Here is a 144,179-nt window from a genome sequence, read left to right as displayed (position 1 = left end):
AATAGGTACACTATCGACAGAAGGTTGCATTTCTGAGTTCATTTGTAGGTTCCCAAACATCATTGCCTTGGTTTTTTCAATATTTAAAGATAGCTTATTTATATCCATCCATTTCTTTATCACTTTGAGTTCTTTATTAACTACAGTTGGACTGATGTAAAATGTGACACAGCAAATGGAATTGGACGTGTTAACTGTCTGATTGTGAAGGTCTGACAGTAGTGAGAAGTGTGAGTTTTATTTTATTGTTTTTTTTATTTGTTATTGTATTAGCACTGTTATTTATTAATGTTATAGGGACTGCAGATGGAAACTAGCTAATAAGCTATAATCTGGTGCAGCACATCTCTGACTCATGTGAGCTTAATGTTTCTGTACATTGTCCCTTAAATGAAGACTAAACTAAACTAAACAGTTATTAATTCATTATAATTGTCAATACTATAGAATATGTTTGTATCATCGGCAAAAAGGATAAGTTTCAAGGTCTGAGATACATTAAAGATATCATTTATGTAAATGTTGAACAATTTAGGTCCCAAGACAGACCCCTGGGGCACACCACAAGCAATCCCAAGCACATCTGATCTAGACTGTCCCATTTAGACATACTGTGCTCTTCCAGTCTGGTAACTTTTAATCCAGTCTCCCGCCACACCTCTAATTCCATATTTATGTAATTTATCGAGTAATAGAGTGTGATTAATGGTGTCAAATGCTTTTTTTTAGATCAATAAAAATGCCAATTGCATGCAGTTTCTGGTTGAGTGCAGATGTGATTCCTTCGAGTGCTTCAGTTATTGCCATTGATGTTGTCCTTTTAGTTCTGAATCCATACTGCCCTTCATTTATTATTTGATGTTTTCCAAGAAATGTTTCTAAGTGAGAATTGAAAAGTTTTTCCCGGATTTTTGAAAACCGTGGCAACAGTGAGATTGGTCTGTAATTTGTAAAATGGTGTTTATTTCCCTGTTTATATAGCGGGATTACTTTTGCGATTTTCATTTGTTCTGGAAAACAACCAGTTTGAAATGACAAGTTAAATATGTAGGTCAAGGGTTTGACAATGTTCAAAATAACCTGTTTTATTAATGTCATACTAATGTTGTGAGAATCAACAGATGACTTACTTTTACACTTTTGAACAGTTTTCATAACTTCTTGCTCATTCGTAGCAGACAGAAAAAAGGACATGGAATTATGTTTAATATATGCACAATAGTCATCACTTCCTTGGTAGGGAATTTGTGCTGCCAATTCAGGGCCAACATTTACAAAGAATTGATTGAATTTATTTACAACATTCCTCATATTATAATTTTCACCATTTTCGTTAATAAAATACTCAGGATAAGATGACTTAAATGATCCTTGTTTAATTAAACTGTTGAGTGTATCCCAGGTCCCTTTCATATTATTTTTGTTTTCATACAGTTTATTTCTATAATACAATTGTTTACTACTTCTTATGATGTCAGTTCATTTATTTTTGTACTGTTTATACTGTTGCTCAGCTTCATTAGTTTTCAGTTGAATAAAATTTCTGTAAAGTTTATTCTTTTTCTTACAAGCCTTAATTATACCTTTCATGAGCCAAGGACTTTTCAACTGATTTTTTTTCATGGAATAACTGATCAGTGGGCAGTGTTTATTATACAAGGAGGTAAATAAATCCAGAAATGTATTATATGCACTGTCCACATTTGGTTCACTGAGGACTGTGGTCCAATCCTGACATGCAAGAATATAATTCAAGGAGTGTATAGATTCTTCAGTTATAAGTCTTTTGAAGAAAGTTGTATCATGGATTTCTGTTCTTTTTAAATGGTAGTCATATACAGTGAACACAGGTAGATGGTCAGTGATATCACAGGCCACTAGTGATTTTGTTTTCTATAATGTTAGTAAAGATGTTGTCAATAATTGTTGCACTGTGTGAGGTTATTCTACTCGGTTTTGTTATAGTTGGATAAAGGCTTAAAGTGTACATAGTATCAGTGAAGTCATCAATAATTTTTAGTTTTGAGGGATTCAACAAATCAATGTTAAAATCCCCACAAACAAACAATGGTTTAGGGCTGACAGTGGAAAACAATTTATCTATGTAGTCATTAAATGTAACTATACATGATCCAGGCATCCGGTATATACAACTGATAATTATGTTTTTCCTTTTATCATTAAGTATTTCCACTGTTAGACATTCCATTATACCATCTATAGCGAGTGTCATGCTTGGTACAACTTTAAATTTAATAGATTTATGAATGAGCATGGCAACCCCCCCTCCAGCTTTATTTACTCTATCCATGTGTCTTAATTCATATTCATCAAGACTAAAAAGTGCACCTTTTTCACTATTAAGCCAGGTTTCAGATAGAGCAATAACTTTAAAAGGTTCAGAAAAGGATTCTAGGTACTGTTTGATCGGCTCAAAGTTTGCGTACAAACTTCTGGAATTGAAGTGTATGATTGACGGTTTGGTATCTGGTTTTATGTGGTTCTCAAATTGTTCATGTGTAAAATAATTGCAGGTATTGGTAACAGAAACAAGGAAATTACTGTCCGGGTCTCTTTCTGCATCATATATAGCGTTTTCATGATATTCGTCAGTATCCAATTCCATTTGTTCAATATTAATAGTGTGCACCATGTCCATGTCCCTTAAAGGCCGTACTATAGTAGTAGTGTTGAGTATTATGGATAGTTGAGTTCAGTTACCTCAATATTTGTCCAGGTCCTCAATGTTTTTGACCACCAAAACTTTGGCATCCTCTGGCGTCCCGTTCAGTTTGATGAAGATTTTGCAGTTGTTAACCATGTATGCTGAATCTTGCCTTGTTTCTTTAGTTGTCGAGCTTTCCGTGCAATGTCCGAATTGCGTCAAGTGTTCATTGATGAAAACGTCTGTTCCTTTCAATTTACGTCCTTGTTTGAGAAGAGCTGTTTTTTTCTTTCGATTTGTGAATCTTATTATTATGGCGGGCGGTCTCCCGGTCCTCGACATTCACACCTACGGGCAATTTAGAGTAACCAATTAACCTCAGCACGTTTTTGGACTGTGGGAGGAAGCCGGAGTACCCGGAGAAAACCCACGCATGCACAGGGAGAACATGCAAACTCCATGCAGAAAGATCCCAGGCCGGGATTTGAACCGGGATCTTCTTGCTGCAAGGCCAAAGTGCTAACCACTAGACCGCTGAGCAGCCCAACAAGCCAACAACAACAACAAAAGCAAGCCAACAACAAACCAACAACAACAACAAACAACAACAGCAAAAAACAACAACAACAACAACAAGACAACAACAAAAACAACAACGGGTCAGACAGCAGAACTTTGAAGTGAGATCAGTGAGTCAGCAGGTATGTGGAGATTAAAGTCAGAGTTTTCAGATTTGCAAAGATGTTTCTCTTTAACATGCTAGATCTCATGGTAACTGATGCTGTGGAGCTAGATCTCCATGGTAGCTGATGCTGTGGAGCTAACCTGGTCCAGATCAGGTTCTGCTCTGCGTGGACTGACTGAAGTTTAGGTTTTCATTGAGCTGACTAACAGAAAGTCTGGATCTGTTGAACCCGTTTCATAGTTGAGTCTTTACCAAACACTTGATGTCAACAGATGAGCAGCTTCTCTAATAGAGGAATCTGTTCTTGTGAGGAGTGTCAGTGCCAGCAGGCTGGTGGTGTTGCTGAAGAGCACTGAGGCAGCTGAGGAGGCCTTCCAGAACTTCACACTGTTTGTCTCCAAAGACAGTAAAGAGGGAGATGGATGAGATCACTGCTCTTAATATTCCTGATGTTAATGTAAACTTCTGGTCCTGAACGCAGCACACTGAAACGTTCCTTTGTTTTAAACTCTCTGAGGTTCTGACCTGGTGAAGATGGAACTTTTTTGTTTAGAAACAGACAGAGCTGATAGAGACCAAAACAGCTGCTGGAGAGCCTCTGAGCAACACACTGAACCAGCTCCTTCAGACCATTGGAGGACCTCCTGAAGCTGAAAACCCAACCCCAGTCTCCAAAGTTATAACCCAACATCAGGAACTGAGATCCTAATGGTTCCACAGAATCCTGTTTCCCATCAGACGGCCTGCAGGGTCTTCATGTTCCGGATCAAACCTCATCAGACGGCCTGCAGGGCCTTCATATTCCGGATCAAACCTCATCAGACGGCCTGCAGGGTCTTCATGTTCTGGATCAAACCTCATCAGACGGCCTGCAGGGCCTTCATATTCCGGATCAAACCTCATCAGACGGCCTGCAGGGTCTTCATGTTCCGGATCAAACCTCATCAGACGGCCTGCAGGGTCTTCATGTTCCGGATCAAACCTCATCAGACGGCCTGCAGGGCCTTCATATTCCGGATCAAACCTCATCAGACGGCCTGCAGGGCCTTCATGTTTCAGATCAAAGCTCATTAATGCTGCTGGAAAAATGGCGACCTGCTTCAAATCACAGCTTCAGTGCAGAGACACCTGCAGAGCTTCATCAGAGCAGATTAAGTCTGTGCGAAACAGGATGAAGCTCCTTTTTCTTTTTCTCTTTTCTCTCTGCAGCTTCAACAGTTTGCTCATATTCAGGCTGTGAGTTTGACCAGATCCTGAAGTCCCGCCCCCTTTGCTGTCACCTGTCTGGCCTGCAGGTAATCACCTGGCAGTCAGCTCAAATGTAAACTGTAAAGCAGCTCGTTACCATCCACTGCAGTGAGGCCACCATAAAGAAAAGCCTGCAGACAGACCTCCGTTTCTCTGTTCTTATGTTTCTGGTTGAACCTCACATGTTGTCTTCTGGATTTTGCAGCTCTTCGAGTGTCTCTTTCTGAAGACGTTTACTTTCATAGTTTCCGCCTGCAGGGAACAATAAAGCTTCCCTCATCGGTCTTTAAGTGCAGCTGTAAAACCTAAGAAGTCCTGAGGTTCTTCATGTTGATTTGTTTGTGATGACCTCCATTAGAGAGGTCAAGGGTCACTAGAAAAGAATGTAAGAAGCACTTTGGGATCTGATCTGAGAGCTGATTTTATTTTCAATTGGTGTTCAAAAAGAAGAAATTATGAACAGAGGAAACAAAATCATTTTTACAACTCAGGCTGGCTACAACATTTGAGGTTTGTGTTAAAGTGAGCAGAGCTGCAGCCACCAAACATGAACCTGAGTTTATTAGAGAACAGGTCAGGAGAACGGACAGAAGAACAAACAGACAGGAGAATGGACAGAAGAATGAGGAGAAACTGTTCAAACCACCAGAAACCAACAGTCAACATCTGATCAGCTGCTGTTATGCTTTACTTCCAGAAATCTAGTTTAATGTAAAGATTTACTCTGAAAAGTAGTAAAAGGCATTTACTTCAATGTTCTAGATGTTCTTCATTCCTCTGAATATGAACCAAAATGTGATTTAAAGCTCTAAAATAATCAGTACATTACTTAACAAACGTCAGTAAAGAAACAAAACACAGGTCTAGAACTGAAAACAAGGCTGGAAGACATTTCCTTTAGTCCACTTCCTGTCCTTTACAGCAGGTTCTAGGTGTCCAGTACAGAGGACCCGGTCTTAGTTCCGTCTCAGTGACTTCCTCTTTTAATGAGGATCCTGAACCAGTTTCACTGTGGAACTTCTCAACACCTTCAGTCTGAATCTGTCTCTGCTCAGATTGACCACTGATATCAATCATGGCTTTCAGGAATGTTTGGGAATGTTGGGGAATGTGCGGTGGTGGAAAGTGGGTCAGGAATTCTGAGCTCCGCTGCTTCACCAGAAACACGACCACCACAAATTAACCAGATTTCAACAGGAGGTGGAAACGTTTCAGCCTGACTGACAGATTTCATCAGAGGGAGCAAACAGACAAAAACTCAGATAGAAGAGGCAGGAACATGTACTGCATAATGTAGACGCACTGGATACATTTACTGCATAATGTACACGCACTGGATACATTTACTGCATAATGTACACGCACTGGATACATTTACTGCATAATGTAGACGCACTGGATACATTTACTGCATAATGTACACGCACTGGATACATTTACTGCATAATGTACACGCACTGGATACATTTACTGCATAATGTAGACGCACTGGATACATTTACTGCATAATGTAGACGCACTGGATACATTTACTGCATAATGTAGACGCACTGGATACATTTACTGCATAATGTACACACACTGTACATATAGTACACAGACTACACACACAGTATAAGGACGTGTTCAGGTGTTGGCTGTTCGACTGTATACTGATAGTACTTTGTACCTCTGAAAGCAGGATTTTTACTTGTGTCAAAGTATTCTGACCTACGATCTTCCTACTTTTCCAAAAACACAGGGTCTGAATAGTTTTTCTAAAACTGCCTTGAACTTCACTGTGGTGAAGCTGAGATGAACTCTGAGTTTCTGGGTTTCCATCTATCTTCCCTCTGACTGGTCTCCAGGTGGTGCTACACACTGATTTTAGAACAGGTGAACTCAGTCTTTAGGTGGAGTCTTCAGGGTTGCAGGAGTTTGTCTGTTTCCAGTCAGCTGTTGGTTCCTGTGAATGTGTTCAAATAGAAACAGCTTCACATTTAGTCTTCGTCTGCAGCTGGAGGTGAACAGACCTGGGGCCCCTCTGATCCCCACCCCCACCTCAGCTTCCTCTGTTTATTTTACCGCCTTCTGCTGCTGCACAGGTTCAGGACGACCAATCACAGAGCTGCAGGACGACCAATCACAGAGTCCTTCAAAAAAATCCTGGATCCAGACGGTGATCCGGATCACCTCCAAAATCTAATCGATTGTTACTTTTGCTCTTCCGGACATCCTGTAAAATTTTGGTGAAAATCTGTCCGTGACTTTTTGAGTTATGCTGTTAACAGACAGACAGACAGATCGCCTGGCGGAGGTATGCGCTCTCTGAGTGCTTTTCTAGTTTAAAATGCTTTCATTTGCTTTTAAATCGTTACATGGTCTCACCATACTCTGAGCCGATCCCTCAGGTCAGCTGATCAGCTGCTCCTGAGGATCCCCAAAACAAGGCTGAAGCTCAGAGGGGATCAAACGTTTTCTGTGGCAGCTCCAAAGCTTTGGAATGAGCTGCCACATTAGACAGGCCTCCTCATTGCCTAACTTTAAAACCCTTCTTAAAACCACCTTTTATCGTTGGCATTTCACACCACATAGGTTTGTTGTTTTTCATGTGCATGCATATATATCTGGGAGGGGCAGTCCAGTTTGTTTAGTCTATTTATTGTTTTTGTTTTTATTGTGCAGTCTGTTTTTACTTCTTACTGTTTTTATCCTAGTTAATGTTTTTATCATTATTATTTTTATTTTTAATCTTGTTGTTTATGCTTATGTACAGCACCTTGGTCAACTGTGGTGGTTTTAAAGGTGCTTTATAAATAAATTTGATTTGAGTAGCAGGACGACCAATCACAGAGCTGCAGGACAAATTGACAGATGGTCTGTAGCGGGCCCAGAGTCTTCATCACCACTGTCCTCCTCCTCCTCATCATCATCGTCAGCCACATCACCAAACCTCCAACCAAAACTAACTACACCGTTAAGGAAATGCGACCTGTGCACTGCAGCTCCCCTCTAAGCTAATGCTGGTGTGTTACCTTTAGAAATAATAAAAATAATAACTTTCTGACCACAGCAGAACTTCTCCTTCTGATCCAACAGACAGAAACTGTTCAAAGAAGAACGTCTGAGTCTCAGACTGACATCAACCCTCCAAACAGGAGGAACTCAAACCCAGCAAATGAATCAATATCATGTTTCTGCATCACAGTGTGGTGCAAAAACCAACAGGAGACTCTGAAATGTACAAAAGCTAAAACAAACAAAAGAGTTTCAGACCATCCATCCATCCTCTATCCACCACTTTATCCTCACTAGGGTCGCGGGGGGTGCTGGAGCCTATCCCAGCTGACTCTGGTGAAGGCAGGGGAATATCCCAGGCCCAGACTGGGATTTGAACCAGGGATCTTCTTGTTGCAAGGCGAAAGTGCTAAGCAGTACCCCACTGTGCAGCCCCAGCAAGAAGATCCCCGGTTCAAATCCCGGCCTGGGATCTTTCTGCATGGAGTTTGCATGTTCTCCCTGTGCATGTGTGGGTTTTCTCCGGGTACTCCGGCTTCCTCCCACAGTCCAAAAACATGCTGAGGTTAATTGGTTACTCTAAATTGTCCGTAGGTGTGAATGTGAGTGTGATTGTGTGTCTGTATATGTAGCCCTGTGACAGACTGGTGACCTGTCCAGGGTGTCCCCTGCCTTCACCCGAGTCAGCTGGGATAGACTCCAGCACCCCCATGACCCTAGTGAGGATAAAGCGGTGTATAGAGGATGGATGGATCGATCTTCTTGCTGCAAGGCGAAAGTGCTAACCACTACTCCACTGTGCAGCCCAGTTTCAGACCAGCGATCATCTATTCTGACATCAGCAGGAAACAAAAGGAGAAACCTTAAACAGCTGCAGCTCAGCGTGCTGGTCAGTCTGTTTCTGTTTGCTAACCCTGAAGAACTCCTCTGATGACAGAAACTTGTTGATGCTCAGGTGGGAGTTAAACGTTGAGCATGTTTGACTCAGCAGGTCACAGTTTCTGTTTGTGGCTGTGTAGAAATCCAACATCCTCGTGTGCTTGGCCTCAGGCAGCTGGAATTCATTAGACCCTCCCCCTCAGCAGCCTGTTTTTACCACATTATAAATCCATTCAGGACGGAGTCAGACTGAGAGCAGCTGTGCCTCGACAACACGAGACGAACAACAACAGCAGATAAACTGGAGTCCGAGGGGCTGATTCTGATCTTCAGGTTTAAGAACTTTAACTCTTATTCCAGCTTTCCTGGTCAGAGAGTGTCGTCCCATCAGCTCATTTAAAGATGTCCATTCTGTCACTGTTGTGGAATCAGTCTGAGACCTTCAGCAGGTGTTCGCAGTAAGCTTCACCTGGACAGGTAACCACTCTGTTGCAGGGTTCCTCTTAGACCCTCCCTAACTCTGGATGTTCTACTGCTGGGCTGGAGGTGAAGCTGGGAATGTTAGAACTTTTGGCTCAGTGCCTTCTTCACTAGATAATGATGACTTACTAGAATTATAATTTAATTTCCAGAATTCTGTGACATCCTGCCAAACACACACAGTTCCCCGTGTTATTACAGTAATTACATGTATCCCTACCTGCTGCTGTAAACACCAGAGGCAGCTGATGGTGGAAAATTACAGTCAGGAAAGCTCCAGATCAGAAAGAGAATGTGAAAAGTCAGCGATCTTCATTCATACTGCTCAGTGTGATCATCGCTAAGCTCCAGGTCTGACAGAAACATCAGAGAATCAAATTATTTCCAGGCTTGTTTTTGATCCTGAATGATTTAATGAGTCAAACCTCCAGCAGAGAACAAACACTGTGACTCACTGCTGCTCAAACTGGCTCCTGTTAAAGTTTATGCACCAGTAAAACCAGGAACCCGTTAGAGAAAGCTGCTGTTAGACCGTCTGCAGGATAATCTGCTGCCATTCTACACGTGTTAAACTGCTTTAAGAGCCCTTTAAACGTCCAATGAAAGCAGTGACTGAACAAAGTGTAGCGAGAGGTTGAGAACAACCAAAAAGAACAAACGAAACGACTAACATTCAGACTGCATCATTATCCCAAACAAAGGGAGTCAATAGCTCCTGACACAAACACAAAAACCTGGAATTAGATCTCAATATTTCCTGGAATTCAGTTCAAACTCTTGCATTTCTGAAAAATACATCCAGGAAGTTTATCCTGGACCCGACATTCCGGCCCTGAACCCAACCCTGACCTCTACTATCAGGTAAAGCCAAAGTTCACAGCAGGAAGCTCAGACAAAGACACACCCAGTGGCAACAGCAATAATTAATAATAAAATATATTTATGGAGTCATTTATGTGTCCACACAATGCAGACCCCAAAACTTGTGACACTGAAAAAGATCAGCGGACTGGACCTGAAGTTCTCTGATCATTTCTGTCAAACAGCAGCTGGGAGCTTGAATTTGTTCACAATAAACCTGAAAATGACCTGAAATAAAACAACAGCCTGCTGCTGGTCAACACTGAGAGACTCACAGGAAGAAAGAACATTTAATCCAGCTGCTGACTGTGTTACCTTCACTGACCTTCACACAGTCTGGACCTGCTGAAGTCTAAACACCTGAAGGAAACTGTGAGTCAGACCAAGAGAAAAGTGCTGCAGCTGTTTGAGCTAAATGCAGGTTAAAGTAAACAGGCAGCTCTTCATCTCTAACGTTTGATTACAGTGGATGCAGCGCTGCTGTAAACATTTGCAGTGGGTCAGTGAACGCCTCGCCGTCTGTCAATGATGCCTGGACAGAAAAATCTCCATCTCATCAAATCCTTAGTGTCACCAATCATAAAAATCTGGAGAAAGAATCTTAGATGTGGTTCTCTAGTTGGTGGAAATAACTCACCGTGTTTATCGACATGAAAACATTCAGAACAAAAAGGAATAAAAGTGAAACAAAAACAGTGAATTAGGAAAATGACAAACTCATTTTAAGTTGAGTAAAGTGCAGAAAATGAAAAACGACCATCAGATGATGTGCTTTGTCAGCAGGAAATATTCCAAAGAACAGAAGTTTAAATCTGTCCAAAGAACTCAATGAAAGGAAAAGATTTGATTCTTCATGTTAGAGCTGAAGGTTTCTGATGTGTGTCTGCTAACATCTGACTTCATCTTCATGAGAAGTTCTTCAGCACGACGTTCAGTCAATCTCAGATCAGACGGATCTGTTCTGAAACCCAGCCTCACTTCCTGTCACACAGGTGTAGTTCAGGTAGAACAGATTCTAGGACAAGATCTGGCAGGACATTCTTTAACAGAAGTAACCAGACTGATCAGTAACCAGACTGATCAATAACCAGATTGATCAGTAACCAGACTGATCAATAACCATCTGGATCAATAACCATCTGATCAATAACCAGACTGATCAATGACCATCTGATCAATAACCAGACTGATCAATAACCAGACTGATCAATAACCAGACTGATCAGTAACCAGACTGATCAATGACCATCTCATCAATAACCAGATTGATCAATAACCATCTGATCAATAATCAGACTTATCAGTAAGAATCTGATCAATAACCAGACTGATCAATAACAAGATGGATCAATAACATCTGATCAACAACCAGACTGATCAATAACCAGACTGATCAATAACCAGACTGATCAGTAACCAGACTGATCAATGACCATCTCATCAATAACCAGATTGATCAATAACCATCTGATCAATAATCAGACTTATCAGTAAGAATCTGATCAATAACCAGACTGATCAATAACAAGATGGATCAATAACATCTGATCAACAACCAGACTGATCAATAACCATCTGATCAGTAATCAGACTGATCAGTAACCAGATGGATCAATAACCATCTGATCAATAACCAGACTGATCAATAACCAGACTGATCAGTAACCAGACTGATCAATAACCATCTGATCAGTAATCAGACTGATCAGTAACCAGACTGATCAATAACCAGATTTATCAGTAACCAGATGAATCAATAACCAGACTGATCAGTAATCAGACTGATCAGTAACCAGATGGATCAATAACCAGACTGATCAATAACCAGATTGATCAGTAACCAGATGAATCAATAACCAGACTGATCAGTAATCAGACTGATCAGTAACCAGATTTATCAGTAACCAGATGGATCAATAACCAGACTGATCAGTAATCAGACTGATCAGTAACCAGATGGATCAATAACCAGACTGATCAATAACCAGATTGATCAGTAACCAGATGGATCAATAACCAGACTGATCAGTAATCAGACTGATCAGTAATCAGACTGATCCGTAACCAGACTGATGAATAACCAGACTGATCAATAACCATCTGATCAATAACCAAACTGATCAATAACCAGACTGATCAATGACCATCTGATCAATAACAGATTGATCAATAACATCTGATCAATAACCAGACTGATCAATAACCATCTGATCAATGACCATCTGATCAATAACCAGATTGATCACTAACATCTGATCAATAACCAGACTGATCAACAACATCTGATCAATAACCAGACTGATCAACAACCAGATTGATCAATAAGCATCTGATCAGTAACCAGACTGATCAATAACCATCTGATCAATAACCAGACTGATCAATAACCAGACTGATCAATAACCATCTGATCAATAACCAGACTGATCAATAACCAGACTGATCAATGACCATCTGATCAATAACCAGACTGATCAACAACCAGATTGATCAATAACCATCTGATCAATAACCAGACTGATCAATAACCAGACTGATCAATAACCATCTGATCAATAACCAGACTGATCAATAACCAGACTGATCAATAACCATCTGATCAATAACCAGACTGATCAATAACCATCTGGTCACAGGAACATCCCAGTGTGGTTCTGCTGTGAGATGTTTGTGTTCTGGTCGTTGCTGAGCAGACTCTTGGCTCTAATCTTCTGGTTCCTGTCGGTTCTTCCTCATCCTTCATATTTTTAGCTGCTGGATAAAAAGTCTCCGACCTTCACTCGCCACAGACTCTTTGTCTCAGAAAGAAAAGCAGATAAAAACGTGACGCAGTGTCAGGAACATCAAGGAAACCATAAATCAGAGCCTGTTTCCGTGGAGACAGGATGGAGTTATCAGAGAACAAACTGTTCCAGGTCTTCTAATCAATCAGGAACACTGAGCAGCTTCAGGAATTCTTGTCAGCGTCGTTTGTTAGAAACAGAATCTTTCTGAGTGGAGGTTCCATGTTCTCCTGCTGGGTTCTCACCAGGTTCTCCAAAGACCTGCTGAGGCTACCTGCTGGTTCTAAACTGTCTGTAGGTGTGAATGTGAATCTGGTCATCTGACAGACTGTTACCTGTCCAAGTGAACCTGTGATGGACTGTTACCTGTCCAAGTCAACCTGTGATGGACTGTTACCTGTCCAAGTCAACCTGTGATGGACTGTTACCTGTCCAGGTGAACCTGTGATGGACTGTTACCTGTCCAAGTCAACCTGTGATGGACTGTTACCTGTCCAAGTCAACCTGTGATGGACTGTTACCTGTCCAAGTCAACCTGTGATGGACTGTTACCTGTCCAGGTGAACCTGTGATGGACTGTTACCTGTCCAAGTCAACCTGTGATGGACTGTTACCTGTCCAAGTCAACCTGTGATGGACTGTTACCTGTCCAAGTCAACCTGTGATAGGCTGTTACCTGTCCAAGTGAACCTGTGATGGACTGTTACCTGTCCAGGTGTGACGACCCCCATCCTGTTGCCAGTGTGGTGATCCTAATGTTTGTCTTGTCTTTAAAGAGCTGACAACAGGAGGTGACCAAGGACGGTTAAGGGTCCAGCTTGACTTCCGGTTCTCGAGGATAAAAGCTGGCTTCCGCTGTTGAGCTGGACAGTACGGGCTGCCTGGGCATTGGGGGCAGGGGCTCTCTCTCTCCTCACACTGACTCTGTGGCTGTTGGGGTGCAGCCCACATGGCTGGGCTGGGCACTTTATTTCACCGTGTGTTTTCCCGTACTGTACTTTTTGCGTATTTGGTCAAGGACGGAGTTCAGTGTATAGGATTTTGTGGCTGATCCCACGTTTGAGAAGCTTGATGATAGTACTAAAAATAATCTGATGTCTATTGCTGTGCGTTTGGAATACCTGTGGTAAAGCAGGATAAAAAGGCAAATATCAAACATCAAATTCATTCCGCGTTGGCTGAGAAAAGCATTTTACCCCCTGTTGTGGCGTTGACCGCTGAGGCCGGGGCTGGAGCACCCGATGCTGAGGTGCGTAAGATGGAGTTGAAGCTGGCTATGCGTCGTTTAGAGATCGATTTTGAACTGTGTACATTAGAAATGGAAGCAGCGGCGAGACGTGAGGCAACGTAGGTGGTCAGTCAGCCGAGCAGCTGTCCGGTACAGTCAGATTTTGATGTTAGTAAGTGTATTCGTTTAATTCCCCCGTTTACAGAGAGAGACGTGGATAAGTATTTTGTTTTATTTGAGTGTGTGGCAACGACACTCAGTTGGCCGAAGAATCTGTGGCCGTTGCTTTTGCAGTGTGTATTGACAGGCAGGGCGCAAGAAGCTTATGCCTCACTTTCACCTGAGGATGGTTTAAACTATGATAAAGTCAAGAGTGCAGTGGAAAGCGCGCATGAGCTTGTGCCAGAAGTGTACTGGCAAAAATTTCGCCGTGGTAGGAAAACTGAGAGACAGAATTATGTGGAATTTGGACGAGATAAAGCTGCATTGTTTGACCGGTGGTGCGCTGCGCAGAATGTTAAAAAGTTTGACCAGTTACGGGAATTGATTTTGATGGAGGAATTAAAAAACTGTTAACCGGAGAAGATTGCAACTTATATTAACGAACAAAAGGCTATGAAGGTGTCGGATGCAGCGGTATTGGCAGACGAGTACGAACTAACTCATAAAGACTATTTTCACAATATGGGTTCTGGCCAGTATATTGGTTCTGGTAGGCAAAGAGACGCGCGGAGCGAGGGCTTTGATCGGTCTAATACTACAAGACGGCTGGAGTTTAAAGGTGCTGCTGCATGTGATTGTGATCAGATTTGTCACTATTGTCAGAGACGTGGGCACATTAAAGCAGATTGTCAGGCATGGAAAGCGAAGTCCAGGATGTTGCAGGCTAATCCAAAGGGGGCTGGTTTAGCTGCATCTGTGCAATCCCTGAGTTGTAAATATTTCCAGGAGTCTTTATTGTGTATGTTATATGTTTCTTTTAACTCTTCAAATGATTTAAAGGTTTTGTTGTGGTAAAGACATTGAATATGATTGATTCCTTTGGTATGCCATTCTCTCCAGAACAACACCTTTCCCCCTATTTTTAATCAGGGGTTATTCCATATAGATGATGAACCTGTAAGGAAACATGCCTTCCTTCTTATGTATGCGGTGCCAATGAAATTATTGGATTTTCATCTTGAGATTTTGAACTATGACTCAGGTAATCTGCTGCTTTAAATGGAGCAATTAATTCTTCTTCTAGGTCCACCCACACAGGTCTGTCCTTTCTGAATGAGAGTAATGATGTTATTTGAGCCGCTATAAATGATTCTTGGTAGAGCTTCATATTAGGAAGACTCAGACCCCCGTATTCTACTTTAGCTTGTCGCCTTGTTATTTTCATCCTCGCCCTTTTCCCAGCCCAGATAAATTGATTGAACATTTTGTCTATGGTTTTAAAAAGAGCCGTTGGTATATTTATAGGTATCATGTTTAAGAGACAATTCAATTTTGGGGTTACCACCATTTTTATAGCTTGTATTCTTCCCCATAATGATAACTGTAATTTATCCCAACTCTTGAGTAAGATTTCTATTTTAGCCCAGACTGGGTTGAAATGATCAAATATTATGTTCTCTAGTCCCGGATTCAAACATATTCCAAGGTATTTTAGGTTTTTAGCTACCCATTCGAATTTCCATTTAAGGAAACTGCTTTTCTAACAACTTCTAGAGCGTGGCATCACTTCAGACTTGTTCCAGTTGATCATATATGCTGATATAGAAGAGAACGAGCTGATAGTTTCTAAAATTGTAGGTATTGATTTCTGAGGATCTGATATCATGACCAATATATCGTCTGCAAAAGTTGATCATTTGTTTTCTTGCCCCCCCATTGTTATTCCTGTGATTGATTTGTTTGATCTTACAGCTTTTGCAAGGGGTTCTATGATAAACAAGAGGGGTGAGAGTGGGTCTCCCTGGTTTGTCCCTCACTGCAAAGGAGTCTGACCTCAGACCATTAGTTGTTACCTCAGATTTAGGCTGATTGTAAATGAGCTTGATAATGTTCTGGAATCCTAAACCAAAACCAAATTCTTGTAAGGCAAAGCTGAGGTAACTCCAGCTAACCCGATCAAATGCCTGGTTTGCATCTAGGGACAAAGTAGAGTGGAGTGTCCCAGTCTTTGACCTTCCACATTAAATGAAGTAAGCGTCTGAAACTATCTGAGGAGGTCCTGCCCTTCACAAAGTTATTACATTATTCATTCTAAGTGCAAAGATTTTTGTCCACAGCTTTTCATCCCAGCATAGTAGACTGATTGGCCGATAACTTCCACACTCCAGGAGGTCTTTTCCTTTTTTCAGTATAAGTGTGATTATTGATTCTGTCATAGAAAATGGAAGCTGTGCCTTATTAATGGCTGAGCTAAATGTTTTTAGTAATTCAGAGCTAAGATCGTCTGCAAACTTGTAAAATTCATTTGGAATCCCATCTGTACCTGGGCTTTTTCCTGAGGGTAAGGGTTGTATTATTTTATTCACCTCTTCAAGTGTTATTGGGTGTTCCAGGTATTTCATATCTTCTTCTGACAATTTAGGGAGATTTAAATGTTCAAAGAATGTTTTTGCTGTACTTAGGTCTGGTTCACCCTCTGCCCTGTAGAGTTCTTCATAGACCTGTTTAAATACCGGGTTCATTTCTTTGTGGTTAGTAACCAGTGCTCCAGTTTTATTTCTAATTGCTCCTATTTGGTGAGCAGCTTCTCTAGCGTTCAGCTGACTGACTAATAGCTGGCTTGCTTTTTCACCAGATTCCTACCATTTTTGTCTATGAAGAGAATATTCTGCTTTTTTTGTGTATATATTATTTAGTTTGTATTTAATTTTCATTAGGTTGGCCAGGCAGGTGTTATTTGGATTTTGCCTAAATTTACTTTCTATCTTTTAATGTCTTCCTCATATTGAGTCAATTTTATCCTGTCCTGTTTCTTTATTAAAGCTGTTTGTTGTATGAAGACACCCGTATGTAGGCTTTGAAAACATCCCATACAATATTCCATTATTTATTTCAAAGAATGTTTTAATGTTTTATTCTCATTCTGTAATACACTTGTATTCATTTGCCATCCTTTCGATCTTTCTTGAGTCTCACCAGAGGTAACACTAGGTCAACAGGAGCACGGTCTGTCATGGCTGTTGTGTCTATACTGCAGGTGACCGTATTTTCAATCAGGGCATGTGAAATCAGATAATAATCAATACGAGAATGAACTGAATGTCTGTGTGAAAAGAACGTGTAGTCTCTGGTATCTGGATTTAACAATCTCCAGACATCATGTAGCCCTGTGTCTTTGCAAAGTGTTTTCATAGCTTCCTGCGTCTTGGACGGTCTGGTAATACCCTGGCCAGATCAGTCTAGGAACACGTCAAGAATTTGGTTATAATCCCCTCCTAGAATCACTGGGAAATTACCAAAATCTAATATAATCTTTTTTAGTTGTAGAAAGAAGTCTGGGTCTTCTGTGTTAGGAGCATACAGGTTGCCTAGGATTACATTTTGTCTGCCAGATTCACTAAAAGTATAAGAATTCTTCCCTCTTTATCTCTATATTCTTTTTCCACTATAATATTGGTCTTTTTTGAGAACAATATGGAAACACCCCGCTTTTTTGAGTAAAATTATTATGATAAGCACATTTAATCCATCTGTCATGAATTCTAGGTGTTTCTTTTTCCAAAAGATGTGTCTCTTTAAGCATGATCACATCTGAACCCCTTTGCTTAAGATAGTTTAGAACTTTTCGCCTTTTTATATATGAGCCCAAACCATTAACATTCCAAGAAGAAATTTTGATCATATTATGACCAATGACAATCTAATTTAGTATATTTTTCTGTATTATAACTCCTGAACCAATTAACATTGATTACCTTTGTCTGTGAAAAGTGCATAACCAAACACCAAAACCCAAACTAACGGCTTTCCCCTTTCCAAAACTAAGAAACCCCTCTGAACAAATTCTACCCTTTGGTCCCCTTCCCGCCCCTCCAAGTACATCCCTGTTCCTCATGACAGGTCTCGAGTTAGAGTGCTGAAGCTCCAACCATCCTGTAAACAAATCTTATTAATATACTTAAAGTCTGAAAGATCGTATGACATATAAAAAGATGAAGAGTGAATTTAAAAAAAAAATGGTGAATCTTAATCATTATATTTCAATATCAAAACATATGTACAGTTCCTTGTGAAAGTATTCGGCCCCCTTGAACTTTTCAACCTTTCGCCACATTTCAGGCTTCAAACATAAAGATATAAAATTTTAATTTTTTGTCAAGAATCAACAACAATTGGGACACAATCGTGAAGTGGAACGAAATTATTGGATATTTTAACCTTTTTTAACAAATCAAAACTGAAAAGTGGGGCGTGCAATATTATTGGGCCCCTTTACTTTCAGTGCAGCAAACTCACTCCAGAAGTTCAGTGAGGATCTCTGAATGATCCAATGTTGTCCTAAATGACTGATGATGATAAATAGAATCCACCTGTGTGTAATCAAGTCTCCGTATAAATGCACCTGCTCTGTGATAGTTTCAGGGTTCTGTTTAAAGTGCAGAGAGCATCATGAAGACCAAGGAACACACCAGGCAGGTCCCAGATACTGTTGTGGAGAAGTTTAAAGCCGGATTTGGATACAAAAAGATTTCCCAAGCTTTAACATCTCAAGGAGCACTGTGCAAGCAATCATACTGAAATGGAAGGAGTATCAGACCACTGCAAATCTACCAAGACCCCGGCCGTCCCTCTAAACTTTCACCTCCAACAAGGAGAAGACTGATTCAGAGTGCAGCAAAGAGGCCCCATTGATCACTCTGGATGAACTGCAGAGATCTACAGCTGAGATGGGAGAGTCTGTCCATAGGACAACAATCAGTCGTACACTGCACAAATCTGGCCTTTATGGAAGAGTGGCAAGAAGAAAGCATTTCTCAAAGATATCCATAAAAAGTCTGGTTTGAAGTTTGCCACAAGCCACCTGGGAGACACAGCAAACATGTGAAGAAGGTGCTCTGGTCAGATGAAACCAAAATGGAACTTTTTGGCCACAATGCAAAACCATATGTTTGGCGTAAAAGCAACACAGCTCATCACCCTGACACACCATCCCCACTGTCAAACATGGTGGTGGCAGCCTCATGGTTTGGGCCTGCTTCTTCAGCACAGGGAAGATGGTTAAAACTGATGGGAAGATGAATGGAGCCAAATACAGGAGCATTCTGGAAGAAAACCTGTTGGAGTCTGCAAAAGACCTGAGACTGGGACGGAGATTTATCTTCCAACAGGACAATGATCCAAAACATAAAGCCAAATCTACAATGGAATGGTTCACAAATAAACGTATCCAGGTGTTAGAATGGCCAAGTCAAAGTCCAGACCTGAATCCAATGGAGAATCTGTGGGCAGAGCTGAAGACTGCTGTTCACAAACGCTCTCCATCCAACCTCACTGAGCTCCAGCTGTTTTGCAAGGAAGAATGGGCAAGAATTTCAGTCTCTGGATGTGCAAAACTGATAGAGACATACCCCAAGAGACTTGCAGCTGTAATTGCAGCAAAAGGTGGCGCTACAAAGTATTAATGCAAAGGGGCTGAATAATATTGCACGCCCCACTTTTCAGGTTTTTATTTGTTAAAAAAGTATAAAATATCCAATAAATTTAGTTCCACTTCATGATTGTGTCCCACTTGTTGTTGATTCTTGACAAAAAATTCAAATTTTATATCTTTATGTTTGAAGCCTGAAATGTGGCGAAAGGTTGAAAAGTTCAAGGGGGCCGAATACTTTCACAAGGCACTGTAGGTAAAAGGAATTAGAATCAAGTCAAAATCCAAGTGTGTCTTTGAGTTTCCACAAATTAAAGGTCTAGTTGAACTGTTAGAATTTAAGCCTTATCAAGTCAATGTAAACTTATGGAAACATAAATGTTTAAATCAGAGCTTACTCAGTACATTGTCGACTTCGTTATTCCAGTGGGTACCTGTATTCTGCGTATTACATTACATATTGTTTGCTGTGTTCAGTATGTTGTGCAATATTTTACTTACAGTTCTATACCATAGTCTGTCTTATTAATTTTAAGTTATTGCACTTCTTCTGCTGGATGATATTCCTCCAGCCATCTCTTGGCTGCTGTTGCGTCCTCAAACCTGTGCCTTTTCCCTCCGGCTGTGACCCAAAACACTGCTGGGTATTGCATCGAGTACTGCAGTCTCTACTTCATGCACATACATCTGACCTCTGTAAATGTATTCCTCTTATCCTGTACATCCTTGGAAAAGTATGGGAAAAAGTCAGCCTTGCTGTCCTTCCACTGAAATGGTCCCAGCTCCTTTGCTCTAAAGCGTACCTTTTCTCTGTCAGTGAATCGGAGGACTCTCACCAGTATGTGCCGTGGCCGGGGTCAATGTTTCATCGGTCTGGTGGAGAACGAGTTGTCGGTGTCTAGTGGGCCCTCTCGATGATCATGTCGGCGGGGTCCTCTGCTGTGTCTGCAAACAAACACTGCAACAATTCCTCCATACTCTGTCCTTTCTCTGTATCTTCTGGCACACCTTTAATGCGCGGATGTTGTTTCTTCTGCTGTAATTTTCCTGGTATTTAATGCGAGTTTGGAGTTGTGTGATTTTATTCTCCATACTTTGTGATTTATTGACAAGCTGTGTATTCTCATCCTCTCGCTGTGAGATTCTGGCCTCTGCTTCGCTGGTTCTGGAGCCTAGCTTAGCGTCATCTGCTTGCAATGAATCCAGGCTTACTTTGATTGTTGTCACGTCTTCACCCACTTTCTGTATCTGTTGTTGTAGGCTTTGGTTCATGTTACGAATTTCTTTTAATATAACGGAGTTGTCTGCCTCCGTGTTGTTAGCTGTCGACATGTTGCTAGCTGTAGCTGCACCCTTAGCTTCAGCCATTCGGTTAGCTTGAGGTGGCGTTGATAGGAGTTTGTCGATTTTCAGACCTGTATTGTTCCTCCCACGTGGATTTTTCGACCTCTTCATAAGTTTTCCTTTTCAGACTGATGTTTGAGTTACATTAAATAGTTCATTTAACATATTTTATTTGACAAGTATAGTTGGAGCATCGCAGCCTCTTCAGCACACAGCCTCTCCTCTCCACATCGCCACCGGAACTCCAAAATGAGTCAATTTTGACAGAAGAATTCGATGATTGACTGTGTCAAATGCCTTTTTCAAATCTAGAAAAACAGCAGCAACACAGGAATTCCTATCCAGCAGACCTTTTACCCTTTCAATGAAAAAAACAGTTGGCTGATTCTGTGGAGTGGCGAACACGGAACCCGAATTGCATAGGATGCAATGGTGTCTGGCTATTGTCAAGATGTTTAATGATCAAGTTGGCTATGCATTTTTCAGCCACTTTTGAAATGACAGGAATATGCTGATGGGCCTATAATTGCCCATGTCGGATCTGGACCCAGATTTAAAAATTGGGGTTACCACGGCCATTTTCCACATCAGTGGTACAGTGCTGTGTGTAATTGACAGATTTATCAGATGTGTGATTGGCTGCAATATAGACTTTATATTATTTTTTAGGAAAATTGTGTCAAGCCCAAAGACATCTTTGGCTTTGGAGCATTTTAGACCTTAGACAATTTTTATTTCAGCCTCTGAGATCTCTTCTAATCTAAAAATGGGTTGTGTCTCATTAATGGCCCTAGTTAAAAATTCAGAGGGTTTAAAAATTTTAGTTATCTCAGAGACAAAATTCAAGAAAAATTAATTTAACTTGCTGGCAAGGGTATGGGGGTTCTTTACCAGATCACCATTAATTTTTCGTTCTAGCTGTTTTGGTTACTCTGTTTACCCATTAATTTATTGATGTGCTGCCAGACTTTCTCCCATTACCCTTTGCACCTTCAGTGACCTTAATGAAAAAGGTTGCTTTGGCCTTCCTTATATAATGTGTTACCTTATTTCTTATATGGGTAAATTTCTGTCGATCTGTAGATAGGCCAGTGTTTAGTGATTGTTTCAGTAGCTGATCTCTCCTTTTCATCAGGCTTCTACAATCATCATCAATCCAAGGCAGGGAAACTGTCTGCCTTTTCCTATAGGTTCCCCTAGTGGTGAAGGTTTCCACTATTTATTTTGGCCAGAAACATGTTGCAGCCGGTCTCGATATCCTTGCACTGATAAATATCACTCCACTCCAGTCTTTCTAGGGCAGCAGCAAAATTTTGTTGTTGGTTTGTTGGTATATTAATAATATATGTTTTAGACCTGAGTGATTTGTCATGACGTTGTTTCGTTAGTTTTCTAGAAAAAAGATTATATTGTGATCTGATATGCCGGTGAGATAATTGTACGTTTTGTTAATTCTCTCGGCTGTATTTGTGAAGACCAAGTCTAATCTAGTTTTGGAGTGGTTAGTGATTCTAGTGGGCTGTTGCACAAGCTGTGAGAGGTTGTACTGATCAAATGGTAAATGGTTGTATTTATATAGCGCTTTTATCCAAAGCGCTTTACATGATGATATGTCACATTTACCCATTCACACACTGATGGCGGGAGCTGCCATGCAAGGTGCTAACCACAACCCATCAGGAGTAATTAGGGGTTAGGTGTCTTGCTCAGGGACACCTCGACATGAGCGCGACGGGCCGAGGATCGAACCGACAACCTTCCAGTTACAAGACGGCCACTCTGCCGGCCTGTTTAAGATTTTTCCTATCCTGTTTTGTCCCAGTTAACATTTAAGTCACCAAAAACAATTACTTCCTTGTTAAAATCACAGACATTAAACACAGATTTTAGCTGAGTATAAAAGTCTACCTTAGCAGATGGATGGCGATACAGACAGATTAGAATAAAGGACATCTCAGCTGATAATGTAACCTCCACCCCGACACATTCCAGCAGAACTTCCTCTTGCCATTCAATCTATTTGCATTTCAAGGTATCTTTAATGTACAGCAGAGCCCCCCCCCACCTTTCTCTTTAACCCTGTCTTTTCTAAAAACATTATAGCCTGGCATGTTAACCAAGGCTTCTGGAGATGAGTATTTAAGCCAAGTCTCTGTTAGTCCCAAGCAATCAGTGTTAGAATTGACCAGCAGATCTGAACCTGTGATAGACTGTTACCTGTCCAGGTGAACCTGAGATAGACTTCCAGGTGACTACCTTCCCCTCAGTCAGCTGGGCTAGGCTCCGCCCCCTGAGCATGTCTCCACCTCATTATTTCTTCCCTCCATTGTCTCCATTTTTTCTTATTTTCTGTCTTCTCTCCTGTGTTCGATAAAGTTTTCTTTATTCATCCTCATCTGAAACTCCAGCAGAAACTAACAGAAACTTTTTCTAAAAAATCATTGAATCAAAGGCTGTAGCTTGTGAACTTTTTTCTTTCCTCCTTTTGGCTCGGAATGAATAAATGAAGTTGGACTGAGTTTAGGTCCAACAGGAGGAAACAAGCTGCTGTTGGCAGTGACAACAGGAAACAGATGAGAAAATCAGGCTGCTCTGAGCCACAGAAAACAACACAACTAAAATATTATTGCAGGACAGAAAGTAAACATGTAACCATGACGATGGAAACGGCTTTAATCCCGTTTATGAAACATACAGCCGATGAATGTTCAAGAACTCAGATCACTAAAGTTATCAGGAATCGCTTGACTGCAGTTTGGTCATTACACTGATGATTGATTAATTACACTAATAATTAATTACAAATTATTGATTAATTAATGACACTCATGATTAATGACACTATTAATTACACTAATGATTAATTACTACAAGAATGATTAATTACACTAATGATTGCTTAATTACACTGATTAATTAATTACAATAAAAATTATTACAGTAATGATTGATCAATTACACTAATGATTAATTAATTACACTAATGATTAATTCTTTTCCTGACCACAGAACAGCAGCTGCCAGTGATTTATCAGCTGATCGTAGTCGTGTACCATCAGAACCTTCTCCTGGACGTCAAACGTCCTGCAGACAGCGAACGCTGCTAAGCTAACGGTTAGCGGTGATGTCATCAGAAGTATTGAGGATTCTGGCTGCATTCACTGATTCTAAAGGTATGAAGTAGAAGTCAGAACCAACATCATTCTGCTCACAAAATAGAAAGTGTCACCAGATGTGAGTAAATCTCATCTTTACAGGAGGATTTAGGTTCCAGGTCAGAGTTTTATTTTCCTTCACTCTTCCCCGACATCAACATGAGACACAAACAGACTTTTGGTTCCAGCAAAGATGTAAAAATAAAAGTGAAAACATTTCTTCTCAGCAGGTCTGACTTAAATGCAACTTCTTCATTTTCCATTGTTCAGTTTTCAACAAAGATCTGCAGATTAAAGAAAACAAGTCTTTTTTCTTCCAATGAACCCTGAACTTTAACAGAGGTTTCATCTCAGAGCCTCATTTGTTTCTTGTAGTTCTACTCTTTTCTGTAATCATACAGAATTATTATTTCAGATCTTTGTGTTTAACTGAAAATGAATAACAGTGAGTAAAGTAAACTCTCTTTAGTGCAGCAGGTTTTCATGGCTTCATCTCCAACACGGGGCAGTGGGGATCAAATGAGCAGAAAAAAGCAACAAAACATTCATCTGGTCAGAGTTTAAAGGTTCTGACTTTTACCATCAGCTCTCTGCTCATATCAGCTGACATTTCACTCTTTAGGACAGAAACTTTGTCTTTATTTCAGAAATAAAAAAAAATCTGCTGAGACAGCAAACAGGAAAACATCAGAACCTTCAGAGTAAAAGATGTTAGAGCTGCAGATGCTGAGCTTTAATTTTCTTAAACTTTGTCAGCTACAGCGCTAACATGCTAGTTAGCATGCTAACCTCACTGTTTGCTGCTCAGTTTCAGGAAGCGCTGCGACTTCTGTCTGGCCATGAGGTGCTGCTGCTGCGACGTCTGAGCATCAGAGATGGCCATGTGCAGCTTCTGTAGGTAACCATAGCAACCAGGTAAGGTAGGGCCCACACAGAAAACATGTAGTTAACACACACACACACACACACTAACCTGAGCAGTTCTGGGGTCTCGGAGCTGAAGGTTCCTCGTTGGTTCTTGACCGTCTCTCTTTGGAAGCTTTAACTTCTGCTGCTCCTGTAGCACAATAACACAAACAAATAAACACAAAACAATTGAAAAGACAGCAAAATAAACAATAAAACCACTGACTGTTCTCTCGTTTGCTTCAGTACCTTGCAGTAAATCTTCAGCTCAGAACCTGTCACTGCTGGAGGACGATAGAAGTTCTCAAACAAACACTCCCACTCTTTGTTGAAGTGACCCACAAAGTCGATCTCCTTCACGCAAAAACCCTCCTACACAACAACAACAAACAGTGTAAACAAACAACAACAACAACAACAGTGCAAACAACAAGAACAAAGACTAAACGGTGTAAATGAACAAACAGCTGGAGTTTGGACCTGTTGGTGACGATGATGTTGGTCTTGCGGTGTCCTGGATACTGACAGTGATCTCTGAACACTTCTCCCTCCAGCTGTTTGATCTGAGAACGCTGGAAACACAAAAACACTCCAACATTAACTCATCTCTCATCTGGAGTTTGATCTTGAAGCAGGTTTAGTTCTGCTGAACATCAGCTGTTGTTTAACGTGGATCTGGGATTAAACAATCTGGGACCAGCAGATACTGAACCCTGAGCAGTTACTGAGTTTAACCTTCTCCTCACTGTGGATCATTTTAATCTAAAGTCCTGCAGCTCTGAGGAACCAGAACATCATGAAGAAGGAGAGAGAATGATGGGATGTTTTCTGTCAGTACAATGATGGAAACCAGAGAACAGAAAAAAACTAAAGTTGAATTTCTTTATAAACACATAAAAACCGGAACCATCGTGTCCACCAGGGATCCTCAGATGTTAAACTCTGAACTAATGCTGTCTCCTTGAGGTTTTTCTATCTCCATGTCTCCAGACTTTTCCTCTCTACTCTGCTCATCATCTGTAGATGTTCCTCCATGCTGGATGGATCTCCAACAACCTGCTCCTCTGCTCTCTGTTTCTGCTGACTTTATTTCAGTCTCTCTGAGGAAACCACTGCCTGCAGTTCAACCTGGAGAACCAGAACCAGGAGGAGGTTTTTAAGGTTTTTATAGAATCTGCTGCATTTCTGGTGATTTTCAAAAGAGAAGTGAGATAGAACATCATGATTTTAAGCTCAGAGTTTAACTTTCCAGACAAAACCACAGGTTACACACGATATGTTCAAGGGCCATGGGAAAGTTGGAAACCAGAGGATTCTTTCTGTTTTTACAGTTCCTGGCAGATAAAAGGTCATTTAGGTGATCATTTTAATGGGGTAGAGGGCTAACAGCAGCAGCGTTGTGGACGAAGTCTGTGTTTGAAGGTAAAGACAGAATCCAGCTCAGAGGGAATTCTAATGAGCTTATTTATGACCTCTCCATCGTCTCCATGGACCAAACAGCAGCGTGCGAAGAAGGACAGAAGTTTTATTGAACACAGATAGTAAGACGTCACACAGTCAAAGGTCATGCCATCACACCCACTGATACAAACACACACAATATTCAACAGCATATTTATGTACAAGTTCAGGATGACAAACGTACAAAAAAAATAAGATCTACCGCAGATGTTTATCATCGCTTCATAGAAAATTATCTCCACTGCCTGTGTTCTGCTTTGGATAAATAATAAATAGTAAAATAAAGAAAACTGTCGTATAAATTATGATTTATAAATAATATAAATGGAAATATAAAACCAATAAAAGCAGAAATAAACTGAGAGCTGAGGTATGAGTGGAGATAATAGTTTTAGCATGCATAGAGCTGAACGATCTCATCGATAAATGACTGAATATTATTGATTAATCCGGAATATTACTGATTAATCTGGAATATTACTGATGGATTAATCTGAAACATTAGAGTATCTTTAACTAGACACAGACAGAACAGAGAGAGTTTAGAGTCTTTGAAAGCACTTGAATGATAAAGTTGATCCATGATTAGTCCTCCTCAGGCTGCATGAAGACAAGAAGAAAGAAGAAGGTCAGAAGAAGAAACAAGAATCCACAACGCTGTAACCGAGTACTTCTACTTTAACAAAGTACTTCTACTATGAGTTGGCAGTGTGTCCACAGTCCTCCCAGTGTTTCCGTCCCTGTTCTGTGTATTTTCAGTGTAAACAAAGCTGTCGGATAGATTTGGGTTTACTGAGCTGATCTTGCTGATTTTTTCCCATAGCCATACGGACACTAAACAAATCAATGCCCTGATGTGACCTGTTGTGCTTTGTTTGTTTCTTGTCATGCATTTGTATTAGTATTGTATTGTTCATTGTATTTTTTAATGACACGGTAGATGTGAGCATGAAATGCTGTACCGGAAACAAATTCCACCAACTTTGATGTGTGGCCATTAATAAATGAATCTGAATCTTTAACCTCTGCAGTGTTCTCCCTCATATTTTTTTTTCCAGCGGATGTGTTAGGGGTAGTTAGGGTTAGAGTTAGCTAGTGGTAGTTAGGGTTAGGTAATTTTTAACGCAGAACTCTTCCTGTCAGGAAGTGACATCATGTTCCAGAGAAATTGATCAAACCTGGAAAAGGTCAAAACCCTGCGACTCCATCAGGTCGTACGGTCGGATGATCCCGTCCTCCCGGATCAGTCGCACCGGACGCAGTTTGGTCACTTCCTCCGTCGATTCGGCCGCTCTGAAACCACAACACACACACACACACAGCTCTGTCACCTGTTTACAGACTCACTTTGCTGTTCACCTCCAGTGAAACTCTGTTCTCCACTCAAAAAGCTCCTCCTGCTCCCTGAAGCCATGTTAGCATGAACATTAGCATGAACGTCAAGACAAACTCTCACACGAATGTTAACATGAACATTAACATGAATATTGGTATAAATGTTAGTGTGAAAGTAAAATGAAGATTAGTATAAACATTTATACGGAAGTCTTCGGTTTACGGCGTCCTCGACCTACAGCGTTTTGTTACATCAGAACTGGTTTCATGGAACTAGCTGACGAGCAGAGCGGATGAATACGTCGTCACGCGGCGCTATCAGACTCCTTTGTTTCCATTCTCTGGTTGTACTCCACCTTGGATTGTGCTACATTCACTAACTTTTTACCTTCATTATGGCTCCCAGCGTAAGTCAGAATCTTCTGATGCTTGGAAGAAAAGGAAAGCGTCTCCATGGAAGTGAAACTAGACAGAATAAAATGCTGGGAACAGAAACACCGACCAACATGGGTCACAATGTAAAAACAGGTCAACATGTTGTAGTGACCCTCTGTGATGAATGAGTAAGACTTTGTCTGGTTCTCTGCTGGTTTATTGAACCTTCACACAGGATACTGTGGGCCATAGCCAGAAGAACTAGAAAAACCCCAAAACTTACAGTGGGTACAGAAAGTATTCAGACCCCTTGAAATGTTTCACTCTGTGTCATTGCAGCCATTTGCCAAAATCAAAAAGTTCCTTTTATTTCTCATTAATGTACACTCAGCACCCCATCTTGACAGAAAAAAAACAAATGTAGAAATTTTTGCAAATTATTAAAAAAAGAAAACCTGAAATATCACATGGTCAGAAGTATTCAGAGCCTGTGCTCAGTATTGAGTAGAAGCTCCTTTTCAGCTCGTACAGCCATGAGTCTTCTTGGGAATGATGCAACAAGTTTTTCACACCTGGATTTGGGGATCCTCTGACATTCTTCTTGCAGATCGTCTCCAGTTCTGTCAGGTTGGATGGTGAACGTTGGTGGACAGACATTTTGAGGTTATTTCTCATAGTCTGGGAGTCCTTCATGTGTTTTTTCAAACTATGCGGCTTTCATGTGTCTTGCACTGAGGAGAGGCTTCCGTCGGGCCACTCTGCCATAAAGCCCCGACTGGTGGAGGGCTGCAGTGATAGTTGACTTTGTGGAACTTTCTCCTACCTCCTGACTGCATCTCTGGAGCTCAGCCACAGTGATCTTTGGCTTCTTCTTTACCTCTCTCACCAAGGCTCTTCTCCCACCATTGCTCAGTTTGGCTGGACGGCCAGGTCTAGGAAGAGTTGTGGTCGTCCCAAACTTCTTCCATTGGAGGATTATGGAGGCCACTGTGCTCTGAGGAACCTTGAGTGCTGCAGAAATTCTTTTGTAACCTTGTCCAGATCTGTGCCTTGCCACAATTCTGTCTCTGAGCTCCTTGGGCAGTTCCTTCCACCTCATGATTCTCATTTGCTCTGACATGCACTGTGAGCTGTAAGGTCTTATATAGACAGGTGTGTGCCTTTCCTAATCAGGTCCAATCAGTTTAATTAAACACAGCTGGACTCCAATAAAGAAGCAGAACCATCTGGAGGAGGATCAGAAGAAATGGACAGCATGTGAGTTAAATATGAATGTCGCTGCAAAGGCTCTGAATACTTCTGACCATGTGATATTTCAGTTTTTCTTTTTTAATACATTTGCAAAAATTTCTACATTTCTGTTTTTTTCTGTCAAGATGGGGTGCTGAGTGTACATTAATGAGAAATAAAATGAACTTTTTTTGATTTTGGCAAATGGCTGCAATGACACAGAGTGAAACATTTCAAGGGGTCTGAACACTTTCCGTACCTACTGTAGCCCCAGAATAACTAGAAACCCCCCCATAACTTAGCTCCAGAATAACTAGAAAAAATCCATAATTTAGCTCCAGATAAACTAGAAAAACCCCATAACTTAGCTCCAGGATTAGCCACCGTTCCCAGCTCTCTCTACTGCTGACTCTCAGCCAATCAGAGGGGAGCTAACTAAACATGACACATTCACTGACATTAGGTAAATCTGGAACTGAACAATAAACACTGAAACCTCAACATCATCAACAACATCAGTCCGTTACAATATTCTGTTATCTACTAGTAAAATGATTTATACATGCATGAAAGTCGTTGGAATTCATGACTTTATGAAGAACTGATGGATATCGTGATGCACGGAACGGATTTGTTTGTGTTTTCACTGGAGTTCCAACTTATGGCGAAAATCAACTAACATCCGTAGGATTGGAACTCTGATGTAAGCCGAGGACCTCCTGTATGAACGTTAACATGAACATGAACATTAATATTAACATGAACATAAACAAGAAAATGAACATGAGGAAGCGGCTGGTTTACAGAGGAGGCTTTGCTGTGGTTCAGAAGTTTATTCTCAGTAAAGCAGGTTCATTTCTTACGAGCATCATGCTGCCAATGCTGCAGTCAGTATCTCACCTTTGGTGACCTCTACAGTGACAGCATGAAACGGTAACGTTAACAGGTTATCGTGAACTGTGTGATGGTGACAGATGGACCTACGGAGAGGATGAAGGCCGCTGAGGCTGCTGGGTAATGTTTTGGGCAGAGAAGCATGTTGTCGTGGGGATGGCAGATTAATTCAAATAAATGTTTTCCAGAAGCTGCAGTTTGATCTAACTTCTTTATTGCTTTATCTTCTGGATGAAACAAGCATTTAATTTAAGTTTTATTAAACTTTGAAGGTTTAGAAGAAAATCTCCATGAACCAGATCGCTGTGAGTATTTACGCACATTTATCTTTTTACCTTCGCAGTTACTCTGATTTAAAGATTTAAAGAGATTTAAAGTTCCTCTGTAGTTGTTGATAAAACTAGTCTGCTGTAAAATCAGAGGAACTCAGCCTCATGTTGGAACCAGAAACTGGTTCTGCAGAAGAATGAAGTTACGCCTGCAGCAGACAGGATGACTTCTTCAGGTTTGTTCTGTGTGAAACTCTGCTGCCACCTGCTGGTAGCCTGACTGCACTATTCTGTACTCTAGAAAAATAAAAGTAATGCAGTTTTCTCTTTGATGCAGCTTAAAGCTAATTTCTGTGGGAGCTCCCAACCAACAAACAGTAGCTGTTAGTGTTCCTCATCATCATCATCATCATCAGCGCCAAACACAGCCTGGCAGAACCATGTGACCATTCAGTCAGCCAATCCCTGAAGAGAGAGCAGCTGATGTGACTTTAATTCATAACAATCAAGGTGAGGTTTCTACGGAGACGATAGAGGTTACTGTAGGTCACAGAAGTTTAAAAGGTTTCGATCAGAGACGAAAACAAAATCAGATGTATCCACAAAACCTTCACGTACATGTTTCCGTGCGACGCCTGCCACATTTGTCTGGAGATCTGTACCTCTAGCCTCAGATGTGAGGAGGTGGATCCCTGCAGGTAACAAGAGGACCAGCAGCACAGAGCTTCTCAAGCTCACCTGTGGTTCATAATACTACCTTAAACAAGACTTTGGACTAGAGCAGCTCAGTGGGAATTAAATCCTCTGGACCTAAAACAAATCATTTATCATATTCTAGCAAGTAGCTTTTGTAGGTTCACATCAGTGAACAAGTCGAAGGAAAAAGAAAAGAAAAACACCTGCATTCATCGTAACTTCAGACTTTGAGCAAACAGATGAAAGGATCATGACATAGAGTGGGGAACCCAGCAAACCTGATACCACCACCATGCTGGCAGGTCAGCTGACTCTCTTCAGGGGTGTGGCCTATCAACTCACAATGCTGCATCAAGCTGAGGGTCTGACAGGGCAGGGGCTCTAGCGGTGTTAGACTGATGGACAACATGACGAGCATGAATCAGTTCAGACTCCATGGATGAAACTTTATTTTGACACGATGCAGCAACTTACCGACCGTCTGCTGCAACAGTGAACATGCAAACACCAAACTCCTGCACATTAAAGCTCAGCTACCTCATCACCGCTGCAATCACGTTTTATCTGGTTTTATCAGTGATACTGGAGGAGAAACTTGTTCTCAGCAGAAGCAAAATTCCAAAATTCAAACCTAATTCAAGTCTCAGCCAACTTTCCACCAGCAGTGATTAAAGGAGCTCAGCTTTAACGTGTTCCATGTAAAATACTCACACACAAAAACAGCGAGAAAAAGAAAGAACAAAACTCCCGGCAACAACAACACAAGACAGAAAACAAAAGCAGAAATATGAAAATTAGAGAGCAGACAAGAACAGAGAAAACAACAAACACATTAGGCAGCACAGAGAAAACAGGAAATCTGCAAATACTGGAAACAAAGTACGAGTGAAGAAAGAAACAACCTGAAAAAATACAAAGACTGGAGCTGAAAGTTTAGGTAAATACCTTTGGATGCCCTGGAAGGTGCTGCTGGCCATATCCACGATGCCGCCTGTTGGCCGAGCAACCACCCCAACCAGACCTTTACCGATGCCCTTAAAGAAACCTGCTGCTCCTTCCTTCTTCGCTCCTACAGACACACAACAAACTGTCCTGTTCAGTGGCTTTCCCTGACTTCCTTCTGATCCCTCCTTTCTGTTTAATGGCTGGGTAGCCTGTTACAGTGATTTTGTGTCTGTTTTTGTACAGTGTAGTGTTGTGTTGCATACATACCCTCCACAGGTTTGGTGACAATGCCCGTAACTCCACCTACGACACCCTGCAGACACACAAGTAGTCAGTGATAAGCAACCAAAGCAGCAGACTAACTTTGACTCAGTAACCCATCAGACTAACTCTGACTCAGCAAACATCAGACTAACTAACTCTGACTCAGCAAACCATCAGACTAACTCTGACTCACTAAACCATCAGACTAACTCTGACTCACTAAACCATCAGACTAACTTTGACTCACTAAACCATCACACTAACTCTGACTCACTAAACCATCAGACTAAGTCTGACTCAGCAAACATCAGACTAACTCTGACTCAGCAAACCATCAGACTAACTCTGACTCAGTAAACCATCAGACTAACTCTGACTCAGCAAACATCAGACTAACTAACTCTGACTCAGCAAACCATCAGACTAACTCTGACTCACTAAACCATCAGACTAAGTCTGACTCAGCAAACATCAGACTAACTCTGACTCAGCAAACCATCAGACTAACTCTGACTCACTAAACCATCAGACTAAGTCTGACTCAGCAAACATCAGACTAACTCTGACTCAGCAAACCATCAGACTAACTCTGACTCAGCAAACCATCAGACTAACTCTGACTCACTAAACCATCAGACTAACTCTGACTCAGCAAACATCAGACTAACTAACTCTGACTCAGCAAACCATCAGACTAACTCTAACTCAGTAAACCGTCAGACTAACTCTGACTCAGTAAACCGTCAGACTAACTAACTCTGACTCAGTAAACCGTCAGACTAACTAACTCTGACTCAGTAAACCGTCAGACTAACTCTAACTCTGACTCAGTAAACCATCAGACTAACTCTGACTCAGTAAACCGTCAGACTAACTCTAATTCTGACTCAGCAAACCATCAGACTAACTCTGACTCAGTAAACCGTCAGACTAACTCTGACTCAGCAAACCGTCAGACTAACTCTGACTCAGCAAACCGTCAGACTAACTCTGACTCAGCAAACCATCAGACTAACTCTGACTCAGCAAACCATCAGACTAACTCTGACTCAGTAAACCGTCAGACTAACTCTAACTCTGACTCAGTAAATCGTCAGACTAACTCTAACTCTGACTCAGTAAACCATCAGACTAACTCTGACTCAGCAAACCATCAGACTAACTCTGACTCAGCAAACCGTCAGACTAACTCTGACTCAGTAAACCATCAGACTAACTCTGACTCAGTAAACCATCAGACTAACTCTGACTCAGCAAACCATCAGACTAACGCTGACTCAGTAAACCATCAGACTAACTCTGACTCAGTAAACCGTCAGACTAACTCTAACTCTGACTCAGTAAACCATCAGACTAACTCTAACTCTGACTCAGTAAACCATCAGACTAACTCTGACTCAGCAAACCATCAGACTAACTCTGACTCAGCAAACCATCAGACTAACTCTGACTCAGTAAACCGTCAGACTAACTCTGACTCAGTAAACCGTCAGACTAACTCTAACTCTGACTCAGTAAATCGTCAGACTAACTCTAACTCTGACTCAGTAAATCGTCAGACTAACTCTAACTCTGACTCAGTAAACCATCAGACTAACTCTGACTCAGTAAACCATCAGACTAACTCTGACTCAGTAAACCGTCAGACTAACTCTGACTCAGTAAACCGTCAGACTAACTCTAACTCTGACTCAGTAAACCATCAGACTAACTCTGACTCAGCAAACCATCAGACTAAATCTGACTCAGTAAACCATCAGACTAACTCTGACTCAGTAAACCGTCAGACTAACTAACTCTGACTCAGTAAACCGTCAGACTAACTCTAACTCTGACTCAGTAAACCATCAGACTAACTCTGACTCAGCAAACCATCAGACTAACTCTGACTCAGCAAACCATCAGACTAACTCTGACTCAGTAAACCATCAGACTAACTCTGACTCAGTAAACCGTCAGACTAACTCTAACTCTGACTCAGTAAACCATCAGACTAACTCTGACTCAGTAAACCGTCAGACTAACTCTGACTCTGACTCAGTAAACCGTCAGACTAACTCTAACTCTGACTCAGCAAACCATCAGACTAACTCTGACTCAGCAAACCATCAGACTAACTCTGACTCAGTAAACCATCAGACTAACTCTGACTCAGTAAACCATCAGACTAACTCTAACTCTGACTCAGTAAACCGTCAAACTAACTCTAACTCTGACTCAGTAAACCATCAGACTAACTCTGACTCAGCAAACCATCAGACTAACTCTGACTCAGTAAACCATCAGACTAACTCTGACTCAGTAAACCATCAGACTAACTCTAACTCTGACTCAGTAAACCGTCAGACTAACTCTAACTCTGACTCAGTAAACCATCAGACTAACTCTGACTCAGCAAACCATCAGACTAACTCTGACTCAGTAACCCAGCAGACTAACTCTCTCTAACTCTAATCAGTCCATCTGTACCTTCAACAGGCCTTTTCCTCCTTTAGCCAAACTTTCTCCAAAGTCTTTGGGCGGTCGGTTCATCTCCTCTCGCCGTTTCTGTTGGTACTCTTTGTCCATAGTGATGGCTGCCAGACCTTTACCCACCGAACCCGTGATCCTGGACACCATACCTGCAGCACCACCTGCAGGCAGAACCAGTTGAAAACAGAGTTCACTTCAACTCAGTCCCTCCACAATCCTTGGCTCAGTGTTTCTCAGGGATTCTTACCGACGGTGTGACCTAGCAGGCTGCGAACGCCGATCACAAAACCTTCTGCAAACTCCTCCGGACCCTGAACAGCCCCCTGTAAATCAACCAGGACCTCAGGTTCTGATCCAAATTCACATTAACGTCCTTCCTTATCGCTTTAAGAAAGGACTCGGTTGTATCTGAGGGTGGAGAGGTTCAACCGACGGCGTACAGGGGTGTTACCTGGAACGGCTCATAGAAGAAGGCCTCCACCCCTTCAGACAGACCACGGATCAGTCCAAAAGGGTTTCCCAGGACATCCAGACCCAGAACCAGAACATACATCTGCTTCAAGAACTGCAACCAGAAAAAAAAAAAAACAAGGTTTCCTTAAGATCTTCAATCTTTAAAGGCATTAATTTATTTTACTGTAAATCCTGACCAGGGACAAAGACTGCAAATTAGCTGAAGCTAGACATCCTATATACATTCACATTTTCCCATTCTGGCAATGTTGCATGTATCGTCCCTGTTAAATAAACATTAAATACACACGTGGACAAAATTGTTGGTACCCCTCAGTTAAAGAAGGAAAAACCCACAATTCTCACTGAAATCACTTGAAACTCACAAAAGTAACAATAAATAAAAATTTATTGAAAATTAAATAATCAAAATCAGCCATTACTTTTGAATTGTTGATTAACATAATTATTTAAAAAAACAAACTAATGAAACAGGCCTGGACAAAAATGATGGTACCTCTATAAAAGATTGAAAACTATTTGACCAGAGTGACATGATTAACTCAGGTGTGTCATTTAATTGACATCACAGGTGTTTCCAAACTCATAATCAGTCAGTCTGCCTATTTAAAGGGAGACAAGTAGTCACCCTGCTGTTTGGTGAAAAGGTGTGTACCACACTGAACATGGACAACAGAAAGCGAAGGAGAGAATTGTCCCAGGACATCCGAAAAAATGATAGACAAACATCTTAAAGGTAAAGGCTATAAGACCATCTCTAAACAGCTTGAAGTTCCTGTGACAACAGTGGCTCATATTATTCAGAAGTTCAAGACCCACGGGACAGTAGCCAACCTCCCTGGACGTGGCCGCAAGAGGAAAATTGATGACAAATTGAAGAGACGGATCGTTGGAATTGTATCCAAAGAGCCCAGAGCAACCTCCAAAGAAATTAAAGGTGAACTCCAAGGCCAAGGTACATCAGTGTCAGATCGCACCATTCGTCGTTGTTTGAGCCAAAGTGGACTTCATGGGAGACGACCAAGGAGGACACCACTGCTGAAAAAAACTCATAAAAAAGCCAGACTGGAATTTGCAAAAATGCATGTTGACAAGCCACAAAGCTTCTGGGAGAATGTCCTTTGGACAGATGAGACCAAACTGGAGCTTTTTGGTAAGGCACATCAACTCTATGTTCATAGACTCAAAAACCAAGCATACGAAGAAAAGAACACTGTCCCTACGGTGAAACATGGAGGAGGCTCAGTAATGTTTTGGGGCTGCTTTGCTGCATCTGGCGCAGGGTGTCTTGAAAGTGTGCAAGGTACGATGAAATCTGAAGACTATCAAGGCATTCTGGAGAGAAATGTGCTGCCTAGTGTCAGAAAGCTTGGTCTCAGTCGCAGGTCATGGGTCTTCCAACAGGACAACGATCCAAAACACACAGCCAAAAACACCCAAGAATGGCTGAGAGAAAAGCGTTGGACTATTCTAAAGTGGCCTTCTATGAGCCCAGATCTGAATCCCATTGAACATATGTGGAAGGAGCTGAAACATGCCATTTGGAGAAGACACCCATCAAACCTGAGACAACTGGAGCTGTTTGCTCATGAGGAGTGGGCCAAAATACCTGTTGACAGCTGCAGAACGCTCATTGACAAATACAGAAATCGTTTAATTGCAGTGATTGCCTCAAAAGGTTGTGCAACAAAATATTAAGTTATGGGTACCATCATTTTTGTCCAGCCCTATTTCATTAGTTTGTTTTTTTAAATAATTATGTTAATCAACAATTCAAAAGTAATGGCTGATTTTGATTATTTAATTTTCAATAAATTTTTATTTATTGTTACTTTTGTGAGTTTCAAGTGATTTCAGTGAGAATTGTGGGTTTTCCTCCTTTAACTGAGGGGTACCAACAATTTTGTCCACGTGTGTAAATAAATAAATAAATAAATCATCAGAGGCTTGTCTCAGAGATGCTTCCTGCTCAGCTTCAATCATGGCAGGAGTATATAGAAGCACAAAGAGGAAGACCTTCTAGAAAGTAATAATGATTTATTAATGATTTAATACTAATATTGATCTGATTTCACTACAAAGCAATTAAACAATAGAACACAAGACGAGCAGCACCACACTGTTAAGCTTTTGTTCTTGAGATGTTACCAGATCAAACTCTTGATACGTTCATCTCAATGTGTCCTTTACTCTTTTCTGGTTCTTCACGTATGATTGGCTGGTGGAGTTCCAGCTGTTTAACATCTGGTACACCTTCAGAGAGGCTGATGTCCTGAGACTCCATCTGGTTGCTAGTTGGTAGAGTCAGGTGGAGGCTGGAACCTTACCTGTTCGCTGTAGTGTCGCACCACCGCCCACATCAGCTTCTCCCTGCGGTAAAACTGGTACTTCACCTCGAAGAAGGCCAATCTGACAAAAATCAAACAGAAACCAAAGTTCCTTTCTTTGTTGCTGGACATCAGAACTGTGCGACATCTTTACGGCCCACAATGCATCTGTCTAATTCCCAGCAGAGTCTCACTTGAAGATGAGGTCGTCCACGTCGGTCAGCGTGGCTCCGATACTTTGCAATAGCAGGTTCAGGGACTGCATGGCTGCAGCATCCTGAGCAGCATCTTCACCGCTGGAGCCCAGAGACAGGCTGAGGTGCAGCTGAAACAAGAAGGAATCATCAGGAGGTTGACAGAAACAAGAAGGAACCATCAAGAGGTCGGGTTAGGGTTAGGAGGAGGAGAACCGGTTGTCGTCACCTTGATGGGTGAGATGTGGAAATGTTCAAAGAAACTCAGTCCTGACGTGTCGGTCAGCGACGCCTCCATCAGCTCAGCCTGCAGTCCCTGGAGATCTCCTTCTATCAGCCCCGACTGAAACACAGACACGGTCAGCTGGAAGCAGTCAGCTGTTGGTAGTTCAACTACTGATCGCTGCCTTGCTCTACCTTCAGCCGGTCGGCCTGAGGATCAGCAGCAGGACTGAACAGAGCCAAGATGGCTCCCAGGAAGCCCTGGTCGATCTTCAACGCCATCTCCTGGACCAGAGCCATGAAATACCTGAAGGACAGAGAACCTGAAGATGAGTCTGAACTGGTTTGTGGTCATGTTAAACTGGTCTGTGGTCAAGTTAAATTGGTTTGTGATCAGGTTAAACTGGTTTATTGTCATGTCAAACTGGTTTGTGATCAAGTTAAACTGGTTTGTGATCAAGTTAAACTGGTTTGTGATCAAGTTAAACTGGTTTGTAATCGGGTCAAACTGGTTTGTGGTCAGGTCAAACTGGTTTGTGATCAAGTTAAACTGGTTTGTAATCGGGTCAAATTGGTTTGTGGTCAGGTCAAACTGGTTTGTGATCAAGTTAAACTGGTTTATAATCGGGTCAAACTGGTTTGTGGTCAGGTCAAACTGGTTTGTGGTCAGGTCAAACTGGTTTGTGGTCAGGTCAAACTGATTTGTGGTCAGGTCAAACTGGTTTGTGATCAGGTTAAACTGGTTTGTAATCAGGTCAAACTGATTTGTGGTCAGGTCAAACTGGTTTGTGGTCAGGTCAAACTGGTTTGTGATCAGGTCAAACTGATTTGTGGTCAGGTCAAACTGGTTTGTGATCAAGTTAAACTGGTTTGTGATCAGGTTAAACTGGTTTGTAATCAGGTCAAACTGGTTTGTGGTCAGGTCAAACTGATTTGTGGTCAGGTTAAACTGGTTTGTGATCAGGTTAAACTGGTTTGTAATCAGGTCAAACTGGTTTGTGGTCAGGTTAAACTGGTTTATTGTCATGTCAAACTGGTTTGTGATCAAGTTAAACTGGTTTGTAATCGGGTCAAATTGGTTTGTGGTCAGGTCAAACTGGTTTGTGGTCAGGTCAAATTGGTTTGTGGTCAGGTCAAACTGATTTGTGGTCAGGTCAAACTGATTTGTGGTCAGGTTAAACTGGTTTGTGATCAGGTTAAACTGGTTTGTAATCAGGTCAAACTGGTTTGTGGTCATGTTAAACTGGTCTGTGGTCAGGTCAAACTGGTTTGTGATCAGGTTAAACTGGTTTATTGTCATGTCAAACTGGTTTGTGATCAAGTTAAACTGGTTTGTAATCAGGTCAAACTGGTTTGTGGTCAGGTCAAATTGGTTTGTGGTCAGGTCAAACTGGTTTGTGGTCAGGTCAAATTGGTTTGTGGTCAGGTCAAACTGGTTTGTGGTCAGGTCAAATTGGTTTGTGGTCAGGTCAAACTGGGGTTTACTGACTTGAACTGCATGACGTTGCTGTGCTGGTTGAACCTGGTGATGATGGACACATCGATGAAGGGCTTCGGCTCTGTGGAGGCAGAACACACGGTTACTCAGGACGACATGGAGTCTTGGATCAAAGGTGTGAAGCAGCTGATGACGATGGTCCACCTGAGTCCAGAGCGATGGACTTTGGAGGAGAAACCGGATGGAAGATGATGGGGAAGATGGCACCTGGAAGCTGGTTGTCCACCTACGCAGAAGAAGCCCGTCAGTCATATAGGTGAGTGTGTGTGGACAAACGTGTGTCCAAGTGTGTATTTACCTGCAGCCAGTGCAGCTGGGCTCTCAGACTGCGCTGGTGTATCGATTGCTTGAACTCCACTTGGATCCCGGACAGGTAGTTCCTCCTCACCTGGCACGAAAACGGCTGACGCATCATCATGGTGGCTCCGCTGAGGTTCACCTGACAACCAGTGACATCACAGATTCTCTTTGAGCACATTGGACAGACAGCTCCTCTGACCTGGATGATTGTTGACCTCTGACCTCCAGGTTGGGCTCCAGTCTCATCCAGCCTCCTTCTGTCTTCCCGCTCAGCTGATCCTGATAGGTTCTCTCCAACAGGTTGATGTTCTTCTGGCTAAACGGCTTCCAGCGATTCTTCGGCTTCATCTCCCACACCACACCTGAGCTGTTAACACACCTGAGCTGTTAACACACCTGAGCTGTTACACAAATGTTGAAATGATGTGTACCTGCTGATGTGTACCTGCCGATGTGTACCTGCTGATGTTTACCTGCTGATGTTTACCTGCCGATGTGTACCTGCTGATGTTTACCTGCTGATGTTTACCTGCTGATGTTTACCTGCTGATGTGTACCTGCTGATGTTTACCTGCTGATGTGTACCTGCCGATGTGTACCTGCTGATGTTTACCTGCTGATGTGTACCTGCTGATGTTTACCTGCTGATGTGTACCTGCCGATGTTTACCTGCCGATGTGTACCTGCCGATGTTTACCTGCCGATGTTTACCTGCCGATGTTTACCTGCCGATGTGTACCTGCTGATGTTTACCTGCTGATGTGTACCTGCTGATGTTTACCTGCCGATGTTTACCTGCTGATGTGTACCTGCTGATGTTTACCTGCTGATGTGTACCTGCCGATGTGTACCTGCCGATGTGTACCTGCCGATGTTTACCTGCCGATGTGTACCTGCCGATGTGTACCTGCCGATGTTTACCTGCCGATGTGTACCTGCCGATGTGTACCTGCCGATGTGTACCTGCCGATGTGTACCTGCCGATGTTTACCTGCCGATGTGTACCTGCCGATGTGTACCTGCCGATGTGTACCTGCCGATGTTTACCTGCCGATGTTTACCTGCCGATGTGTACCTGCCGATGTGTACCTGCCGATGTGTACCTGCCGATGTGTACCTGCCGATGTTTACCTGCCGATGTTTACCTGCCGATGTGTACCTGCCGATGTGTACCTGCCGATGTGTACCTGCCGATGTGTACCTGCCGATGTGTACCTGCCGATGTGTACCTGCCGATGTTTACCTGCCGATGTTTACCTGCCGATGTGTACCTGCCGATGTGTACCTGCCGATGTGTACCTGCCGATGTGTACCTGCCGATGTGTACCTGCCGATGTTTACCTGCTGATGTGTACCTGCTGATGTTTACCTGCTGATGTTTACCTGCTGATGTGTACCTGCTGATGTTTACCTGCTGATGCCGATGTAAGCGATCTCCTGTCGGCTGCTGTTGTTGATCAGAGACACCCCGAGGTTTTGCAGCGACACTCTGACCTCCTGCTGGAACTGCTCCAGCTCCTCGGCCTGCCGGGCCTTGGTCACCACGGCGACGTCCTCCGTGAAGAGCAGAACCCGCTGGCGTCCGTCCAGGAAGGACACCCAGTGGACCTGAGACTGGTTATCGTAGGGAAACTGTCCAACCTCGTCCTGAACAGACACACAGTGAAGAGTCAGATTATGGATAGAAATCTCCTGAACGTCACACATTCAGATCTCATTTCATTTACAGACATTATTGTTATTATTATTATTATTATACCAACGTATTACATTTTGATATTATATAACTTGTTCTGGCTCCTCCTTTCCTTCCATGTGTGGACTAGCTGCTTTTGGTTCCTGTAAAGGTCTAACTCAGCTCCTCACCAGCTCAAAGTCCTCCTTTCAACTTCAGTTTTTCTTACATCACTAGGGAACGTATTTCTAGAATTCCTGCTACAGACACTTCAGTCGCAGTGTTTCCTCAGTAGAGCCGCTTCTCTCTCAGATCTCTAAGAAGCAGCTTCAACGTAGCACATAGATATTATACATAAGATTATATATATTTTAGATTATATATAAGATATTCATATTTTCATAATCTGCATCACTGAACTGTAAAACTGGTCCTCATCTCAGTCAGTCCACCAGGAAGGACAAATAAACCCTAAACCCACATGTTTAACATGCTGATTAATGTTCTGGTTGTGGTTGTCAGCTCTGTTAAACATCTGCTTCTTCTTCAGTTGGTCAGCCGTAACCTCTGAACTGATCAACCAGCAGCTCTACAGCTCCTACAGCATTAATACCAGCAGCTGACCCTAACCCAGACCTTCAGCAGGTCCAGCTCTCCAGAATGCTCCATGTAGCTCCAGCGGAGGGTCCTGACTCCCGTCGGATCGTCCCACGGAAACCGCCGAGCCTCGTTGGGTTTCAGCTCCCGAACCACCGACGAGCCGCTGAGGAGAAACCATCAGACTAAACTCAGACCTTTAGTTTCAGAAAATCGTTTTGAGACCTGCAGCGCCTCCTACAAGGTGGAGGTCAAAACGTCAGCAGAACCTGCTGCAGCCAGAAGGTCTGAAGAACCGAAAAGACTCAAAAACAGTTTGTGGTTTAACTTGAGGAAGAGATTCTACAGAATCAAAGAGACGAACCAGGAGGACTAAAGATCCAGTCTGACAGAAACTAAGCCAGGGCTCCGACAGCTGAGACTGATGTGTGTCTGTTGTATTTGTTGTGAGTTAGTTAGTTAGGTTTGTTGTGTGTCTGTTCTGTGTGTTTTGTGTCTGTTGTATCTGTATCTGTTTATGTTTGTTTTGTGTTGGTTGTGTGCTTGTTATGTTTGTTTTGCATTTGTTGTGTGCCTGTTGTGTGTCTGACCTCTGTGTGTAGCTGATGCTGATCCAGGCCGTGTGGTTCAGCAGAAGAACAGGAGCAGCTCCTTCATAATAATCAGAGAAACTGACGACGGTCGAATGATCGGAAACGTTCACGTCCACGATGACCCCACCGCACTGCAATACAGACACACAACCATGGAAAAAAGTGAACACTGAGTGAAGCGGCTGCCGTGATTGGTCCAGACACTCACCATGTCCAGGCTCAGCAGGCTGCCATTGTCCTGCTGGCTGAAGAAGAACGACTTGGAGGCAGATTCAGAGCCGACCACACGGACACACAACTTCCCTGAGCTGCTCTCCGGCCACAGAGGGAGGCACTGCAACACAACAACACAACAACATGAGTCAGTAAGTCACGACAGACACACAAACTTACAGACTCTTCCAACACACAATCTGAAGTCCAACAGGCCCTGAACCCAGAGTCTCCTAAACACTGAAGCCGACCGCACGGACACCAGGCTGTTTCACAAAGACTACAGTTCCCACAAAGACTACAGCTCCCATAAAAACTACCGCTCCCATAAAGACTACAGTTCCCGTAAAGACGACAGTTCCCGTAAAGACTACAGTTCCCACAAAGACTACAGTTCCCACAAAGACTATAGTTCCCAAAAAAGACTACAGCTCCCATAAAGACTACAGTTCCCGTAAAGACGACAGTTCCCGTAAAGACGACAGTTCCCGTAAAGACTACAGTTCCCACAAAGACTATAGTTCCCAAAAAAGACTACAGTTCCCACAAAGACTACAGTTCCCACAAAGACTACAGTTCCCACAAAGACTATAGTTCCCAAAAAAGACTACAGCTCCCATAAAGACTACAGTTCCCGTAAAGACTACAGTTCCCATAGAGAATACAGTTCCTATAGAGACTACAGTTCCCATGATCCTCAACAGCGAAGTGTGCGTGTTTCATGGATATCAAGACTACAGGTGGAGTTCTGACAATTGTTGGTTCTGATGTTCTCCCTCTGTTCTGACAGTTCTCTGTGCTAGTTTTGAGCCTATCCCTATGGTTCTGTCAGGTTCTGATGTTCTCCCTATGGTTCTGTCTGGTTCTGTCTCACCTCGGTGGAGGAGATGTAGTGCCACCTGGTGGACACTGGGCTGAGGACTTCTCCCACCTCCAGTTCAAAGGTGGACTTGTTAACCAAAGTGTAGAAGGGACTCATGGTGACGATCCGGGTCAGGTTGAAGCTGCTCATCTGGATGCTGATGCCGACCTGGACAGCACCAGAGCGACAGACGTTTTATTCAACAACAAAACCATTAGAACCTCCACAGGACAGTTCTGTTGAAGGTCAGCATCTGAGAGGAACTAAACTCGTTACCAAGAAGTCCATGTTGTTGGCGGGACAGCGGACACAGCCGTAACTTCCCACCGTGTCCAGAGAAAAACCGTCCGACCAGGTGCTGGTGGAGACGCACAACTGGATCTGCAACACACAACACGGCTGTGAGCAACACAACCTCCTGAACTGCTGCTACCATGGCAACAGGACATCGGTGTCTGATAAAATCCTTGTTTCTGAGACTAAAACTTGAACCTGGACACAAAGTGATGCTTAGTATGAAAAACAGTTCAATCCCAAAAGTAAACAGCAAATAACGGTGTTGAGTGTTTCCAACACTGATGCTGGTACCAAAGGTTGGGTTCTGGTATTGATCAGTAAAAACAGATCCTGATCTGTGAGTTCAGATCAGAACGTCTCCCATCAGTCCAGAGGCTGTAAGGACCCATCATGAAATACCTGAAACCTGAGGGCAGCTGGAGCTTCTGTAGTATTCAAACGTTTAGTTCCACAGTTGAAGGACAAAATGCTGCTCATTAAACACATTAAACTGTAGTTTAATAAATGAACTCAGACCCAAAGAAACAATCCGGAAACTTCAGGTTTCTGCTGGTTATAAATGATACCGATGGTAAATAAAGAGACCATGTCAAACTGGGAGGAGTTGAACAAAGATTCGTCCAAGTGTTCCTCACCTTGCTCTTGCTGAACAGGTTCTTCTTCCTGAAGGAGAACAGGACGATGTCTCGGTAGTCGGCCGGGTGTTTGACGCTGACATCCTCCGATCGATACTGCAGAACTCGAGACGTCTTGTTGATGATCCAGTACGGGCTGAAGAGCGACAGCAGCAGGCGGCCTGCGGTCCTGGTCACGTGAACGCTCACATCTACCGTCAGGTTGATGTCCGAGTCGCAGGTGAGACACAGAGCGAAGAACTCTGGCATCTCCGGTTCGATCCGGACGTGTCCGTGCCAGTCACGGCCCTGATACCTCATCAGAACCAGAGACACGATCTCACCTGAGACACGAGCATTCAGCAGGTCCGACGTGCTGCCCTCCTGGAGCTCAAAGGAGTCAGCCGAGCTCTAAAGAAGAACCAGGTCAGACCAGGTGAGATAAGATTAGCTAAGATTATAAGACAAGATTATAATATAAGATCTACTTTATTTTACCAGAGTACAATAAACAATAAACAGCTTAGTGGAATAAATACAATTACACAGAGGTTAGTAGTAAAATAGAAATAAGAACACAAAGTAAAAAATGCAAGTTTCTAAAAGTGTTTGTGTGAAGTACACACGTGGTGAGACCAGGTGTGCTGAATAAATGCTGTGTGGAACTGTCGTACCTCCATCATGTAGCGGAGGGTGTAGGGCAGCAGGTTGCGCAGCGTGGCCACAGGTTGCAGGTGAATGATGTAGGCAGGGTCCCAGTCCTCCTCCCCGTGGCTGGCGATGTGTCGCAGGACGTCGGGGACGGCCAGCGTGTTGACCATCAGCGGCAGCAGGCTGCTGTCGCATGCAGGACACTGCAGCAGTGAACGCACCTCGGCGCTGCGGTGCACCTGCTCCTTCCAGGCCACGCAGGTGGAGGATGCAGCGTACTGACCCTCCAGGTGACCTGCTGGACGCACAAACAGCTGACACCTGCAGGACAGAGGGAGACATCACTGCACTGAACACCTGGGAGCCGCTCACCCGGGGGCCGCTCACTTGGACACCAAACTGCCATGAAAGCTCGTCTGAACTAAAGCCTACCTGACAGAGAGTTGACCTGTGACAGGTGAGTTAGTGAACATGGAACATGTCTGGAGCTCAACGCTGACGAAGAATTTATGTTTCCATGACTCAACGTGAGTTTCAGAGACTTTGTTTGGTGCTTCGGTTATTTTTGGGTTGGCTGGATGAGTTTGGTTCTTAATGTTGGCTTTGGGCTTTTCTTTTTTGCTGTCACTTCACAGACTGATGGATGTTCAATGCAGCAAAAGTGTCTAACACCTGAAATAATCTGAATAACAAACAGCATGGTTGGTTGGTCAGGAGGTTCTACCTGTAGGTTTCTAAGGTGACGTGAAACTCCGTCTCAGGTTCAGCTTGTCCAACGCTCTGCAGACTCCTGGATGTGGGGCAGTACTTCAGGATGGTGAAGGGTACCGAGAAGTGATTCTTTATCTGAAAACACAAAGCTAAGGTGATGTCCTGTGCTGTTCATCATCAATGTGTTCAGACCGGGTGTGTGAGGTTCAGACCGTGTATGTGGGGTTCAGACCGGGTGTGTGAGGATCAGACCGTGTATGTGGGGTTCAGACCGTGTATGTGAGGTTCAGACCGTGTATGTGGGGTTCAGACCGTGTATGTGGGGTTCAGACCGTGTATGTGGGGTTCAGACCGTGTATGTGGGGTTCAGACCGTGTATGTGAGGTTCAGACCGTGTATGTGGGGTTCAGACCGTGTATGTGGGGTTCAGACCGTGTATGTGGGGTTCAGACCGTGTATGTGGGGTTCAGACCGTGTATGTGGGGTTCAGACCGTGTATGTGGGGTTCAGACCGTGTATGTGGGGTTCAGACCGTGTATGTGGGGTTCAGACCGTGTATGTGGGGTTCAGACCGTGTATGTGGGGTTCAGACCGTGTATGTGGGTTCAGACCGTGTATGTGGGGTTCAGACCGTGTATGTGGGGTTCAGACCGTGTATGTGGGGTTCAGACCGTGTATGTGGGGTTCAGACCGTGTATGTGGGGTTCAGACCGTGTATGTGGGGTTCAGACCGTGTATGTGGGGTTCAGACCGTGTATGTGGGGTTCAGACCGTGTATGTGGGGTTCAGACCGTGTATGTGGGGTTCAGACCGTGTATGTGGGGTTCAGACCGTGTATGTGGGGTTCAGACCGTGTATGTGGGGTTCAGACCGTGTATGTGGGGTTCAGACCGTGTATGTGGGGTTCAGACCGTGTATGTGGGGTTCAGACCTGCAGTGGAGAGCGAATGGTGATGACCTTGTTGCCTTCAGCAGCGTTGATCTGCAGCAGAACAGAGACGGCCTCCTGCAGCATCGGACCGCGGATGTTGTAGAGGCGTCGACCCGGTTTGTCCACGGCAATGTTGGAGATTTCACTGTATCCGGAGGGCACTGCGGGTCAGACACACGTCGTTATTGACAAGCTGCAGCTTCACCACAACAGGAACACAGAAGGAGAAGGACCGCTGACCGATGGTGAGGTTGAACAGGCAGCTCTCCTGCCGCTGCAGTGCCGACAGTTTGCCTCTGGACGACGGTTCGAACACGGAGTGCTCCAGGTCCATGCTCTGATCCACGGAAAGCTCGTGGAGTTTTCCCTGAGTAGGAGATCCCACCGGCCTCAGGTTGGCGCTGTGCTGCACAATGAGAGGAATCCCCAGAGAGTTCCTGATGGTGAAAGGAGCCTTCTCCTTCAGGGAAATGTCAAAGGTGGAGGCTGTGCCCTCGGAGAAAGCCTGATCACAACAAAAAAGACAATATTTAGCAGTTACTGTCCTTCTGCACGGCCAGGAGGTGTTGGTGTTTTAATGTTGTTGTCTTTTTGTGTGTAGTTGTGTGTCTTGCTTGGTTGTCCTTTTCAAGCTGCTTGTATGCCCTTTTTAATTGCCCCTTGGGGCAATTGAATGTCTGTACCTTGGCGAGGTTGTGGAAGACACCGAGGCTGCACTGGGAGATGGTGATGTTCATGGTATCTTTGGAGCAGATGCTGATGGCAGTGCGAGGTTCAGGAAGATATATAAAGTCGTCTCCATGAACAGGACTCTTGTCCTGAACCGGGTTTGTCTTCATCTGCAAGAACAAGAACAGCAGCAATAAGTTGACCAGCTCAAGCTGATGTTCAGACTGGAGGAAGACTTCTGGGGCCTCATTTATAAAACATTGCATAGGATCCATACTAAAGTTTGCGTACGCCGAAAATCTGAAATGGACGTATGCCCTTCACCCCGATTTATAAAACTGTGTATAAGCACAGCTGCATGCAATTTCTTGATAAATCACACACCAGCTGGAAGATTGCACAGGTGGATCCTCCTCACATTCCGCCCACAACACACCCACATTTTACCATGAATGGTCAATGCAAAGTAACTCATGAATGTATCTGTATATAAATAAGCTGCTGATCCACGGCATTTCACGCAGCGCCCCCTGCAGTCTTTTCCCTGCTGTGCATCAGGATGAATGAATCATGTGTTGACCCAGGCCACCCTGCCACTAAATTTGCTATGATCATGTCCAATGTACAAATAATTTGTAAACTGATTGAATGTACATTTTTTCGGGTCACACAGACAAATTCATTTTCACTCGGGGGTTGTGGTGTGAAGCATGTGTGCCTGTACAGGGCTGATTAATGGTTGGACGCTCATCCCATTCGGCCGCATATGGATAAATAAACAAAATTCTTTACTTTTTTTGCCTTTTTACTGTGATAGTTGCAGTGAAGAGTGACAGAAAATGGGGAGAAGAGTGGGGGGAAGACATGCATAAAAGTGCCGCAGGCAGGAACCGAACCCGAGCCACTGCATCAGAGACCAGCCCGGCGGGTGATCAGTAAACAAAATTATTTAAGAAAGATCACCGCACCGGCCCCAGATACCGGCCCTTCTGTCAAATGACCGAATGAAATAACGTTCAATCCGCTCCTGTTAATATACTAACATAGTTCTGCAAATACAGTCGTCGGTCGAATGACGCACTATATGAACATCTACAACAATGAGGGTTTATGATTATCCGGCTCTACAAGTCTAATATGTGATAACAATAAAGGTTTGAGATCAATCTGGCTTCAATTCACCACTTCACCCTCCGGCACTGCCGTTCCTCTGTCTCCAAAATGTGCTTAAGCAAGCATCAAAGTTGGCGCACCGGTGCGCACATTCTCACACCAAGTTTGTTTTATAAATCACAACGAACACAGCGTACGCCACTTTCTACGCAAAGTTTGTGATTTACGCCATTTTGTGCGTAAGCAAGCATCAAGAATCAAAGTTGGTGCACCGGTGCGCACATTCTCACGCCAAGTTTGTTTTTATGAATCACAACCTTTGCGTAGAAAGTGACGTACGCCACTTTCTATCCCTGTTTTGTGCGTACGCAAGCTTTATAAATGAGGCCCCTGGTCACTAAACCTAGTCCTGATGCACCTGGACTAGGTTAAGTCTGGACATCATGGGGTTCTCTCCATGGAGGTCAGAGTTTATACTGAACTACATTCATTCTTCTGAAGTCCCAGACACATGGTCTAACCCTACAGATCAGCTGCAGGTAACTCAAACCAACAACAGATTCTTTCTTTATTACGCTGTCATTTATTCTGGAGACTGAGGTGGAATAAATACTCAAGTTATTTTTGGAAATTCACCAATACTACTGATATTGACCTGAAGGCCTTTGGAGAAAGTAGACCTGTCTGAAACCTCCAAGTAGTTTTACTGAGCATGAACTTCATCTGTGAATGTTGTGCTGTGGGATCTACTGTGTTTCTGTCAGATTATTGTGTGTTATGGGAGATAAAACTGTGGGAACATTACTGTCTGGTGATGGAGCAGATTCTGGGATGGAAGCTTCTATGCAGGTTGACTGTACTTAATTTGTTCAAAGTAAACTGTAAAGTTCATCAGGAACAGCATCTGGTTCTGGAGGACAGTTGGGCTGAACAAAGGTTTACTATCTGAGCTAACGGCGGTACCTCCAGCTCCAGGTTCCACCGGCGCTGGCCGCTGTCCACACGTTCAATCAGAGGCTCCCACACGGCATGGACCTCATTAAAGTAGTTCACCTGCAGACAGGAAGCATCAGCTGTAGTAAAACACATCTTTTGTTTTCTCACGACTCAGAATCCCAGATTCAGTTTAAACTCAGACTCCTATTTATCCTGATCACCAAATGTCACTGACCACATCCAGATCCAGATCTGGGTTCGGGTTCGGGTTCAGGTTCAGGTTCAGATTAAATGGTCTGCATTTATACTGTATAGAACTTTTCTACCTTAGTGGTACTCAAAATGCTATCCAATGTGTTTTTCATTCACACACCAACAGAGCTACCATCAGCAGAAACTCTGGGTTCAAACCCAAGGACACGTCCCCAGCGGTGGGGACCGAGAGTTACTTTAAGGCTTTAGGTTCAGGGTTTAGTTTAAGGGTTCCAGGTTTAGTTTAAGGTTTCAGGGTTTAGTCTGAGGGTTCTGGATCAGTTCAGGTGAATATAATGTTAAGGTAAAGATTCAGGGTCAGGTTTGGTTAATGTTGAAGTTAAAGTTCAGGATTCAGATGAACATTCCTGGTCAGGGTTCAGGCCCAGATCCGGGTTTGGGATCAGGTTCCTTCAGGTTTCATTCTCACCTCCAGCGTCATGTCGGCTTTCAGCTGCAGCAGAGACGACCAGTTTTTGGCCGATCCATTAAAAGAGGACTCAGCCAGCAGCAGAGGGACGGTCCGATGACCCAAACCAGACTCCAGAGTCACCTGAACCACCTGAGGACCAACAGCACCTCATTAACAGACAACACACCTGTGCAGGTAACTCTAATGTTTCAGAAAAAAGCCTTTAGTGAGAAGGTGAAGATGCGGTACCTTGACCTCGGCAGCAAAGCTCTCGCCCTCGTTGCGTCCGTCCGGCTCTCTGAAGCTCTCGGTGACCTCGGTGGCCTGGTCCACTCCCAGAAACCAGAAGTTACAGTTGCAGATGTTCATGGCGGACCACAGGTCATCGACATGAGGCTTCAGCTCCTGACTCTGCTCGTCGCTCTGCTTAGCCGTCATGGCGGTGGTTATCGTCATCACCGTGTTGAGGATGAAGGGTGAGATCTGCAGATCAAAGATAAGCTGATAGTCTCCAGTTTTAATCTACCCGACATCACGAACAGACTGACAGAAGGAAACCAGGTCACCAGATGATCCAAACAGCGTTTAACCAGTCGTTTCTCTTTTCTAGTCACATTTTTACTCCCTTTACCTGTTGGTGTTTTAGGGTTGTTACCTTACTGACGTATACATGAACACACCTTGATGATGACTTCCTCCACCGTTACTGAGCCCCTCAGTGGTTGGTTGGGGTGGGTTTTGGTTTCCAAAGCAACCGAACAGGGTCTCAGCACCTTCAGGGACAGATTCACTATCAGATAATTCTAAACTAAACCCTGAACCCTTAAACTAAACATAAATCAGCAGATTTTGCTGTTTTATTGTAAAATGAGGAACACTTTTCTGACAGAAAGTTAAAAACTTGTTGGCTTCATGTGCTACCAGATTCATATTTTAAGAGGATGAAAGGTGACTTTGCTGCTTTACTTGCACTCAAAAATCCTACAGAGGAGTCTGATATTTAATAAGCAAAACTGGTGTAAATGTATGTAAACAGCTCCCCCTGGTGGACAACCTAAAGAGCTTCACATGAAAAGCTGTTATTTCACCCTTCAAGAGGCTGAACAACCTGACAAACACACGTGTGACTCCACACGTGGTCGCGTGACGGTGTGGTCATGTGATCTTACGGTGGTGACGGCCTTGTCTTCCTTGTTCCGGATAAAGGGGCAGGCGAGGACCTTCAGCTCCCTCAGGTTGGCCCTCATGTTCTGGGCACCGTCCTCCTCAGCTTGTAGGATGAAGTCGCACTGGAACGACGCCACAAGGGCCGGAGCGTCGGCCTTCATCAGGCTGGCTACAAACACCACCTCCGGGTCGACCACCACCGCCCGGACACGAGTTCTGGCCATGGAGGCTGCAGAGAGACGACAGGAAGGACGGTTTGTCTGATGAAGTTGATCATGATGTCGTCATTGAGGTGGAGAATCAGCTTCAGGCCTGATGACCAATCAGCTGTAAATATTATCATTAATATTATTTCCATTACCAGTCGTTTGTGTTCTCAGTTAACATCATAATTAATCAGCAAAATGTAAAAAAAAACAAACATCAAAGTTTCTCTGGATCTGCTGCAAACAGATGCTTCAGTAAAGTTGAGATTATGAAAATGAACACGAATCAGCCAGAACATGATGACCTCCTGCCTCATACAGGGTTGGTCCAAACCTCCTCTGACCCAGTGGGCATGGAACCAGGACCTCTGAAGTTCTGTGGGTTCCAGGGGGTAGTACCTAGACCAGGCTAATCCTGGACCATCAGACCTGGATCCCACAGATGCTCAGTAAGATCTGGATCTGGGGAGTGTGGAACCCAGGTGAACATCTTAGCTCTGTCGTGTTCCTCGGGTTCTCCTGAACAGGTTCTGTGCTGTGTTGGGGTTCATTGTCCTGCTGAGGGTGGAACCTGGCATCAAGGACTGCTGGTGCTGTGGGGGGCGGAGGGTCGCTGAGCTGCAGGGTTTATGTGGTGGAACACATCAAACATCCACATGGATGTCAGGACTCAAGGGTTCCCAGCAAACCGTTAGATTATAAGAAGATGATGGAGGTTCTTCAGCTGTCAGAACGTTGTGGCTGACTGGTTATTTTTCAATCATCTGACTAATGGATTTCTGCAGCTCAAAACAAATAATTTTAATTTGTTTTTTGTGGGTATTTTGTTCAGATAGTATCTGTGGTGGTGTTCCTCAGTGTTCCATGCTGCCATTAGATTCTATTACTGTGTGTTCAGCCAGTCTACAGTAAACTCATCCCTTATCACTGCATGTCCCTGAAAAGACATTTTACCACCTGACAAAAAAGTCCCAACATGTCTCCTGTGTAAAAATCAGGGGAAAAAAAATCCTTGACAGTTTGGTTTCTGGTCCTCTGGACGAGGTTTGCAGCAGCACATCGTCTAAAGGAGGAGCTGTTACGTCTGTTCATTTTGATGATTTTTAACCATGAAAAACATTTACAGTCAAACTCAAGAGCGCAGTAAGACTAACAATAAGAAACCTAAACAAATCCACACAAGACTTCCATACTACAAACCAAACAGCAGCTTGTTTAATGTTACCAGAATAGTTAACATCTGAACATCTGCCAGAACCTCCTGCCATGACTCCGTTAAATAATCAAACACTCGCTGCTACATTCATTCCATTCCAATGAGAGACAGACATGGTCTGTCCAATATTCCTCTCTTTCCCAGAGAACAACAGTGTAAACTGTTCTGTTGCTGATTCAGTGTGAATGTTCTGTTTGACTACAATGGAAGAAACTCAAGATGCAACATTCCTCAGAAACCACCTCCTTAGAAGGACCTCCTCCACATTCCTTCAGCCTCAAACCCAGAGCGTGTTCTGATATTCAGAACATCCATCCATCATCTCTACACCTCTTTATCCTCCAAAGGGTCTCCGGGGGCAGAGCATATCCCAGCTGACTGAGGGTGAAGGTTCACCTGGACAGGTAACGGTCTATCAGACAGCCAGACTCACACTCACACCTACAGTTTAGAACCAGCAGGTAACCCCAGCAGGTCTTTGGACCGAAGCTGGAGAACCCGGTGAGAACCCAGCAGGGAGAACATGGAGACTCCACAGAGAAAGACCAGAACCAGGACCTTCTAGCTGTGAGGACACAGCGCTAACCACTGACCTCCCCACTCTATACAGAACACCAGAAATGATTCAGTATGTCCAAATGCAGTTTGCTAAAAATACCAGGATGTTCTCCGACATCTGGTCAGACGTAGCAGTTTGGAGTCAACGCACTTTTCTGGCCGTTCAGACTCACAATGTTCTGCATGGTTCTACACAGCATCTGGAAACAAACCAGTTTGATCCCAGACCTCAGATGAAGCTGATTCATAGTTTCAGGTGCATCATGACGTCTTCTGTCCCAGCTGGAGGAACTTCAGGACCAGAACCTCAGGACACAGAAACAGCTTCTCCAACAGCAGCTGAGCTCTTCATCAAAGGCCAGAACCCTCCAGTGATTCTGCCTCTTTTCCATGACAGACGCTAACGAAAAACAACTTTGCCAAGTATTATTATTATTTTAAGTAGTTTTTAAAATTATTTTATTATATTTTTGTTTATTTTATTTATTTATTACATAACCTTGCACATTGTCAGGAGGATAATTTGAACATTTTTGTACACTGAATATTGTAATTATCATTACTTTTATAATAGCTTAAATTTGCTTAATTTACTGTTGATATGTCTGGTACCACTTCCAAAACAGGGACCATCTGTAAGTCTTTTGAATCTTTTTTTTAATGTTCTTATTTAAAACTTTCTTCATGTTAGTCTTCATGGTTTTGCACTTAAACACATCAAATTCCTTATCCAAGAAAACCTACTGGGCAGCAAAGCTGATTCTGTTTCTGAAAATCATTGATTTGTTTGTGTTTTTAAAATAAAATGTCAACAGAGTGCATTTTTAGCACAACCTGTTCTGACCCTAACCTGTTCAACTGCACATGTATGTTCTAAGCTTCCACCACTCACTGACTTTCCTTCTCAGAGTTGACCTCTTAGATGTTTTTACAGGAAGTTCAACTGTAATTCACAAGGATAAGCAAAAATGAGAACAAATTCTCCAACAATAAAAAGAATTCTATTCTGTTAACAATCTATCAACACTTCAGTGTCAAAGGAGCATCAGTAACTACAATAAAGATAACCCCCTTCTGATCTTAGGGTTAGTTAGGGTCTTACCGGTCTTGGCGTCGGCCCGTGGATCGGCGGTATGTCTCAGTGGCAGCCTGTCGCCGGCTGCAGAAGAGGCGGTGGGAACTGGACTCTGTGGCAGCGCCTGCAGGAAGAACTCTGCGACGGCCATCAGAAACTCCACGCTGGCGCATACATAGAGTTTCTGCAGAACAGCCACCACCTCCCGCTTAGAGACGTCCTGCCGGTACGTCACATCAATCATGGCCTCTGAGCTGTCCTCGTCTCTCCGCCCCACCATCCTACACAGCAACAACACAGTGCTCTGACCGCTCACATAAATCACAACAAAATATCCTTGAATGCTGCTAGCTGACAGAATGAAACTGGTGGCTTTTATGTATAATTGAATCTGAAGTATTTCGGAGCATAAAACGGCTACAATGAGGTTTCTAGAGCTGTTGTTCTGCAGCAAAGTGATGCTGAAAATAAACAACCAAAAAGCAGCAGAAATATCAATCTGTAACCGAGATAAACTTCAGCTGAACAGAAGTGGAAGGTAAAAATCGTCCTCACAGTGGGACCTCCAACGTTTCTTCTACCTGAGAAAAGACTCACACCTGAACGCAGAGGTCATAGGACTATTACCGTGAGGTGACCCGGTCCATGCCGGTCCTCAGGTCGTCCAGTGTGCAGGCGGTCAGCACCGTGTTCACCTCCACGCTGCCGCTGGTCCGGATCCTCCCCGACGCTCTCAGGCGGTGGAGGGCAAACTCCCCGAGTCGGAGGTTCTGCTGGTGCTGGACCTCCGACAGCTGCATGGACTGGGACAGCAATCACACACAAGATCCAGAAACCACAACATTGAGCCTATCCAGCTGGTTCTGGTCCAGCAGCTTTAGGTCCAGCTAGGTTCACGACCAGCTAACCCAGGACCAACTGGACCTGAACCAGCTGGACCAGGACTAGGTCCATCCAGCTGGTTCAGGTCCAGCTTCTGGTGTATCTGGCACAGGACCAGCAAGATCTAAACCAGCTGACTAGGACCAGGTGAACCAGGTCCGGCTGGATCTAAACCAGCTGGACCTGATTCTAACCCAGTCAGCTGTACCACATTTCATCTGATACTCTTGTTGCTGACGGACCTGTTGGGGGTCGTTGTGGTACAGAACCAGGCCCAGAGACTCAATGTTGAAGTTAAACTTCATGGTTTCCGGACCTTCGTCCTCCTCCTTCTCACTCCTCACTGTCGGCTTCTCAGCATCACCTGAGCAGGTGAAACAACAAACAGGTCAGCATCAGACACCATTGGAGGTCTGGGTATCAAAGACCAGGAGCTCTGTCGGACCTGCTGGGGGCGCTCCAGCAGGTCGGACCTGCAGACCCGCTTCCTGTCTTGCACCGCTGGGCTCCAGGCTGCCGGCCTCCCCCAGATTCTCCGTCAGGATCCTGAGCAGCATCTTCAGGTCATCCTGACTGAGCTCCAGCTGCAGACACAGCAGATATTACAGACACCAGCTGATCCCAGCACAAAGAGGTGCTAGCCTAGCTTAGCACAACGACTGTTAGCCTAGACTAAAGCTACGTCCTGATGGGGACGTCTACAGAGACTACAGACAAACTGAGCACAGAGGAGACTGGAGAGGACGTATCGCTACCAGACTGTCCTCAGAGGAAAGTGTACCTTTGGTGGTTTATGCGACGACTGATTGTAAGAACAAGAGCAGAGGTGTTAGCAACAGATCTGTCAGAGCGGTGTTTCAGAGTAATGCTTTAGATTTAAATATGTGACTCGGAAGGCTGAGACATCTGGAGGGTCAGAGAAGAATTCATCTTTATGCCATCAAAGATTAAAATACTGATGCTGTTTTATGGGTATCACGGTAACATTCATATCTACTGAGCTCTGCAGTCCTCCTCCTACCTTCATGGGCTTCAAATCTCCATCGATCTCAACAGCGGCCATCTTCTTGTACCAGGAAGCTGCCAGGTTCCTCTTGATGTTCAGGAGCAAGTTCACTGGTTCCAGCAGCTCAGTGCCGGGTCGGTCCGAGACGGGGTTCATGTAGGTCCTGGAGGACAACAAGACTTTAGAAGGTTTGAAGCATAGAGTCAGTGAGAAGATCAGGTGAAAACAATCAGTTTGTCTAGATGCTGCTAATAAATTACAGCAAAGATCCTTTTGAAAGAATTCGTCTCAGTGTGCAGATGGACGCTGAAGATAAGAGACCAGAAGAACCTCATTAACTCTCCTACTCTGATGTTTCTAGAAGATTCAAGCCTCCAACTCTCTGACCTGGAGAGTTTCACCTCCGTCAGCTGAACATCCATGTTGTCAATGACGGCCGGCAGCGGACATCCGTCGACGTCCAGCAGAGAGAAGCTGTTTCCCACCGTGATCAGACCCAGGTCCATCATCAGTGCATCATGGGAGGTAGAAGACTGGGGGATGATGATGAGAGGAGCCTTCAGCCGGACGTCCATGGACAGACGGAAACTCTTCTGGGCAAAGTCTCGAACACTGGACACGGCCTTCTCAGCCGCCTGAGCCGTGGCGACGCTCAGAGCTTCTTTAGCCGTCTGGAAGTTGTTGGTGAAGTTCTGCAGAGTTAAATAAAGATATAAAGGGGTTTATTTACAAGTAATAAATAGAAGATCTACATAAATTTAAACTGTTATCACATCTTAAAGCAAAGTTAGTTTTTTAGATCTACACTATGAAAATAAAAATCTGAATTTTATGTTTGCATGACAGAAGTTTCAGGTCTAAGTAAGAACTAACCCAACAACTGAGGAATATTTTTACTAAATTGTTAAAACATATAAAGATGAATGAAAACATTGTTTGTGTTTTCAGAACTGCTGTGAACTCAACAGTTTTCTATACTTCAGCGGTAACTCTGTCATGGACTCCTCTCAGAGGTCTTAAATAATAAGAATATTGAATAATATTAAAAAATATATATCAAAATATAAACTGTAAAGATGTCAGTCGCCATCGTGGCCTGACTCCTCCCAGATAATCCAAACATGAGCTGAAGCAGGTCATGAACCAAACACTCAAAATTCAGTCCTGCAGAACTTTAATCCATAGTACAGTTTAAACAGTGAGTTCTATAAAAACTGTCCCTGAACAGGAGAACTGGCTGTAGAGACCAGGCTGAAACTAAAAAAGATGATTTCAGCTGTAAGTTTTAACATGGAGGTCTGTGAGGACTGACTCTGCTGAGTCTTGAGTGGATTTTAGAGGAACTGCAACAGTTCTAAGAGTCAATCAAACCTGAGACAGACAGCTAATCCCAGGAAGTCACTCCAACATAAAGATCCAGTTATTTGGGTCTTCTAGCAGCTGTGTGGAACTCACCACCAGAGACATGATGAACTTGTGCAGGTAAACCACCTGGATGCAGCCCACGTTCAGCTTCAACCTGCCGTCAGTTCTAGAGGTGTCGGCGTAGCCGGCGCCCTCGGTGGCGTTAGGGGTCAGGCTCATGGAGAAGCTGAACACCTCGTCCCCAACAATGGATATGGCCTGAAGGATGGAGCAGAGAGATGCTGTTAGATCACCTCATAGCAGGAGAAACGCTGAGATCAGGTAAAAACAACCATCACTCCGACTACAGGTGGCTTCCTCCTGCAGACACTTCAGGTGTCGTGAACATTTCCTGGATCGTTGCACTAATCTTTACTTTCAGTCGTTCTGTTTCATCGTTGGAGATCCAACAGCTTCACATGAACTCAGATAGAAAGAACCAACCGTTACTGGATGTAGGACACACAACAATGGAGGTTTGCTAGAACATCGGGAGAACTTCATGTTGTTGACAGTGATGTTAGGGAAGAGAAGAAGACATGTTGTCCTCTCTGAGTTTAACCAATCAGCATCAAGTTCTAACCACAAAAGATTTTCAGGGTCCGTTAGAAACACTGAACCTGGAGAAGGAACTATTCTGTCCCCTGAAAATGGCCATGAAGGAGGTTCTACAGGTATTCCTGCACTCAGAAATGCAAACAAAGGATTAGACTGCATAAAATCAACCTGCAAGTTTCTGCAGCAATAAACTGTTTCTGTGAACCACAGTCTGAGGTACTCACTAGAACCTGACAAAGTCCAGAATAACCTGCAGGACTGTAAGGACGCTCCACGTCCAGGGAGCTGAGTGGTCGTCAAATACAGTGATGATGTAGTACTGATGCAGTACCTCAAACAATATGTTCAAAGCGCTGCGTCACGTTTGTTCAAAGCGCTATGTCACGTTTGTTCAAAGCGCTATGTCACGTTTGTTCAAAGCGCTGTGTCACGTTTGTTCAAAGCGCTGCATCACGTTTGTTCAAAGTGCTGAGTTATGTTTGTTCAAAGCGCTGCATCATGTTTGTTCAAAGCACTGAGTCATGTTTGTTCAAAGCGCTGCATCATGCTTGTTCAAAGCGCTGTGTCATGCTTGTTCAAAGTGCTGCGTCATATTTGTTCAAAGCGCTGCGTCATGCTTGTTCAAAGTGCTGCGTCATATTTGTTAAAAGCGCTGAGTCATGTTTGTTCAAAGCGCTGAGTCATGTTTGTTCAAAGCGCTGAGTCATGTTTGTTCAAAGCGCTGGGTCATGCTTGTTCAAAGCGCTAAGTCTTGTTTGTTCAAAGCGCTGCATCACGCTTGTTCAAAGAGCTGCGTCATGTTTGTTCAAAGCGCTGAGTCATGTTTGTTCAAAGCGCTGAGTCATGTTTGTTCAAATATGATGCAGCACTTTTAACAAGCATGAAAGCGCTGCGTCACGTGTGTTCAAAGTGCTGCGTCACGTGTGTTCAAAGCGCTGCATCACGCTTGTTCAAAGCGCTGAGTCATGTTTGTTCAAAGCGCTGTGTCATGCTTGTTCAAAGCACTGCGTCATGCTTGTTCAAAGCGCTGCGTCATATTTGTTCAAAGCGCTGAGTCATTTTTGTTCAAAGTGCTGCGTCATATTTGTTAAAAGCGCTGAGCCATTTTTGTTCAAAGCGCTGAGTCATGTTTGTTCAAAGCGCTGGGTCATGCTTGTTCAAAGTGCTGCGTCATGTTTGTTCAAAGTGCTACATCATGCTTGTTCAAAGCTCTGCGTCACGTTTGTTCAAAGCGCTGAGTCATGTTTGTTCAAAGCGCTGCATCATGTTTGTTAAAAGCGCTTTGTCATGTTTGTTCAAAGCGCTGCATCATGTTTGTTCAAAGCGCTGCATCATGCTTGTTCAAAGCGCTGTGTCATGTTTGTTTGGACCATGAAGGACCTACAGCAGAACTGACCAACCTTCTTGTGGAGGCTCCTCGGATCCACGTTGAGAACGATGAAGTCTCGTAGGCGAGCTGAGATGTGAGTCTGAGGTCCCTGCATTAGCAGAGAGCCGTGAACACCTGAGGAACGGGAGACAGGTGAGAGCTAATCAAGACAGAGACTCTCAGGACCAGCAGCTCTCTGATTGGATACCTTGGATCTTGATGTCGGCCATGTTGCAGGTCTGGTCGCACACGAGGATGTTAAAAGCTCCCAGCGCCACCATCACCTTCATGTCGATGACCTCACAGTCTGCCGGTGACATCATCGCAGCTGACAGGAAGAAACACAAACCTTTAGTTCAGACACACAACAGCAGTGTGTTACTGTGTGTTACTGTATATTATTGTGTATTATTGTGTGCATTATTGTGTAATGTAGCGGCAAGGGGGACACAAGCCAGTGTCTTATTGTGCCGGTCCCAAGCCTGGATAAATACAGAGGGTTGTGTCAGGAAGGGCAGCCGACGTAAAACTTTGGCCAAATCAATCATGCGAATCAAATGTATGACTTCCATACCAGATCGGTCGAGGCACGGGTTAACAACATGCAGGGCGGCATGGCTCAGTGGGTAGAGTGGCCGTCTTGTAAATGGACGGTTGCCGGTTCGATCCTCGGCCCGTTGAGCTCATGTCGAGGTGTCCCTGAGCAAGACACCGAACCCCTAATTGCTCCTGGTGGGTCGTGGTTAGCGCCTTGCATGGCAGCTTCCACCATCAGTGTGTGAAAAGCGCTTTGGATAAAAGCGCTATATAAATACAACAATTTACCATTAACGATTTACCATTTAACAACGACCGACATCGGTGCTGTCAACCTACAGGGTGCCGGTGGAAAATGGTCTACTGTTGGTCGAAGGAGGGGAGGAAGGTGTGTTCGTAGGAAGAGAGAGAAGAGGAACACCTGGAGTCTAGGACTGAGAGTAGGGACTTTGAATGTTGGAACTATGACAGGAAAAGGTAGAGAGCTGGTTGACATGATGCAGAGGAGGAAGGCGGACATACTGTGTGTCCAGGAGACCAGGTGGAAAGGTAGTAAAGCTAGATCTTTAGGAGCAGGGTTCAAGTTGTTCTATCATGGTGTAGATAGGAAGAAAAACGGAGAAAAACGGAGTAGGGTTATCTTGAAGGAGGAGTTTGTTAGGAATGTCCTGGAGGTAAAAAGAGTGTCAGATCGAGTGATGAGCCTGAAGCTAGAAATCGAAGGTGTGATGTTCAATGTTGTTAGTGGGTATGCTCCACAGGTAGGATGTGAGCTGAAGGAGAAGGAGAAATTCTGGTTGGACCTTGATGAAGCGATGCAGAGCATCCCTAGAAGTGAGAGAGTTGTCATTGGTGCAGACTTCAATGGACATGTTGGTGCAGGAAACAGAGATGATGAGGAGGTCATGGGCAGGTTTGGTATCCAGGAGAGGAACGCAGGACAGATGGTGGTTGACTTTGCAAAAAGGATGGAAATGGCTGTAATGAATACTTTCTTCCAGAAGAGGCAGGAACATAGGGTGACCTATAAGAGTGGAGGTAGGAGCACACAGGTAGACTACATCTTGTGTAGACGGTGTAATCTGAAGGAGATCAGTGACTGCAAAGTAGTGGTAGGTGAGAGTGTAGCCAGACAGCATTGATGGTGGTGTGTAGGATGACCCTGGTGGTGAAGAAGATGAAGAGGGCAAAGGCAGAGCAGAGGACCAAATGGTGGAAGCTGAAAAAGGAAGAGTGTTGTATGACTTTCAGGAAAGAGTTGAGGCAGGCTTTGGATGGTCAGGAGGTGCTTCCAGATGACTGGACAACTACAGCAAATGTGATCAGGGAGACAGGTCGGAGAGTACTTGGTGTGTCATCTGGAAGGAAAGGAGATAAGGAGACTTGGTGGTGGAATGAGGAGGTGCAGGAATGGATCCAGAGAAAGAGGTTAGCTAAGAAGTGGGACACTGAGAGGACTGAAGAGAGTAGACAGGAGTACAGGGAGATGCAGTGTAAGGTGAAAGTAGAGGTGGCAAAGGCCAAACAAGGGGCTTACGATGACTTGTATTCTAGGTTGGACAGTAAGGAATGAGAGACTGATCTGTATAGGTTGGCAAGGCAGAGAGACAGAGATGGGAAGGACGTGCAGCAGGTTAGGCTGATAAAGGATAAGGATGGAAGTGTGTTGACAGGTGCCAATAGTGTGATGGGAAGATGGAAAGAGTACTTTGAAGAGTTGATGAATGAGGAAAATGAGAGAGAACGAAGAGTAGAAGAGGTGACTGTTATGGACCAGGAAGTAGCAAAGATTAGTAAGGATGAAGTGAGGAGGGCATTGAAGAGGATGAAGAGTGGAAAGGCACTTGGTCCTGATGATATACCTGTGGAGGTATGGAAGTGTCTCTGAGAGGTAGCAGTAGAGTTTCTGACTGGGTTGTTCAACAGGATCTTAGATCGTGAGAAGATGCCCGAGGAATGGAGGAGAAGTGTGCTGGTGCCCATCTTTAAGAACAAGGGAGATGTGCAGAGTTGTGGCAACTACAGAGGAATAAAGCTGATGAGCCACACGATGAAGCTATGGGAAAGAGTAGTTGAAGCTAGACTAAGGGCAGAGGTGAACATCTGTGAGCAGCAGTATGGTTTCATGCCAAGAAAGAGTACAACAGATGCAATATTTGCTTTGAGGATGTTGATAGAGAAGTACAGAGAAGGTCAGAAGGAGCTGCATTGTGTCTTTGTAGATCTGGAGAAAGCTTCTGACAGGGTGCCCAGAGAGGAACTGTGGTTTTGTATGAGGAAGTCTGGAGTGGCAGAGAAGTATGTTAGAGTGGTGCAGGACATGTATGAGGACTGTAAGACAGTGGTGAGGTGTGCTGTAGGAGTAACAGAGGAGTTCAAGGTGGAGGTGGGAGTACATCAGGGATCAGCTCTGAGCCCCTTCTTGTTTGCTATGGTGATGGACAGGATGACAGACGAGGTTAGACAGGAGTCTCCATGGACTATGATGTTTGCAGATGACATTGTGATCTGTAGTGAGAGCAGGGAACAGGTGGAGGAGAAGCTAGAGGCGTGGAGGTTTGCCCTGGAAAGGAGAGGAATGAAGGTTAGCCGCAACAAGACGGAGTATCTGTGTGTGAATGAGAGGGACCCAAGTGGAAGAGTGAGGTTACAGGGAGAAGAGAACAAGAAGGTGGAGGATTTTAAGTACTTTGGGTCAACAGTCCAGAGCAATGGAGAGTGTGGAAAAGAGGTGAAGAAGCGTGTACAGGCAGGCTGGAACGGCTGGAGAAAAGTGTCAGGTGTGATGTGTGATAGAAGAGTTTCAGCTAAAATGAAAGGAAAGGTTTACAAAACTGTGGTGAGACCAGCCATGTTGTTTGGTCTGGAGACAGTGTCCCTGAGGAAAAGACAGGAGGCAGAGCTGGAGGTAGCAGAACTGAAGATGCTGAGGTTCTCTTTGGGAGTGACCAGGATGGATAGGATCAGGAATGAGGACATCAGAGGGACAGCACATGTTAGAGGCTTTGGAGATAAAGTCAGAGAGGCCAGACTGAGATGGTTCAGACATGTCCAGAGGAGAGAGAGTGAATATATTGGTAGAAGGATGCAGAGTTTCCCACTGCCAGGCAGGAGGCCTAGAGGAAGACCAAAGAGGAGGTTTATGGATGTGGTTAAAGAGGACATGAAGGGAGTTGGTGTGAGAGAAGAGGATGCAGCAGACAGGGTTAGATGGAGGCAATTGATTCACTGTGGTGACCCCTGAAGGGAAAAGCTGAAAGGAAAAGAAGATTGTGTGCATTATTGTGTGTTACTGTGTGCTACTGTGAGTTATTGTGTGTTATTGTGTGATATTGTGTATTATTGTTTATTATGTATTATTGTGTGTTACTGTGTGCTACTGTGAGTTATTGTGTATTATTGTGTGATATTGAGTATTATTGTGTGTTATTGTTTATTATTATGTATTATTGTGTGTTACTGTGTATTATTGTGTGTTACTGTGAGTTATTGTGTATTATTGTGTGATATTGTGTGATATTGTGTATTATTGTTTATTATTATGTATTATTGTGTATTACTGTGTATTATTGTGTGTTACTGTGTATTATTGTGTGTTACTGTGTATTATTGTGTGTTACTGTGTGATAGTGTGTGTTACTGTGTGATAGTGTGTGTTACTGTGTATTATTGTGTGTTACTGTGTGATAGTGTGTGTTACTGACTGGTCCTGGCCGTCCTGTCGTCGCTCTTCGGTCGGGTGTCTCTCTCTACAGTTGTATTTCTGCCAAACGTCAGCACTGCAGACAGGAAGTTGATGGTGGACAGCAGAGCCTCAGTGTGGAGCATCAGGTCCAGACAGGTGAAGGTCACCTGCAGATACAAACACTGGTCACCTGTAGCTCACCTGGCAGGTTAACTGTAGCAAAAAGCATGGTGTTTGACAACACATATACAACATAACTCTGGAACATTTAAATGTGAAATTATTCTGTATCACCTCAATGTAATCAGATTACTTTTAAGTACAACAGCGGAGTATTTCATCTGATGATCAGAAATTAACTCTTTAATAGACAATGTATGAATTCAGGCCCTAAAGTAGAAAGCTGAAGAACCAAACCGAGTCCAGCTGTGATTCCAGTCAGTCTAACTGATGAACATGGTTCTAAAAGGAGTTGAGAACAGCAGAACGCTCTCAGTCCTGGACCTATGGACTGGATCTATCTATGTCTGCATCATGACTCCACATGGAGAAGAACTGAACAGAGGAAGAGAAACATCTGAGGAGTCATAGTTCCACTAATCAGGAGGTCTAGAAGGAGTCATAGTTCCACTAATCAGGAGGTCTAGAAGGAGTCATAGTTCCACTAATCAGGAGGTCTAGAAGGAGTCATAGTTCCACTAATCAGGAGGTCTAGAAGGAGTCATAGTACCACTAATCAGGAGGTCTAGAAGGAGTCATAGTACCACTAATCAGGAGGTCTAGAAGGAGTCATAGTTCCACTAATCAGGAGGTCTAGAAGGAGTCATAGTTCCACTAATCAGGAGGTCTAGAAGGAGTCATAGTTCCACTAATCAGGAGGTCTAGAAGGAGTCATAGTACCACTAATCAGGAGGTCTAGAAGGAGTCATAGTTCCACTAATCAGGAGGTCTACAGGGTTCTCACAAGGATTTTTTTTTACAGTGTAACGGCAGGTCCGCATGCGCAATAGCCTTCATTAAATCTCATGAGCTGCCTGACAGTTGTTCTTCATGAGAACATCAGATGGAACCAAAGTCCAGTTTTTATTTCCTGCACAGTCCAAGTATGTTTGGCTTCATCTGGAGTAACACCAGCTGATGGATGGATGACTCACGTTGATCATCTGCTCAGTGTTCTTGTAGACGGTGGAGAAGTTTGGTCCGGAGCGGTCAGCCTGAAGAAACAGGAGCTAGGTTGATTTAAACTGCACTGAGAGGGGGAAGCACACCTGAGCAGGTAATCAGATTACAGGTATCCTTACCTTGAAATACTGCACTTTGAGCAGTTCAGCTCCAGACGCCACCGAAGAACTGATGAGGCAGAGCGGCTCGCCACTGGAATCTAAGATACCAGACCAAAACTGTCCCTCATCGACACATTTAAACACACATATCCAGACAGGAGGTAGTGAACACACCACAGAAACTAGTACAAGACACCATAGAAGCCACAGAAACCAGCACCACAGGGCTAAGGTGAAGGTTAGCCTAATGCTAACCCTAACCTTAACTCGACACCATAGAAACTGGTCCAGTCAGTACAGCCTGGTGCAGCTCTGACCTGTGAACTCCAGGCACCTCATGGTGATCTTGTTGATGTATGTCGTGGCACACATGTCGTACTTTCTGACTTTGGTGTTGATGCCCAGGTGAGCGACGTGAAAGATGAGAAAAGGCGACTCCATCTGCTGCTGGGGTTTCTTCAGGGTCAGAAGCATCTTAAAGAACAAAAAGAAAAACATCAGACCACATCAGAACACACCATGTTGGAAGGACTTCAGATGCTGAGTGGACTAGGATGACATCTTTAACTTCAGCAGACTGTTATTTTCAGTCTGAAGATTAGAACCTCTCAGCTCTGCAGGTTTGGTACCTCTTGGACTTCGAAGTCGAGGAGAACATTGACAGTGTTTTCAGTCAGAGCTCCGTTGGTGGCAGCCGTTACACTGTCAAGTCCTGACTGCAATAATCCCGTCCCCACCTGCTGCCCATGGAGCTCCACCTTCTCTGTGGAGGGAAACATTCCAAAGATGTTTAAATCTTCTTGTGCAGTCCAGCTGGTTAAATACAGCCATATGAGTCTGAATGAATCATGTGTTGAGTGACCTTACCTTGGGCTACTTGTCTTCTGACATCCATAATGTGCTCTTTGCTTCCCTCCCCAATGTTCTCCACCAGAATCTTCATCAGAACACCGAGGTCTTCCTCACCCAGACTCATCTGGCAGACACACATTCATGAGTTAATATGGAAAAGTTGCAGCTCAGTTTAGACCACATTGTAGAGGGACCTACATCGAGGGACCGGAGGACTCCCTGGACCTGCACACCAGGGATCTTGGAGAACCAGAAAGCAGCCAGATTTCTGGTGACGAGCAGCTCTAAGTTGATTGGCTGAAGGATCTCGATGTCTGGCTGAGAGGAGTCTGGCTTCAGTGTGGTTCTGCAAACACAGCGACATCTACTGAGCATTCGAATGTCTGCTGGTCTTTACCAGGGTCTAACTCTCTGAGCCCAGACGGTCTGACAAACGTGTTGTCTCACAAAGATCTCCAAACCTGTTGATCCGTGGCTTCATGTGATTCAGTTGGAAAGATTACCAAATCTAAGTTCACAGTTGTAATATTTAATCAAAATTACTTCATTCAACACATTAAAATGTTCCAGTAGTAACGTGTTCTCAATCTGATACCATCTCCTCGATAATACACACTTAAAGTACATTCAAGTTTTTGTTATCAAATAATTATCTCTGAAATACATGAAGAACATGTTCCTTAATGTTCTGTGGGTGGAACCTTGTTGTAAAACTCCAGTGAACCCCTGTCTAAATGTAGTTCTAGAGGGTAAATGTACAGTGCCTTGTGAAAGTATTCGGCCCCCTTGAACTTTTCAACCTTTCGCCACATTTCAGGCTTCAAACATAAAGATATAAAACTTTAATTTTTTGTCAAGAATCAACAACAAGTGGGACACAATCATGAAGTGGAACGAAATTTATTGGATATTTTATACTTTTTTAACAAATAAAAACCTGAAAAGTGGGGCGTGCAATATTATTCGGCCCCCTTGCATTAATACTTTGTAGCGCCACCTTTTGCTGCAATTACAGCTGCAAGTCTCTTGGGGTATGTCTCTATCAGTTTTGCACATGGAGAGACTGAAATTCTTGCCCATTCTTCCTGCAAAACAGCTGGAGCTCAGTGAGGTTGGATGGAGAGCGTTTGTGAACAGCAGTCTTCAGCTCTGCCCACAGATTCTGGATTGGATTCAGGTCTGGACTTTGACTTGGCCATTCTAACACCTGGATACGTTTATTTGTGAACCATTCCATTGTAGATTTGGCTTTATGTTTTGGATCATTGTCCTGTTGGAAGATAAATCTTCGTCCCAGTCTCAGGTCTTTTGCAGACTCCAACAGGTTTTCTTCCAGAATGCTCCTGTATTTGGCTCCATTCATCTTCCCATCAGTTTTAACCATCTTCCCTGTCCCTGCTGAAGAAAAGCAGGCCCAAACCATGAGGCTGCCACCACCATGTTTGACAGTGGGGATGGTGTGTTCAGGGTGATGAGCTGTGTTGCTTTTACGCCAAACATATCGTTTTGCATTGTGGCCAAAAAGTTGGATTTTGGTTTCATCTGACCAGAGCACCTTCTTCCACATGTTTGCTGTGTCTCCCAGGTGGCTTGTGGCAAACTTCAAACCAGACTTTTTATGGATATCTTTGAGAAAAGGCTTTCTTCTTGCCACTCTTCCATAAAGGCCAGATTTGTGCAGTGTACGACTGATTGTTGTCCTATGGACAGACTCTCCCACCTCAGCTGTAGATCTCTGCAGTTCATCCAGAGTGATCATGGGCCTCTTGGCTGCATCTCTGATCAGTCTTCTCCTTGTTCCAGGTGAAAGTTTAGAGGGACGGCCGGGTCTTGGTAGATTTGCAGTGGTCTGATACTCCTTCCATTTCAATATGATTGCTTGCACAGTGCTCCTTGAGATGTTTAAAGCTTGGGAAATCTTTTTGTATCCAAATCCGGCTTTAAACTTCTCCACAACAGTATCTGGGACCTGCCTGGTGTGTTCCTTGGTCTTCATGATGCTCTCTGCACTTTAAACAGAACCCTGAAACTATCACAGAGCAGGTGCATTTATACGGAGACTTGATTACACACAGGTGGATTCTATTTATCATCATCAGTCATTTAGGACAACATTGGATCATTCAGAGATCCTCACTGAACTTCTGGAGTGAGTTTGCTGCACTGAAAGTAAAGGAGCCGAATAATATTTCACGCCCCACTTTTCAGGTTTTTATTTGTTAAAAAAGTTTAAAATATCCAATAAATTTCGTTCCACTTCACGATTGTGTCCCACTTGTTGTTGATTCTTGACAAAAAATTCAAATTTTATATCTTTATGTTTGAAGCCTGAAATGTGGCGAAAGGTTGAAAAGTACAAGGGGGCCGAATACTTTCGCAAGGAACTGTATACTGACAGTCCATAGAAACTTTGAGGTAGAAATGTAGGCAGAATTCTACTTGTAGGGGGGTTGTAATTATTCATTGTGGATTTACTGATGATCTAGTGCCCTGGTAGTTGAGATAATGATGAGTTGTCATTTTGTCATGATTCATTGCACATGGGTTGGTCACTTTGCAAAAGTGAACCAAATACACACCAAGCAATACTCAGTGAGTATCTGCACAATGTGAGAATGGGTTCTGAAGGCCTATATAAAGGCCCAAAAAAGGCCACCATTGTTAGTCCAGTGAACAGCATCATGCCGCGTCTATCACATGAACAACGTCTCCGGGCACTGGGTATGGTGGAGGCCGCTTTGAGCGACAGTGATGTATCCAGGCGTATGGGCTGTTCCCAACCCACAATCAGAAGCCTGGTCCAAAGCATGCGCCGACGGATTGCTGCCTGCATCCAAACAAATGGAGGCCATACTCGGTATTGACTGTTGTGACTTTGTGTTTGGCAGGTGCCGTTTTCTTTTGTGAAATTCTTTATTTTGAAATCATTCTTGAAACTTTAGATTTTTGTTTCTGTATGCCAATATGCTAAACAAATGATTCATATGAAGAAAATCCAGTTTGGGGCTTCAAAATAAAAATTATGTTGAAAAATATGGTCTCAAAGTTTTTAATGACTGTCAGTGTAGTTTTAGAGAGAAAATGTAGTACTGGGGGGTAAACATAGTATTAAAGAGTAAATGTGGTACTCGAGGGTAAAGGTAGTATTAGAGAGTAAACGTAGTACTAGAGGGTATGTAGTATTGGAGAGTAAATGTAATACTGGAGTGTAAATGGAGTACTACAGAGTAAATTTAGTACTGGAGGGTAAATGTAGTATTAGAGGGTAAATGTAGTACGAGAGGGTAAATGTGGTACTAGAGGGCAAATGTAGTACTAGAGGGTAAATGTAGAGTTTGCAGATAAAGGTAGTACTAGAGGGTAAATGTAATATTAAAGGGTAAATGTAGTATTAAAGGGTAAATGCAGTACTAGAGGGTAAATGTAGTACTAGAGGGTAAATGTAGTACTAGACGGTAAATGTAGTACTAGAGGGTAAATGTAGTGTTACAGGGTAAATGCAGTATTAGATAGTAAATGCAGTATGAGAGGGTAAATGTAGTGTTAGCGGGTAAATGTAGTATTAGAGGGTAAATGTAGCATTAAAGGGTAAATGTAGTATTAGATGGTAAATGCAGTATTAGAGGGTAAATGTAGTATTAAAGGGTAGATGTAGTACTAGAGGATAAATGAAGTACTTGAGGGTAAATGTAGCATTAAAGGGTAAATGTAGTACTAGAGGGTAAATGTAGTGTTAGAGGATAAATGTAGTATGAGACGGTAAATGAAGTACTTGAGGGTACATGTAGCATTAAAGGGTAAATGCAGTACTTGAGGGTAAATGTAGTGTTAGAGGATAAAGGTAGTACTAGAGGGTAAATGTAGTATTAGACGGTAAATGTAATACTAGAGGATAAATGTAGTACTTGAGGATAAATGTAGTAGTCGAGGGTAAATGTAGTGTTACAGGGTAAATGTAGCAGACCTGTTTACCCCTCCAGAAACCAATGTGTAGCCTTTAAGTCAAAATGTGTAATCTTGAGAAGTGAATGTGTAATAACATGTGTAATGTATCGCTGACCAATTTCTTCACAAGCCACACAATACCTAACATTTTCAAACATAAAAGGAATCGGACATTCAAATCACATAACTTGAATGCAGGTGAAGTAAAGTTTGAAAATGTTTAAAGCTGCATCGGCCCGAATACCGGCCGCTGAAGTTTTTCTGCATAAGCATTTTTAGCTGAAAATGCAATGATACCAACACTATACACTCATGGAAAGCTTAGATTCTCATGAATCCACCAGTATAAACCACTTTCAGATGTGATAACCACAGCGGGTAATATAAACACATTTCTCCAATAAACAACAAAACATTTAAAGGGCAGAACTCGCCTTTGGACGCTCTTTTACTGGTCAAAGATAAAAATAATCCACAAAAACCGGCCAGAATCCAAGCTTTGGCATCCAGACAACACTATCAAGTATAATATTTTGTCCAAAACATGTCTTGAAATAAGTAAATAATCCACAAATAGCTCGGCTCCGTGCGCGCGCACGCGGCGCACGGTGGTGCTGCGCATTTCATATTCACTGTATTTCTGTCCATATTTTTATGAAGCGTTAGATGGTAAATGTAGTACTAGAGGGTAAATGTAGTGTTACACGGTAAATGGAGTATTAGACGGTAAATGTAGTATTAGACGGTAAATGTAGTACTAGAGGGTAAATGTAGTGTTAGAGGGTAAATGTAGTAATAGAGGGAAATGTAGTATTAGATGGTAAATGTAGTACTAGAGGGTAAATGTAGTGTTACACGGTAAATGGAGTATTAGACGGTAAATGTAGTATTAGACGGTAAATGTAGTACTAGAGGGTAAATGTAGTGTTAGAGGGTAAATGTAGTAATAGAGGGAAATGTAGTATTAGACGGTAAATGTAGTACTAGAGGGTAAATGTAGTACTAAAGGATAAATGTAGTGTTACAGGGTATATGTGGTATTAGATGGTAAATGTAGTACTAGAAGGTAAATGTAGTACTAGACAGTGAATGTAGTATTAGACGGTAAATGTAGTGTTACAGGGTAAATGTATTATTAGACGGTAAATGTAGTATTAAAGGGTAAATGTAGTACTAGAGGGCAAATGTAGTGTTACAGGATAAATGTAGTACTAGACGGTGAATGTAGTGCTAGTGGGTAAATGTAGTACAAGAGAGTAAATGTAGTACTAGAGGGTAAATGTAGTGTTACAGGGTAAATGTAATATTAGACGGTAAATGTAGTGTTTGAGGGTAAATGTAATATTAGACAGTAAATGTAGTACTAGATGGTAAATGTAGTACTAAAGGTTAAATGTAGTGCTACAGGGCAAACGTAGTTCTAGAGGGTAAATGTAGTACTAGAGGGTAAATGTAGTGTTACAGGGTAAATGTAGTACTAAAGGGTAAATGTAGTACTAGACAGTAAATGTCGTATTAGACGGTAAATGTAGTACTGGAGGATGAATGTAGTACTAGAAGATAAATATAGTATTAAAGGGTAAATGTAGTACTTGTCAATAAATGTAGTACTAGAGGATAAATGTAGTATTAGAGGGTAAATGTAGTATTAGATAGTAAATGTAGTACTAGATGGTAAATGTAGTACTAGAGGTTAAATGAAGTGTTTGAGGGTAAATGTAATATTAGACGGTAAATGTAGTACTCGATGGTAAATGTAGTACTAGAGGTTAAATGTAGTGCTCCAGGGTAAAAGTAGTTCGAGAGGGTCAATGTAGTACTGGATGGTTAATGTAGTATTAGAGGTTAAATGTAGTACTAGAGGGTAAATGTACTACTGGACAGTAAATGTAGTGTTAGAGGGTAAATGTAGTACAGGGTAAATGTAGTGTTAGAGGGTAAATGTAGTGACATGTACTCTTCGCACGGGATTAGTACTACCTGGGGACCTCTGGTAGTTTGTGAATTACTCCAGGACGTCCGTGTTTCTCGCGGTGCATTCACATGGGATAAGCTAAGTCTGTATTTTATTCGAATTTACTGACATTATAGCCCGGATATGATGTAAGATCTGTGCAGATTGCAACATTCGCTGTTGCCATGTCCATCATAGACATAAAACCTCTTGGTTAGGTTCATGGAAAGCTTGCGATTCGGATTAAAATGACCACTTTTAACGTGGTATGTAGTCGTCATGGCAACAGTAAACATGTCAAAGCAGCAACGTGACTTGAGAACAGCGGGCAGCACTGTCGGGATAACGGGCCGTCAGGGCGTTTGGATTCAGCCTGTTGAAAGACATGCTTAACAGATGCTGCTACACATCATCTCTCTCAATATCCTCCCAAATTTCACTCTTCTTGTTGATTTAATTTCGCCATTTCTGTGAATGCTCCATAGGCCTGTTGTGTATAAACCTACTCTTGCATTTGCACCTAAAATGCTGTCCATAATTTCCACCATAGCCTCCATAATTCAAATGAGAAAGATGTAGAAAAAGCCATGCAATAAAAAATGAAAACAACTAAAATACCCCCTAATCACAGAGATGCAGATTCGCACGGGCCTAGTATTATCCCAGGACGTCGCTGTTCGGCGAAATATAGTAGGGAATCTGTGAGGGAATTATGACTTTACCAATTACCGACATGGCGCATTTGCACGGGATTAGGATCACCAACCTCCTCGGGAATTATTACTGCGAACAGGGCTAAATACTACATTTACCCTCTAAAGCCCTATTCGCACAGGATTAGTATTACCTGTGGACCTCTGGTGACTTGTAATAATTCCCGAGGAGGATAGTAATACCTTAGCTCTGTATATACAGTATATATATAGTATAGACTGTATATACACTTTATACAATATATATATCTTTATATACAGTCTATTCTCCACACATGGACATGACAACAGTGGATGCTGTGACCGGCACAGATCTGACATCATATCCGGGCTGTAATGTGAGTAAATTCAAGTAAAATACAGACTTCGCTTATCCCATGTGAATGCACTTAAAGAAACACAGACATCCTGGGGTAACTTACAAACTACCAGAGGTCCCTAGGTAGTACTAATCCCGTGTGAATAGTACATTAGAGGGAAAATCTAGTACTAGAGGGTAAATGTAGTATTATTAGGGTGTACTGTAGGGTAAACCTGTACTTTCTCCCACAGTAATGTTAAAGGATCCAACTTCAGTGTTTCTTCAAAATAGTGACTGTTTTTTTGGTGGAATGTTTGCAGGGAGAGAAGTCATTCCATTAATATCGATAAACAGCAACAAAATGAGCCGAGCTGCCGTTCTGCTCCAAATCCTGCCGTAAACTTGAACTTTTCAGCTGCTCGTTGGAGGTTGTTAAGAGAAGAAAACAGCGACACGCAGACAGCAGAAGAACAAAGCTGACTAATGACAGGCTGATATCGGCGTCCTTCTTCCACTGTGATCTTTCTGTCACTGCCTTCAGGACATCTCTCCTTTTAAAGTTTCCTCCTGTGTGGCTTCAGGGCAGCTGCTGTAGTTACCTGATTGAGTTTTACTTGTCAGGTATCAGTCTGGTAGTACTGAATGCAGCTCTGTTACTACCATCTCGCCAAACATATTGCCTGATGGACTGTTCACATTTTCCAATTCAAGATTTTTCCAAGCTGCAGTTATTTCAGCAGCGTCCTGCCACAAACTGAACTCTGCACCTACTGCAGTCCATCAGGGGGCTGGTTTGAAAAGCACCAACAACAACGGCCTTCCTTTACACGCTACAGTGGGTGGAAACTAAGGATCAAGCCGAAACACCTTGACTGGCCCTGATCCTGATCCTTGATCTCTGATCCTGATTCCCTGCTCACATCCACAGTTTATATTTGTGCTGATACCTGGAGAGTTTCAGCTGTGTCAGCCGGACGTCCATCTTCTCCACGACAGCCGGCAGAGGGAACCCTTCAGCCGGCAGCAGAGAGAAGCTGTTTCCCACCGTGATCAGACCCAGGTCCACCACCACAGCGTTGTGGGAGGTAGAAGACTGGGGGATGATGATGAGAGGAGCCTTCAGCCGGACATCCATGGACAGACGGAAACTCTTCTGGGCAAAGTCTCGAACGCTGGACGCCGCCTTCTCAGCCGCCTGAGCCGTGGCGGCGCTCAGAGCTTCTTTAGCCGTCTGGAAGTTGTCGACAAATGTCTGAAGGACAAAACCAATCAGGAGTGAGATGACAGTCACATAACTTACAGGGACACCATGAAGAAGCCGATGCGAGGCGTTTACTGCCTCACTGAGTTACAGGTTCATTTGTGTTTCATAAACCTTCACAGGGATCATATAAACCTCACACTGATGACATTAAAGGGCTTTCAGTCACATTCACAATTTAAACATTTAGACAAGAAAATTCAGGTTTTAATATCAATAACTGCAGTCATATGTCTGATTGTATGTTGAGCCCAGTGTAGAAATAAGATTGGCTAAATGGTTCATATAATGACGTAACACGCTTATGAAACAACAATGAAGGTAAACCATTGGAGGGGAGTGAGGTCATGTGACTGAAGTGGGTGTGGCAGTGAGGGGTTAATGATGACAGCAGTGAGTAGCATAGCACATATGGAGGAAGTGAGCTCTGATTACTGTCACATGTGTATGAGGAGCATTCCTTCAGCATCTGACAAACATTCAGTTTTCTGGGTTTTCTGTCATTTTAGTAAAGATGTCCCAGTCACTGATTAATGTGAACTTCTAGAACAACCAGAGGAAACGTGATCTCCAGGATTGTGAATAATTCAACGCTTTGTGACGGTCAGTGTTCTTCACCTCTGAGAAGCTCTAACATTGTGCTGCTGGGGTTTCCCTTTCAGCCTTTATACTACAGAAACACAGTGGATGTGTCTTAAAGACATCCACAGAGCTGTAATCAATCAATACAAAATAAAACTGCTTGTAAATTAAAGTAGACCAACAACAGCACTGAACGTAGCAATTTAATAAAGCGTGAAATTCCTGTAGTCCTCAGTACTGAAGATTTACAGTCCTTCCTGAGCTATCAGTTCAAATGTGATCAAAGATGCACACTAATCTCCTGCTGGATCACAACAAACAAGAAGTTCTGCCTCCAAACAAATCTTTAAACACATCAAACACGGTCTGTTTCCACATGGATCTAAAGGCCTCGTCTGTCCTCACTGCAATCTGTTCTTTATGCAAAGTTAACTCATCCCTCACAAGTATTCTGTTTCACAAACGCTCCCTGTTGGTGAGTTTACTGACCATCTGACATTTCATTCACATCTTCTGAAGCTAAATGTCCTCCACTAGCAGTGAGGTAGACTTCTACTACATCTCCATCAGTATGATGATGTTTGTGAACATGCTCTGTTCAGCTGCTTGTCTTTCTTTCTCCCTTTGAATAAAGCGTTCAGATTAACCGAGGCTATGACCGCTGATCAGACATGGAGGACCTGAACCCAGATGGGGTTTAAGGTGGACTGAGGGTGCAGGGTGTCACTGAGTGAAGCTAAAGCAGAAGGTTTGATGCAGTTCAGAGCTGCATGCTGGACGCTGTACCTCATCAGCAGACGCATACTGAAAGCTAAAAGAAGCCTGGAAGAACAAAACACATTAACAAAACGTGAAACATGACAGACAAGAAACTGCAGAGAAAAACATGCAACAAGTAGCAGAACATATTTAACTATGAGAAACACCAAACACACAAGATATTTCATTTTTCAGATAGATGCTGTGATTTAATATAACCTGAAAGATTTCTTCAGTTCAGTATCCGCTGTGTGATGAAGCTTTACCACATGAAACACCAGTAGAAGTTTGAACATTTAATATCTGAGGAGACTCTCCTGGATCTAAACTACAGACATCAGTAAAACCACTGGAACGAGTCTGAGTGTTGGGATGACACCGCTCAGACCAGGAGGAAGGGAGCACAATATTATAAAACGAAACAGAAAGAGACTTGTCGCTTCGTTTCCTAGAACTTGGTCCTCAGGCTGCTCTGATGGCATCAAGTGTTCCTCAAAACCTCGACTCGGAAAAGACTGCAAACAGCAGAAAGTCAGTTACTTCTGAAAGAAACCCGAGTTTAGTTACTGGACTGACTGAAAGTAAAACCAACTCAGAGGACGACCGACTGACGGAGACTCTGAAGACGAACGACTGATGGAGACTAGGACTGCGAGCTCTCAACCCTATTTTCCTACTTTTCGTGTTTTCTATTGTAAATAGGCACTTTTTCTTGTTTTTCTTTAAAGTGGGTGAAGCTTTGTGCAATCGTGCATATAGGAAACCCACTTTTATCACACTTTTATTCGGAGTTGTGCTGTTTTTTTGCACTTTTTGGACTTGCTTCAGGTGAGCCCTCTGGACACAGCGGCGGCCGCTCTGAGGAACAAAGACGCTACACACTGAGACCCTTCTCGGCCTCCGCAGCTCATCCTTTCTCTACACGGAGAGGCCCCATGTTCCCGCGGAGATACGGAGGAAAAGAAGAGGCTGCAGAGGAGGACGGCGAAAGCGCAGGACTTACTTTCCCTCTATCATCATGGGGAACGTCCTCTCCTTCACCAACAAGGTAGAGGAGCTGGCCACGCTGACGCGGCTGAAGGAGCATCGTGAGTGTAGCCTCATGTGTTTCACGGAGACGTGGCTGAATGGACATACACCGGACTCTGTGGTTTCCCTGAACGGTTTTACACTCGCGCGCGCGGACCGGAACGCGGTGGGAAGCTGCAAAAAGTCTGGGGGAGGACTGGCTGTGTACGTGAATGAGCGGTGGTGTAACCCAGCAAACGTGCACGTGAAGGAACAGCTGTGCACGCGGGACTTGGAGATGCTTACGGTGGCGCTGCGGCCGTATTATCTACCGAGGGAGTTCTCGCACGTGATTGTGTTTTGCGTGTACATCCCACCATCAGCTCATGCAGGGACAGCGTGTGAAAGACTCCACAGCGCCGTGAGCGAAGCCCAGAGCCGCCATCCCCGGGCGCTCGTCCTGATCAGTGGAGACTTCAACCACGCCTCCCTCTCTGCCTTTCTCCCTACTTTCACACAGTATGTCACGTGTCACACGCAGGGTGATAAGACACTGGACTTACTGTATGTGAATGTGAAAGGCGCCTACACCGCTGCCCCCCTCCCCCCACTGGGCCGCTCGGACCACGACCTGGTTCATCTGCTCCCCCACTACACACCCAAGGTGAGAAGAGGACCTGTGCAGAAGAGAACTGTGAAGGCATGGACAGATGAGGCCAGTGAGAGACTCAGAGACTGTTTCCAGACCACAGACTGGAGCTGCTCTACAGTCCTCATGGAGACGACATCGATGGCCTCACGCATTGCATCACAGATTACATCAACTTCTGCGTGGACAGCACTGTGCCAACTCGGACGGTACGGTGCTTCTCCAACAACCACCCCTGGGTCACCCCTGAGCTCAAAGCCCTCCTGAACCAGAAGAAACGGGCTTTCATCTCAGGGGACAGAGAGGAGCAGAAGAGAGTGCAGCGTGAGCTCCAGTGGCGGATCAGAAGGGCCAAGAAGGACTATGGGAAGAGGCTGGAGGAGAAGCTGGTTCAGAACAACGCGCGGGACGTGTGGAGAGGACTTAAGAACATTTCTGGACATGGACAGAGTGCCAGAGGGACAGCTGATGGAGACCAGCGCAGGGCGGACGAGCTGAACTGTTACTTTAACAGATTTGACTCTCCCCCCACCCCCTCTGCCCCCCTTCCTGCTCCCCCCTCTTCACACATCCCCAGCCCAGCAGACCCTCCCCTTCCTGCGACACCTTCACCGGCCCCCCATTCACCCACACAGACTACTCCCACCCCCTGCAGCCCACCTCACTCGCCCCCTCACTCCCCCCTCTCCTTCACACCGGACCAGGTGAGGAGAGAGCTGAGGCGACTGAAGCAGAGGAAATCTGCTGGACCAGACGGCATCAGTCCCAGGCTGCTGAGGACCTGCTCGGACCAGCTCTGTGAGGTCCTCTGCCACCTCTACAACCTGAGCCTCAGCCTGGAGCGGGTCCCCGTCCTGTGGAAAACCTCCTGCCTGGTCCCAGTCCCTAAAACAGTTCACGCCAAGGAACTGGCCCACTACAGACCTGTCGCCCTCACCTCCCACCTCATGAAGACCATGGAGAGGCTCCTCCTCCACTACCTCTGCTCAGTGGTGAGCTCCGACCTGGACCCGCTGCAGTTCGCCTGCAGGCCCAACATGGGGGTAGAAGACGCCGTCATCTACCTGCTGCAGCGAGCGCTCACTCACCTGGAGAGCGCCGGCAGCGCTGTGAGAGTCATGTTCTTTGACTTCTCCAGCGCCTTCAACACCATCAGGCCGGCGCTGCTGCGGGGGAAGCTGGTGGACGCGGGAGTGGATGGACATCTCGCTGCCTGGACCACTGACTACCTCACTGACCGTCCACAGTACGTGCGGCTGCGCGGCTGTGAGTCAGAGGTGGTAGTCTGCAGCACGGGGGCGCCCCAGGGCACCGTCCTCTCGCCCTTCCTCTTCACCACCTACACCTCGGACTTCACCTACAACACGGACAGCTGCCATCTCCAGAAGTTCTCCGATGACTCCGCCATTGTGGGCCGTGTGTCCGAGGGGAACGAGCTGGAGTATCGGTCGGTCATCATGGACTTTGTGGACTGGTGTGAGCGCAACCATCTGTGCCTCAACACCAGTAAGACGAAGGAGATGGTGATCGACTTCAGGAGAAGGACACTCCCACATCCACCAGTGAACATCCAGGGGCAGGACATTGAAACAGTGGACAGTTTCAAGTACCTGGGTGTTCACCTCAACAATAAACTGGACTGGTCCCACAACACTGATGCTCTGTACAAGAAGGGCCAGAGTTGCCTCCACCTTCTGAGGAGGCTGAGGTCCTTCGGAGTGTGCAGACCTCTACTAAGGACTTTCTATGACACTGTGGTAGCCTCTGCTTTCCTCTACGCTGTCGTCTGCTGGGCCCCGGGCAGCACAGAGCGGGACATGAAGAGACTGAACAAGCTGACCAAGAGGGCCAGCTCTGTCCTGGGCTGCCCACTGGACTCTGTGATGGATGTGGGTGAGAGGAGGATGTTGACCAAGCTCTCATCCATCATGGACAACAGCTCCCACCCACTGCACCGGACTGTAGTGGAGCTGAGCAGCTCCTTTAGCACGAGACTCAGACACCCTCAGTGCAAGAAGGAGCGCTACCGCAGGTCCTTCTCCCCACTGCCATCAGACTGTAGAACACTACTGTGTAGTTGTTATTATGTGCAATATCTTATTTTATAACAATGTATATAAGAAAAGTTTTCTATCTTATAACAATGTATATAAGAGTTATCTTGTACTTGCACCTTTCGTGACTTTTTGCACCCCTCTGTTTGTTCCTAAGAGCTCTGTAACGGTAAATTTCTCCTTTGTGAGATCAATAAAGTCTATCTTATCTTATCTTAACCAACTGACGGAGATTAGGAGGACAACCGACTGAGGGAGACTCTGAGGTCGAACGACTGCCGGAGACTCTGAGGACGACCGACTGACGGAGACTCTGAGGACGACCGACTGACGGAGACTCTGAGGACGACCGACTGACGGAGACTCTGAGGACGACCGACTGACGGAGACTCTGAGGACGACCGACTGACGGAGACTCTGAGGACGACCGACTGACGGTGACGCAGAGGACGAGATTCAGAGATCTGTACTACAAACCATGTCTGAGGTCCTGGAGGTCCCGACAAGCTTTACTGCAGGTTTTTAGGGACTACAACAGGGGTTGACCTGTTACCATCATTACTGTGGTTCGTCATTATGGTATCTGATGCTGAACTCCAGAGCAGATGATGTGTAGATAACAGATCATGTATGATGTATAGCGGTTCCAAAGGGAACGTTGGGTTCTCTGTTCTTTGTCTAAAGTCCATACGGTCTGTTCTCTACTATGAATGATGACAGATGTTAGGAAATGTAAGTAAACTTTGACTGAAAATGAATTAAAACATCTCCTACTGACCAGTCTGGAGAGTGTCATCACCATTTCTGGGGGATCTGTGATAGAGACTCTCTGATAAAGGAACAGTTTTTACAGCTACACAGATTTCAGATTAGGTTGTTCTGGGCAGCTCTAACTGCTCAGCAGAACTTGATGATGACTGGTTAAACTCAGGGAGAACAAGACGCTTTCTTGTTCCACAGCTATCTTCTCTGTAACATCATCATCATCAGAGTGTTCCAGACGTTTGAACAGAACAGACCTCCTGTGTTCTGTTTCCTAAATACAAATGAAGTTAGGTTTTGGTCACCGAGTTAAATGTTGAGTTGTTGGATCTAAAGTGGGAACAAAGAGACTGAAAGGAACAATCCTGGAGACACCTGATCCTCTTGTTTGTGAAGGTTCTCAGTTATCCAGATCAAGGAGACACTAGGAGCTTCAGTAGAAAGCACCTGGACTTCTCTTTAAGATCTTCAAGACTGAACAGAAGTGGTAAATGGTCTGGACTTATACAGCACATTTTAATCTCAGCTAGATTCTACACAGCACTTTGTTTTCTCATTCAGTTGTGCCATCAGGAGGAACCATCAGGAGGAACCTGGGGTTGGTGTCTGGTCCATGCAGGGTCCGGGGATGGAACGGCCAACTTTGCAATTAGTGGACACTCATTCACCAAATGGCTTAAAAACCTTAAACAGAAGTCCAGCTGCTTTTAACCGAAGCTCCTAGAAATTAATTTCATAGAACTGAAGACCATACAACCAGTACCAGACACTACAGGACACATTCAGAGGTCCGGTGTCCATGTCCTGACAAGTCACAGTTCTCGAAGCACTAGGAGAACCTCCAGAACATCAGGATGGTGGTTTGAATGAGCTAACAAACAGATGTTCTGGGTTTGTAGTACAGAACTCTGGACGTCCAGCAGCTGAGGGAAAACAGTGATGGACTTCAAGTTTCCCGATTTACTTCATGAAGTTACTGCTGCAGAAACTATTTACAGGCATGTCATTGGGAAATTACCAAATAAGTGAATCCTTGGAAGCGAGGGAGCGGAGCGACCGAGCCAGGGGGAGGGCTTGGAAGGGTGGCGGGGCCCCCCTCCCATGCAAGAAACCTTTGAAATTTAAAGGCTGAAATGGTGCATTCTGGTGAACTCTGACACCTAGAATTCTTTAAACATGAAGGCTTAAAAAATGTCTGTATGGGACCTTCTAGGCACCCCCCAAAAACAGCACAAAGTCATGTTAATGTGATGAAACCAAGTATTTATACTGGATTCAAATTTGAAGGAGCCACATGAAGTCATCACTGTGTGTGCTTTCCGATCGACCATGGGAGTGAGCCTCTTCTGTTGAGGAACTTGTGGGGCAATGCCACTGGGTTGTTGCAAGCATAGACATAATAAAGAGTAGACGCCGCATCAACCGCTACTGTCCATTGGGGCTGACGAGCGGTGGGGCCGCCATCTTGGTCCAGTCAGCCGCTCCACTCAGCGCTGTTTGGACCAAATTATTTTAATAATTTGAAGAGACAATATATGATTACGCCATATATACATATATAAACAAAATACTGACTAATGAACACATTTCTATATAAAACTATATATATATATATATATATATATATATATATTATCATTTTCTGATATATCTTTTTTAATATATATTAATTATATTGATAGTCTATATATGATTTATATAATAATTTTCTCTGATATATTGATTATATTAATACTCCACATGATTTATATATATTATGTTTTCTGATATATAACTTCTATCTATTGTTTTATATAGAAATACGTGTTCATTAGTCAGTATTTTGTTTATATATGTATATATAGTGTAATCATATATTGTCTCTTCAAATTATTAAAATAATTGACTTTACTGCCATTATCTGCTTCTCTAACATATATTAGTGTGTGTGTGTTTACAGTGTTTGCAAAATACCTGTCTACAGTCGAGCTTAATATCAGAATATTCTATTACCTATTATTATTATTATTATCCATTATTCCCGCTATGAATATTAAAATACGTCGAACCATTTGTCCTGTATCATCGCTACATGTATGACGTTTGCAGCAAAAAAATAAAAATAAAAACGCGTGAAAATCAGTTTAATATTCAGAGTTAAGATGGATTAAATGTGCTGTCAAACAGCGCTGAGTGGAGCGGATGACCGAACCAAGATGGCGACCGTATTTCTCGCTGCGCAGCAGCCCGAGCAGCGTCTACTCTTTATTATGTCTGTGGTTGCACGTACACACTACTGATCCCGTATGTTTGGTCCTGTTGTCGCGTCTCTTCCCTCCGCCGGGTGAAAAAATTGCTGGGCATTTGGTGGTTAGACCACTTTTCGTACAATTTCCTGGCATGATTTTTCATTTTGGTCTATCAGCGCTTGGCATCCTCCGTCGCTGTATTTTGTCTCATCGTCGCACACCATGCACCTCGCTTTCCCAGCTACATCTAACTTTCAATAATGCTCTCCAATCGTTGTTTCCAACTCGTGCTTTTGCCAGCGCACTGTTGACAACTACGTGCGATCCAACCCCATAACCCTTACACCCTATATTTTTTTCTCATCGAATTTGGGCGATTCACGTTGGGTCTCAAAATTGACACCTCGATACGCGAATTTTCGCGGATCCGCGACCAAATAACATGCCTGTATTTATGGTCTTCTGAAAGTATCCTTCACGGCACTAAACATGGATTTAATATATATTCAGTGACATATACAACGTATATAAGACATGACCAGCAGACATGAGGAACCTGTGCAGGTGTGTGCTCGTATGTGTGTCGATACTGCAGGTTAAAGTTTACATTAATATACATATATATATATGGAGCTCCTGACCAGCAGGGACATGAGGAACTTGTGCAGGTAGATGATCTGGATGCAGCCCAGCCGCATCTTGACCTTCCCGTCCACCTTCGACACGTCGCTGTAGCCCTCCCCCTCCGTTGCCCCTGGAAACAGGGAGAGCTGGAAGTTGAACACCTCCTCACCCATGATGGACACCGCCTGACAGGAAGAGGAAGAGGAGGGAGGTTAACAACATCTCTTCTGAACCACCATGGATCCAACAGAAGAACCCAGAAGTCTCAGCTCTACTCTGGATCCTCACAGCACATGGAGACATCTGATCAGGAGTCCTGAAGTATGACAGGCAGACATTCATGAGGGATGTCCTGAACAGACCTCCAAGATCTGAATCACCACATTATTTAACTGATCAGTACTGATCATTAGTCTAATCCTTAGACTATATCTGCTGCTGGTGTAGTAGAGTTCTGTCATAGAACTGTTAGACTAGCTGCCACCTACTGGAGTTCAGAGTGGACTGAAACAGTTTGTGGCTAAAATGTGCAGCAAACAGTTGGTTCACTCCGTCATCTACAGTTCTACAGTTTTATTGAGCAGATGCTGTTATCCAAAGCTACGTACATTTCAGAGTAGAGACAACGCAAGCAAGGAGTATCTCCAGTAAAGAATGCATCGAAGCATCACACACCGGAGGAACTTTCAAAGCAGAGAAACTTCATCGAAACAGAAGCAAACAGAGAACAGGAAACTCATGGATCTGATAGGCTGCTAATCAGTATTAGAGAAAATACAGGTTATCTGTTGGAGTACAGAGTTCCTTGAGGTAAACTCTTGTACGTGATGTTCTCTAACCTCTATGTTCTATAGACTGTTGTATGTAATGTTCTATAATCTCTATGTTCTATAGACTCTTGTACGTGATGTTCTCTAACCTTGCAGAGCTAGTTAGGGTCATCATGGAGAAATGGTAGAAGACTGGAGACAGAGTTCTGCTGTCTAAGTGTGGACTTTCCCTGCAGCTAACCTTTCTGTGAACGGTGCTGGGGTTGACATCTGTGACCACGATGTCTCGGAGTCGAGCGAACACCTCTGTGGCCTTCGCCTGCACCAACACTGAAGCATCGATTCCTGCAGGAAGGACACGACTGTGATTCCTGTGCTAAACTCTGGACAGGTCTTCAGCATTCAGCTGCCTCAGGTAGAGTTCCTACCTTGGACTCTGATGTCGGCGATGCTGCGGCGGTCGTCGCTGACCTCCACGTGGAAACAACCCAACATGGCAAACAGCTTGAAGCTGTAGACGCCTCCGTCCTTAGCTCCTCTGGACGCTGCAGAGAGCCAAACAGCTGTGAGATGCAGAACAGACTCACCTGTGAGCAGACGGTCAGGACTCACCTGTCCGGCCGGGGCCCATCTTCTCCGCTTGTTTTCTGGACTCTCGGTCTCGGGCGACACTGAGCTGTGGTGGCATGGCGTTGTTCAGGTAATTGATCGTTGACAACAGAGCTTTGGTGTGAAGGAGGAAATCCAGAGAGGAAAACTCCACCTGGAACAGCAGCAGTTAAACACCTGAAAGACATCTATGAACCCCTGGCAGCCGCTGATCTGAAACTCTACTAGACCCACTCGGTAAACTCCCAGTTTCCGGGTATTTGTTCCTCATCTTTCCTCACCATGGGCTCATTCTCGACTGCAATATAAAATCCTGCAGCTCTATGGAAACCAGACTGCTCCTAACCCTAACCCTACTCTGATCCTCAGCTGGAGAAGATGTTTCACCATGCTGGATGGATCCTCTGTTCTCTGTTTCTGCTGCATTTATTTTATTGGTTTTCCCCTCTGAGGAAACACTGCCTGCAGCTCAACCTGAAACTTTCTAAAAATAGGACTGCTAGGAGGAGGTTCTGGTTATTATGGATTGCTGCAAAAGCTTTATATTTAAAGAAATGAGACAGCTAAAGGGATTTTTAAGGAAATATGCTGAGCCTAGATCGGTTTATTTTGCTGATGGAACACCACGCCACATGATAAGTTCAGCTGACAGGTTCCAGAGTTCAGAGGGTAAAAATATTCTTTAAAATCCACTTCTCCATTATTTTTCCATCTATTCTGGTTTCAGTTTATGAAACACAGCAGCTGGACTGAACGTGAACGTTGTTAGATATTAAACCCTTTCATGTCAAACATTGAACCTGCTGCTTTCTGAGCTTCTACTGCTGGTTGGAAATCAGATCTGCAACAACTAATCTCAGGGTGGCACATTGCCAGTCCAAAGTAATGGACAGAAATCATTAATTGGCTGTGATAAATCCTCCTCCACCCACCTTCAGCGTCTGCTCAGTGCTGTCGAACAGAGTCTGGAAGCTGGGGCTGCTGGGGTCGGCCTGCAGAAAAACATCCTCACAGTTATTATCTGTGTGGCTCTGTTTTTATACAAACGGGACACTCACACTTAGACTCCTCTCACCACCCCATAGACTCCTCCCACCACCCCAATAGACTCCTCCCACCACCCCAATAGACTCCTCCCACCAATACATGGGCTGAATCCCAAACCGCCCCCTACACACTACCCCTACACACTACCCCTCCGTTTGCGCGTTCCCGTGGAGGGTCCTCCATATTAAGGGCCGTCCCAAACCACGTAGTGCGGAGGGAGAGTGGACTGTTCAGCCCTTAAACAGCGAGTCTGCATCGATGCTCACTCTGGACAACTTTTTCAGGAAGTGCAACGTCGAAATGGAGGAGGAAACAACATATCGATGTAAGTTCCACATGTGTCCTTTATTTCTCCCACGCCTTTTTCACACTGACAGAACATCACAAAGAGTGATGTAAAAAGATAAAACAAAAGAAACAAATCTTCTTCTCTGCTGACGTTTGATTTAATTGTGCACCCCCTGACACCTTAAAATTTGAACACAACTGACAGAATTCATTTATTCATTCATTTGTTAGATTTGAAATGCCAGATAATAGGATTGGAAAACATGTGGGATGACTTCAAATTATTTGAAGCAGAATGTAGCCCCTACATCATTGCCTGCAACCTGTGCCACAGCGCTACAGCCATGACAGTAGGCGTCTTTGTGTTACCATGGCGATGACGTCTTCCGTTTTTCCGTTGAGGCGACAGGGCATCCCATTCCTGACGATCGTATTTATACCCTCCCCCTTCAATAATAGGTGCCCTCCACAGCTGCGAGTGTGACTTCTTTTGGAGTGACACTCGGTAGTGGAGGGGGAGTGTGTAGGGGGGGGTTTGGGATTCAGCCATAGACTCCTCTCATCACTCCTTAGACTTTTCCATTCAGATGTTTTCCCATCCCAAACCGTTTCCTGACATGGACAGTCTGTCCTTACTGCACCTTTACATTTACATTACCTGTTAGACATCTGTGTCTAATGTTATCATAATTAATGGATGAATTCTGGAGGTGTGGCCTCAGGAAGTGTGAGGGTGGACAGGTGAGCATGTTTGGACTCACCTTGATAAACTCCACCTTCAGCAGGTTGGAGTCCTGCTGCTCTGAGGAGCTGATGAGGTGGAGAGGATGATTTCTGCCGTCTGGAATGCAGATCAAAAGCAAACAATCAGTACATCTCCTGGAAATGTCTTCTACATCCACCAACCAGCCTCCAGACCCCTACTGGAGAAGTTCCTCAGTGATGACAAAACAGCAGCGACCCGTCGGGCCATGGACACCTCTGATGGTCCTGTGGGTTCTGGCTGAGAATCCCTATGGTCCTGTGGGTTCTGAGGTGGGACCTCTTTGGATCAGGGTTCTTCTTGTGATATGACAAATGCTGGATCAAACTGAGATCTGAGAAGGTCGGAGGCCAGATTTGACTCTGTATCGTGTTCTTGGAGCCGTTACAGAGCAGCTGCTGCAGGTCGGAACAACAGTCTGTCAGGGAATTACATTTTCAGGAAAGAGTGCAAATATTCTGCAGCAGCTCTCAAAGGCCCTCAAGGAGAACACTGTGGATGTCTCTGAGTCTGGTAAAGCAGTTAAGAAGATCTCCGAGTTCTCTCAGATAAATCATTCCACTGTAGAAAAACAAGTGGAGCAGATTTCCAGGTCTGACCATGCAGAAACTTCAGCCACAGAGACATGAGAAGAGTCACCAGAAGACAAAAGTTTAATCCAGGATCTGCAGAAAACTGTTTTTTTGATCAAAGTGATCATTCTGGCTAGCAGGGAGGAAACAGAACACTGGTTCAGCTGCAAACATCAAATAAAGCTGGGAGATTATACAATCTGTCTGAAAGAAGATGAACGACCCGAACAGATCCATCAACGAACATCGAGAAATGGAGTCTGTGGAACCAACACAATGCCTTGATTTAAACTAGCTGAGATGTGGAGGACCTGAACATGAGGAAAACCCTCAAACTTCACGTCAGGGATGGACAGAGAATACAAACACCTGCAGGTTATTTCTGCCACACAAGCTTCTGTGGATGAATTTATTGTCTAAATCCAACAAAGGTTCAGATGAACTGTTGTGTTAGTGTGCTATCATCGGTGCATTCCTTCTATCAGAGAGGAACTGTTTCCACCTAGTTGTTCAGATAACTATTATTATTATTATAACTGTGGGTGGTTCAGCAATGATGTTTCTGAGTTAGATTCTAAACTGTTATTTCTTCTTTTCCTTTCAGCTTTTCCCTTCAGGGGTCACCACAGTGAATCAATTGCCTCCATCTAACCCTGTCTGCTGCATCCTCTTCTCTCACACCAACTACCTTCATGTCCTCTTTAACCACATCCATAAACCTCTTCTTTGGTCTTCCTCTAGGCCTCCTGCCTGGCAGTGGGAAACTCAGCATCCTTCTACCAATATATTCACTCTCTCTCCTCTGGACATGTCTGAACCATCTCAGTCTGGCCTCTCTGACTTTATCTCCAAAGCCTCTAACATGTGCTGTCCCTCTGATGTACTCATTCCTGATCCTATCCATCCTGGTCACTCCCAAAGAGAACCTCAGCAGCTTCAGTTCTGCTATCTCTAGTTCTGCCTCTTGTTTTTTCCTCAGGGACACTGTCTCCAGATCAAACATGGCTGGTCTCACCACAGTACTTCCTGGTCTCTAACAGTCTGGTCCACAACAGTCACCTCTTCTACTCTTCGTTCTCTCTCATTTTCCTCATTCATCAACTCTTCAAAGTACTCTTTCCATCTTCCCATCACACTATTGGCACCTGTCAACACACTTCCATCCTTATCCTTTATCACCCTAACCTGCTGCACGTCCTTCCCATCTCTGTCTCTCTGCCTTGCCAACCTGTACAGGTCAGTCTCTCATTCCTTACTGTCCAACCTAGCATACAAGTCATCGTAAGCCCCTTGTTTGGCCTTTGCCACCTCTACTTTCACCTTACGCTGCATCTCCCTGTACTCCTGTCTACTCTCTTCAGTCCTCTCAGTGTTCCACTTATTCTTAGCTAACCTCTTTCTCTGGATCCACTCCTGCACCTCCTCATTCCACCACCAAGTCTCCTTATCTCCTTTCCTACCAGATGACACACCAAGTACTCTCCGACCTGTCTCCCTGATCACATTTGCTGTAGTTGTCCAGTCATCTGGAAGCACCTCCTGACCATCCAAAGCCTGCCTCAACTCTTTCCTGAAAGTCATACAACACTCTTCCTTTTTCAGCTTCCACCATTTGGTCCTCTGCTCTGCCTTTGCCCTCTTCATCTTCTTCACCACCAGGGTCATCCTACACACCACCATCAATGCTGTCTGGCTACACTCTCACCTACCACTACTTTGCAGTCACTGATCTCCTTCAGATTACACCGTCTACACAAGATGTAGTCTACCTGTGTGCTCCTACCTCCACTCTTATAGGTCACCCTATGTTCCTGCCTCTTCTGGAAGAAAGTATTCACTACAGCCATTTCCATCCTTTTTGCAAAGTCAACCACCATCTGTCCTTCTGTGTTCCTCTCCTGGATACCAAACCTGCCCATGACCTCCTCATCATCTCTGTTTCCTGCACCAACATGTCCATTGAAGTCTGCACCAATGACAACTCTCTCACTTCTAGGGATGCTCTGCATCACTTCATCAAGGTCCAACCAGAATTTCTGCTTCTCCTCCAGCTCACATCCTACCTGTGGAGCACTCATACATTTGATTTGCATGATTGACTTGGCCAAAGTTTTACGTCGGATGCCCTTCCTGATACAACCCTCTGTATTTTTCTGGGCTTGGAACCGGCACAATGAGACACTTACTTGTGTCCCCTTGCGGCTACATTAGATTCTCAACTGTTACTGAACTACAATAAATGAAGACATTACAGGGAAGGACTGTGTGTCTAGTCTGAACCTCCACTGGGCCGCTCTGTGCAGTTTCAACCCTGATGATAAGGTGAGTCTTTAATATGTAAGCGGCGTCCTGGGCATTACCTGGAACGTCGCAGTAGTCCAGCGTTACTCGTCGCAGGTACGAGGTGATGCTCAGGTCAAAGCTCCGCTTCTTCCCTTCAGCTCCCAGCTGGCAGACGCTGAAGGACAGGACGTTCTTCTCCTGGTCCACCTGTCGGGTCAGCTCCACCAGCACCTGAACACAGAGGTTCTGACGTTTAGCTCCTCCCACCTGAGTCACACAACGCTCTGATGATCTGAGACGAAACAAACGAACCTCTTTGACTTCAAACTTGAAGTGAATGTCGGTGAGTTCCTCCAGAGCTGAGCGGTGGTGATCCTCATCCATGGACTTCTCACTGGTGTCCTCATCTGTATCTGAACACAAAGACAAGTACTGTAGTACTGTAAAGTACATCATAGTACTGTGAAGTACATCATAGTAAAGTACATCACAGTGCTGTAAAGTACGTCATAGTACTGTGTAGTACATCATAGTAAAGTACATCATAGTACTGTAAAGTACGTCATAGTACTGTGTAGTACATCATAGTAAAGTACATCACAGTGCTGTAAAGTACGTCATAGTACTGTAAAGTACATCATAGTAAAGTACATCATAGTACTGTAAAGTACATCATAGTACTGTAAAGTACATCATAGTACTGTGAAGTACATCATAGTAAAGTACATCATAGTACTGTAAAGTACATCATAGTACTGTGTAGTACATCATAGTACTGTGTAGTACATCATAGTAAAGTACATCATAGTACTGTAAAGTACATCATAGTAAAGTACATCATAGTACTGTAAAGTACATCATAGTACTGTAAAGTACATCATAGTACTGTGAAGTACATCATAGTAAAGTACATCATAGTACTGTAAAGTACATCATAGTACTGTAAAGTACATCATAGTACTGTGTAGTACATCATAGTAAAGTACATCACAGTGCTGTAAAGTACGTCATAGTACTGTAAAGTACACCGTAGTAAAGTATATCATAGTACAGTGTACTACATCACAGTACTATGTAACATAGTGCTGGATGACTGTACCGATAGGATTAAACATACACAAATGGTTAACAAAAGTAATTTTATGATTCTTTGTTTTATATCAAAACCCTTCCTGATGTTTAATAAATCACTGCTCTTTTGAAACTGTTGACAGCCAATCAGACGGCAGGACACTGACCTGTCTCCATGGCGTCCAGGAGGGCAGGATGGAGGCTGATTGGTCGAGGTCTGGACTCCGCCAAGGACAGCACCTGGAGCAGGAAATACCCAAATATGGTCACATCAGAGTAATAGTCCCACTCCTCAGAGTTCTTCCTGGAACTCCTCAGAGCTCCTCCTGGACATTCTGTCCTTTTAGGTTCCCCTTCTAACGTTCTACACTTCTACCCTTCAGTCCCAAACAGCCTCCTATCAGGGCGACAGCAGACTGGACTGTACCAAGTGTACCTTCTCTGTGGGGGTGGACGGGGAGGAGCCCATGTTGGGCAGCGGGATGCCATTGACCAGCTCCACAATGTTCTGGACCTTCTGGTCTGAGATCTTAACATGCAGCAGCGGCAGCTCCCCCGACACCTTGAACCTGAAACACCGACCCAGAGCCATTCAGGTAAAGTCTACGGGTGACTCAGCAGAAACACAGGATACCTGTCCTCAGGTAAGTCCTACCTGGGCATCCTGGCGTCCTTCTCCACCATACACTTGGCCAGGTGCAGCGTGAAGTCCATCGGCTGCAGGATGTGTTGGACAGAAGAACCCTGGAGCCGAGCCGACTTCCAGGCCTCACCTGAAACCAGATCAGCAGATCGAGCAAACACTCACACATCTGCTGGGGAGCTGCAGTTGTGTAGTTGTATAGTTGTTGTGTAGTTGCACTGCGTAGTTGTTGTGCAGTTGTGTATTGTATTGTTGTGTAGCTGTGTAGTTGTTGTTTTGTGTAGTTGTGTAGTTGTGTAATTGTATAGTTGTGTAGCTGTCTAGTTGTGTACCTGACTTGCTGTAGAGCACCTGAACTCGTCTCAGCTCCACCTCGTATCTCTCATAAGCTCGATCCATGATCTCCTCCAGAGACGAGAAGGACGAAGACGAGCCGAGACTCTGTTCCACACTGTTCAGCTACAGACACACAAACACACTGTTCAGCTGCAGATACACAAACACACACAAACACACTGTTCAGCTGCACACAGGTTCACCTGGAGGTAACAAACTAAAGTCACAGTTGTGTTGATGTTGTGTTGATGTTGTGTAGATGTGTTGATGTTGTGCAGATGTTGTGTTGTTGTGTTGATGTTGTGTAGATGTTATGTAGCTGTTGTGTAGATGTTGTGTTGATGTGTAGATTTTGTGTAGATGTTATGTTGTTGTGTAGATGTGTAGATGTTGTGTTGTTGTGTAGATGTTGTGTAGATGTATTGATGTTGTGTAGATGTTGTGTTGTTGTGTAGATGTATTGATGTTGTGTAGATGTTGTGTTGCTGTGTAGATGTTGTGTGGATGTGTAGATGTTATGTAGATGTTGTGTAGACGTGTAGATGTTGTGTTGCTGTGTAGATGTTGTGTAGATGTTGTGTAGATGTGTAGATGTTGTGTTGCTGTGTAGATGTGTTGATGTTGTATAGATGTATTGATGTTGTGTAGATGTGTACATGTGTAGATGTGTTGATGTTGTATAGATGTATTGATGTTGTGTAGATGTGTACATGTTGTGTAGATGTGTTGATGTTGTGTTGCTGTGTAGATGTTGTGTAGATGTCATGTTGTGCTGATGTTGTGTAGATGTGTTGTTGTGTAGATGTTGTGTGGATGTGTAGATGTTGTGTAGATGTTGTGTGGCTGTGTAGATGTTGTGTGGATGTGTTGATGTTGTGTTGCTGTGTAGATGTGTTGATGTTGTGTAGATGTATTGATGTTGTGTAGATGTGTAGATGTTGTGTAGATGTTGTGTTGCTGTGTAGATATTGTGTGGATGTGTAGATGTTGTGTAGATGTTGTGTGGCTGTGTAGATGTTGTGTGGATGTGTTGATGTTGTGTTGCTGTGTCGATGTTGTGTAGATGTTGTGTAGATGTGTAGATGTTGTGTTGCTGTGTAGATGTGTTGATGTTGTGTAGATGTATTGATGTTGTGTAGACGTGTACATGTTGTGTAGATGTGTTGATGTTGTGTTGCTGTGTAGATATTGTGTAGATGTCATGTTGTGCTGATGTTGTGTAGATGTGTTGTGTAGATGTGTTGTTGTGTAGATGTGTGGATGTGTAGATGTTGTGTAGATGTGTTGATGTTGTGTAGATGTGGTGATGTTGTGTAGATGTGGTGATGTTGTGTAGATGTGGTGATGTTGTGTAGATGTTGTGTTGCTGTGCTGATGTTGTGTAGATGTTGTGTAGATGTTGTGTTGTGCTGATGTTGTGTAGATGTATTGATGTTGTGTAGATGTTGTGTTGTTGTGCTGATGTTGTGTTGTTGTGCTGATGTTGTGTTATTGTGCTGATGTTGTGTTGTTGTGCTGATGTTGTGTAGATGTGCTGATGTGTAGATTTGCTGATGTTGTGTAGATGTGTTGTTGTGTAGATGTTGTCTTGTTGTGTAGATGTTGTGTTGTTGTGTCAATGTTGTCGCTGTTTTCAACATCTGGACCTCCTGAGGAGAAGTTCTGACCTGGAAGCTGCCGAAGTCGACGATAATGAGGTCTGAGGAGTCGCTGTAGAAGCCAGACTTTGGAACCAGCAGGTAGGATGGCTTCAGGTCAATCCGCAGGTCCAGAACCTTCCTGGTCTCGATGATGTGAGACAAACCTGCAGACCAGAAGACGTAAGTTCTGATGGACCAGAGAGTCCTCAGCTGGTTTCACTGATCCCAGCAGAAACTCTGAAAGTTTCCCTAAAACACAACTTTCAGGATCAGTGGGTCTAAAAGCCTCATAGATCCTAAACTCTGGAACCTTCTGATGTTCAGCTTTCAGCAGAAACCCAGAGACTGGAAGAACCAGAACTCATGAATTTAAGGAGAACTTGTGGAGCAGAAAGAGTTAAAAATCAGAACAGATTCAGGTTTTGAACTTGATTGAAGTTCATCAGATGAGCCGGTTCTCTCTCTGCAGGAGAAGAAGCTGCTGGTTGGACTTCACCTGGACTCACCTGTGGCAGTTTTTTCTTTGATCTCCTCCAGTTTGGACAGCGTGGCCGAGGTCAGAACCTCCAGATCTACACCTTTCCCCGTCTTAAAGAAGTCCACTATGCTGTTGACCGTCAGCTGGACCAAAGACAAGACAAGCCTTGTTATTCAGGTCAAATGGAAGAGCAGCAGAAGATGAATGGAGGACAGAGAAGACCAGGGAGGACAACAGTCAGACAGAGAAGACCAGGGAGGACAACAGTCAGACAGAGAAGACCATGGAGGACAACAGTCAGACAGAGAAGACCTCGGAGGACAACAGTCAGACAGAGAAGACCAGGGAGGACAACAGTCAGACAGAGAAGACCAGGGAGGACAACAGTCAGACAGAGAAGACCACAGAGGACAACAGTCAGACAGAGAAGACCACGGAGGACAACAGTCAGACAGAGAAGACCACAGAGGACAACAGTCAGACAAACAGGTCCTGACTTCTGCTAAGAGGTTTTTAGAAGGAAGCTGGATCTGCTGAGTTCTGGTTAGAAGGTCTTCCCTTCATGATGTGAAGTTCTGAGTTTTTCTGGTTTATTTACAGCAGCCTGGACTAAACTCTGAGGTTGTTGTTCATTAATAAGCTCTGTCCCTCCAAGTAAAGAAAGAAATTAAATAGCCAAAAATAAAGAAATAAAACTGAATATAAAATGAAATGTTTGATATTTTCACTGTGGAACAAGGAGCAGGACTCTGATCCACCAGACAGAGAAACTAAGCAAGATGCTGAAAACAGAAACTCTGGATCTCCGTCTCCACAAAAAGACTCCAAAGGTCCTGGATGACCCTCCATCTCTGAGCCTCCATCTCTGCTCGGACCGACCGGAGGGGAAACATCTGGTCTGAGTGGACTTCCATTAAAACCCCTGAACTAAAGCAGAGGAGAAGCAGCTGTTTACCGCGTCGTAGATTATCTCCACCGGCTGGGAGTGGACTCTCAGCAGCTGGTCGCCGGTACTTTCTTCAGGATTCAGCTCGAACACGACGCTGAGCAGAGACGAGGACGAATCCCCGACGGAGGCGATGAGCGACGGCACCACCCCCTGCTGCTGAAGCCCGGTAACGAACCAGTGCTGCAGCGCCGCCTCCACCCTGCAGGACAACAGAACATCTGAGAGGACAAGCTGGAGGATGTATGTCATGATCTGAGACCAACGGAACGACTCCTTCTAGTACATGAAGATAGAATTATATGATGTATTTATGCGATACATGAGGGCAGGTTTAGAGGGGACATGATCATTACGAAACCTACAAAATGCAACCAATCATCAGCAAGAAACCGTAAAAACAGAAACAAGACTTTAATGTTTCTTCAACTTGTCACATCTGATTCCACCTTAACCACGCCTGAACTAAAAACTGGACATTTCATCAAAATCACTTCATTCTACGCGTCTCTTTGAAGGACATGCACTAAACAGACAGCCACAAAACCAAACCTCCTCCTGGTTCTCAGAACAAAACATTCAGAGTTTCAGGTGAGTCTGCTGACACCGTAAACATGGAAACAGTCAAATATCTACAGTCTGTGGAGATAAAACAACCAAAACCAGAAAGAAAGTAGAAAAAACAGACATCAGACAACAAAAACAAGAAGTGAGACACAAAATGACAAAAAGGAGAAACAAACGAGAAACTGACAGAAATGAGACAAACCAGCGACTCCTGAGGTCATCGGTTTCTTCATGTCTGCAGCCTCAGTTTGATGCACAATGAAGGAACTTTGATCAATTATTACTTTGAAGCTCAGATTTGGTGAATTTTCCGGGCAGAACCACACGATGCATTCAAAGATCACCCTGACAGTTGGAAATGTGACGACTTCACTTCTGTTCCAGTTTCTTTGCTGATAAATTGTGTCATTTGGGGGATTTTTTAAAAATAAGAATGTGGTTCAAGCACACTAGTGTTTAAAGGCTGTAAAAATAAACTCCAACAGGTGCACAGATTAATGAACCGAAGACGTTCTGACCTGAAGGCCTGAGCTCCTGGCCTCTGGGAGATTCTGGTGCTGAGGTGGATCATCTGGATCTTCAGGATCTCTGGGACGTCGGGCTGCTCTCTGACCGTCACCGAAGTCCTGAGCAGCTGGAAGGTGACGACCACGGCGACGTACTGAAACAGAGACCACCTGTTACCACAGCAACGTAATGAAACAGAGACCACCTGTTACCACAGCAACGTAATGAAACAGAGACCACCTGTTACCACAGCGACGTAATGAAACAGAGACCACCTGTTACCACGGCGACATACTGAAACGGAGACCACCTGTTACCACAGCAACGTAATGAAACAGAGACCACCTGTTACCACAGCGACGTAATGAAACAGAGACCACCTGTTACCACGGCGACGTACTGAAACAGAGACCACCTGTTACCACAGCAACGTAATGAAACAGAGACCACCTGTTACCACAGCAACGTAATGAAACAGAGACCACCTGTTACCACAGTGACGTACTGAAACAGAGACCACCTGTTACCACAACGACATACTGAAACAGAGACCACCTGTTACCACGGCGACGTACTGAAACAGAGACCACCTGTTACCACAACGACATACTGAAACAGAGACCACCTGTTACCACAACGACATACTGAAACGGAGACCACCTGTTACCACGGCGACTTACTGAAACGGAGACCACCTGTTACCACAACGACACACTGAAACGGAGACCACCTGCTACCACAACGACATACTGAAACGGAGACCACCTGCTACCACGGCGACTTACTGAAACGGAGACCACCTGCTACCACGGCGATGTACTGAAACGGAGACCACCTGCTACCACGGCGACATACTGAAACGGAGACCACCTGCTACCACGGCGACGTACTGAAACGGAGACCACCTGTTGCCACGGCGACTTACTGAAACGGAAACCACCTGTTACCACGGCGACTTACTGAAACGGAGACCACCTGCTACCACGGCGACATACTGAAACGGAGACCACCTGTTACCACGGCGACGTACTGAAACGGAGACCACCTGTTACCACGGCGACGTACTGAAAACGGAGACCACCTGTTACCACGGCGACGTACTGAAACGGAAACCACCTGTTACCACGGCGACGTACTGAAAACGGAGACCACCTTCTACCACGGCGACGTACTGAAACGGAGACCACCTGTTACCACGGCGACGTACTGAAACCGAGACCAGCTGCTACCACGGCGACGTACTGAAACGGAGACCACCTGTTACCACGGCGACGTACTGAAACGGAGACCAGCTGCTACCACGGCGACGTACTGAAACAGAGACCACCTGTTACCACGGCGACGTACTGAAACCAGGCGTAAACTAACCGTGACGTCACCCGTTGAAATGAAGCCCGGATTTTGCTACTTCCTGGTCGCCGTTTTAGATTTTTTTGGAGCCAGTGACGTAAAAAGCGTCATCAAACAGACTGGACCGGAGAGCAACTGGGGGCAGGATTGGCTGAGGACTCTCTTATCCCGCCCACATTTTACCGTAGAGGCTTCTGTTGCTGTCTATCAAGTATAACCACGCCCCCTGGCTCCGCCAACTTTAACGATTTATTTAAAATTCAGTATTGATTTATTTTAAGATCGGCCACCTGATCTCTCATTTTGACCATGAAAACTAACAGGAAAAAAATCCTGAGCTGTAGAACATCAGTCTATCACATTTTGTTTTCTCCAAAAATGAATTGGGGTCTATGGAGCAAAAGCTTTTTGGAGCCAACCCTAGCGGACGGCGTGATATTGCAAGTTTTTCACACTTCTGGGTTGGCTTTAATTCTGGAGCCAGATGCTACGTCCATCTTTATATACAGTCTATGACTGAAACAGAGACCACCTGTTACCACGGCGACGTACTGAAACAGAGATCACCTGGATGTGTTCAGCCTCATGTCCATCACCTGATGTCTGAGGATCTAAATCTCTGCGCTGATCTAACAGCTGAGTTGTTTATTTTTATTTATTCATTTATTTATTTTGTTTTGGGATAGAGGCTGTTGTTTAATGTTTATTTATTTATTTATTGGGATGGAGGCTGTTATTGAGGCTGTTGTTGAGTGTTTTCGGATGTGAGGAGTTGCTGCTGCATGAATGTGCTGCATGAACGTGCTGTAGGTGAGTCTACCTGTCGGGGCAGAGCCAGGTTGTGAGAGCTGCCGCTGTAGCCGATGGCCATGTAGAGTTTGTCCTTCTCCTCGGCCGTCATCAGCTGATCCAGTCCTGAACCTGAACACAGCAGACAAACCTTCAGTCCTCATCCCTGAGCCATGGAGGTCTCAGTCGGAGCTTCACTCACTCTCTGAGCTCTCCTCCATCTCCTGCTCCTCCTTCTTAGCCTTCCTCCCAAACCAGCTGCTGAAGAAGCCTCCTCCTCCTCCAGACGTTTTCTTCCCCACCATCTTCTGTCCGGACCGGATCACCTGCAGGAGGAACACCAGCGGTCAGAGTGGACTCCAGCTGTGGGTTAGTAAGAGCAGCAGCAGCAGAAGGTTTACCTCCATGTGGGCCTGCTGCCGGGCCAAGGTGATGTTGAACACATCCAGGACCTTCTCCAGATCCTGGAGGGGCGCAGAGCAAACATTCATTTAACACGTGAAGAAAAAAAATAGAAAAAACATTCAGAATCAGGATTCATCATCTGGAAACTGCTTCAATGAATAATTTCAAAATGTCAAAATGAATAGAGATTGTATGTTCCTGTATCATGTGTTGCCATGTGTTCCCATGTGTTGACGTGTGTTGTCATGTGTTCCCATGTGTTGACGTGTGTTGTCATGTGTTCCCATGTGTTGACGTGTGTTGTCATGTGTTCCCATGTGTTGACGTGTGTTGTCATGTGTTCCCATGTGTTGACGTGTGTTGTCATGTGTTCCCATGTGTTGACGTGTGTTGTCATGTGTTCCCATGTGTTGACGTGTGTTGTCATGTGTTCCCATGTGTTGACGTGTGTTGTCATGTGTTGCCATGTGTTGCCATGTGTTGACGTGTGTTCCCATGTGTTGACGTGTGTTCCCATGTGTTGACGTGTGTTCCCATGTGTTGACGTGTGTTGTCATGTGTTCCCATGTGTTGACGTGTGTTGTCATGTGTTTCCATGTGTTGACGTGTGTTGTCATGTGTTCCCATGTGTTGACGTGTGTTGTCATGTGTTCCCATGTGTTGACGTGTGTTGCCATGTGTTGTCATGTGTTCCCATGTGGTGCCATGTGTTCCCGTGTGTTCCCATGTGTTGACGTGTGTTGTCATGTGTTGACGTGTGTTCCCATGTGTTCCCGTGTGTTGTCATGTGTTGCCATGTGTTGACGTGTGTTCCCATGTGTTGACGTGTGTTCCCATGTGTTGACGTGTTTTGCCGTGTGTTCCCATGTGTTGACGTGTGTTCCCATGTGTTGACGTGTGTTGTCATGTGTTCCCATGTGTTGACGTGTGTTGTCATGTGTTCCCATGTGTTGACGTGTGTTGCCATGTGTTGTCATGTGTTCCCATGTGGTGCCATGTGTTCCCGTGTGTTCCCATGTGTTGACGTGTGTTGTCATGTGTTGACGTGTGTTCCCATGTGTTCCCGTGTGTTCCCATGTGTTGACGTGTGTTGTCATGTGTTGCCATGTGTTGACGTGTGTTCCCATGTGTTGACGTGTGTTCCCATGTGTTGACGTGTTTTGCCGTGTGTTCCCATGTGTTGACGTGTGTTCCCATGTGTTGACGTGTGTTGCCATGTGTTGCCATGTGTTGTCATGTGTTGCCATGTGTTGTCATGTGTTGCCATGTGTTGCCATGTGTTGACGTGTGTTGACGTGTGTTCCCATGTGTTGACGTGTGTTCCCATGTGTTGACGTGTGTTCCCATGTGTTGACGTGTTTTGCCGTGTGTTCCCATGTGTTGACGTGTGTTCCCATGTGTTGACGTGTGTTGCCATGTGTTGCCATGTGTTCCCATGTGTTCCCATGTGTTGCCATGTGTTGACGTGTGTTGCCATGTGTTGACGTGTGTTGCCATGTGTTGACATGTGTTCCCATGTGTTGACGTGTGTTGCCATGTGTTGCCGTGTGTTCCCATGTGTTGACGTGTGTTGTCATGTGTTGCCATGTGTTGTCATGTGTTCCCATGTGGTGCCATGTGTTCCCGTGTGTTCCCATGTGTTGACGTGTGTTGTCATGTGGTCCCGTGTGGTCCCGTGTGGTCCCGTGTGTTGCCGTGTGTTCCCGTGTGTTCCCGTGTGTTCCCATGTGTTGCCGTGTGGTCCCGTGTGGTCCCGTGTGTTGCCGTGTGTTGCCGTGTGTTGCCATGTGGTCCCGTGTGGTGCCGTGTGATCCTGTGTGGTCCCGTGTGGTCCCGTGTGGTCCCGTGTGTTGACGTGTGTTGTCGTGTGGTGCCGTGTGGTCCCGTGTGGTCCCGTGTGTTGCCGTGTGTTCCCGTGTGTTCCCGTGTGTTCCCATGTGTTGCCGTGTGGTCCCGTGTGTTGCCGTGTGTTGCCATGTGGTCCCGTGTGGTGCCGTGTGATCCTGTGTGGTCCCGTGTGGTCCCGTGTGTTGACGTGTGTTGTCATGGGGTCCCGTGTGGTCCCGTGTGGTCCCATGTGTTGCCGTGTGGTCCCGTGTGTTGCCGTGTGTTGCCATGTGGTCCCGTGTGGTGCCATGTGTTCCCATGTGTTGACATGTGTTCCCATGTGTTGACGTGTGTTGCCATGTGTTGCCGTGTGTTCCCATGTGTTGACGTGTGTTGTCATGTGTTGCCATGTGTTGTCATGTGTTCCCATGTGGTGCCATGTGTTCCCGTGTGTTCCCATGTGTTGACGTGTGTTGTCATGTGGTCCCGTGTGGTCCCGTGTGGTCCCGTGTGTTGCCGTGTGTTCCCGTGTGTTCCCGTGTGTTCCCATGTGTTGCCGTGTGGTCCCGTGTGGTCCCGTGTGTTGCCGTGTGTTGCCATGTGGTCCCGTGTGGTGCCGTGTGATCCTGTGTGGTCCCGTGTGGTCCCGTGTGGTCCCGTGTGTTGACGTGTGTTGTCATGTGGTGCCGTGTGGTCCCGTGTGGTCCCGTGTGTTGCCGTGTGTTCCCGTGTGTTCCCATGTGTTGCCGTGTGGTCCCGTGTGTTGCCGTGTGTTGCCATGTGGTCCCGTGTGGTGCCGTGTGATCCTGTGTGGTCCCGTGTGGTCCCGTGTGGTCCCGTGTGTTGACGTGTGTTGTCATGGGGTCCCGTGTGGTCCCGTGTGGTCCCATGTGTTGCCGTGTGGTCCCGTGTGGTCCCGTGTGGTGCCGTGTGTTGCCATGTGGTCCCGTGTGGTGCCATGTGTTCCCATGTGTTGACGTGTGTTGTCGTGTGTTGCCATGTGTTGTCATGTGTTCCCATGTGGTGCCATGTGTTCCCGTGTGTTCCCATGTGTTGACGTGTGTTGTCATGTGGTCCCGTGTGGTCCCGTGTGGTCCCGTGTGTTCCCATGTGTTGCCGTGTGTTCCCGTGTGGTCCCGTGTGTTCCCATGTGTTCCCGTGTGTTCCCGTGTGTTCCCATGTGTTGCCGTGTGGTCCCGTGTGGTCCCGTGTGGTCCCGTGTGTTGCCGTGTGTTGCCATGTGGTCCCGTGTGGTGCCGTGTGATCCTGTGTGGTCCCGTGTGGTCCCGTGTGTTGCTGTGTGTTCCCGTGTGTTGCTGTGTGTTCCCCTGTGTTGCTGTGTGGTCCCGTGTGTTGCTATGTGTTATCATGTGTTGCCATGCAGTGCCCTGTGTTCTCATGTGTTCCCGTGTGTTGCCGTGTGTTGCCATGTGTTGCCATGTGTTCCCATGTGTTGCCATGTGTTGCCATGTGTTGCCATGTGTTGCCATGTGTTGCCATGTGTTGCCATGTGTTGCCATGTGTTGCCGTGTGTTGCCATGTGTTGCCGTGTGTTGCCATGTGTTGCCGTGTGTTCCCGTGTGTTCCCGTGTGTTGCCATGTGGTCCCGTGTGGTCCCGTGTGGTCCCGTGTGGTCCCATGAGTTCTCGTGTGTTGCCATGTGTTCCCGTGTGTTGCCATGTGTTCCCATGTGTTCCCGTGTGTTGCCGTGTGTTCCCGTGTGTTGCCATGTGTTGCCATGTGTTCCCGTGTGGTCCCGTGTGGTCCCGTGTGTTCCCATGTGTTCCCATGTGTTGCCGTGTGTTGCCGTGTGTTGCCGTGTGTTGCCGTGTGTTGCCGTGTGGTCCCGTGTGGTCCCGTGTGTTCCCATGAGTTCTCGTGTGTTGCCATGTGTTGCCATGTGTTGCCATGTGTTGCCATGTGTTGCCATGTGTTGCCGTGTGTTCCCATGTGGCCATGTGGTCCTGTGTGTTCCCATGTGTTCCCGTGTGTTGCCGTGTGTTTCCGTGTGTTGCTGTGTGTTCCCATGTGTTGCCGTGTGTTTCCGTGTGTTGCTGTGTGTTCCCGTGTGTTCCCGTGTGTTGCCGTGTGTTGCCGTGTGTTGCCGTGTGTTCCCGTGTGTTCCCGTGTGTTCCCGTGTGGTCCCATGTGTTGCCATGTGTTGCCATGTGTTGCCATGTGTTGCCATGTGTTGCCGTGTGTTGCCGTGTGTTGCCGTGTGTTGCCGTGTGTTCCCGTGTGTTCCCGTGTGTTCCCGTGTGTTGCCATGTGGTCCCGTGTGGTCCCGTGTGGTCCCGTGTGGTCCCATGAGTTCTCGTGTGTTGCCATGTGTTCCCGTGTGTTGCCATGTGTTCCCATGTGTTCCCGTGTGTTGCCGTGTGTTCCCGTGTGTTGCCATGTGTTGCCATGTGTTGCCATGTGTTGCCATGTGTTCCCGTGTGGTCCCGTGTGGTCCCGTGTGTTCCCATGTGTTCCCATGTGTTGCCATGTGTTGCCATGTGTTGCCGTGTGTTGCCGTGTGTTGCCGTGTGTTCCCGTGTGTTCCCGTGTGGTCCCGTGTGGTCCCGTGTGTTCCCATGAGTTCTCGTGTGTTGCCATGTGTTGCCATGTGTTGCCATGTGTTGCCGTGTGTTCCCATGTGGCCATGTGGTCCTGTGTGTTCCCATGTGTTCCCGTGTGTTGCCGTGTGTTTCCGTGTGTTGCTGTGTGTTCCCGTGTGTTGCCGTGTGTTTCCGTGTGTTGCTGTGTGTTCCCGTGTGTTGCCGTGTGTTCCCGTGTGTTCCCGTGTGTTGCCGTGTGTTGCCGTGTGTTGCCGTGTGTTGCCGTGTGTTCCCGTGTGGTCCCATGTGTTGCCATGTGTTGCCACGTGTTCCCACGTGTTCCCGTGTGTTGCCGTGTGTTGCCGTGTGTTGCCATGTGTTCCCGTGTGTTCCCGTGTGTTCCCGTGTGTTGCCGTGTGTTGCCGTGTGTTGCCGTGTGTTCCCGTGTGGTCCCGTGTGGTCCCATGTGTTGCCATGTGTTGCCACGTGTTCCCACGTGTTCCCGTGTGTTGCCGTGTGTTCCCGTGTGTTGCCATGTGTTCCCGTGTGTTCCCGTGTGTTCCCGTGTGTTGCCGTGTGTTGCCGTGTGTTGCCATGTGGTCCTGCGTGGTCCTGTGTGTTCCCATGTGTTCCCGTGTGTTGCCGTGTGTTGCCGTGTGTTGCCGTGTGTTGCCGTGTGTTTCCGTGTGTTGCCGTGTGTTCCCGTGTGGTCCCATGTGTTGCCACGTGTTCCCGTGTGTTGCCGTGTGTTCCCGTGTGTTGCCACGTGTTCCCACGTGTTCCCGTGTGTTCCCGTGTGTTCCCGTGTGTTGCCGTGTGTTCCCGTGTGTTGCCATGTGTTCCCGTGTGTTGCCGTGTGTTCCCGTGTGTTGCCGTGTGTTCCCCTGTGTTGCCATGTGGTCCTGCGTGGTCCTGTGTGTTCCCATGTGTTGCCGTGTGTTTCCGTGTGTTGCCGTGTGTTTCCGTGTGTTGCCGTGTGTTTCCGTGTGTTGCCGTGTGTTCCCGTGTGTTGCCGTGTGTTCCCCTGTGTTGCTGTGTGTTCCTGTGTGGTCCCGTGTGTTGCCGTGTGTTCCCGTGTGTTGCCATGCTGTGCCATGTGGTCCCGTTAATGTTTATCGTACAGAGCTGCTTCAGAACCTCCGGCTCCTCACCTGGATGTGTTTCTCGGTGTCCTGGCCCGGCTTGCTGTGGCTCAGCAGCTTGGTCTTGTAGGCAGTCTTGTAGGCCCGGAGGTTCTGGCGGTGCTGCCGGATGTTGGACCAGGACCACATGTGGCTGAGGCGGCGGATGTGGACCTCCAGGATGCTTTTGAAGCTGTACATCCACCTGACAGAAAAGGAGAAGCTATCAGACCTCCTGGTCCTGCTCGCTGAAGATAAGCCAATCCCTCTAGCGCAGGGGTGTCAAGATCCGTTCCTGGAGGGCCGCTATCCTGCATGTTTTAGATGTTTCCCTCTTCCAACACAGCTGATTCAAATGATCAGGCTCGTTATCAGGCTTCTGCTGAGCTTGATGATAAGCTGATCATTTGAATCAGGTGTGTTGGAAGAGGGAAACATCTAAAACATGCAGGACAGTGGCCCTCCAGGAACTGAGTTTGACACCCCTGCTCTAGCGCCTTCTGCAAGACCGACATGTGTTCTTCACATGTTTCAGTCTGATCTGTGATTAGCGTGTACCGGCCCGTTGGAGGTTTACTGAGTTTCTGGTTCATATTCCTGCAGTTTATCGTGTTTTCTTTCAAACTGACCAGAGTTTAGCGTTCCTGCTGACGGGAACGTCGGGTCGGAACTTCCTGTAGGGGGCGTTCTTCACCATGCAGTCGATGGACTCCAGCAGCTCCACCATGGTCAGGTACTGCAGAGACACACAGACACCTGTCTCACCTGTCCGGCTAACCTGCTGCCCCCCGTCACCCCAACTAAATCCCGCTTACCTGTGGTTTAGTTACCTGTGGTTGGTTAGCCGTGGTTGATTAGCCGTGGTTTAGCTACCTGTTGTTTAGTTACCTGTGGTTGGTTAGCTGTGGTTTATCTACCTGTGGTTTGATACCTGTGGTTTAGCTACCCGTCGTTGGTTAGCTGTGGTTGGTTAGCTGTGGTTTGGTTACTTGTGGTTTAGCTACTTGTGGCTTGGTTAGCTGTGGCTTGGTTAGCTGTGGTTGGTTAGCTGTGGTTTAGCTACCTGTGGTTTGATACCTGTGGTTTAGCTACCTGTCGTTGGTTAGCTGTGGTTGGTTAGCTGTGGTTTGGTTACTTGTGGTTTAGCTACTTGTGGTTAGTTACCTGTGGCTTGGTTAGCTGTGGTTGGTTAGCTGTGGTTTAGCTACCTGTGGTTTGGCTACCTGTCGTTGGTTAGCTGTGGTTGGTTACCTACCTGTGGTTGGTTAGCTGTGGTTGGTTAGCTACCTGTGGTTGGTAACCTGTGGTTGGTTACCTGTGGTTGGTTAGCTACCTGTGGTTGGTAACCTGTGGTTGGTTACCTGTGGTTGGTTAGCTACCTGTGGTTGGTAACCTGTGGTTGATTAGCTGTGGTTGGTTAGCTGTGGTTTGGTTACTTGTGTTTAGCTACCTGTGGTTTAGTTACCTGTGGCTTGGTTAGCTGTGGTTGGTTAGCTGTGGTTTAGCTACCTGTGGTTTGGTCATCTCGATGGCGATGTTCTGGACCTCCAGATTGAAGGTCCACCTTGGGAGTTTTCAGCTCCAGCTCAGCGTTGGGGTTTGATGCACATTTTAGCAGAGGCAAAGATGGGCTTGAAAACTTAGAGAGAAACATTTGAGAGAAACCCGTCATTCGTCTTTTACTCGGAACGTCTCGAGGCGTCTGAAGCTGCAGCGTTGGATCCAAAAATTTATCAGCTGGTACATTTCCCTCCAGAAAGGACAGACCTTCATAAAATCAGATTCTCTGTCTGTAGTTTGATCATTGAAAATTCTGACAAAGATTTAAAATGAAGAATAAAAGGTGTTTCAGGGGGAATGAAGATTCTAAGCAGCAGAGAAGAGAACATCGGTTAGATTCACTGAGGTTCTACTGAGTTCTCCTCATCTCTGAACTCACTGTAGTGATGCTTCGGTAGATTCCTGTTCCTTACTGCTGATCCCACATTTCAGCTGATCCTGAAGGAGAACAGGAGAGTCTGGATCAGTACCGACTACAGGTGGAGGAGGAATGAACGAATGAATGAATGAATGAATGAATGAATGATGGGGTGAATGAACGAATGAATGAATGAATGATGGGGTGAATGAACGAATGAACGAATGAATGAATGAATGAATGATGGGAGCTCAGCTCACCACAATGTCCTGCCATGATCCTCTGTAGAAGATGGGACTGTTGACGTTCCAGTAGGCACAGAGACACTCCAGCCGGCCCAGCTGACAAACAGAAAACAGAAACAAGTAAACAACAACAGCAGCTAGTTTACTGACTGATGGAAACTTTACTGCAAAAACCTTCTGAACCGAAAACCTGCTGGAAGGTTTAAGAAGCTTTTTATCTTTAAAAAAATCTCCAAAATTACACAATTTATCAGCCAGATACTGCAAAAATAGAACTTAAACTTTCTGATGGTCTGTAAACGCATCATCTGACTTGGTTTCCACATGGAAAACTGAACAAATCATTTCCTTTTAAAAATTATCACAAAGAACCGATTGCAGCAGATCCTCTAGAACCAGAACCTCCTCCTGGTTCTGGTTCTCCAGGACCAACTCAGCTCAGACCAAAACATTCAGAGAGTTTTAGGTTGAACTGCAGGCAGTGTTTCCTCTGACAGACTGACAGAAAAACCAAAAAAAATAAATGCAGTAGAAACAGAGAACAGAGGAGCAGGTTGTTGGAGATCCATCCAGCATGGAGGAACATCTACAGATGAGGAGAGGAGACATGGAGATAGAAAACATCTACAGGATGAAGAGAGAAGACTGACCAGAAAGAGAGAGAAAGGAAAAAAATACAGACACAAACGAGACACAAAACCAGTTGTTTCACCTTATAGATGATCTTTGCTGCTTCGTTCAGGATACACGACTTCCAGTTCTCATCAGTGGTCTGAAAAACAGCAACAGCACGACACGTCAGCACCTGAGCACGTAAGTCTAGGTGTGTGTGTGTGTGTGTGTGTGTGTGTGTGTGTGTGTGCACGCGACCTGCAGACTGAGCTCTGATAGGTCACTCCCATAGACAGGGGGCGCTGTGGGTCTGACATCTGAAAACAGACCAGAAGTCACATGACTCTTCACCTGCTGAGACTCTTTACAGGTCGACAGGTGACATGTGACTCACCTGTCCAACCCCAAACACTAAACTCCTGAAGGAGAACCTGGATCAGTACTTACGTCATCCTCGTACCGCAGGTGGATGCTGCTTATCTTCACCTGCAGGTTTTTGATCACCTGAGTGGCCAGTTTCTCCACAAACGTGTCCTTCTTCTCCTCCTGAGGTTTGTCTGAAACAACACAGACTATGAGGAGTCCTGACACACCTGGGACTCACACCTGGGACTCACACCTGGGACTCACACCTGGGACTCACACCTGAGCGGGTGGAACAGGTAACTCACCTGCTTTGTTGTCATGCCGTTTCAGCTTCTTGAAAGCCTTTTTTTTGCTTTTTTTGTTTTTTACATCCCTTTGGGACTTCGGCAGCGTTACAGGAAAGACGGCAGTTAGTGACAGAAAAGCCCGAAAACACAGACAGAGCAGAAAGCAGCACACCTGGAACACACCTGGACTCACACATCACAGGGTTTGGATTGGACAGAAATGTGCAGGTGAGAGGAGAGAAGCAAATCACAGCACAGAGGGACTAACTCATCAGAGGCGACTGACACTTCACTGTCACATATTAAAGGTGTATATACACCTGTAGTACACGCCTGTAATCTACAACTGTAACATTCACCTGTGATCATGTGTGTTATAGTGTGTGTGTGTTACCGTTGTGCGGCTCCTTGTAAACAACACTCTCCAGACTGAACAGCAGATCTCCAGTCTGAGATGCTGACAGCAAACGCAGCATGAACAGGACGACACATTAACACGTTAATGAACAGTACGACACGTTAATGAACGGGACGACACATTAACACGTTAATGAACGGGACGACACGTTAATGAACGGGACGACACGTTAATGAACGGGACGACACGTTAATGAACGGGACGACACGTTAATGAACGGACGACACGTTCATGAACGGGACGACACGTTAATGAACGGGACGACACGTTAATGAACGGACGACACCTTAATACGTTAATACGTTCATGAACAGGACGACACGTTCGTGAACGTATTAACGTGTCGTCCCGTTCATGAACACGTTAATGAACGGGACGACACGTTAATACGTTCATGAACAGGACGACACGTTCATGAACGAGACGACACGTTCATGAACGGGACGACACGTTATTACGTTCATGAACGGGACGACACGTTCATGAACGGGACGACACGTTCATGAACGGGACGACACGTTAACACGTTAATGAACAGGAACGACACGTTAATGAACGGGACGACACGTTAATTGAACGGGACGACACGTTAATGAACAGGGACGACACGTTAATGAACGGGACGACACGTTAATGAACAGGACGACACGTTAATGAACGGGACGACACGTTAATGAACAGGACGACACGTTAATGAACGGGAACGACACGTTAATGAACAGGACGACACGTTAATGAACGGACGACACGTTAATGAACGGGACGACACGTTAATGAACGGGACGACACGTTCATGAACGGGACGACACGTTCATGAACGGGACGACACGTTCATGAACGGGACGACACGTTAATACGTTCATGAACGGGACGAGACGTTCATGAACAGGACGACACGTTAACACGTTAATGAACAGGACGACACGTTAATGAACGGGACGACACGTTAATGAACGGGACGACACGTTAATGAACAGGACGACACGTTAATGAACAGGACGACAAGTAATGAACAGGACGACACGTTAATGGAACGGGACGACACCTTAACACGTTAATGAACGGGACGACACCTTAACACGTTAATGAACAGGACGACACGTTAATGAACGGGACGACACGTTAATAACGGGACGACACGTTAATGAACGGGACGACACGTTAATGAACAGGACGAACACGTTAATGAACGGGACGACACGTTAATGAACGGGACGACACGTTAACACGTTAATGAACAGGACGACACGTTAATGAACAGGACGACACGTTAACACGTTAATGAACAGGACGACACGTTAATGAACAGGACGACACGTTAATGAACGGGACGACACGTTAACACGTTAACGAACGGGACGACACGTTAATGAACGGGACGACACGTTAATGAACGGGACGACACGTTAATGAACGGGACGACACGTTAAACGAATGGGACGACACGTTAACGAACAGGGCGACACGTTAACGAACAGGGCGACACGTTAATGAACGGGACGACACGTTAACGAACAGGGCGACACGTTAACGAACAGGACGACACGTTAACGAACAGGACGACACGTTAACGAACAGGACGACACGTTCATGAAGGGACGACACGTTAACGGAACGTTCATGAACGGGACGACACGTTCATGAACGGGACGACACGTTCATGAACGGGACGGCACGTCATGAACGGGACGACACGTTAACACGTTAATGAACAGGACGACACGTTAATGAACGGGGATGACACGTTAATGAACAGGACGACACGTTTAATGAACGGGACGACACCTTAACACGTAATGAACGGGACGACACGTTAATGAACGGGACGACAAGTTAATGAACGGGACGACAAGTTAATGAACGGGACGACAAGTTAATGAACGGGACGACACATTAATGAACAGGACGACACATTAATGAACGGGACGACACCTTAACACGTTAATGAATGGGACGACAAGTTAATGAACGGGACGACAAGTTAATGAACGGGACGACAAGTTAATGAACGGGACGACACGTTAATGAACGGGACGACACATTAATGAACAGGACGACACATTAATGAACGGGACGACACCTTAACACGTTAATGAATGGGACGACAAGTTAATGAACGGGACGACACGTTAATGAATGGGACGACACGTTAATGAACGGGACGACACCTTAACATGTTAATGAACGGGACGACAAGTTAATGAACGGGACGACACGTTAATGAATGGGACGTCACGTTAATGAACGGAACGACACCTTAACATGTTAATGAACAGGACGACACGTTAATGAACGGGACGACACCTTAACACGTTAATGAACGGGACGACAAGTTAATGAACGGGACGACAAGTTAATGAACGGGACGACACGTTAATGAATAGGACGACACGTTAATGAACAGGACGACACATTAATGAACGGGACGACACGTTAATGAACAGGACGACACATTAATGAACAGGACGACACATTAATGAACGGGACGACACCTTAACACGTTAATGAATGGGACGACAAGTTAATGAACGGGACGACACGTTAATGAATGGGACGACACATTAATGAACGGGACGACACCTTAACACGTTAATGAATGGGACAACACGTTAATGAACGGGACGACACCTTAACATGTTAATGAACGGGACGACAAGTTAATGAACGGGACGACACGTTAATGAATGGGACGTCACGTTAATGAACGGAACGACACCTTAACATGTTAATGAACAGGACGACACGTTAATGAACGGGACGACACGTTAATGAACAGGACGGACACGTTAATGAACGGGACGACACGTTAATGAACGGGACGACACGTTAACGAATGGGACGACACGTTAACGAACAGGGCGACCACGTTAACGGAAACAGGACGACACATTAATGAACGGGACGACACGTTAATGAACGGGACGACACGTTAATGAACGGGACGACACGTTCACGAATGGGACGACACGTTAACGAACAGGGCGACACGTTAACGAACAGGACGACACAGTTAATGAACGGGACGACACGTTCATGAATGGGGACGACACGTTTCATTAGAACGGGACGACACGTTCGATGAACCGGGACGGACACCTTAACACGTTTAATGAACAGGGACGACACGTTAATGAACGGGACGACACAGTTAATGAGACGGGCACGACACCGTTAATTGAACGGGACGACACGCTTTAATGAACGGGCACGACACGTTAAGATGAACGGAGACGACACGTTAATGAACAGGACGACACGTAATCGAAACGGGACGACCGTTTAATGAACGGGACGGACACATTAATGAACGGGACGACACGTTCTCTGAACGCGGACGACACGTTAATGAAACGGGGACGACACGTTCAAGAACGGGACGCACGTTAATACGTTCATGAACGGGACGGACGGTCATGAACAGGACGACACTTAACGACGTTAATGAACAGGACGACACCGTTAATGAACGGGGACGACACGTAATGAACGGGACGAACCGTTAATGAACAGGACGACACGTTAATGAACAGGACGACACGTTAATGAACAGGACGACACGTTAATGAACGGGACGACACCTTAACACGTTAATGAACGGGACGACACCTTAAACACGTTAATGAACAGGACGACACGTTAATGAACGGGACGACACGTTAATGAACGGGACGACACGTTAATGAACAGGACGACACGTTAATGAACAGGACGACACGTTAACCACGTTAATGAACAGGACGACACGTTAATGAACAGGACGACACGTTAATGAACGGGACGACACCCGTTAACACTGTTAACGAACGGGACGACACGTTAATGAACGGGACGACACGTTAATGAACGGGACGACACGTTAACGAATGGGACGACACCGTTAACGAACAGGGCGACACGTTAACGAACAGGGCGACACGTTAATGAACGGGACGACACGTTCACGAATGGGACGACACGTTAACGAACAGGCGACACGTTAAACGAACAGGACGACACGTTAATGGAACGGGACGACACGTTAACACGTTACACGAACGGACGACACGTTAATGACAGGACGACACGTTAATGACGAGGACGACACGTTAACGAATGGGACGACACGTTAACGAACAGGGCGACACGTTAACGAACAGGGCGACACGTTAATGAACGGGACGACACGTTCACGAAATGGGACGACACGTTAACGAACAGGGCGACACGTTAACGAACAGCGACACGTTAATGAACAGGACGACACGTTCATGAAAGGGACGACACGTTCATGAACGGGACGACACGTTCATGAACGGGACGACACGTTAACACGTTAATGAACAGGACGACACGTTAATGAACGGGATGACACGTTAATGAACAGGACGACACGTTAATGAACGGGACGACACCTTAACACGTTAATGATGAACGGGACGACACGTTAATGAACGGACGACAAGTTAATGAACGGGACGACAAGTTAATGAACGGGACGACAAGTTAATGAACGGGACGACACGTTAATGAACGGGACGACACATTAATGAACAGGACGACACATTAATGAACGGGACGACACCTTAACACACGTTAAGAAATGGGACGACAAGTTAATGACGGGACGACACGTTAAGTGAATGGGACGACACGTTAATGAACCGGGACGACACCTTAACATGTTAATGAACGGGACGAACAATTAATGAACGGGACGACACGTTAATGATGGACGTCACGTTAATGAACGGGAACGACACCTTAACAATGTAATGAACAGGACGACACGTTAATGAACGGGACGACACCTTAACACGTTAATGAACGGGACGACACGTTAATGAACGGGACGACAAGTAATGAACGGGCGACACGTTAATTGAATGACCGACACGTTAATGAACAGACGACACATTAATGACGGGACGACACGTTAATGAACAGGACGACCATTAATGAACAGGACGACACATTAATGAACGGGGACGACACCTTAACACGTAATGAATGGGACGACAAAGTTAATGAACGGGACGACACGTTAATGAATGGGGACGACACATTAATGAACGGGACGACACCTTAACACGTTAATGAATTGGGACGACACGTTAAATTGAAACGGGCGACACCTGGAACATCGTTAAATGAACGGGACGACAAGTATAATGAACGGGACGACGCGTTAGATGAATGGGAGTCACGTTAATGAACCGGAAACGACACTCTTAACATGTTGATGAAACAGGACGACACGTTACATGAACGGGACGACACGTTAATGGAAACAGGACGACACGTTTAATGAACGGGACGACACATTAATGAACGGGACGACACGTTACGAATGGGACGACAACAGTTAAACGAACAGGGCGACACCTGTAACCGAACAGGACGACACATTAATGAACGGGACGACCACAGTGACATGAACGGGACGGAACACGTTAATGAAACGGGACGACACGTTCACGAATGGGACGACACGTTAAGAACAGGGCGACACGTTAACGACAGGACGACACGTATGAACGGGACGAACACGTTCATGAATGGGAGACACGTTCATGAATGGGACGACACGTTCATGAACGGACGACACGTTCATGAACGGACGAACATCGTTAACACGTTAATGAACAGGCGACACGTTAATGAACGGGATGACACGTTAATGAACAGGACGACACGTTAATGAACGGGACGACACGCTTAACACGTTAATGAACGGGACAACACGTTAATGAACGGGACGACAAGTTAATGAACGGGACGACACGTTAATGAACGGGACGACAACGTTAATGAACAGGACGCACATTAATGAACGGGACGACACCTAACACGTTAATGATGGGACAACACGTTAATGAACGGGGACGACACCTTAACATGTTATGAACGGGGACGACAAGTTAATGAACGGGACGACACGTTAATGAATCGGGACGTCACGTTAATGAACGGAACGACACCTTAACATGTTAATTGAACAGAGACGACACGTTAATGAACGGGACGACACGTTAATGAACAGGACGACACGTTAATGAACGGGGACGACACGTTAATGAACGGGACGACAACGTTAACGAATGGGACGACACGTTAACGAACAGCGGCGACACGTTAACGAACAGGACGACACATTAATGAACGGGACGACACGTAATGAACGGGACGACACGTTTAATGAACGGGACGACACGTTCACGAATGGGACGACACGTTAACGAACAGGGGCGACACGTTAACGAACAGGACGACACGTTAATGAACGGGACGACACGTTCAATGAATGGGACGACACGTTCATGAACGGGACGACACGTTCATGAACGGGACAACACCTTAACACGTTAATGAACGGGACGACACGTTAATGAACGGGACGACACGTTAATGAACGGGACGGACACGTTAATGAACGGGACGACACGTTAATGAACGGGACGACACGTTAATGAACAGGACGACACGTTAATGAACGGACGACACGTTAATGAACGGGACGACACATTAATGAACGGGACGACACGTTCATGAACGGGACGAACACGTTAATGAACGGGGACGACACGTTCATGAACGGGACGACACGTTAATACGTTCATGAACGGGACGAGACGTTCATGACAGGACGACACGTTAACACGTTAGATGAACAGGACGACAACGTTAATGAACGGGGACGACACGTTAATGAACGGGACGACACGGTTAATGAACAGACGACACGTTAATGAACAGGACGACACGTTAATGAACAGGACGACACGTTAATGAACGGGACGACACCTTACACGTTAATGAACGGGACGACACCTTAACACGTTAATGAACAGGACGACACGTTAATGAACGGGACGACACGTTAATGAACGGGACGACAACGTTAATGAACAGGACGACACGTTAATGAACAGGACGACACGTTAACACGTTAATGAACAGGACGACACGTTAATGAACAGGACGACACGTTAATGAACGGGACGACACGTTAACACTTAACGAACGGGCGACACGTTAATGACGGGACGACACGTTAATGAACAGGACGACACGTTAATGAACGGGACGACACGTTAACGAATGGGACGACACGTTAACGAACAGGGCGACACGTTATACGAACAGGGCGACACGTTAATGAACGGGACGACACGTTCACGAATGGGACGACACGTTAACGAACAGGAGCGGACACGTTAACGAACAGGACGACACGTTACATGAACAGGACGACACGTTCATGAAAGGGACGACACGTTCATGAACGGGACGACACGTTCATGAACGGGACGACACGTTAACACGTTAATGAACAGGACGACACGTTAATGACGGTGATGACACGTTAATGAACAGGACGACACGTTAATGAACGGGACGACACCTTAACACGTTAATGAACGGGACGACACGTTAATGAACGGGACGACAAGTTAATGAACGGGACGACAAGTTAAATGAACGGGACGACAAGTTATATGAACGGGACGACACGTTAATGAACGGGACGACACATTAATGAACAGGACGACACATTAATGAACGGGACGACACCTTAACACGTTAATGAATGGGACGACAAGTTAATGAAACGGGACGAACGTTAATGGAATGGGGACGGACACGTTAATTGAACGGGACAACAACCTTAACGATGGTGGATAGAAACCGGGACGACAAGTTAATGAACGGGACGACACGTTAATGAATGGGACGTCACGTTAAATGAACGGAACGACACCTTACATGTTAATGAACAGGACGACACGTTAATGAACGGGACGACACCTTAACACGTTATGAACGGGACGACAAGTTAATGAACGGGACGACAAGTTAATGAACGGACGACACGTTAATGAATAGGAGACACGTTAATGAACAGACGACACATTAATGAACGGGGACGACACGTTAATGAACAGGACGACACATTAATGAACGGGACGACACTTAATGAACAGGACGACACTTAACCAGTTAATGAATGGGACGACAAGTTAAATGAACGGACGACACGTTAATGAATGGGACGACACATTAATGAACGGGACGACACCTTAACACGTTAATGAATGGGACGACAACGTTAATGAACGGGACGACACTTAACATTTAATGAACGGGGACGACAAGTTAATGGAACGGGACGACACGTTAATGAATGGGACGTCACGTTAATGAACGGGAACGACACCTTAACATGTTAATGAAACAGACGACACGTTAATGAACGGGACGACACGTTAATGAACAGGACGACACGTTAATGAACGGGACGACACGTTATGAACGGGACGACACGTTAACGAATGGGACGACACGTTAACGAACGGGCGACACGGTTAACGAACAGGACGGACACATTAATGAACGGGACGACACGTTAATGAACGGGACGACACGTTAATGAACGGGACGACACGTTCACGAATGGGACGACACGTTAACGAACAGGGCGACACGTTAACGAACAGGACGACACGTTAATGAACGGGACGACACGTTCATGAATGGGACGACACGTTCATGAATGGGACGACACGTTCATGAACGGGACGGACACGTTCATGAACGGGACGACACGTTAACACGTTAATGAACAGGACGACACGTTAATGAACGGGATGACACGTTAATGAACAGGACGACACGTTAATGAACGGGACGACACCTTAACACGTTAATGAACGGGACGACACGTTAATGAACGGGACGACAAGTTAATGAACGGGACGACACGTTAATGAACGGGACGACACGTTAATGAACAGGACGACACGTAATGAACGGGACGACACCTTAACACGTTAATGAATGGGACAACACGTTAATGAACGGGACGACACCTTAACATGTTAATGAACGGGACGACAAGTTAATGAACGGGACGACACGTTAATGAATGGGACGTCACGTTAATGAACGGAACGACACCTTAAATGAACAGGACGACACGTTAATGAACGGACGACACGTTAATGAACGGGACGACACGTTAATGAACGGGACGACACGTTAATGAACGGGACGACACGTTAATGAACGGGACGACACGTTAATGAACGGACGACACGTTAATGAACGGACGACACGTTAATGAACGGGACGACACGTCAATGAACGGGACGGAACCACGTCCATGAACAGGAGACATGTTAAATGAACGGGACGACATGTCAATGAACGGGACGACACGTCAATGAAACGGGACGACACGTCATGAATGGGACGACACGTTAAACACGTTAATGAACGGGACGACACGTCAATGAACGGGACGACATGTTAACAACATTAATGAACGGGACGACACGTTAATGAACGGGACGACACGTTAATGAACGGGACGACACGGTCAATGAACGGGACGACACGTCAATGAACGGGACGACACGTCAATGAACGGGACGACACGTCAATGAACGGGACGACACGTCAATGAACGGGACGACACGTTAACACGTTAATGAAGGGGACGACACGTCAATGAACGGGACGACACGTCAATGAACGGGACGACACGTCAATGAACGGGACGACACGTTAACACGTTAATGAAGGGGACGACACGGTCAATGAAACGGGACGACATGTTAACACATTAAATGAACGGGACGACACGATCGAACGGGACGCACGTCAATGAACGGGAGACACGGTCAATGAACGGGGACGACACGTCAATGAACGGGACGACACGTCAATGAACGGGACGCAACTTAACACGTTAATGAGGGGACGACACGTCAATGAACGGGAACGACATTGTTAAACACATTAATGAACGGGAGACACGTCAATGAACGGGACGACACGTTAATGACGGGACGACACGTCAATGAACGGGACGACACGTCAATGAACGGGACGACACGTCAATGAACGGGACCGCACGTTAACACGTTACATGAAGGGGGACGACACGTCAATGAACGGGACGACATGTTACACATTAATGAACGGGACGACACGTCAATGAACGGGACGAACACGTCATGAACGGGACGACACGTCAAATGAACGGGACGACACGTCAATGAACGGGACGACACGTCATGAACGGGACGACACGTTACACGTTCAGACAAACTCATCCAGAACAAGTACATGTTGGAAATATTCACCACAAAGTTTTGAAAACAGCAGAATAACAGAAACTGCAGCAGAGGTCGCTCAGAGGTCACTCAGAGGTCGCTCAGAGGTCGCATGTCTTACCTCGGCGTACAGCCAGCTGCAGCGCCTCCTCGATGCGTTGCAGCTCCCTCTGCTTCAGCTCCTGCAGGTAACGCTCCTCCTTCACTGCATCGTACTTTATGGCTGAGAAACAGACAAACAGCAGAGTTACCTTTCTATCTACACCTGGTTTCTGCTGGCAGGTAAACACCTGGTTCCTGCCTTTGACATTATTTTCTTTCATCTAATGTTGTAAAATCAGGAACATCTGGTCTCAGAGTGATGCTGAGGAACTAGTCCATGCATTTAGAACTTCTCGGCTGAACTACATCAGGAGGTCCCAATAATTCTCCAGCCAGAGTTCTTGACAGGAACAGGAACAGAGATTACAGTTCTCCTGTTAGCTTCTCTTCATGGCTCGCTGTAAAATCCAGGATAGAATCTAATCCTTCTTCTAACATGGGTCATTCCATACCAAATAGACAAAAATCCAGAAAAGTGGTTGCACCCACCACCCGTCAAAATTGCTTCATATTTTTTGGACCATTCTTTGGTACATTTCATTGGGAAAAGCCCAAAATTTTGAGGTCCTAAACCCAATCCTCATGGTTCTACAAGCCCCACAAAAGGGGCAAGGGTCATGGTTTTTAAGTTTTCGTCTGTATATTTTTTCAGTTTTCACATTTTATATCTCAGGAACCTCTCAAGATATCTGCTTGAAATTTTCAGGACTAAATTATGTATATAGTACATAATATTTGGAGCTTCAAGCAAGGTATATGTCTCATATTTTGTATACCAGACCTCTCAATATGTGAAAAAATTCTTCAGACGAGCTTTTCATATAATGGTTCAGTTTGGTAGGATCCAACATAAAGTAGTATCAAAGCATGACTAGTACTGAAAATGTTATTCACAACCTTGCAATAATGTCTCAAACATTGGTCATGTAGCAAAAAATGACTATTATTGAACTATAATTTCAGATAATGGACAAGGTTGTACAAGTTTCATACTTAGCAAAATGTTTAATCTTTATCTTAACTTTAATAAAACTACAAAAGAACTTTGGTTCTGCTTGTCATCATCTTGAAAATGAGGCACAAAGTGTACAGGGGTAGACGTTTTTAACTAGCTGGTGGTTTCTTACAAATTACAACCTAAACAAACTAAGACGATCAAATGTCACTAAATTAAACATATTAGAGACATGGAAGCTATTTAGGACAACAGTTTTTGACTTTGATCTCCACAAGTCCTCAACTCTCTTCAAAATGCTTGCATCAGGAAACCCTTAACGCCTCCCTAAACAACTGCATCAGGCACTGGGACAACACACAGGACATGTTCTTTGGGCAGACAGCACTCATACCGTATGTTTTGGCCAGTAAAAGGACTTGGCTGGTCCATAAATTGTACTTCAAAATCATCAATGCTCTGAGGAATGTGACTTGGACTTGCCGAGCCACACTGGCCATCATATAGACGGCTACGTACTGCCCAGAGGATATGTCTTCTGACTCAGCTGTGGATTCTGTAGTGTCACCTGGGTTCACTAACTAAAACATAAGAACACATATGATTTTGTTCACTATGTTCCAGCACCACCTGAAAGAGAAAAACGTCCTTAATAGTATAAAGCTGTGGAGAATGAATACAGCAAGACCAAAGTTCATTTTAAGTTTTCTACAAGTTTTCATGTGGTAACCTTCAAAACCTACAAATTGAAAAATGTGCCACCTTGTCCACATGGAGTATTTTCAGCCTAATTATGGTGCAATTTGGCAAAAACGACCTGTCCGATTGACAGCTTCCCTACCCTCCCTCAGGCACATTAGTGTCCCATAAATGCATCAAAAAATTGCTTATGACCCAGACACAAAATCCGCCCTTATCCTGGGCCCCAGCAGCAGTTAATGGTTAAGTACCCGGTAATTAATTTTGGCAGCTTATTTTAATCTTATGGCACTTTTTAAAATGTGTGGTGCATCAACAGATTTCATCATAAACTTGTCTGACCACTTTATTTTATGCATCTATATACATTTAAAGAACTTGAAAATTTGAAGAAGATATATTGAGTACTTCCTGAGTTATTAGGGTTATGGAAAATCATCAAACAATGACAGGACGGACTTAAAAATGAAGACCCCCCTCCTTCAACAGGCTGTAAAAGAAAACCAGTGGGCCTGTGAGGCTGTAACTTTGGTTTCTCAATCATTTTTACCCTCTGCAGAATTACAAAAAATGAAGACAATCTGAGATGGTGGTGCAACCATCTTTGTCTATGTGATACGGAATGACCCACATCTAATTCTGAAGAGCAGCTCTCATCATATCTTAAACACCTGATTGGTCCAGATCATCCTATCAGAGCCCTTCCCTCTCAGACTGCAGCTTTACTGCCGTTCCCAGAGGTTCCAGAAGCAGAACCTTCAGTTATCAGCTCTTCTCGCGCGTTTGTACTCTGCTAACTCTAACATCTGAGCTTCTACAGCAGCAAAAGCAGCTGCATCTGCTGCGGCTGAGGCCACAGCTGTTGCCTACAGAACATCTTCTCCAGAACCTTTGGGGCAGGAAATGAGGTAATTCCAGTTCCCATCACCAACATTCAGCAGCTTTTCTCTGATTGGTTGTTAATCAGTTGAAGTGTGAAGAACCAAAGCTTGTCGACAGAACAGTTCCACATACAGGAAACCTTCTGAAGCTCCAGGATCAGATCAAAGAGTAGAAACGTTCTGCAGAAGAGAACCCATATTGGAGAAGCTGATTCTACAGGAGACCCAGCTCTGGTAGACCAGGAGGAGCTGCATGATGACCTTCTACATGAAGAAAGATTTTCACATCAAACCATAGACTGTATAAAGATGGACGTAGCATCTGGCTCCAGAATTGAAGCCAACCCTGAAGTGTCAAAAACTTGCAATATCACGCCGTCCGCTAGGGTTGGCTCCAAAAAGCTTTTGCTCCATAGACCCCAATTCATTTTTGGAGAAAATAAAGTTTGATAGACTGATGTTCTACAGCTCAGGATTTTTTCCCGTTAGTTTTCATGGTCAAAATGAGAGATCAGGTGGCCGATCTTAAAATAAATCAATACTGAATTTTAAATAAATCGTTAAAGTTGGCGGAGCCAGGGGGCGTGGCTATACTTGATAGACAGCAACAGAAGCCTCTGCGGTAAAATGTGGGCGGGATAAGAGAGTCCTCAGCCAATCCTGTCCCTAGTTGCTCTCCGGTCCAGCCTGTTTGATGACGCTTTTTACGTCACTGGCTCCAAAAAATCCAAAACGGCGACCAGGAAGTAGCAAAATCCGGGCTTCATTTTCTCGGCGTTGAAACCAACGGGTGACGTCACGGTTAGTTTACGCCTGCATCAAACCCAATCAGTACTGCAGCTCCGACAGAGTAAAAGCTCCTCAGCTGCAGAGAGGCTTTTATTGTGAAGGAGACATTTCCATCAGAGGGCTACAGCAACAGGAAGCTCTACATCCTGGTCTGCTTCTGGACATCCTGCAGCTCCACACACCTGGACCTGAACCACCACCTTCAGAGACGAGAGCTTACCGTTATATGGACACATCTTCAGCTGAGATCCAGCTGCAACACACACACAACATCTGAGAACACACACAACACCTGAGAACACACAACAACTGAGAACACACACATCTGAGAACACACACAACAACTGAGAACACACAACAACTGAGAACACAAACACCTGAGAACACACACATCTGAGAACACACAACAACTGAGAACACACAACAACTGAGAACACACAACAACTGAGAACACACAACAACTGAGAACACACAACAACTGAGAACACACACATCTGAGAACACACAACACCTGAGAACACACAACAACTGAGAACACACAACACCTGAGAACACACAACAACTGAGAACACACAACAACTGAGAACACACAACAACTGAGAACACACAACAACTGAGAACACACAACAACTGAGAACACACAACACCTGAGAACACACAACAACTGAGAACACACACATCTGAGAACACACAACACCTGAGAACACACAACAACTGAGAACACACAACACCTGAGAACACACAACACCTGAGAACACACACATCTGAGAACACACAACAACTGAGAACACACAACAACTGAGAACACACAACACCTGAGAACACACAACAACTGAGAACACACAACAACTGAGAACACACACATCTGAGAACACACAACACCTGAGAACACACAACAACTGAGAACACACAACACCTGAGAACACACAACACCTGAGAACACACAACACCTGAGAACACACAACAACTGAGAACACACAACACCTGAGAACACACAACAACTGAGAACACACAACAACTGAGAACACACAACACCTGAGAACACACAACACCTGAGAACACACACATCTGAGAACACACAACACCTGAGAACACACAACACCTGAGAACACACAACACCTGAGAACACACAACAACTGAGAACACACACATCTGAGAACACACAACACCTGAGAACACACAACAACTGAGAACACACAACACCTGAGAACACACAACAACTGAGAACACACAACAACTGAGAACACACAACAACTGAGAACACACAACAACTGAGAACACACAACACCTGAGAACACACAGCAACTGAGAACACACAGCAACTGAGAACACACACATCTGAGAACACACAACAACTGAGAACACACAACAACTGAGAACACACAACAACTGAGAACACACACATCTGAGAACACACACATCTGAGAACACACAACAACTGAGAACACACAACAACTGAGAACACACAACACCTGAGAACACACAACAACTGAGAACACACAACAACTGAGAACACACACATCTGAGAACACACAACAACTGAGAACACACAACACCTGAGAACACACAACAACTGAGAACACACAACAACTGAGAACACACAACACCTGAGAACACACAACAACTGAGAACACACACATCTGAGAACACACAACACCTGAGAACACACAACAACTGAGAACACACAACACCTGAGAACACACACATCTGAGAACACACAACAACTGAGAACACACAACAACTGAGAACACACAACACCTGAGAACACACAACACCTGAGAACACACACATCTGAGAACACACAACAACTGAGAACACACAACACCTGAGAACACACAACAACTGAGAACACACAACAACTGAGAACACACAACAACTGAGAACACACAACACCTGAGAACACACAACACTGAGAACACACAACACTGAGAACACACAACAACTGAGAACACACAACACCTGAGAACACACAACACTGAGAACACACAACACTGAGAACACAACACTGAGAACACACAACACTGAGAACACACAACACTGAGAACACACAACACTGAGAACACACAACACTGAGAACACACAACAACTGAGAACACACAACAACTGAGAACACACAACATCTGAGAACACACAACACCTGAGAACACACAACACTGAGAACACACAACACTGAGAACACACAACAACTGAGAACACACATCTGAGAACACACAACACTGAGAACACACAACACTGAGAACACACAACACTGAGAACACACAACAACTGAGAACACACACATCTGAGAACACACACAACTGAGAACACACAACAACTGAGAACACACAACAACTGAGAACACACAACAACTGAGAACACACAACAACTGAGAACACACAACACTGAGAACACACAACTGAGAACACACAACAACTGAGAACACACAACAACTGAGAACACACAACAACTGAGAACACACAACCTGAGAACACACAACACCTGAGAACACACAGCAACTGAGAACACACAGCAACTGAGAACACACACATCTGAGAACACACAACAACTGAGAACACACAACAACTGAGAACACACAACACCTGAGAACACACAACACCTGAGAACACACACAACTGAGAACACACAACACCTGAGAACACACAACAACTGAGAACACACAACAACTGAGAACACACAACAACTGAGACCTTGGACCGACCAGGACTCTTCAGCAGCATGATGTTCTGATGTTGTGGTGATGTGATGTTGTGAGGTTCAGATGTTGTGATGTTCCTCAGCATCACTTACTGGCTCCAGGAACCACCAACAGGTAGAGACCTTCCAGTGTGGCCACCACTGCATCACTGTACAGGTTCTTCCAGGGGATCTTCAGCGTCAGCTTCCCTGGAACACAAATATATCAGGTTTCTGAGGAACATCTGGATCACCAGAGAACATGAAGCTCAGTTGTTCCGCTGCTCAAACTAAGAAGAACTGCAATGAAGGAGCCAGACCAAACAGAACTCATTAGAACATTTCAAACAGTCTGCAGGTATCAGAACCTTCAGTGCAGACTAGAAATAAATGTAACAGCAGACATTCCTCACACGTTCTCCATATGCTCTCCACATGTTCTTCACGTTCTCCACATGTTCTCCATACATTTTTCACACGTTTTCCGTATGTTCTCCACACGTTCTCAACACGTTCTCCGCAGGTTCACATAGAAACCTGGAGAAGTACCATAGCTGAGCAGGTCATTGCAGCAGACAGTATATCTGTTCTAGGTTCCACACTAAAGTTCTTCACAGAACACAGAAAGAAAACAACAGACTGGAACTTCTGGACTCACCGATCTGTCCAGCCTTCACTCTGAACGGAACGTCGAACTCACTCTGAAACACAAACACAACGTTCTGTCAGGGAACCCTGAACTACACCTGCTGAAGGATCACCTGAGTCATTAGATCTTAGCACAGAGGTTCCATCGTTCTTTCTGTGAACTCACCAGAGCGTTCTCTTTGACCCTCAGGTTTTCCAGGACGACATTTCCTGCAGAAACACAGAATAACAGTCAGCAGAGCAGAGAAACTCACCTGGTTTCAGTTAGGGCTGCAACGACGAATTGATAAAATCGATTATTAAAAACATTGGCAATTAATTTAATTATCGATTCCTTGTGTTGCACGATTCATGCGTCACTCAGCAGAGCCGTCTACTTCACCTGCAGAGCTTTGTTAATGCTGGTTGACTGAAATAAAGTTTTTAAAAAAACTGCACCTGCAGAGCGAGTTGAACAGAGGGGGAATCTCATGGATGGCCGACGGTAACGAGCGCGCCGCTACGTGGTCACGTGAGACCGCTTTCAGTTTTATTTTTCTTTTATTTCGAAACGCTTTAGCTGGAAATGCCCAACCGAACCAGCATGCCACATGCGGTGTGTTGCATCTAGTGGACACACACTTTAAGTCACTACATTATCCTAATGGTTGTTCCATAATGGTGAGGAAATGTAATGTTAGTCTCTCTGGTAGCTCATCTGATGCTAGCCTTTTCTTGTTAGCTGATTAGTGACGGTGATAGGGTGTGTGTGAGAGACGCTTTTTATTTCACTTTAGTCAGCTTAAGCAGGAGTTTGGATATGTATTCATAAATAAACGTAACTTTCACACTATAGTGGTAATAACTTGAAGATTAAGCCTCAAGTTTTAATTTTCTGACAAGTCTGAGTGAAGACACTGGTCTGTGTTGGAGTGAGCAGGATGAATCACATTAACAGGCTTCATGATAGAAAGACATCATGTCCACCACAGCAAGCAGCTGTCTGACTGAGAGCATCCTCAGCATGACCGTCACTGACATGAGGCCTCTGATGATGGTTGAAGACAAAGGCTTCACTACAATGATTTTATTTGCTCTGTCATTCCAAATCTTCTATTTCTGAATAAAGAAGGCGGAAATTAAAAATGGTCTTTATCTGATTCATCGATTAATCGAAAAAAAAAAATAGACCGATTAATCGATTATTAAAATAATTGTTAGTTGCAGCCCTAGTTTCAGGTAAATGTGACATTAAAACTCTGTGTGGCTGTGAGGCGTTCAGGAAACATCTGGACCAGCTGAAGACTCCCGTCCTCCTCTAACGTGGAGACCTCCGTCCTCCTACCAGTCGTAGGTGTGCTGATACTCCCTCTGCTGAACCAGAACCAGAATGTGAACTTTCTGGTTCGTCAGGCTCTCAGAGTAAACAGGTATGAGGAAACACAACAGAACATACAGCATCACTTGTTCCTGGATGTTAACATGTTGGATGAGACACGCTGCAGATCATCCTGAACACACAGTTTAAACTCCTGATCTGAAACTGATCCTTTGTTCTAGTGAGCTTCTGGTGAAGTTCCTCCAAACTGATGACCTCGTAGTTCCAGCAGAAGATCCTACAGAGTAATGTTAATCAAAAATAAATCTAATATAAGTGACTGCATTAATGTTTACACCCTCTAAAGGACTGTGATGGAACTGAGCTGGTCCAGAAGTCCTTAATGGAGATCTGAGTCAGTGATTAGAGGATAAAGACTCCTGGATCAGAATGTCCAGTCTCTCTGGTGGATCAGAACTCCTGGATAAAACCACATCATGAAGACGAAGATCCAAGAAATCTGAGGAAAAGTTTATGGGAAAGCATCATTTTGAGACCCTTGATACATCATTGATTACAGACCTGTCGCTTGACCCTGTGTGATGAAGTCTTTTGAGCGCTGTCCTTCCCCACCTAAAAGCCATCACAATCTCTTCTGGACCCCCTGCAGTTCACCTACAGAGACAACAGGTCTGTAGACGACGCGTGCAACCTGGCTCTCCACTTCATTCTGGACTCATCAGGAACCCTACGCCAGGATCCTGTTGTAGATTTCAGTTCTGCTTTTAGCACGGTCATCCCTGCCCTGCTCCAGGACAAGCTCCTCCAGCTGAGTGTGCCTGCCTCCACCTGCAGATGGATCACAGACTTTCTGTCTGACAGAAAGCAGCATGTGAAGCTGGGAAGCAAGTCTCTGAGACCAAGGACCATCAGCACTGGCTCCCCCCAAGGCTGTGTTCTTTCCCCACTGCTGTTCTCCCTGTACACCAACAGCTGCACCTCCAGGCACCAGTCCGTCAAACTCCTGAAGTTTGCAGATGACACCACCCTCATCGGACTCATCTCTGATGGGGATGAGTCTGCTTACAGACTGGAGGTAGACAACCTGGTGACCTGGTGCAGCAGGAACAACCTGGAGCTCAACGCCCAGAAGACAGTGGAGATGGTGGTGGACCTCTCACCCTGGACACAAACTTTTTGAACTCCTCCCCTCAGGCAGGAGGCTGCGGTCCATCAGGACTAAAACCTCTCGCCACAAGAACAGCTTCTTCCCCTCTGCTGCATTGCTGATGAACACTGTGCCACTGCTAATCAGCTGGGTTAATCACTACTGCGTAGTAACTGTAAATACCTTGTCTATTTTATCCATATTTTCTTACATCTCTTTACTTACCATTTTATTTTACTTATCTGTACCTGCACCAAGAGCACCAGAGAAAATTCCTTGTAAATGTAAAAACCTACTTGGCAATAAAACCGATTCTGATTCTGATCAGTCAGGACGATACAAGAACATTTAAAGTTCCTGAAGACCTCCTGGAGTCCAGTTAAATCCATCATTAAGAAATGGAAGGAAGATAGAACATGAATAAATCTAACTAAAGCAGGATGTCCTCAACACCTGAGAGACTAGAGAGGGAGGGCCACCAAGACTCTATGACTAATCTGAGGAGTTCCAGCTCCACATGAATAAATAAACAAACAGCTGGTTTGATCAAATGAGTTAAAGGCGACAGAAAGAACCAGACTGAAGATAATGGATTGTGTGTGTGTGTGTGTGTGTGTGTGTGTGTGTGTGTGTGTGTGTGTGTGTGTGTGTGTGGTGTGTGTGTGTGTGTGTGTGTTCTTGTACTTGCTACATGGTGAGAACCATTTTCTGCATTTAACTATCAAAGTGAGGACATTTTTACAAAGTGAGGACATTTTGGCCGGTCCTCACTTTGAAACAGCCATGTTTGAGGATGAAGACTTGTTTTTAGAGAACAGGTATGAATTCAGGTTTGGTTAGGGTTAGGGTAAGGATTAAGTTTAGGCCATCAGTTGTGATGGTTAAGGTTAGGGTAAGGCTCTAGGAAATGCATTACGCCTATGGATGTCCTCACTAAGATAGAAGTACAAACGTGTGTGTGTGTGTGTGTGTGTGTGTGTGTGTTTTAAGCTGATAAGCTGCAGGCTAACTGTCCACCCTGTTTGTCTCAGTAACCCTTTAATGTCCGTGAATGCAGCCTGACCAGACACACCTGTACAGGTACCTGAGGGAGTTAGCTTATTTGTTTTGCTCCTGGCACTGTGTGGAGTTGAGGTTCTCACACTAGACTGTATTTAATAATCAGTCAATTCAACGTGAGCGAGTTTCAGGTGTGATCCAGACCTGAACAGCTGGACTGGGAGAGCTGGTTCTAGTCTCAGGGGTTCTGACTGGGGTTCGGTTGGGTTTAATCAGCTGACAGGTCCTCTAATAAACTACCGTGTGTCCAGGACGTGTCCGGACTGGAGGCTGAATATGGACCCAGTAAAGTCTGACTGATGGTGCAGAGGGACGCCAACCTTCAGAGCAGACCCGAAGCCCAGGACTGGATCTGTCCTCATGTTCTATATGTCATGATATCTATCCTGAGGGATACAGGTCTTAAATTGAACAGATTCTGAACGGAATCTGGCCTGTGTGTCTGTGCTCTGCTAGCTAGCCGCTTAGCTCACCTCCCCAGATGCCGATCTTCAGCTGGGACTTGTCCAGGTTCTCCACGTAGTCTCCAATGAACCTGTTCAGCAGGTCGCTCACCATCGACTCGAACACCATGACTGAGCTCCGGTTCGGACCTGCACGGGTCACCGTCTACACTCAGCTGATTTCCGGGTGGCAGAAATCTCTGGGATCGACTGCTGTGGCTGATCGATTATTGATGTCTGCGCGTCAGAAAAAGGCTACAGAGAGGGAGCGCATCTATCAGTCAGGTGACTGTGAGTCACAGCAAAGTTTATACCTGAGATACTGCCGAGAACACAGTTTATACCTGAAATACTGCCTTTAAAACACTGTTTGTATCTGAATTACTTCCTTTAAAGCACACGGTGTGTGTCTGTAAGGAAGCGGCTCAATGTGAAACACACACTATAACACACATTAACACACACCAGCAAACACACAAAATGAACACAAAAAAACACAAAACAACCACAAAACAAACCGAAAGACACACAAAACTATATTTCGGCAAAGTATTCTGCGGCACGGTGGCGCAGGGTCATTCCAGGTGAAATGAGCAGATATTCCTTGGGGGTGTTGCTGCACCATTTTCAGATGAGTCCTAAATGTGCATACCATTAGATAGTCACAAAAGTACTTTCTATGCTAAATTGTAGGCCTGTAGCTCAAATAGTTTCTGAGTTGTGGGGGTCTGAAATTTTCAGAATTTGGGCTATAAAAAGCCTCTCCAGCGTTTTTTGGATCTTTAAGTGGTTATTTGTCAGCCTCTAGACATACCAGAGAGCTGTGAGTTGGTAAACAAGGCCTCTGCATGTAGCTAGTGCCCCACAAACATCCCCAGGTGTTTCCCTACACTCTGCAGGCCGTGGGGGCTTGATAAAAATGCTAAAAAATTGAGAGACACCTACTCACGAGTGGGGTTTGGGACCTTAAAAGTGCTAGAAATACTGCACAGAAGTGTTCTAACAGCCCTGGGTTCCATTCTACACAAACTTGTGTGATAACTTAGCAAACTGGAGCTTTCTTGGTACCTCAGTTTGGAAAATATGAGCTCCCAAAGATGGACCAGATTTTTAATTGGCTATTTTGGGTGGCAAAAATCTCAGTGTGGGACAGGTACCAGAGACCCCAAATTTTTCTACAAGACAGTTCCATCTGTCTTCTATCACTGTACAAAAAAGCAGCAGGGTTATATTTGTAGTTACTGAGATATTCTTACTCAAAATGCCATGGGTGATGTCAGAATGGTTTTTGTTTTTCAGTACTTTAAATTGGGATACAAGTATTAGTAGTCATTCCAATGGTAGTATTATGTATGTTTGTTCTTTGTTAAAGGTGACTACCTTCAAAAAGTGTAATGGTATAACTTAGGTATACCTAAGTTATAACTTAGGCATAGGTTCTTTTTCTTGTAACATTGTACAATTCAATTTAACATGTTTAATCCCACTGCACTGATACTGTAAAATTCAACATTATTGTTGTATTTTTAATCAACCATAAACTACTACAGAGCTCCCTGAATTCAAGTTAGTACATGTAATTTGTATGTATGTTATAATTACATGTATGCATTTCAAATGGGTGTCAACATGTCATTACACTTTTTGAAGGTAGTCACCTTTAAAAAAGAACCAAACATACATAATACTACCATTGGAATGACTACTAATACTAGTATCCCAATTTAAAGTAGTGAAAAACAAAAACCATTCTGACATCACCCATGGCATTTTGAGTAAGAATATCTCAGTAACTACAAATATAACCCTGCTGCTTTTTTGTACAGTGATAGAAGACAGATGGAACTGTCTTGTAGAAAAATTTGGGGTCTCTGGTACCTGTCCCACACTGAGATTTTTGCCACCCAAAATAGCCAATTAAAAATCTGGTCCAACTTTGGGAGCTCATATTTTCCAAACTGAGGTACCTAGAAAGCTCCAGTTTGCTAAGTTATCACACAAGTTTGTGTAGAATGGAACCCAGGGCTGTTAGAACACTTCTGTGCAGTATTTCTAGCACTTTTAAGGTCCCAAACTCCACCCGTGAGTAGGTATCTCTTAATTCTTAGCATTTTTATCAAGCCCCCACGGCCTGCAGAGTGTAGGGAAACACCTGGGGATGTTTGTGGGGCACTAGCTACATGCAGAGGCCTTGTTTACCAACTCACAGCTCTCTGGTATGTCTAGAGGCTGAGAAATAACCACTTAAAGATCAAAAAAACGCTGGTGAGGCTTTTTATAGCCCAAATTCTGAAAATTTCAGACCCCAACAACTCAGAAACTATTTGAGCTACAGGCCTACAATTTTGCATAGAAAGTACTTTTGTGACTATCTAATGGCATGAAAATTTAGGACTCATCTGAAAATGGTGCAGCAACCACCATCTGGTGAAACCACATGGAATGACTCAGCAGGGGTTAGACCGTCACCTCACAGCTGGAAAGTTCTGGTTCTGGTTCTGGTCTTTCTGTGTGGAGTCTCCATGTTCTCCCTGCTGGGTTCTCACCGGGTTCTCCAGCTCCAGTCCAAAGACCTACTGAGGTCACCTGGAGCTTCTAAACTGTCTGTAGGTGTGAATGTGAGTCTGGTTGTTTGATGGACATTACCTGTCCAGGTGAACCTTCCCCCTCAGTCAGCCTGGCCAGGCTCCGCCTCCTGAGGATAGGTGACTCATTGTAGTTCTGAAGGTAAAACAACAGGAAGTGGTTTGTGTTCTTCTCAGGTGACCGTTGGTTCCTCCTCTACATTTGTTGGTTTGTTCTCCTGATCCACAGCAGGGTCTTCCATCCATCTCTCTCCCACCAGGATTCTGGTTCTCCTCACCTAGAAACTCCAGAAGGATCCTGACCAGATGTTGATCCTCCTCAGCTGGATCTCAGTGGTTTCTGCTTCTTCTCCATCATGAAGGTCCCGGTCCACCCTGATCCGTGTGTTTGTACCAACGGTAAAGTTCTCACCTCCGTGTTCTGGTCTTCCTGTTCTCCAGGTTCATGATGAACTCTGAGTCTGACCTCCACTGTTACCACGGCAACAGCTCAGGCCGAAGCAGGAAGCGGAGAGAGGACAACATGTTGGTTAGGCTAGTTAGAGCTTATGGGCTATAATTTATTAGATCATCCTCACATTAATGCTGCATTTCCTGAGTGCAGCTGTGATGTCATCAGCCGCCATGTCTGCTGCCGGTGAAGGAGGAAGAGGAGAATGAACATCGGATGCAGCAGCAGATTGAGGCTAATAGAAGAAAGCTGATGTAATGTTCTCCAATCAGAAGTGATTACCATCGGGCTGCATCAGGAATAAAAACACATGAAGGTTAAAAACACTTCGATTCATCACACAGGTCAGGTTTTTATTTCACTGTGGAACCTCCCAGAACCTCACAGAACCTTCCAGAACCTCCTATGACCTCCCAGAACCTCCCAGAACTTGTTCAGAACCTCTCAGAACCTCTCAGAACCATCCAGAACCTCCTCTCTCCTCCTCTGCTTGATGTTAGTTTGGTTGAAATGAGATCTTTCAACTGGCTGAGCAATCTGAAAAGGTCCAGGTGTGAACAAGTAACAGTTCAGACACCTGTCCATCAACACCTGTCCATCAACACCTGTCTAACAACACCTGTCCCATCGACACCTGTCCACCGACACCTGTCCACCAACACCTGTCCACCAACACCTGTTCATCATCACCTGTCCATCAACACCTGTCCATCATCACCTGTCCCATTAACATCTGTCCATCAACACCTGTCCATCAATACCTGTCTATCATCACCTGTCCCACCGACACCTGTCCATCAACACCTGTCCATCAACACCTGTCCCACCAGCACCTGTCCCACCAGCACCTGTCCACCAACACCTGGTAGTGTAAAATAGTGAAATATGACGTTTAATTATGCAAACTAAACTTTACAGTCATTTCCACAGTAAAATTTTACACAATGTCAATTATTATAATGAAATATTTGTGTTATTATATTATATGAATATTTGTGTAAACGTCTTTTTAGTGTTTCTAGATTCGTGGCTGGTTTCTGGTCCGTGTCCTGGCTTTCCTGGGATCTTTCTGCATGGAGTTTGCATGTTCTCCCTGTGCATGCGTGGGTTTTCTCCAGGTACTCCGGCTTCCTCCCACAGTCCACAGATATGCTGAGGTTAATGGATGATTCTAAATTCCCCGTAGGTGTGATTATGATTGTGTGTCTGTATATGTAGCCCTGTGACAGACTGGTGACCTGTCCAGGGTGTCCCCTGCCTTCACCCTCAGTCAGCTGGGATAGGCTCGAACACCCCCCATGACTCTAACGAGGATAAAGCGATGTATAGATGCTGGATGGATGGATGGATGGATGGATGGATTGTCCTATCAGCAGCAGGAGAGCTCTGATCCTGGCTAGATGTTCTCCACTGATCTGGTCTCATTCGTCTTCAATTCCTGCTTTTAATTCTTCTAAATTCTTCGGTTTACTTTGAAACAGACCTTCTGATAATCCACCACAGATCTTCAGTCATGTCCAGGATTGAGCTGGCCCCTCTAAGACCTGGATACTGAGCTCCTGCAGCTGAGTTCTACTGGTCCTGGATGAGTTCTGCTGGTCCTGGATGAGTTCAGGAAGCATCATCTGGTAGAACATCCAGTTTGACTTCGATGGAACAGAACAGAAGGGAGCATGTGGGTTTGGAGAATGGAACAATACCTGGCAGGGTTGAATGAGATGACCAACACCAGCAGCACTCATGTGTCCCCAAACCATGATGCTGCCTCCACCATGCTTGACAGCAGGTCCTGTCCATGCTGGAGATGATGCTTCTCTTGGCCTTCTGTAGCCTCACATTAGCAGGAGGAAGATGAAGCTGTAAACTGGACTCATCTGACCACAGAATCTTCTTCCACTTCCTGTCTGTCCAGTTCTTGGGGCCAACCTCAGTCTGTCATTAGTCAAGTTCTTCTGGACAGCCTTGTAGGACCTTCAGCCATGACCTAAAGTCTGGTGGAACACTGGACACCAGTTTGGTTTGACCACTGCTGCTGAAGGTCCTCTCATGTCATTCGGTGGTTTTCCTGTGGATCAGGATGAGGTTATTTCTTGCTGAGGAAACTCTTGGATGCCCAGATGTTGGTTTGTCTTCCAGCTGTTGGTTGGTCTGTGGTTGGTCTGTATTTCTGCTGAAGGTCTGTATCTGTACTTCCCGGATAACTGGAGGCAGCTGGACCCTTCCTGTCTGAGAATCTGGATCTTCAGGTGTGTTTCCTGCATTAGGTTCCTCGTTTTAGAATAATTTTGTCTCTGAAGAACATTTAATGTGCTGCTTTATGAAGACACGAAGCACGGCAACAGAAATTATGTCTTTTAATAAAAACCTTCATTAGATCACTGGAACCCAAATGACCCAAAACTCAACACGTCTTAATAGAACCAATAAGTTTAAAGTTTGTAGCGTCGTTTGAAGAAAGTGTTTAGTAATCAGGGCTGTGATTGGACTAAAATAAACCAGACTGAAGATAGAAGAGTGGTTCTAATGCAGTATTTCACAAATACATGTAGAACTACTGTTAGTACTGCAGTATTTATATACTTTACTTGTTGGCTGTAGAATTACTGTTAGTACTGCAGTATTTATCTACTTCACTTGTTGGCTGTAGTACTACTGTTAGTACTCCAGTATTTATCTAGTGTACTTGTTGGCTGTAGTACTACTGTTAGTACTCCAGTATTTATCTAGTGTACTTGTTGGCTGTAGTACTACTGTTAGTACTGCAGTATTTATCTACTTCACTTGTTGGCTGTAGTACCGTACTACTGTCAGTACTGCTGTACTGAAGCTCCGCCCCCAGCAGGTCATGTGACCTCCAGTCTTTAAAGCTCCTTCGTCTCTCAGAGACACAAACAGAGAGGAGCATCAGGTGAGTCACTCCATTCACTTCAATGCAGATAGAGAAGATCAGATAGATTATTAGATATTAGATATCTAATAGAGTAGATATCTTATCTACTCTATCAGATATATAAAATGTCAGATATTAGATATCAGACATAATGTCCGAAATAAAATCTGTTAATTTTTTAAATCAGCACATCGACAGATTAGATTTATTCAAATATTCTGATCTGAATTTTATTGACTGAAACAGATTCCAGTCTGAGGGAAAGTGCTTCTAAAATACCTTTTTATTTTTTAGTCTGTAATTATAATGTCAATAAGTTTGTGTTCAGATGAGAGAAATAACAGCTGGTGTGAATATTGTTGTTAATATATCTAATATATGTGAATATTGTTGTTATTATATCTAATATATGTGAATATTGACATTGTACCAAATATATGTGAATATTATTGTGATTATATATATGTGAATATTATTGATATTACACAGTTTTCTCATAAATTTATATTTTTAAATATGATTTGAGTTTTTTTCTGGATCTGGTTGATTGATTTGATTTATTTCTCTGAGAGCTGCAGGACAGATTCATGAAAACTCACAAATCATTATATATGCAGGGTGTTGACCTCATTTGAGACGTCCATATTAAAGTGACTACATGGTCAGAAGAAATGACACTTAATAGGATTTATTCTGGACATAAAATATTTTATTCTACAAATGTCAAATGAAAAATTCTGGGTGATGGTGATTTGTCCTTGCAATTGGTAATTTCTCTGTCCAGATCTGCTGATCTGCTGGGACTTGTTCATGAAATTTTCTGACAAATTCACATTGTGCATTCACATTTGACTGAGTTTGACGGAATGTCTGTTACTGAAAGCAGAAAAATAAAAATGATTACACTTTTGAGCAAAAAGAGCAAAGAAATTCAAACTAATTACTGAGTAAAAAAAAGATGTCCATTTTTTTGGGACACCCTGTATATACATATATATATGTGTGTGTGTGTGTGTGTGTGTGTGTGTGTGTGTGTGTGTGTGTGTGCGCCCAGGTTCTGGCTATACTTGTGGGGACCAAATGTCCCCACAAGTATAGGAAAACCAAAAAACATGTCATTTGTGGGGACCCAAATGGAAACAGTGCTTTCTTGGCCATGTTGTTGTTACTGAAAAAAGTAAAAGTGCAGAAAAGTTTCTTTAGGGTTAGCCATTGTTTTGGTCTGGGTTAAGGTTAGGGTTAGGGGTTAGATATAAATGGGAGTCAATGGTAGGTCCCCACAATGATAAGAAAACACTGTGTGTGTGTGTGTGTGTGTGTGTGTGTGTGTGTGTGTGTGTGTGTGTGTGTGTGTGTGTGTGTGTGTGTGTGTGTGTGTGTGTGTGTGTGTGTGTGTGTGTGTAGATAGTTTCAAGTGATGTTTGTTTCCTGCTTTAATTATGTCAGATAATTTATCAGTTTTAATAAGACGAATGCGTCTTCTTGGTTCTCCAGAGAACACCTTCATTCTATTGTTCCTGAAGAAACACCAACTCCTTTCTTTGTGCTGATAAATATCTGCTGTCATAAGTGGAATCCCAATGTCTTGTTTCTTCTGTCACATGTTGTTCCAGCAGCAGAGATCCTACAGATCCTCAGAATTGGATTTAGAACTAGAACCTGATGTTTAGATTGAAAAATAAAATTTTGAGATGGAACAATTTATCCACCAGAAACTTGTCATCTTAACTAAATCATCTGATGTGAAGTTTCCTTAAAAATCACTTTTATGTCTGACTTTGTTTAACTGGTTTCTTCAACCTGGTCCTCTAGAACCAGAACCTCTTCCTGGTTCTGGTTCTCCAGGACCGACTCAGCTGAGACCAAAACATTCAGAGAGTTTAGGTTGAACTGCAGTGTTTCCTCAGAGAGACTGAGAGGAAAACCAATAAAGTAAATGCAGCAGATCCATCCAGCATGGAGGAACATCTACAGCTGATGATGAACAGAGTAGAGAGGAAATGTCTGGAGATAGAAAAACATCTACAGGATGGGGAGATGGTAGGATCTTTGGGAGAAACCAGCTGGAGATCTGCTACCATCTCCAGGACCTGGATGACTGAGAACCTCCACAGAAGTCTGAGTAGACTACCTTAGGTCAGAGCTGAACATCTGAGTCGACATGCTGGGAGGTCAGGTGTTGATCTGGTCTGAGGTTACTGAAGCTGCTGGTGTTTCTTCCTGTCAGGTTCCTGGTGGAGAAGCTGAGGATTGTGGGAGTTGTGGTTCGGATCGTTCTAGTTCTAACAGCAGCAGGATGTTGGGCTCGGTGCTGCTCTGCTGCTGGTCCTTCAGTCTGCTCAGACTCTCCTCATCTCTGGTTCATGGAAACATCCAGCTGGATGAAGCTCCAGGTGCTGGCCGCCGCCCCGACGCCTCCTACCTGTCCGACATGGGTCAGTACCACCTGTCCAATTAGACAGCTCCACCTGACACTCTGTCTTTACTACAGCTCAGTTTGTAGAAGCTCTGTTTACCTTCAGAGTTTTATTTAGTTGTCCGTTTCATTGCTCTGATCTTATAGGCAGATAAAAACTTTACGTGATCCAGTCGAAACATTAAGTCTGACAGAGTTCCAACCAGTTCTGTCCAACAGTAAACCGAACATCGGCACAGTTTAGTCTGTAAACACCACTGACCTCTGCTGAGCCTGGTCTGGTTCTAAACGAGGCTCTGATCAGGACTTTCTGAGTCCAAACGTCTTTGTTGAACCAGCAGGAGAGCTTCTAACATCGTCTATGGAACGTGTTGGAACCTGGTGGTAAAGTTCCAGTAGGATACCATCTAAATGTAGTACTACAGGGTAAATGTAGTATTAGAGGGTAAATGTAGTACTAGAGGGTAAATGTAGTACTAGATGGTAGAATGTAGTACTAGATGATAGGATGTACTGCAGTAAACTTGTTTTCTCTCCATGATGTCAGTAAATGTAGATCAGCTGTAGTTCCTGGTTGTTCCAGCAGGTGGAGCCTCTTCCTGTTTAATCCTGTAAAGATCAAGACAAAGATAAAGAGACTTTATTGTCCTTGTGCAGAAGTACAACGAAATGTGTCAAGGGTTAGTGTAGAGACCGGAGGAGGATTCACTCAGACGACAGTTAAAGCAGAGAGCATTGTGGGAGTTTAGCAGCATCAGACACCATGACAAAGACTAATGAGGAGGTTGATGACATCCAACCAGAACTCAGATGTTCTAAGAATTGTACATTAATAACTGAAAGAACAGAACCAACTGAGGAACTAATGATGATGACAGAAAGAACTCAGGACTAATGTTCACTGTGATCAGTTTGTGTTATTGATTACTGCTGATTATCGGTGGATAGTATCTGTTTCTGGTCTAACATAACATCCTGCCTCAGACTGAGTTCTTCCTTCCTGTGATCCAGCAGAAAAACCTCTCTGATGGTTCCTGACCTTTCAAATTGGATCAGAACATCCTGTGAACTAAATGTTTCTCCCGTCAGATCTGGAGGTTCCACTGAGATTTCTCTGATGGAATCCTTGAAACATGAATCTTCCAGTGTTATGGTTCTTTCATTTATTCCAGCTCTGATATTTAGCGTGTTACTGAACATGTAGATGGTGTGACCTCATGCGGAGTTCAGGTGAAGAATAGGTGTTTGTTTTCTGCAGAGAGAGGCCACGCCCCTGACCCCGCACTCCTACCTGAGGACTCTGTGGAGGATCACTTCCTGTTGGACGGAGGCCCCTATGATGAGGTCCAGTTTAGAACAGCAGACGATCCTGTGTTAGAGCGGTGATACACCTGCTCATCTGTTCACCTGCTCACCTGCTGTTTCCGTGTCATCCCCCTGTCGTCTCCCTGTCGTCTCCGTGTCGTCTCCCTGTCGTCTCCGTGTCGTCTCCGTGTCGTCTCCGTGTCGTCTCCCTGTCGTCTCCGTGTCGTCTCCCTGTCGTCTCCGTGTCGTCTCCGTGTCGTCTCCGTGTCGTCTCCCTGTCGTCTCCGTGTCGTCTCCCTGTCGTCTCCGTGTCGTCTCCGTGTCGTCTCCGTGTCGTCTCCCTGTCGTGTCCGTGTCGTCTCCCTGTCGTCTCCGTGTCGTCTCCGTGTCGTCTCCGTGTCGTCTCCGTGTCGTCTCCCTGTCGTGTCCGTGTCGTCTCCCTGTCGTCTCCGTGTCGTCTCCGTGTCGTCTCCCTGTCGTCTCCGTGTCGTCTCCCTGTCGTCTCCGTGTCGTCTCCGTGTCGTCTCCGTGTCGTCTCCCTGTCGTGTCCGTGTCGTCTCCCTGTCGTCTCCGTGTCGTCTCCGTGTCGTCTCCGTGTCGTCTCCCTGTCGTCTCCCTGTCGTCTCCGTGTCGTCTCCCTGTCGTCTCCGTGTCGTCTCCGTGTCGTCTCCGTGTCGTCTCCGTGTCGTCTCCCTGTCGTCTCCGTGTCGTCTCCCTGTCGTCTCCGTGTCGTCTCCGTGTCGTCTCCCTGTCGTCTCCGTGTCGTCTCCGTGTCGTCTCCGTGTCGTCTCCCTGTCGTCTCCGTGTCGTCTCCGTGTCGTCTCCCTGTCGTCTCCGTGTCGTCTCCGTGTCGTCTCCGTGTCGTCTCCGTGTCGTCTCCCTGTCGTCTCCGTGTCGTCTCCCTGTCGTCTCCCTGTCGTCTCCGTGTCGTCTCCCTGTCGTCTCCGTGTCGTCTCCGTGTCGTCTCCGTGTCGTCTCCCTGTCGTCTCCGTGTCGTCTCCCTGTCGTCTCCGTGTCGTCTCCCTGTCGTCTCCCTGTCGTCTCCCTGTCGTCTCCGTGTCGTCTCCGTGTCGTCTCCCTGTCGTCTCCCTGTCGTCTCCGTGTCGTCTCCGTGTCGTCTCCCTGTCGTCTCCGTATCGTCTCCGTATCGTCTCCCTGTCGTCTCCCTGTCGTCTCCGTGTCGTCTCCCTGTCGTCTCCCTGTCGTCTCCGTGTCGTCTCCCTGTCGTCTCCGTATCGTCTCCGTATCGTCTCCCTGTCGTCTCCCTGTCGTCTCCGTGTCGTCTCCCTGTCGTCTCCCTGTCGTCTCCGTGTCGTCTCCCTGTCGTCTCCGTATCGTCTCCGTATCGTCTCCCTGTCGTCTCCGTGTCGTCTCCGTGTCGTCTCCCTGTCGTCTCCCTGTCGTCTCCCTGTCGTCTCCGTGTCGTCTCCCTGTCGTCTCCGTATCGTCTCCGTATCGTCTCCGTCGTCTCCCTGTCGTCTCCGTGTCGTCTCCCTGTCGTCTCCGTGTCGTCTCCGTGTCGTCTCCCTGTCGTCTCCCTGTCGTCTCCGTGTCGTCTCCCTGTCGTCTCCGTGTCGTCTCCCTGTCGTCTCCGTATTGTCTCCGTATCGTCTCCCTGTCGTCTCCCTGTCGTCTCCGTGTCGTCTCCCTGTCGTCTCCCTGTCGTCTCCCTGTCGTCTCCGTGTCGTCTCCCTGTCGTCTCCCTGTCGTCTCCCTGTCGTCTCCGTGTCGTCTCCCTGTTGTCTCCCTGTCGTCTCCGTGTCGTCTCCCTGTCGTCTCCCTGTCATCTCCGTGTCGTCTCCCTGTCGTCTCCCTGTCGTCTCCGTGTCGTCTCCCTGTCGTCTCCCTGTCATCTCCGTGTCGTCTCCCTGTCGTCTCCCTGTCGTCTCCGTGTCGTCTCCCTGTCGTCTCCCTGTCATCTCCGTGTCGTCTCCGTATCGTCTCCGTATCGTCTCCGTCGTCTCCCTGTCGTCTCCGTGTCGTCTCCCTGTCGTCTCCGTGTCGTCTCCGTGTCGTCTCCCTGTCGTCTCCCTGTCGTCTCCCTGTCGTCTCCGTGTCGTCTCCCTGTCGTCTCCGTGTCGTCTCCCTGTCGTCTCCGTATCGTCTCCGTATCGTCTCCGTCGTCTCCCTGTCGTCTCCGTGTCGTCTCCCTGTCGTCTCCGTGTCGTCTCCGTGTCGTCTCCCTGTCGTCTCCCTGTCGTCTCCGTGTCGTCTCCGTGTCGTCTCCCTGTCGTCTCCCTGTCATCTCCGTGTCGTCTCCCTGTCGTCTCCCTGTCGTCTCCGTGTCGTCTCCGTGTCGTCTCCGTGTCGTCTCCCTGTCGTCTCCGTGTCGTCTCCCTGTCGTCTCCCTGTCGTCTCCCTGTCGTCTCCGTGTCGTCTCCCTGTCGTCTCCGTGTCGTCTCCGTGTCGTCTCCGTGTCGTCTCCGTGTCGTCTCCCTGTCGTCTCCCTGTCGTCTCCGTGTCGTCTCCCTGTCGTCTCCGTGTCGTCTCCCTGTCGTCTCCGTGTCGTCTCCCTGTCGTCTCCGTGTCGTCTCCCTGTCGTCTCCGTGTCGTCTCCGTGTCGTCTCCCTGTCGTCTCCGTGTCGTCTCCCTGTCGTCTCCCTGTCGTCTCCGTGTCGTCTCCCTGTCGTCTCCGTGTCGTCTCCCTGTCGTCTCCGTGTCGTCTCCCTGTCGTCTCCGTGTCGTCTCCCTGTCGTCTCCCTGTCGTCTCCCTGTCGTCTCCGTGTCGTCTCCGTGTCGTCTCCCTGTCGTCTCCGTGGCGTCTCCCTGTCGTCTCCGTGTCGTCTCCGTGTCGTCTCCCTGTCGTCTCCGTGTCGTCTCCGTGTCGTCTCCGTGTCGTCTCCCTGTCGTCTCCCTGTCGTCTCCCTGTCGTCTCCGTGTCGTCTCCGTGTCGTCTCCCTGTCGTCTCCCTGTCGTCTCCCTGTCGTCTCCCTGTCATCTCCGTGTCGTCTCCGTGTTGCAGGATGCATCTGCAGCGCTGCAGCTGCAGGGTCGGTCCATGCGTTCTCCTCGGCGCTGCATTCCTCACCAGCAGTCCTGTCTGGGATACCCGCTGCCCTGCTGTGACCCCTGTGACACCTGCTACTGCCGCTTCTTCAATGCCATCTGCTACTGCCGCAGAGTCGGACACGCCTGCCCGCCCAGACGCACCTGATGACTCACATGACACCAGAAACAGCGACGCTGCTGACAGGAAACGTGGAGGATGTTTAATTCTTTAAATCTGATGAGATAAATACGTTTAAAACTCCTGAATGTGTTTGAGTGATTATAAATGTGAAGATCTGATGTTTTCCTTGGCTGATGACTCTTCATGGCCTCACACCTGATTATCCTCAGATCCAAATCTCCAGAGTTTCATCCAGAACAAATCTAAAGAAGTGATCCTGTCAGCTGCAGGTGGAACTTCATTCTTCTTCTGCAGATCCAGTTTCTGGTTCCAACATGAGGCTGAATTCCTCTGATTTTACAGCAGAGGTTTACAGTGTTGGAGCAGATCTGGAGGTGAGCTGGAGTGCTGAGCTGCAGGGACTCCATAGATCTGCACATTCTAGAAGAAACAGCAGCGTAGATAGTTAAAGGAAGAAAGAGATTATTTTATGGAAACAGCCTCTAGGAGTCAAGAATGAAGAATCTTCATAGTCATTGTGTTTCCATCGTGTTATTTCCATTGGTGACTCTCAACTGTAGATAAAAAACAGAAAAACGCTCTCTATATAGAATAAAATAAATCCTCTACAGACATGAATATGTAACCAGAGTTAGTGCACATAAGCAGTAGGATGGGAGGAAAACATCAGTGAAGATAAAGAGTGAGTCTGTGTGTTCAGGGGGATGGATGGACAGCTCTGGGATGGAAACTGATCTCCAGTATGCGAGGTTGAGTTTTTATGTTTCTGTAGCGTTTACCAGAGAACAAACCGTCCGTTCCCGGTGGGCGGAGTCGGCAGCGATACGTCTGGTCTTCATCCTGAGTCCTTCTGTCCTGAGCAGCTGCTGAACAGAGGATGGTTTCTACTGAGGCTCTGTAGAAGTTTACCAGGAGCTGAGAAGAGAGAGTCCAGAACATTTCAGGGTTGTTTTGTTTTTCACCAGGTGAGCTGTGTTCAGGAAGCAGGTCAGGTGTAGATGTCCAGGACTGGATGCTGTCAACACGCTCCACCACTTTCCTTTGAATGAGGAGAGAAGGGTTGGGATCTGTCCTCCTGGACCTCCTGGACTTCCTGGATCCTCTAAACATGTAACTTTATCACACAGTGAAGGATGAGAAGTGGAAGATGATGTTCAGGGGGATGGATAACATCTCCAGCAGCTCATTTCTTCAGTCTGGACAGTAGACAATAGGAGGGAGAACTTCAGAGTCTCTTTAAACACCTCAAAGGTTCTGATAGCTTCAGGACTCACACTGTCCAGGTCCTGGTTACTCTTGGTTCTAGTGGAGAAGCTCTGGTGTGGTGATGTTCTTTGGATGTTCTCCTGCTGAAACATTCCTCTTTATCTTCTGCTCAGCCAGTATTCTTGTTCATCCTCAGGCCTTCATGTCTTCAACACCTTCTGACCTCATGCAGCTCCAGATCATCTCACTAACACCTCCTGCTTCTCTGTCAGGACCAGCTTCTGATCGTCAGGGGAACCATCCTGTTGTTCTCCGTAGAATAAAGCTGTTATTGAGGATCATTAGGTGACAGAGTGGTGAAGTTCCTGCTGAGTGAAGATCTAATTTATGATCGTTTGTTGGTCTCATATCGCTGGTTTACTGATATCTGGAAACTGTCTACGAGATAAAACTGTTTAAATCTTACATTCTTTCATTAGATGAACTGGAAAACAGATGATAACCTGATGACTGGCTCATGTTTCCAAGATATTTAATGACAGTTTTCTTAAACATGTAGATAAATCTGGTGTTTGATCAAATCTTTTTATCTGAAGGGTCCACATGCTGCTCTGGTAGGATCCAACAAAACAAGTCCCATGATTGATTCTAACTAAATGAGGAAAATACAACCTAAAACATTGCTTTAAACATCAGTTATTCAGAAAATGGTGAGTCTTAGGTTGTCTCTTGTAACAGCATCAGGATCATCCTAACCTCCTCCTGAGCAGATCCTTCAGTCCTCCTGTGATCTGAGATGTGGTTCAGTAGATGGTCTGGTGGACTAAAGTCTGGTCAGCTGGCGATGATGAGCTGCTTCCTGGTACTCTTCTGCACCGTCTAGTTTTTCTTTCGTGATATTCCCTTTCCAAGTGGAGGAACCACACTAAGATAGTAATCTCTGCTGGGATCTGTTGGTTCTCCACAAATCATTAGACCTTCAAAAAGCACAGATTTCCTTTCTCTATGGAGCCTCTGAAGAAGACTGGCTGCATGTTTTCCAACAGTAATGTGGGTAAACTCTGGTCCTGATCCCCTATTTGACATCCAGCAGCATTTCTACTGATGCAGATAGAACACACGTTATGTGTTTGTCTCTGGTTCCTCTGGTAGAACATAAGAGACAGTTTGACTAAAATGTGTTCCTCACGGTAAAATAATGGAGTGTAATAATAAATTATACTAATAGTATGTAACCCTCGGTATCAGAAAGGATCAGAGTGTTCCAGGTTGGTCTGTAGAGCTTATTAACATCCTGCTCTATGAAACTGTCAAATATATGTTAGTCTACCAGAGATGACCTAGTTTTGACTAAGGACAGCAAAGGGCCCCAAGTCTTATGAAAATAATCTGAAGAACCTCTAATAATGAACTCAGTTTTCTCTAAATGAATGAAAGACATCAGATCTTTCAGCCAAGGATTAGAAGATGGAGGTTTTTGATCTTTCCAGTGAAGTAAGAAGAGAGGAAAAAGCAAAAACGTTTCTCTCCCTGACAGAAAAACAAGCCAAGTCCTCAGGAACAGCAGAAACACAGAAAAAGTGGTGCAAACCATGGGTCTACTGAGAGCTCTAGATAGAAAGAGGACCAGAATGGACCCAGCTTTGGACATGATTAGCAGGTGACAGGGAGTCACACATATCAATCAAGAATCTTTATTGTCGTGTTTTCACACGGTGAAATTATGATTGGTGACTCCCAGCCATAGATAAAAAAGTAGAAAAAGGCACACGGGTCATTCCGTGTGGTTTCACCAGATGGTGGTTGCTGCACCATCTTCAAATGAGTCCTAAATGTGCATACCATTAGATAGTCACAAAAGTACTTTCTATGCAAAATTGTAGGCCTGTAGCTCAAATAGTTTCTGAGTTGTGGGGGTCTGAAATTTTCAGAATTTGGGCTATAAAAAGCCTCGCCAGCATTTTTTGGATCTTTAAGTGGTTATTTCTCAGCCTCTAGACATACCAGAGAGCTGTGAGTTGGTAAACAAGGCCTCTGCATGTAGCTAGT

General features: G+C 45.1%; 3 protein-coding genes and 2 long non-coding RNA genes across 5 annotated transcripts; 1 reads left to right on the top strand and 4 right to left on the bottom strand.

The window, feature by feature from the left end:
* Positions 1 to 5,001: 5,001 nt before the first annotated feature.
* LOC127531547 (uncharacterized) lies at positions 5,002 to 18,050 on the bottom strand. Its single transcript, XR_007938681.1, has 3 exons — positions 13,182 to 18,050; positions 13,058 to 13,150; positions 5,002 to 13,026 (listed from the first exon to the last, which is right to left on the bottom strand). It is a non-coding gene; the product is annotated as an uncharacterized LOC127531547 (long non-coding RNA).
* A 5,972-nt stretch (positions 18,051 to 24,022) lies between these two features.
* On the bottom strand, positions 24,023 to 128,395 carry LOC110963021 (intermembrane lipid transfer protein VPS13C). Its single transcript, XM_051941096.1, is given in 88 exon segments — positions 24,023 to 24,807; positions 24,889 to 24,972; positions 25,071 to 25,190; positions 25,283 to 25,393; positions 27,461 to 27,575; positions 32,027 to 32,150; positions 32,294 to 32,339; positions 34,760 to 34,923; positions 35,010 to 35,085; positions 35,214 to 35,327; positions 37,564 to 37,645; positions 37,758 to 37,888; positions 37,987 to 38,100; positions 38,175 to 38,286; positions 39,469 to 39,538; positions 39,622 to 39,703; positions 39,776 to 39,916; positions 40,000 to 40,144; positions 41,189 to 41,424; positions 42,089 to 42,215; positions 42,640 to 42,773; positions 42,851 to 42,976; positions 43,730 to 43,885; positions 43,994 to 44,098; positions 44,650 to 45,039; positions 45,303 to 45,600; positions 46,004 to 46,125; positions 46,922 to 47,082; positions 47,162 to 47,426; positions 47,605 to 47,760; positions 49,667 to 49,756; positions 50,322 to 50,453; positions 50,553 to 50,786; positions 50,984 to 51,076; positions 51,473 to 51,699; positions 54,553 to 54,806; positions 55,153 to 55,319; positions 55,650 to 55,771; positions 55,853 to 55,991; positions 56,429 to 56,576; positions 56,801 to 57,105; positions 57,869 to 58,036; positions 59,776 to 59,879; positions 59,953 to 60,072; positions 63,986 to 64,133; positions 65,121 to 65,180; positions 65,268 to 65,347; positions 65,567 to 65,723; positions 65,879 to 66,012; positions 66,117 to 66,225; positions 66,300 to 66,447; positions 73,962 to 74,266; positions 82,959 to 83,126; positions 83,953 to 84,056; positions 84,140 to 84,274; positions 84,324 to 84,474; positions 85,253 to 85,312; positions 86,417 to 86,496; positions 89,351 to 89,504; positions 89,586 to 89,686; positions 90,512 to 90,584; positions 90,781 to 90,913; positions 91,000 to 91,117; positions 91,320 to 91,446; positions 92,991 to 93,127; positions 93,470 to 93,584; positions 94,397 to 94,589; positions 95,473 to 95,615; positions 97,632 to 97,732; positions 97,803 to 97,926; positions 98,002 to 98,064; positions 103,524 to 103,698; positions 104,123 to 104,229; positions 105,003 to 105,047; positions 105,049 to 105,093; positions 105,095 to 105,132; positions 105,433 to 105,451; positions 105,453 to 105,491; positions 105,672 to 105,752; positions 106,369 to 106,428; positions 106,527 to 106,546; positions 106,549 to 106,585; positions 106,716 to 106,825; positions 117,555 to 117,656; positions 123,647 to 123,742; positions 124,191 to 124,233; positions 124,347 to 124,390; positions 128,178 to 128,395. Coding segments are annotated over 88 exon segments (11,094 nt in total). The 5' UTR covers positions 128,278 to 128,395; the 3' UTR covers positions 24,023 to 24,705.
* Positions 40,215 to 40,603, bottom strand: LOC127531548 (uncharacterized). The gene is made up of 3 exons (XR_007938682.1): positions 40,573 to 40,603; positions 40,433 to 40,502; positions 40,215 to 40,334 (listed from the first exon to the last, which is right to left on the bottom strand). It is a non-coding gene; the product is annotated as an uncharacterized LOC127531548 (long non-coding RNA).
* Positions 119,992 to 123,142, bottom strand: LOC127531532 (keratin-associated protein 4-3-like). Its single transcript, XM_051941087.1, has 7 exons — positions 123,107 to 123,142; positions 122,635 to 122,768; positions 122,551 to 122,600; positions 121,979 to 122,028; positions 121,507 to 121,724; positions 121,237 to 121,472; positions 119,992 to 121,168 (listed from the first exon to the last, which is right to left on the bottom strand). Exons 1-7 carry the CDS (start codon positions 123,138 to 123,140, stop codon positions 120,973 to 120,975), a joined length of 918 nt encoding a protein of 305 aa, XP_051797047.1. The 5' UTR covers positions 123,141 to 123,142; the 3' UTR covers positions 119,992 to 120,972.
* Positions 128,396 to 136,369: 7,974 nt separating the features above from the next.
* Positions 136,370 to 140,948, top strand: agrp (agouti related neuropeptide). The gene is made up of 3 exons (XM_022211171.2): positions 136,370 to 136,508; positions 137,748 to 137,833; positions 140,757 to 140,948. The coding sequence occupies exons 1-3, from the start codon at positions 136,370 to 136,372 to the stop codon at positions 140,946 to 140,948; spliced, it is 417 nt and encodes a 138-aa protein (XP_022066863.2).
* Positions 140,949 to 144,179: the final 3,231 nt, after the last annotated feature.

The sequence above is a fragment of the Acanthochromis polyacanthus genome, chromosome 2 (assembly GCF_021347895.1).
Source record: "Acanthochromis polyacanthus isolate Apoly-LR-REF ecotype Palm Island chromosome 2, KAUST_Apoly_ChrSc, whole genome shotgun sequence".
Classification (NCBI taxonomy): Eukaryota; Metazoa; Chordata; class Actinopteri; family Pomacentridae; genus Acanthochromis; species Acanthochromis polyacanthus.
Note: the sequence above shows the minus strand (reverse complement) of the source record. Positions and strands in the feature narration are given on the sequence as shown.

Bases quoted from the DNA above. Each gene is read 5' to 3' on its own strand.
- LOC127531532 (XM_051941087.1), bottom strand. From the start codon at position 123,140: ATGTGTGTGTTCTCAGTTGTTGTGTGTTCTCAGT. The intron at 122,601-122,634 runs GTGTTGTGTGTT...GTGTGTTCTCAG, and splicing joins TCAGATGTGTGTGTTCTCAG to TTGTTGTGTGTTCTCAGTTG. The intron at 121,473-121,506 runs GTGTTGTGTGTT...GTGTGTTCTCAG, and splicing joins CAGTTGTTGTGTGTTCTCAG to TTGTTGTGTGTTCTCAGTTG.
- agrp (XM_022211171.2), top strand. From the start codon at position 136,370: ATGTTGGGCTCGGTGCTGCTCTGCTGCTGGTCCTTCAGTCTGCTCAGA. The intron at 136,509-137,747 runs GTCAGTACCACC...TGTTTTCTGCAG, and splicing joins CTCCTACCTGTCCGACATGG to AGAGAGGCCACGCCCCTGAC. The intron at 137,834-140,756 runs GTCCAGTTTAGA...TCCGTGTTGCAG, and splicing joins ACGGAGGCCCCTATGATGAG to GATGCATCTGCAGCGCTGCA.